The 144,179-nt window shown below is 42.5% G+C and overlaps 3 protein-coding genes and 1 long non-coding RNA gene across 10 annotated transcripts in view; 2 read left to right on the forward strand and 2 right to left on the reverse strand.

Moving 5' to 3' along the window:
* Positions 1–9,585: 9,585 nt before the first annotated feature.
* LOC117721463 (SLAM family member 5-like) lies at positions 9,586–40,913 on the forward strand. 3 transcript variants are annotated; one of them, XM_034520115.2, is made up of 7 exons: positions 9,586–9,723; positions 20,381–20,716; positions 32,222–32,473; positions 32,838–32,972; positions 37,443–37,537; positions 38,434–38,496; positions 39,034–40,913. In XM_034520115.2, exons 1-7 carry the CDS (start codon positions 9,678–9,680, stop codon positions 39,097–39,099), a joined length of 993 nt encoding a protein of 330 aa, XP_034376006.1. In that variant the 5' UTR covers positions 9,586–9,677; the 3' UTR covers positions 39,100–40,913. The 3 variants fall into 3 exon arrangements, with proteins under 3 accessions (XP_034376006.1, XP_076770611.1, XP_076770612.1); XM_076914496.1 differs by having other exon boundaries at positions 32,838–32,954; XM_076914497.1 differs by having other exon boundaries at positions 32,838–32,954; positions 37,446–37,537.
* Positions 32,966–55,730, reverse strand: LOC143434734 (uncharacterized). The gene is made up of 3 exons (XR_013104464.1): positions 55,368–55,730; positions 35,015–35,164; positions 32,966–33,101 (listed from the first exon to the last, which is right to left on the reverse strand). It is a non-coding gene; the product is annotated as an uncharacterized LOC143434734 (long non-coding RNA).
* On the forward strand, positions 53,623–77,445 carry Slamf6 (SLAM family member 6). 3 transcript variants are annotated; one of them, XM_076914494.1, is made up of 8 exons: positions 53,623–53,946; positions 67,153–67,500; positions 69,476–69,739; positions 70,162–70,278; positions 70,615–70,644; positions 71,548–71,621; positions 75,632–75,703; positions 76,191–77,445. In XM_076914494.1, exons 1-8 carry the CDS (start codon positions 53,862–53,864, stop codon positions 76,272–76,274), a joined length of 1,074 nt encoding a protein of 357 aa, XP_076770609.1. In that variant the 5' UTR covers positions 53,623–53,861; the 3' UTR covers positions 76,275–77,445. The 3 variants fall into 3 exon arrangements, with proteins under 3 accessions (XP_076770609.1, XP_034376004.1, XP_076770610.1); XM_034520113.2 differs by having other exon boundaries at positions 76,205–77,445; XM_076914495.1 differs by lacking the exon at positions 53,623–53,946 and adding an exon at positions 55,756–55,912.
* A 61,047-nt stretch (positions 77,446–138,492) lies between these two features.
* Vangl2 (VANGL planar cell polarity protein 2) overlaps positions 138,493–144,179 on the reverse strand; it is a 24,635-nt gene continuing 18,948 nt past the window's right edge. For all 3 annotated transcript variants that reach the window (XM_076914493.1, XM_034520112.2, XM_076914492.1), the window contains 2 exons: positions 142,986–143,217; positions 138,493–142,119 (listed from right to left, as the gene is read on the reverse strand). In XM_076914493.1, the coding sequence (XP_076770608.1) occupies positions 141,859–142,119; positions 142,986–143,217 (493 nt within the window). In that variant the 3' untranslated portion in view covers positions 138,493–141,858. The remainder of the gene's footprint in view (positions 142,120–142,985; positions 143,218–144,179) is intronic.

Genomic DNA, 144,179 nt, shown 5'->3' on the forward strand with positions numbered 1-144,179 from the left:
TTTACTCTTCTGACATGATTCTTCCACAGTGATTGGAAACTTTTATGAGGAAGGAGGCTCTCACCAGACCCTGAATAAGGCAGAACCTCGTTCTTCAATTTTCTGGCCTTGAAAACTGTGATATATATATATATATATATATCACAGTTTATGATACCTCATTATAACAAAACACTTTAGAAGAAGCCAGAATATAACATAAAGCATCTCCCATTGTGTAGACTTTTTGTTCTTTAGCACCTAAGTACTTACAGAGAGATTACTGACTCAGAGAAAAATACCAAGAGGAGACATTTGCTATTCTAGTGGTTTTAAATACCATAAAATGTGAGCTTGAAAAAGTTCATAAGCAATTAGTTCACAAGAGAATGAACTAAAATAAGATAAAATTATATCTTATTTAGAATAACTTGCAATAACTAGGTACAAGAATGATAGAAGTAGAATACTAGTGAAACTTTGTGACCATGTACTAGAAATTATTATTTTTGGTGTACAGATAGCAAACTGTCTACATATAGCATAAAATATGAAGAGTAATAAATAGAATTGTGTCTTATTTTACCTCAGTAAATGCAGATGTTAACCTTGGGAGAGAGCTCAGTAAGACATGTACTTTGCAAACATGAGGACCTGAGTTTCGATCTCCAAAGAGACCATCCTGGGAACCTTGGAACCTTCAGGAAGAGTCACACAGTGGAGAGGGTACACTGAGGTAAGTGATAAGAAGGAAAGTAACCATGGTAAAGGTGGTGCATGATGCCCAGTATATGACTGTTCACCAGAGAACTGAGAATAATGGTTTCCAGAGACCTTGGGACTACCATGGCACTTCAGTAGCCTTCATGAGCCCCATTTGGAACATGGGTTTTATGAGCAAGGAGAGGGTTTGGTGAATCTAAATGACTTAGATTGGCACATGAGTTAGGTTTATAAAGTGCTTATCTAGAGTGAATAGAGAACAAAGAAAAGAATATTTTCATGTCACATGAAGACAAATGTGCAAGATTTGTGTTGTGGGTGATAGAGAGATAATGGGTGTGGCCACAGCTACAGTTTTGACCAAAAGCCTATCAGACCCCTTTCAGGCACAACTGCAGCAGGCAAACCCAGCTGTTCTTCCTTGGCCCTGACCTAAACTTCTTAAGTTAGCCCCACCAAGTCCATGAGGATGGGGAAATGCATGGAAACCCCATCGAGGTGCCAGAGGAACTGAGGAAGGGATACATCTTTATTCAGTATTGGAGCGTGCTAACATTTTACCTTAGCTGCTAGTTCTTGATATCAACTGGTGATTCAAATGAACTGCCACAGAGTTTTAGAGAACTTGTTCACCCTTTGCTAAAAAGTATTATTATATGAGTTCATTTTGTTTGTTTTGTTTTTTATTTTGTTTTTAATGCAAACCTCTGAGTATCAGACAAAATAAATCAGAGAAATCCCCCCCCCCCCGAAAGCAGCATAAACTGTAAGCATTTTGTCTAGGCTCTGCCCCACAGTTACCTAGCAACAGCCAGGTGTGCCTGACTTACTTAAAAAGGGACAACTTGTCCCCTCTGCTCTCTCTTTCACTCCTGCCTTCTTGTTCTCACCCTGTCCTCTCATCCCTTCACCTTCCCTCCCCATCCTCCTTCCCCCTATCTTTGTGTTTTCATGGCCTCATGTCCTGTGTTTCCTCTTCTCTGTCTCTCTGTCTCTCTTTCTCTCTGTCTCTCTCTATCTCTCTGTCTCTCTGTGTCTGCCTTTCTGTATCTATACTACCCTTTCCTATGCCCTGAATAAACTCTATTCTCTACTATACTTTTGTGTAGCTAGTCCCTGAAGAATGGGGGAGGGATGCCTCAGCATGGGCCGGCAGAGGTGCCACCTTTCCCCGACTACATATTCACCAAAGATATTCCTTCTCTCTCTTTATGTTTTCTAAAACACAACGAAAACAACAGTTTGTTTCATTCTGTTTATTTTAAAGGTATCCTACATGGGCTAGAAAAGGAACTCCCAAAAGCTATCAAGTTGTTCAATGAAAAGCCCAGTACCACTGGTGGGCTACCTCTTCCCAAGGTATTCACAAGGTAGTGGCCAGGGAGGCCCCTGTTGTTTCCATTGCTGTGACAAAACAGCATGACCAAAGCAAGTTGAGGAGGAAAGGGTTTATTTGGCTCATACTCCTATAGCACCTTTCATCACCAAACAAAATCAGTAACAGGATCTCAGACAGGGCAGGAACCTGAAGGCAGGAGTGATGCAGAGCTTTGGAGAGGTGCTGCTTTCTGGATTGCTCATCAGGGCTTGCTCAGTCTGCTTTCTTACAGAACCCAGGACCACCAACCCAGGAATAGCATCACCCACAAGGGGATGGGCCCTCTCCTATCAATCACTAATGTAAACAATGCCTTACAGACAGATCTTAGGGGTGTATTTCTTCAACTGAGGTTCCTTCCTTTTAGATAATTCTAGTTTGTGTCAAGTCGACATAAAACTAGCCAGTGCAACTGATCCACTGTCAATTGGACAAACAAACAGATCATTGTTAAACCGTGACCTTTCTTTCCTTGTTCTTCCCAAGATCATACATTGATATCAATATTACAATATAAATATTCCAACTTTTTAAAGTACCATAGTCTTTAAAAATTTAAACACTTAAAAACATTTAAATGTTTTTAAAATTTAGTCCTTTGTGGGTAAGATTCTGCACAGAGCCTTACCAACCTAAGACAGAAGTGCATTGCTTTTGATAATGCATATTCCATGACAGGGAAGGAAGGCATTCTTGTCAGAATGACATAAGACAGGCTCAGTCTTGTTAAAATAAAAAAGGGGGAGAGGTAGAGAGCCTTTAAGGCTGCTTGGCAAGAAGCTGACATGGGCCAAGGACAAGGAAATGGGCTGCTTGGCAGGAATATGACATTGGCCAAGGACAAGGAAGTAGGCTTCAAGCAGGACTCTGACATTAAACTAAAAGAAAGAAGTAATTTCAAGTATGAATCTAAATCTTAGGCTACAACAAAGAAGTAATCTCAAGCAGGAATCTAAATATTAGGCTAAAACAAAGAAGTAATTTTAGATAGGAATAAAATTTTAGGCTAGAACAAGAAAGTAGGCTTCAGACATGAAAATGACCTTGGTCATCCTGATAAGCCTTTAGAAACAGTGATTATGGAAGTCTTCACGTAATTGGGTTTAATGCCTTGCTTTTTCTTTGACTATTTGTGTTTATTGTATTGCTTGTTCCTTGACTATTTCCATCTATTGCATTGCTAGTTCCTCAACCTAGAACTGACCTTAATATATGCATGTAATCAAAATGGTATAAAAGCATAAAGGAAGATGGGGTATAGGATAGGGGTTCTAGGGAGGGGAAATGGGGAAAGGGGATGACATCTGCATTGTAAATAAATAAAATATCCAATAAAAATATGAAAAACAATTAGTCCTTTTAAAATCCAAAGTCTTTTAATGTTCAAAGTTGTTCTACTGTGGGCTCCCATCAAATCAAAAATAAATTATTTTCTTACATCAAGAGAGAAGAACCAAGACACAGTCACAATCTGAATAAGCAAAACCAAACTCCAAAGGTATAAATTATTCAATGTCCAATTATCAGGGATTCATTTATGATCTTCTAGGCTCCTCCAAGGGGCTTAGATCACGTTTCCAGCTCTTCCCTCTGCAGCACACCCAGTTTGTTTTCTAGGTTCTGGCTGACTCCACTCCACTGCTACTGCTGTTCTTGGTAGTCAGTTCATGGTCTCAGCATCTCCAAAATGCTGGGGTCCCTTGCTAAAACTGAGCTGCACTTTTATCTATAGCTTTGCCTTGTCTTTCTGGAGGAAATCCAGTCCTACCACAAAGTGCCAAGCCTCAGCTCTTCTCCATTACTTTTTTATGTCTTCAAAACCAGTACCAACCCTGGTCACTTCTGGAACACAGCTTCTGTGTGCTGACCCTGAGGAAATATTCCCCAGAAGACTTCACCTCAGCAAAGCTAGTCCTCTTTCTTTCTTTCTTTCTTTCTTTCTTTCTTTCTTTCTTTCTTTCTTTCTTTCTTCCCTTCTTTCTTCCTTTCTTTCTTCCTTCTTTCCTTTCTTTCTTTCTTTCTTTTATTTGAGTACACTGTGGCTGTCTTCAGACACACCAGAAGAGGGCATCAGATCCATTCCATTTCAGATGATTGTGAGCCACCATGTGATTGCTGGGAATTAAATTTGGGACTTCTGGAAGAAAGTCAGTGCTCTTAACCCCTGAGCCAGCTCTCCAGCATCCATTGTCCCAGCAAAGCAAAACTTTTAGGATAATGGTGCTGGTCTCTAGTTAATCACAGCCAATGCTTCAGCTCCAATTGACCAATCACCACAGATTCTTAACACAAATGGTCCTATAGAGTCTTTGCTTCCCTCTAAAACTTCACAAGCCAGGCCTCCATCATCTATACAGATTTCAAGATTCTTATGTTCCAAGATCTTACACATCAGCCCACTGAAGACTCAATACTACTCAGTGGTGTTTCAAGCCCAAAGTTCCAAAGTCCTTCCATAATCCTCCCCCAAAACAACATGGTCAGGTCTGTCACAGAAATATCCCACTATCTTGGTATCAATTTCTTTCCTCATTAGGGTTTCTATTCCTGTGATGAAATGCCATGACCAAAAGCAAGTTAGAGAGGAAAGAGTTTATTTGACTTGCACTTCCACACTGTAGTCTGTCACTGAAGTAAATCAAGACAGTATCTCAAACCAAGTAGGAACTTGGAGGCAGGAGCTAATCCAGAGGCCATGGAAGAGTGCTACTTACTAGCTTGCTCATCATGGCTTGCTCAGCCTGCTTTCTTATAGAACCTAGAGCCACCAGCCCAGAGGTGGGCCCACCCACAGTGGGCTGGGCCTTCCCCTAATAGTCACTAATTAAGAAAATGCCTTACAAATGTGTCTCCTTCTAGAGGCATTTCCTCAGTTCTAGTACCCTCCTTTCAGATAACACTAGCTTGCATCAAGTTGACATAAAAACTAGCCAGCACATGATGTTTATTGGTTGTGTGAATGAAAAATTTTAGGAAGAACAAAAATTCCTGAATGGCTTTGACACCTTCAACAAGGATCAAGTGATCATAACTGTGTGGTCTTACCTCTGAGTCCTTTTCCATCTTCCACCAGTCTTCGTGTCTGTTGTTCTCTCAGGATCATAGTCTTTGTCACCATAACAATATAGTAGTTTGAGGTCAGGTAATGTCATAAATCAGGCTCTCTTCTTTCTGTTTAGATTATGTTGACTGATCTTTTATGTTTCAAGTTTCATCCAAGTTTTTATCAAGTTATATGAAAAAAATTGTTGAAATGTATGAAAATTGTGTGAATTTGTACATTACTTTTGGCAGTATGACTAGCAGCACAGCATTAATTTGCTAACCCAGGAGCACAGCAGGTCTACTCTCTACTACAGTGTCGTCTCCAAATGCCTTTCCCAGTGTCTTCAAGCTTTCCTTGTAGAGGTTTTTCATTTCTGTGCTTAAGTTCATTCCTAGATGGTTTTTTTTTTTTTTACGGTATCACCAGTGATTCCTTTTTCCTCATTGTTTTTCTCAGCAAGTTTGTTATTAAAATATATAAAGGCTACTGATTTTTTTTTGTATATAGATTTTGTATCCTGCTACTTTACTGAAAAATTTTAAGATCCAAACATTTTCTGGTGGTTTGTCTGTGGGATCTTTTAAGTATAGAATGCTTTGTGCTTTGGGTGGGTGCCTGAAAGGAGTATAGCTAGATTATGTGGTAGATCTATCTCTAACTTTTTGAAGAATCTCCATAATGATTTTCATAGTGGCCACACCAGATGATACTCATACCAATGATGACTGTTCATTTCTCCACATCCTAGCCAGCACTGTCAGTCATTTGTATTCATCATAAAAACCATTCTTATGTCATGGCAGCCATTTTGATTTGCATTTCCTGGGGGTTAAGGAGGGTGATCACATTTTGAAAACATTTATTGGCTATTTTATTGCTTTTTTTTTCAAGTTTAGGACCTAAGCCAATTTTTTAATTGGATTCTTTTCTTATTATTTTGCTTTTTGAGCTATTTGATTATTACAAATATTAATGTCCTGTTAGATTTCAGCCTTCAAAGATTTTCTCCCATTCCTTAGGCTGCCAGTTCACATGATAAACTGTTGCCTTTGCTATACACAAACTTTTTAATTTCATGAAGTCCCATTTGCCAATGGTTGGTCATTTTTCCTGAGCAACAGGTCCTATCCAGAAAGCCCTGGCCTACACCTATTTCTCATAGGTTTTTTTCCTACCTTCTTTTCTGCCAGGACCAGAATTTAAGGTCCCGCATGTGAACTTCAACTCATTTAGAGCTGATTTCTGCACAGGGTGAGCTGTGGGTATAGTTTTCACCTTCTCCGTGTAGATGATGGGTATTCCCAGTTCTCTTGGTTGGAGACTGTTTTTTTCTCCAATAATATTTGGCATTTTTATCAAAAATAAGGTGAGCCTAATTGTGAGGGCATGATCTTCAGTTTAATCCCATAGATCTGTGTCAGTGCTTGTCTACAGGTTTTCCTACTATGACTCTACAGTATAACTTGAAACTAGATATGATGAGACCTCCAATATTCTTCTTTTAAAAATATTTTAAAATTTATTCTTTGAGAATGTTCTACGTGTACATAATATATAATGATCATATCTATCCACTCCATTTTCCCCTTCCAACTCTCTGAACCTCTGTCCCAAAAACCTCGACACACTGCCTTACCTATAAATGTGTATGTAATGTGTATGTATGTACATATACATTATATACATACTCATAGATACACACACCATATACATACACACACATACATAATGATTATGTAGAGTATCTATTGAATCCAATTAGTGCTGTTCAAATAAGCATAGATATGGGGCCAGTTATGCACGAATATGGGACTATCTGGAGCACTGACAACTTACCAGTGGCCACACCCCCAAAGAAACACAGCTGTCCCTCCTGTAGCAGTCAGAAACTGTCAATGGCTCCTCAGTTAGGAGTGAGGGCTCAAGAGCCCCTCCCCCATCCACCTTCCATCCATTATTTTTTTATCCAAACGTTGCTTCACCTGTCTAGAGTCTTCTGTGCTTCCATGTGAATTTTAAGATTGCTTTTTCTGTTACTGTGAAAAATGGTAGTGGGGTTTTGATGGGGATCAGACTGAAAATCTATTGATTGGTTTAAGGGAAATGGCTGTTTTCACAAGATTAACTCTTTCAATTTAAGAATATGAGAGCTTTTGCTTTCTCCTGGTGTCTTCCTCGATTTCTTCAGTGTATTGCAGGCTTCAATACACCTTCTTCAGTATGTATTGAGTGTTTTAACTGGGATATAACATGGAGGAGACATTTTTTCTATTCATGACTATTTGGTGTTCTATGGACCTTTTGTACATAGATAAATCACTATTTTCCTAAATATGGAAATATTTTTACTATGATTATGTGGAAAATATATCCTGTACCTTTGGCATGCAATTCAACTTCTTCTACACCATAATTCATAAATTTGGTCTTTCCGTGATGTCCTAAGTCTATCACACATTTTACACATTCATTAAACCAGTCATTACCTTTGACCTAATAGCTCCTTATTATGTCTTCAATTCCTGTCACTTTCTCTGCCCCTGATGCATTTAGTTTTGAACACTTTACACTGCATATTTATTTTACTTAAGCTTTTTACTTTTAGCAACAATTCAGGTGCATTTTTCTTTTATATTTCCATCTCTTTATTTAATTTCACTTTTATATCTAACAATCTCCTATCTCATTAAGCTATTTATTCTTGTCTACCTTCATTTCGTTAAGTGAGCCTTTGTTTCTTTGAACATGTCAAGAAAATGAGAATATACTCATAATCACTCTACTGAAATTTATTTCTAAGTCACTTCAATTAAGAGTCACTACTTTGGGGTGTGTAGTTTAAGAAAGAAACAGGTTTTGTTTATTTCTATTTTGTAGGTATGATTGTTTGCATGTATGTCTGCGCACCACATGTGTGCAGTGCCTTCTGAGGTCAGAAGACAGTGTTTGATCCATGAAAATGGGAGTTGCAGACAGATGTGGGTGCTGGGAATCCAGTTCCTCTGGAAGAGCAGACAGTGCTAACTATTGAGCCATCTCTCCAATACAAGACAAGTTATTTTAATTTTTGTGTGTATGTGTGTGTTATATGTGATTTTACAGTGGAGCTCTAAGCTCAGGTGTCAAGCTTAATTTCTCTTAGGTCAATTTTCTTGTTTCAGTGAATATCTGCAGTGTTGCAGAGAGACTAGGTTATTCATAGTACAGCTAAGGTGTAGTTTCCCTCTGGGCTTAGGGTACTAAGCTCTGTCTCTCTAATCCTCTGAGAGTAGGATACCATCTTCAGTAACAGTCACTACCAGGAATAGGCCCATTTATCTCTGGATGTTATGTGGCATCTCTCATGTTCCTTTTCTGGTTCCTACTAACCTGCCTTGAGTTCCTCTTTGACTGGCCATTCCTTCCTGTTCTCTCTAACGGTGAGCACCTTTCTGGACCAGCTCTGGGTTTGAATCTGATTTATACTCTGGCAAGGTCTTCTACTTTGGATCTAGTTTGGCTCTGGCTCTGACTTCAGATCCATCTTTGGCTTGCCATTTTTGGCTTGCTATCTGAGAATGTGTGTCTGCCTTTTGAAATTTGACACACCTGCACTGAGAGTTCAGAGTGGGTCTTGGTGTTCTCTGAGCTTAGCTGGTCTTGTCTCACTAAGGGCTACATGCAGTTCAGTTATCAAGACAATTGGGGCTGATTCATGAGTTGGGGGGAGTTAACTTAAGTAGGTGATGGTGGGTCAGTGGGAGGGATACAGCAAGCTCTGGCATCACAGGTGTTGACTTTATGGGGCCAGTGGGCAGGAGACAATAGATGCAGACATGGAGACACAGAACTCAAAGAATATGACTTTTCTTTCTTTCTTTCTTTCTTTTTTTTTTTTTTTTTTTTTTTTTTTTTTTTTGGTTTTTCGAGACAGGTTTTCTCTGTATATAATCTTGGCTGTCCTGGAACTCACTCTGTAGAACAGGCTGGCCTCCAACTCAGAAATCCACCTGCCTCTGCCTCCCACGTGCTGGGATTAAAGGCGTGCGTCACCACTGCCCGGCAGAATATGGCTTATTCTTATGATTCAAAATACAATTGACACTTTGCCCAAAAATGCTAATGCATTCTGTATATTTGTCTCAGCTAAACTGTCAATTCCTTTCAAATATCTCTCAATTCACCCTAGCCTATAGTAGATGCCTCCACCCTCAGAGGTCCCTGCATTTCTTCCTGCTGTTACATATTACCATTTCCTGAAATTTCCTGTGTATTTATCAATTCCTCTATAGGGGTTATTAACTCCACAAAGAGAACTCAGCCCATTACTTTATAGCTACTGATATTATCAACATCCATGATATGTCTGGCACATAGTAGTCACTTAATAAATGTTTGTTGGAGAATTAATTAATATCGTATAATGGAAAACACTAGTTAGGAGGCTAAGAAGTAACGCCTCTTAATCAGCTCACACTTCCTCTCTCCAGTCTCCGGAAACACCAAACTGAAGTGAAAGCAGCTACCACCAGACCAGTTATTTTTCCCCTGAAGACTGGAGTCTGACTGGAGATGGATCAGCACCCTCTGTGGATCTGGTTCCTTTGCCTGCAAACCTGTAAGTTCTGACCCTTGCTAGGATTCAACTCCTACTATTTCATAACTTTTTAGAAGTTATGCTCTGGAGAGCAGGGACATCTGCCTTTGATCTAGTGTCAGCAGAACTTCCTGGGCTTCTGTTCATACCAAACTACTGAACTAGAGGAAGAACTTGAGACCCAAGCAATGTGCCTTACTGCATTAAACCAGTCTTCTTTCACTTGTCCCAGTTCCTGGCTATGCCTTCAACTCCTGTTCTCTCCTCTTCCTAAAGGCCTTTGAGCTGCTGCACTATTTCTTTGGGTTAAGTTTTTCATTTCCAGCATCATTTCAGCTTGATTTTTCCTCTTGTATTTTCATCTGTTTACTAAATTCTCTTGTCTTAACTGGTGTTATCTGCATAGGTCTGGGACATAGTAGGCACTTAGTAAATATTTGTTGTGTAGTTAATTAATTACTTAATGCTGGTCACTGGAGTCAGATAATGGAAAACACTAGCAAGTAGGCTAAGAACCCATGGTTTGGTTTTTTCTTTTCTTTTCTTTTCTTTTCCCCCCATTTGTTGAAAATAGAAACTTTTTCATACTATCTGTCATGGTTACAGTTTCCCCTCCCTAAACTCCTCCCAGTTCCTCTCCACCTTCCCTCCCCTCTAGATCCACTTTTCTTTCTTTTTAGAAAGAAAAAAAAAAACAGGCTTCTAAATCACAAACATGTCAAAATAAAATTTAATATGGTGAAACAAAAACCATCACACTGAGGCTGGACAATACAGTTCAACTAAGAGAAAAAGAGCCCAAGGGCAGACACAAGACCCACTCATTCACACACTCAGGAATTCCATAAATATACTACCCTAAAACATGGTGCAGAGCCATGTGGGTGTAATGCTTGCAGTTTCAGCCTGAGGTCATATGAGCCCTGATTATTTGACTCAGAGGGCCTTGTTACCTTGGTGTCTTCCACCATTCTGGCTCTTATACTCTTTCTGCCTCCTATTCCATGGGGTTCCCTGAGCTCTGAGCAGAACGATTTGATGGAGACATCTCATTTAGAGCTCTGTGTTCCTGGGACTCTCTCTCCATATAATGTCTGGTTGTGGATTTCTGTATCTGTTCCCATCTGCTGCAGAAGAAAGCATCTCTGATGAGGGGTGGAAAGGCACTGATCTATGAGTATAGCAGAATATCATTAGGAGTCATTTTGTTAATACTTTTTTTTTTAAGATCGGTAGTGTTGGGTTTTACCCCGGGTCTATGGACTATCTAGTCTCTGGGACACCCAAGCAGTGTCAGGTATGGTCTCCATCTCATAAAGCAGGCCTTAAGTCAAGTGAGACATTGGTTGGTTACAGCCACGAGTTCTGTGCCACCGTTGCCCTGGCATATCTTGCATACAGGACAGATTACAGATCAAAGGTTTTGTGGCCGGATTGGTGTTTACTTTCTCTTTTGGTAGTTTACAGAGTAAGCTTCCCACACCAGAGACACGAGAACATGTGGGTAAATGCTCCATGAAGACACCAGCTCACCCTCTCTTTGTTTAATGAGTTGTGTGGGTGCTGTCCTTGGCAGTGGGGTCCCACTGTCAGTTTGCTGAGAGCAGCCCATTGTCTTAGCAACAGCCTGGGTCACTGGGGGATTTCCATGAGACTTTCTTGGCCAACAATTCAATGAAGTGCTACCCAGCCTTGCTACTGGAAACTTCTTTTGGTGACGAGAGATGGACAGTTGGGGCTCTATCTCCCCAATTATTAAGGGACCTCATTAGAATTGTCTTCATGTATTTTAGGAAACTTTCCACTGCATGGGCTTCCCTTCATCCACACATGCCCCCCAATCCCAGGTTTCTCTCCCTACATTCTCTCCTTCAGCCCTATCTCTCCGCCTGTCCCTTCCCTCATGTTCCTGCTTCCTCCTGCCCTCAGTCCACCCATAAAATTTATTCTATCACCCCTTCCAGGGAGATCCAAGTGTCTCCCTTTTCCCTTCCTCTATACCTAACCTCTCTGGGTCTATGGAATGTAGGTTGGTAAACCTTTATTTAATGGCTAATATCCACATACAAGTGAATACGTATCATATTTACCTTTCTGGGTTTGTGTTATTTCGGTCGGGATGATTACATTTTCTAGTTCCATCCATTTGCCTGAAATTTTCATTATGCCAATTTTTTAAAGAGCTGAGTAATACTCCATTGTGTGAATGTACCACAATGTCTTTACTCATTCTTCTGTGAAGAGACATATAGATTGTTTCTAGTTTGGGACTATTATGAATACAGCAGCAATGAGCATGGTTAAGCAGGTGTCCCTGTAGTCATATGAAGCATCTTTTGGGTATGTGCCCAAAAGTAGTATAGATGGGTCTTGAGATAGATTGATTCTCAACTTTTCAAGGAATGGCCATACAATTTCCATAGTGGCTGTACAAATTAGCACTCCCACCAGTAACAAATGAGCGGTTTCCTTAGTCCGCATCTTTGCCGGAATGAGTTGTCACTTGTTTTTTTCATCTTAGCCATTCTGACAGGTGTAAAATGAAATCTCTAATTTTTGTTTGCATTTTCCTGGTGGCTAAAGATGGTGAACATTTCTTTAAGTGTTTCTCAGCCATTTGAGTTTCCTCTATTGAGAAGTCTCTGTTTAGATCTGTACCCCCATTTTTAAATTGGGTTATTTAGGTTCTTGATACCTAGCTTCTTGAGTCTTTACGTATTTTGGATATAAGTCATCTATCAGATGTTGTGAAAAGTGTTGTTTCTAAGATTTTTTCCTTAGTCCATTTGTAGTTTGCATATAGGATAGCTATGATTTTTATGAGTTAATTCTGTATCTGGCTACATCAGTTAAACTGTTTATCAGTTGTAAAATTTTTCAATTTTAAGGTCATTATGAACACTATCATATCATCTGCAGATAATGATACTTTGACTTCTTCCTTATCAATTTTGTAGCCCCTTGATTTCCTTCAGTTTCTTGTTGCTTAGGTATGAAGAAAGAAGACAAACTTGCCTAGTTCATAATTTTGGTGGAATTGGCTTCAATTTCTCTTCACTTAATTTGATGTTGGCTATGGGTTCGTTGTAAAACTGCCTTTATTATGTTCATGTTTGTCCCTTGTATCTTTAATCTCTCCAGGACTTTTATCATGAAACCTTTTGTCAAAGACTTTTTCTGCATCTAATAAGATGATCATGTGTTTTTTTCATTAACTTCTTTATATGATATATGACATGTATTGATTTTTTTAATATATTGAACCATCTTTTAATTTCTTGGATATAGCAGAAGGATGGATCCTGTTTTCACATTCATTCTGTTAGCCCATGTGTTTTTATGGGGAGAACTAAGACCAGTGATATTGAGATGTGTCAACAGTCAATGATTGTTGATTCCTGTTATTTCGTTTTTGGTGGTGGTGGTGGTGGTGGTGCATGTGTGTGTGTGTGTGTGTGTGTGTGTGTGTGTGTGTGTGTGTGTCCGAATATAGTAAGTCTTGAAAAAGTATTAGCCTAGTGTAGTGGTATACACCTTTAATCCTATTACTTGGGAGACAGAGACAGAGGAACTCCAGACCATTCTAGTCTACATAGGGAGTTCCAGGCCAGCCCTCTATACATAGTGAGAGTCTGTCACAAAAACATGTATATTTTAGCAAATGCTATTGCTGTGTGTTTCATATTCATGTTTCATGCTTTGTTAGGCAGGGTCCTGGCTCTGTTCTACAGAGATCCTACACAGGACTTTGTTGTTTGTGGAATGATCCAAGTAAGCTAAACAGGCAGAAAAAATGGTAGCAGTTTGAGCTTGAGTACAGGGTATTAGGGATCTAAAAGGAAACAAGAGATGAAATATTCATTTTTTCAAGGATCCTCAAAATGAGAAATGTGATATTTTTTTCAAAGAAGTCAGAAATACCCATCACCCTAAGTGGGTACCTATGTTTCTCCTCTTAAGGACTATTGCAGATACTTCTTAAGGGTACAATATACTCTAGACTCTCCTGCTGCCATCCCTGGTGCAGTGGTCCCTTTTATTCAGTGCTGAACACGGAGTTCAATGCTGCTTTTCTACCCCTCCCAGCATCAGAGCAGTAGAGAACACTATGTAGAACTCTCTATGATTCCCTGAAATCACTGATACCAGGGAAGTTGGAGACAATGAACTCGTGACTTCTTTGTGCTAGAAAAGCTTATTCAGAACCAAGACTTATAGTCTTCTGCTCTGAGTCAACTCTCTCGTGGTTCTGTAAATCCTGCCTGAATTGTCTTCCATGTGTCCCAGGGCCAGTTAGATTCCAAGGATAAGAGACAAACAAGTCTACCACCTTGCTTCTTGCTTGTTCTCTCTACAAGTCTTTCCAGTGCTCTTATTATTATTTTCTTTTGTCCTCCCATTCCTGCATCTATCTATTCAACCTTTTCCCTTTGATCTTTTCTCCTACCTCCCACCAATAATAGCAAAAATTAACCAAGTATGAAGCAAATCACTATTTGTCTGACATAATTCTAAGCCCTCCACCACAATTATTACTTTATTCAATCCCATGATGCTCTATAAGATGGATAGAATTAAAATACACATTTTCAGATGAGAACACTGATAGATAGACAGAGGTCAAGTAAGGAGTTTTGTTCTGTGCAAAGTTTAAGTATATGCTAATATAAAAAAACCACTAATAAAGCAAGACCGCACCTCTAGATGTAGAGTGTTGTAGGTTTCTAAAAACAAAACAACTGTGACCCAGGAGTTTCTATAATGATTGAGAGTGACAGGATTTCTGCTGCCCAGCCCCCCCCCCACTGAGATGGTATATGCTCTTCATAGACTCTAAGAAGATATACAAGACATTTTCCTCTATCCAGTTAGAGACCTCCTAGCCCATCAAGTTCTCAAATGCAGGTGATTTCCTGACACTTTTTTATTTGTTTATCCTTTTAAATTCTCTTTTCTAACCATCTCTGTCATCTGCTTCCAATAGCAGCATTTGGAAACTACTTATTCATGGAATGTGTGTTTGTAAAGTCTACTTATAGACATGAAATATATCGTCCAATGAAACACAGGTCACCATCTGATACATGGAATGACCTGTTGCTCCACAAGTACTCCAGCCTAAAGAAAAAAAGTTGGAAGGCTGCCTCTTATAGAGACTCTCTCCACTGTGCTCCGTCCATACTGATGTCATCCTGTGATCTCTGCTTCAGATTCCCTCTTCCTCAGAGCTTCCAAGAGATCACTGCAGACACTTACCATGTGTTGTAGTTTTATTGTGTAATATCTGACCAACCCATGACTTTCATATGATAAGGGCTTAGTTTTGACCTAATTGGCTTTGGGAAGTGATCCATTACAAGGGTTCTAACTTCACCAGTAGGTTAATCCTCTGATATAATACAAAACTGGATGACCATATTGGGAAGTGATGGAAACTAGGAGATGTGGGTATAATCAGGAGACAACAATTAGTGAAAGTTATGGCACAGAAAGGGAGACCTTGTTTCCAGACTTTGCTGTTCTTTCTCTGGTTACTGGGTACCATGAGGAGAAAAGCTAGCCTCTGCCACATGCTCCTTGCCATGGTGTTCCACCCTGCCCCAAGCTTACGGCTGTGAAGCAAAGTGGCTATGAACAAAACTGGTCCTCCTTTGATTTGTGCTATAGCTTCTGCCACAGCAATGGAATCTAAACGCACATCATTCAAACCTGCATCAGTGGTAGCCTTTTCTAGACTTTGTTTCTCCTTTAGAAACATGGCCTGGTCTTACTCTTCCCACTTATGGTCTGCTATATGGAAGTTGGGAAATAATGCTAGTCAGCTGATATAGTAGCTGTGAGACACTTCTCCTTACTTGCATCCTCAGGTTTCTGCAACTATTTGGTCTGTTTTATCAATTTATTGTTAGCTTATAAGTCTGTGTCTCAATATTTTTTTGCATCAAAACCACCATTTATATGTACCTCCACACATCGATAAGAGCTATGTCATCACACATTGTTATCCATGTTTACAAATGAGGAGTTAAGGATCATTGAATTTCAATAACTTTTTTCAAGACTCTGCTGGTAGGTTCAAATACACTTGAATCTAACATATATACACATCATTGGGTTACATTCTATCAAGTTTGATCCTGGGCTTCTTATTCTTCAAAGCTGGTCTCACCTTCTACATGACTGCAGGTATGAGGGCTGTCAAGAATGATTATCTTTCACTTTATGTTTTCCTACACAACATGTTTACTATGCTTTAAGCAGCTTCTGTGTGCTCTGATAACAGTTCTATGGAACAGATATTTTCACAGAAAATATTGTAGGAAACTTAAATTAAAGGCTCATCAAATGAACACAGATCCACCTGGCTTAAATCCATATCACTTACACCTCACCAATCAGGATAATCTAGCTTCTGGTAGGATTGTCTCACATGCTCTCCAATCTCAAAGAGCATCAATACCATCCCCAAACACATACACTTTAGAGCTATTTTCAGCCTTTGTCTCACTTGAGACTTCTGAATAATTATATCACAAACATTCCCTTCTTGAGACCATAGTAGGTTCCCTGTTGATAATGCTTTTGACACTTGGTATTTGACACTTTGCTTTGTATGTTGTTTTGATCATTCTTCTATTACCATGGACACTGCTCATAGGCTCAGCTCCAGACCTAAGCCTTACAGTTTCTGACTGGAATCTTCCTACATCACCAACCTCTCAGTACTTGGATTTCTCATTATAATTCCTAACACAGGAATTATAGCTAGCAGGTTCTGTTGCCACTCTCTACCATCTGACAATACCCCTAGACCATACTTTCTCCTTGGAAGGAAGGATGCTTACTTAGGTGGACCAATGTCATCTCAGATTCAATAGTTCTAGCACTAATTTTGTCTTTGCCCTTTGACATCTTTCTTGCATATCTATTTTGTACTATTAATATTCCACTGATACAGAGTGGAAACTAAAATCAAATAACAACATGAATGAAGGTTATTAGGTGCCTATTTCCTCATTGTCCCTCCTTGCACTATCTCTCAAACTAAGCCTTTCCTTCCTATTCCTATCATATACTGCTTGGTTCCTACCCTGATGATAACATTAGAGTCTTTAAGTTCTCTCTTGCTTCTTTATGACATATCTATTTTCTTTATTACCAAAGCTTATTTTTCTTTCTATACAGCATTACTATATCAAAATTACCCCCAACACATTCTTTTAATCTTAATCCACATAACTTTAGTAGATCCTGCCACATATAGGATAAACTCAAAAGTAAGACTGCCCCAAATCCAAGCCTAATTTATGTTTCTAGTTCTTTCTCTGTCCATCTCTTTGTCTCTATCTGCCTCTTTCTCTTTCTCTCTTTCTCTCTCTCATACACACACACACACACACACACACACACACACACACGTGCAAACACACCTGAACATCCCTCTCCCATAATAAAAATCTAGACTCAATTGATATCAAAGCTTGTAAAATTTGAATTCAGAACCCAAGAAATAAATTACTCATTTCTCATTTCATATGACAAAGGGAAGTTTTATATATGTGTCTTATTTCCCCAACTTGGTATTAATTTCCCTGAGGCTCAAACTTGAAGCCTCATGCATGACATGCAAATCTTAGCCAACTTTCAAGATGTATTTGTATTACACTCTACCTCCAGAATTGGACTTAGCTGAAGTTCTCTCCAATGATAATATAACATTTGAGTCTTTGTAGCATGTAGAAAAATAAATATTGGAAACCAAACTGCTTTTAAAAGTCGATTAAAATCCACTGAGTAGAGGACTTAGAAGCATCTGGCTGAGCTGTATTTGAATTATCCCATAGAGAGACTCTAAGTGGGTCCAACATGGCCTCAGCATCAGTGATTGGTCACAGGGAAGGGCCATGCAATTTTGATCAATTGGTCATGATCAACACCAGGAATAATTTGCATTAATTTCACTTTGCCAGTTAGCAAAGCACCTCTGCTCATGTTGTGTTCCATCATTTGCTGCTCAAGGAGTCCATGGGGCCAATGTTACAGCTGGCGTAGACTGAGGGAGGCTTTGTAACTTCAGTGAGTTTGTCCAGTGTGTGGGTAGATGTCCAGTCTGGAGCTTGTCTCCTGTGTTTTTCAGCTACATGCTGTAGTTTCACAGCTACCTCTCTACAACTTTCATGCCTTTAAACACAGCAGAGAATCCAGTTCACACCTACATCATCCGGCTCTGCTTTTTCTCAGAGAGGTCAGGGTTCTTGCAACGATATCAGCAGTGCAAAGAGCTGCGTGCAATACTTCCCCTGCAGCAACCTCGCCCACTCATAACCACTCTGCTCGATTGCTTTTTGATAGTCCAGCATTTCCTGAATGACTTTGCAGTGGGGAGTGGCATATAACTGTGACACTGACACCACATTCAACTTGCGGTTGCACAACTGCTCCCATACTGAGAAGCTCTCAGCCTTAGCAAACGGCCTCCACATTTGAGAAGTCAGTGACACAATATAGCCAGAGTTGAATTTCATGTATCTGATGCATCTCCTACCTAAGTTAAACCCAAAGAGGAGAATGACCATTAAGCCATGGGACCTGAATTCAAAAAAGCCTTAAGGCATGGAGGAAATCTGAGACAGTGGTTGGCTATGAAATTTGAAGGACCCAGTGCAAAACAGAAATTTGGGGCCCACTGTTCAAAATCCATTAAGTATTTGGAAGGCATACAGCACCAGAAAACCAAGTTCAGGATGCTTTGAGCTTAGCCTCTGTGCATGCTACACCTGAAACACAAGCTAAATCCTGCACGTGCCCTTTGTGAACTCTATAGGCCCAGTAGGATCATTTATATGGTGACAATTGGTGTTGGGATTTCTGCACAGTGTGGCTGCAGCGGCAACATTAGCATAGCTTTATGTTCTCTGTGTTTTCTGCTTGTTTCCCTTTCCACTTGCCACTTATTACGCCAGCTTTTGCACCCCATGGGCTCCTCAGGGCTGTAGTGGTATCTGATTATCCCTATGGTCCTAACATAGCATCTGGGCTAGAGAGATGGCTTAATGGTTAAGAGAGCTTGCTGCTCTTACAGAGGACTCATGTTCAGATCCCAGCACCTACCTGGTGGCTCACAACCCAAGCATGCTCACAGTGGGATTACATGCAGGCAATGCACATAAAATTAAAAAAAAATAAGTAAATCTGTTACAAAACAGATACTACAACTAACATAGCATCCGACATGTAGTCCTAACATAGCTAACATAGTATTAAGCTAGCACTTAATAAATGCTTACTATTGGTAGGTAAGTATCCCTAACTTCCCGCATCCCACCTGTAGTGCCTTAATACATGTTGACTTGGCTTGCCCATTCCAACTAAATCACCAGTATATTCCTCCTGAGAGCAAAGCTTCCGCTGACCTGAAAGGAAAGAGATTCATCTTAGCAGTCCTGAGATTCTGCAGCAGCTACTGAGCTGAAGGACAAAGAGGACATAAGTGGGGCCACACTGGCTTAATAGATCCTTTTACTTTATGGACTTGCATTCTCAGTGGACCCTCTGTAAAAATTTAGGATTAAACTGAACCCATTTATGTGGAAAACATGACTTGGCCTTTGGGGCTTACACATAGCTAGTTCACATCAAAGTAGCCCGGCTAGTTGTTTGTGATTAACACGTTTCTGACTGGTCAATTTCCAAGTCATGGCCATTATTGAATTCTTCATGTGTCATCCATGACAATCTGAAACACTATTGATTATTTAAAAATCTCAGTGAGGAATTTGCTATATTAAAACATGTTCATCTAAATGTCTAAACTCTGGGGGCTAGATTGTATTCAAGGAATAAAGACCATTAATCTACATTAGGTTCAAGCTATCAAGTGTGTCCCTTTTAATGTCCTTCTGGCCAGGAGAGGAAGAGCTTGAGATAAGTTTTTGGACCTGTGGGCTGATAAAGTATTGGGAGGCTACTTTTTTTTTGCTTTAGGTTTTTCTGTGGTCTTCAAAAAAAATATATGCTACATTTTTTTGCTTCTATTCTTGGGAGATAATGTCAAAAATTCTTTCAGGCCCTGGTGAGATTATCCCCTAAATTGATGAGTTTGGGGCTCTTTCCTGATCACTTCTCTCTTTACAGACTATATAGAGTATTTGACACACAATGGGGATTTAACCATTTATTGAGTGAGTTAAGTACTAGAATTCACTCTGTGATATAAAGACTCTCTTGTAGCAACTTACAAAACAGGCTAAGTTCACACTTATGAATGAACACATGTATTTATCCAAGAACAGTTTTGTTTCAGAGAACACAGCAAATTTCCAATTAAATTTTGGTTGTCATAGCAGATTAAGCATATTTAGAGTAATCCAGGTGGTGGTGGGACATACCTTTGATCCAACCACTTGGGATGCAAAGGCACAAGGATCTCTGTGAATTCAAGTCTAGCCTGGTGTTCAGAGCAAATTCCAGAACAGCCAGAACTAAACAAAGAAACCCTGTCTCAAACCAACCTCCTACGTCCCCCCAACACCCCCCAAAAATACTTAGAATGAAAGAAAACATTTCAAGACACAGGATGAGCAGTGTCTGAGGAAGTTCCTCAATGATACTCAAAAAGAGAAGGAACACAAAACAGTTCAACAGTATGACGGTTACTGTTTTCTATTTATATCCTCAGGGTCTGAAGCAGCAGAAGGAGTTGCAGACTCGATGGTGGTGATTGGGATTCTTGGGGAGTCAGTTACTTTCCACTTAAAGATTCAAGAACCACAGAAAATTAGTATCATTGCCTGGACTTCTCAATCATCTGTTGCTTTTGTAAAACCAGGAATCCAAGGACCTGAAATTACCATAACCCAGGTCATTTATAAAGGACGAATAGAAGTCATAAATCAGACCTATGACTTGGTCATTAGAAACCTGAGGATGGAAGATGCAGGAACTTACAAAGCAGACATCAATGAAGAGAACCCTGAGAAAACCATCACCAAGAGCTACCACCTTCATATCTACCGTAAGTTATGGGAGGACAGGGGGCTTGGATTTCCTTGCTTTGGAGATTTGTGGTTTAAACCACACCCATATTTCTGAAAACAGAGTTTCCTAATTCTTTTTATCCTTGCAATTACATAAGCATATCAGTACTTATAAAGGTCTAACTTTAGTTTTGGCCTTGACAGACTTTGCTTGTATTCTGTTTTGGAGCAGAATTTGTCTTTTGATCTTTGTTTTCTTTTTCTATAAAATTTCAACAATCATACTAATCAATTTGCAAGCATTATCTTGACAATCTAGTAAGATACCATATGCAAAGTGGTTTTTGATAAGCTTCTGGTTTTAAAATAATTACGGAATGCATAGGAAAGTTCAAAGAACTATAAAAGGACATGTGTGCCCTTCTCTTTCCCCTCTCCTCTGTTATACCAGATCCAAACTCTGAGTCTCATCCCCAGTGCTATACAGACCTTCATGGGTGAACTTTTTTCATTGTCTCTCCTCATTCCAAGGGGATACAATAAGCAGATCCTGACACACACCTTTAATCCCAGTATTTGGGAGGCAAAGGCAGAAGGATCTCTATAAATTCAAGGTTAGCCTGTGTTCAGAGCAAGTTCCAGGACAGCCAGGACTACACAAAGAAACCCTTGTTTCAAACTAACCTTGCACCTCCACCCTACCACCCCCACCCCAAATACCTATAATGGAAGAAAAAATCCACTCTCTAAAAAATCTGGATTTTTAGAGAGTTTGATGGCTCTATATTGTCTGGTAGGACATTTTCTTTAGATCTGACAGTTGTAGCCTCTGGAGGTTCCAGATAAAAGATGTTTCTGGGTATTTGGGAGCTAACACTTACTAGGGGTATAGAGGGGCTCATAGAGGAGAAAAGAATGTTTAAGCAAGATCAGTTTATTTCATCCCCTTGGAATCAGCGATGCAGTGAAGAGAGATAACCCCAGAGGGTCTGCTCTAGATACTGAGGATGAGACTGGGGAGTTATATCTAGAGGAACAGAAGGAAACGGGAAGATATACAGACTCCTATCTGCCTTCCTAGCAGGAATGGTCTGGGTTAGCAGGGAGTGCCTGCTGATGTTGGGGGCTGGGATAAACCAACAAGTGTGGAGAAGGTGGGTAGGAAGGGAAGATCTGTGGAACCACAATAGATGTGGGCAGGAGTGGGGACATTAGAAGGAAGGCTGCAGCAGGCATTCTGTTGCAGAGCTAGGGATGAAGCTAGAGTGTTGGATTTGGAGGAGAGGCAGTCTTCCATTAGCTTACATGTTTACCTGGCCTGCTCAGGTGGTGTGTGTGCAGAGAACATTGGTATAGGAGGCTGGTTTACTGGAGTAAGTTGGGGGAAGGAAAGTTGAAGAAGAAGAAGATAGAGGTCCTCAAAGAGAAAATTATTAAACCCATGAAATCCAAACAAACAGTGGAAAGAAATGAATAAAAGTATATAAGACTTGAAAATGGAAATAGAATTAATAAATAAAACTAAAACTGAGGGACTTCTGAAAATGAAAATTTTAAGAACTTGAACAGAAACTACAGAGGCAACCTTCACCAACAAAATATGAGAGATAGAAGAGAGAATATTAGGCATTGAAGATACAATAGAAAAATTCATATATTAGTCAAAGAAAAATTTAAACCATAAAAGGTCCTGACCCCACCCCCCAAAAAAATACAAAAAAATTGGGACACTAAGAAAAGATAAAACCTAAGAATAATAGGAATACAGGAAGGAAAAGAATTCTACCTCAAAGGCCCAGAAAATATTTTCAACAACATTATAGAAGAAAGATTTTCTCACCTAAAGAAGAAGATGCCTATAAGTATAAGAAGCATACAGGAAAAAAATGAATAGATTAGACAAGCAAGTAAACTCTCCTTGGAATATGATAATCAAATCACAAAACATACAGATCAAAGAAAGAATATTAAAAGCTGCAAGAGGAAAAGACCAAGTAACATATAAATGCAGACCTAATAAAATAATACCTGACTTCTCAGTGAAGACTCTTAGAGCCATAGGAGCCTGGACAGATGTACTACAGACTCTAGGAGACCACAGAGGTCATTCCTGATTACTATACCCACCAAAACATCCAACATCATAAATGGAGAAAATAAGGTATTCTATAATAAAGCCAAATTTAAACAAAATCCATCTACAAATCCAGCCCTATAAAAGATGATAGGGGAAAAATTCCAACCAAGAGGTTAACTACATGAATAAAAACACAAGGAATAAACAATCTCAGAGCAGCAAAATCAAAAGAAAAAAGTGGTTGTGCACACACACATACATATTACCACCACCACCAACAACAACAACAAAATAACAGGAATCAACAATCATTGGTCACTTTCCTATCTCAGTATCAATGGTCTCAGTCCCCCAATAAAAAGGCACAGGTTAATAGAATGGATGTGAAAATAGGATCCAGCCTTCTGCGGCATCCAAGAAACACACCTCAACTTCAAAGACAGACATTACCACAGAGTAAAGGGTTGGAAAAGGGTATTCCAAGCAAATGGATCTAAAAAACAAGCTGGTGTAACCATTTTAATATCTAACCAAGCAGACTTCAAACCAAAACTAATCAAGAGAGATAGGGAAGGACACTATATATTCATCAAAGAAAAATATCCACCAGAGGATATTGCAATTTTTAATATCTATGCATTCCAGGAATGCAAGGATGGTTCAACATTCAAAAATCAGTCAATGAAACTGAAAAAGAACCACACATGATCATCTCTTTAGATGGTAAAAAGGTTTGACAAAATCCAACACCCCTTCATGATAAAAGTCTTGGAGAGATTAAGATATAAGGTAGAGATACAAAGAACATACCTAAACACAATAAAGTCAGTTTACAGCAGACCTATAGCAAACATCAAGTAGAATGCAGAGAAATCCAAAGCATTCCAACTAAAATTAGAAATAAAAAAAGCTTGTCCACTCTCTCCATACCTACTTAATATAGTATTTGAAGTCTTAGCTAAAGCAAAGAGACAACTGAAGGAGAACAAAGTTAAACAAATTTGAAAGGAAGAAGTCAAAGTATCCTTATTTGCAGATGATATGGTAGTATGCTTAAGTTACCTAAAAATTCCACCAGGAAACTCCTACAGCTAATAAACACTTTCAACAAAGTAGCTGGATACAAACTTAACACACCAAAAGTAGTACTCCTCCTAGATACAAGTGACAAATGGACTCAAAAGGAAATCAGGGAAATGACTTTTCACAATGACCTCAAATCATATAAAATGTTTTGGTAGAACTCTAATCAAGCAAGTGAAAGACTTGTATGACAAAAACTTCAAGTCTTTGAAGAAAGAAATAGAAAATATCAGAAGATGAATGATCTCCCATGTTCATGAATCTGTAGTGTGGGGGATGTGGAGGTCAATCTTGTAAAAAAAAAAAAAAAAGTGGAATAGAGAACGAGGTGCCACAGGATCTTGCAGCTCCTCAAAGAGGATCTGCCATACGCAGCATTAGATCTAAGATGGCTCCCAGAACACCAGTGAAACAGCAAAAAGGAACTGAGCCATGGTGGTGGTTGCTTCCTCCATCTTCCCAGAAGTCCTAACAGGTGACCATGCTCCCCCTCTCCCCAACCCACGTCTTCTGAATTGCCTCATCAGGCAGGGCTTTAATTAGGGCATGGTGACTATGTGGCAAGATACTATTGGCCAAGGATTTAGGGACTTGGGATTGGCTCAAATATTGTATATTTGTATATTGACTGGACAATAAACTCAGATCTATACCTTGATTCTGATCTCTGGAGTCTGAATCCTGGGATTCATCAAGTGACTCTGTTGCCTCTCAGCCCCCTTTCCTCAGTCCTGTTTCTACATCTGGTGCCTGAGCAGGGACCTCCAAATGTCCTATGCAACAAAGAGTGGGTGAGTGTAAATCTTCAAGCAAAATGGGCAATACTAACTCTCAGAAAAAAACATAGTCAATTGAAGGTTTTGAAAGGGATCTTGGAGAGTAGGCAGCTGAGATGTTCTGAAAAGAAGCTCAATACCTTTTATGAGAAAATTCTGCGCTTATATCCATGGATGTTAGCTGGCAACATGTGGGATGAGCATTTCTGGGAAAGGTAGTGGTGCTGGCACAGACGACGGAGTTGGAAGAAGAGCTGCCTCTATACGTCGCATCCATCTTGAGCTGCCTTCGTGTTTCTACACTAGATCTGCAGCCTCTGTCTGCTTTGTTGACAAGTTCCAAGGATGACTCCTCAACAGCACCCAAGAAAAGCTCAGAGAGCACAGCTGCCTCCATACATATGGAGACGGCTGAGCCGGCAGATTTTGTCATCCCTGTAGATAAAGGCACGACTGTTTTACCCTCATCTGATAAATCTTGAAAATGAAAGTGAAGGGGAGGGGCATGCGGGGGTGGATTACCAACCACCAGACCCTCAGCTTGCAACTAACAGAAATACATCAAAGTTCTGCCGCCTGCCTCCAATCCCTGGGGGAGAGAAGGACAGCGAATGTGCACTCAGGACCCCTCTCCAATGCTTCCTCTTCGGAAGCTAAGCTAAATCCTTCAGGAGTGGCACCTCTACCCGTGTCCCCAGTAATCTTCCATTTTCCTGTGGGAAATGATCCCCTACAGAGAACCTGGAAATCTTGCTTTATGGAGTTGCGGCGAAAATACAGGAAGGCAGTTACTACCCTCTTGCTTTGAGGAGCAGATGTTTGAATCCATAGCCATGGCTCCGAATACCCTACGGGACTGAAGACTATTATGAGACCTGTATTATTAGGGGTCAATTTCTACAACAGAAGGTGGGATTTTATGATGAGGCTGAGCTTCTCCGACAGGGTAACTTAGCTAGACAAGTGGCCATCCCACCTGAAGCTTTACAGCAAGAAGGTAATTATAGCTTTCCCACGGCTCAAATGCAGGGACCACCAAATTACTTTGATCATGTTGGCCTGTGTGCCATGCACACAGTCAGGAAAGTTACTGAAGGTGCTACAGCACCACTCAGCAGCCTGAAGCAAAAGCCCAACGAACATTTTGCAGGTTTTTCATATGGAGTCCACAAGGCTGTTGGCCTTCACATACATCATCATGTGGCCAGGAAGCTTTAGCTAAGGAGCTTGTCTTGGGGAGGGTTACTACAAGGGGCTGTAAGGCTATTGCCCCTGTCTGAAGTGGGGAGTAGAGGACTGCATCAACATGACCCGAGACATAGGTAACCAGTTATAGAAATTCAGAAAGCCTAGTAGCCACCTTAACTCTTCACCTGAAGGTAAGAGAAGAAGATAAGAGAAGAAAAAATGTCTGTTGGAGCTGTGGAGGCCAGGGGCATTTTGCAGGCAATGCCCAAATAAAGTACAGGAAAAGAAAGAGAAAAGATACCCTTCAGTTTGTCCTAAATGCAAAAAAGGGTTTCCCATTGGGTCAAGGATTGCCAATCAAAAACCACTAGGAACAGCAACCTTTAAAATTTCCAGCAGGGCAACCTCCAGCCCTACCAGTAAAGGGGAAACACATTCCTAAAATATTATGGACCATTACTATTGGTCATAACTGAACCAGACTGGGTTCAGCCCCAAGGAGTAGAACATCACAGCAAGGCCCTGGACTCTCTCCAAGACAGAGCCGGGGCTGTTGGCGCAGGGTCCCAGGGAGCCATGTGTTTTGCTGATGCTCTCCTTCACTTACTTGACACATCTTTAGCAGAGTCTTCTTCCCCACATGGGATCCCCACATGGACCAGAGTGCTCCTCCAGCCCCCCCGACAGAATATTATATTGGATTTGCTTGCCTTACTCTTTTCGCACCCACTGTTACCCTTTTTGTGGATAGCATATTTCTACAGCCCTCTGGGTGCTGAAAACCTCACACTTCTGAATACTTACCTGGATATAACTGTGATGCCCTTCACTCAGGATCTGCTGTCATGGCATTTAACTCTCACCCTATAGCTCAGATATCTCTTGCTAGCTATCATGGGAAGTTAGATAATCGTTTCCCTAAAAATAGGTTTCCCATCTTGCCTATGATGAGTGTGTCCAATAGTTGCTTTATTTCTGAAAGGCCCATCCCACAGACTGCCTCTGGCTTCACAGATGCCTCTAAGAACAGTTTTGGTTACATCATATATAGCTCCAATAATGCTCCTCAAAAAATATTTAAACAATACTTCAACAGTTGGGTTCAATTAGGTGACTTGCTGGCCATTTTGACCAAGAATTGGATCGTCTGGATTTTACCTTCTTGTTATCCCCCTTAGAACAAGCTTGACCCCTCCACTCATGTCTCCATGATTCTGCCCACTTGTTACATAGACTTTCCACTAATCGTACCCCAGCCTCATGCAAACATTTAGTGTGTACCTGCTCAGCCCAGGCCTGCTTCTTCCTTTAGGACCATTCATTATGGCAAATGGATGTCACTCACATCCCTAAGTTTGGGTGCTTAAAATATGTTCATGTCTGCATAGATACCTCCTCTTCTTATGTTTTTGCTGTAGCACAACCCAAAGAAAACCCTCAAGATGTTGATTGCCACTATGAGAAAGTCTATGCTGGTCATAGGTGTCCCTTATGCCTTAAAAACTGATAATGGACCAGCATATGTTAGTTGCAAGGACCAAGGTATCTCTCACTGAACTGGAATTCCCCATAACCTCCAAAGCCAAGCTATCATTGAGTGGGCCCACTCCTCTCTCAAAAAACATTTAAAGAGAAAGATATGGGGGACTTGGCCCCATGATAAAATAATAGAAATAATAGAAAAATTATTTACTATAAATTTTTAAATTTTTGACAAATAAGGTTTCTTCCTAGTGTATAAACACTGGGAGGGGGGCTATGCTGCCAAGAATAACTCCTTTGCCCTTGGTCTATTAGAAATACCCTATAGATAACACCTGGAAGAGTCCAGCCCCTCTGGTAACCATGGGAAGAGGGTTTGTTTGTGTTTTTTTCCAGAAAGAGCAGATAAGCCCATTTGGGTTCCTAACAGATCCATCAAGCCCCATACCACCAATGGAGCCACTGAGGACAGCCTTGGAGAGCCTCTCATTGAGTGAGGCAGATGAGGAAGAGGAGAGATGACTGCCAGTCCCTACAGTGTCAACACCAGTAGGGAGGAAGCCTCCAGCCAACCACCCCAGTCACCTAGGCAAGTCACAAGACTCTTGTAAACTAGGTGCACAGAATGTCTCCAGAATGACCAGAGACAGGACCATCTACCCTTTTTCTACTGATGTGTGCTATCTTAACAGCTACTTCTGAGGCACATGCCCAGCCACTCTTGTAGGCTGCCTTTAGAAATCTGCCCATTTTCTCCCTGTTAGTTGGGATTCCCAGTTGCTTATCTTGGACAGTGACAATCCAGCAATGGGAGAGAATCAACTCCCCACCAACTCTACCCTAGTACTTCCATTTAATGAGTCATTGAACGTGGTCCCAGGAATGGTGGGCTTTTATCTAACAGAAAATATATGCCTAGCAGATTTCATACTACTGGCTCAGGTAGTTACTAGGGACTTCTCCATCCCTAGTAAGGCTCATCAGGCAGGTGGTCGCCAATATGTTTTGCCTCCACTGTCCTCCAGTGGGGAACCTCAACAGACACTTAGCAATGGGTCTATGTCAGGAATAAATGGAACATTCGATGTCCCTCAAAATATCAAGGATCAACAGTTGCCTGCCAAGTTGTTCCTCCTGGAAATCTTTAGCCTTCAAATAAAAACAGAAGGAATGTGGAAGGATATGGAAGTCAACCTTGGGGGAAAAAAAGTGGGATGGAAAGTGAGGCGCCACAAGCTCCTGCGATTACTCAGAGTCTAATCTGCTGTACAGGATATTAGATCTAAGATGGCTTCTGGAACACCAGTGGGACAGCAAAAAAGAACAGGCCAGGGTGACTATCTCCACCCCCAATCTTCATAGAAGTCCTAACAGGTGATGATGCCCACCCACTCCTTCCAAATTACCTTATCAGGCAGGGTTTTCATTGGGACAGGATTTTCATTGGGGCATGGTGATGATGTGGTGAGATATGATTGGCTGAAGATTCAGGGATTCGTTCAAACACTGTGAATAAACTTATGCACTGGGCAGTAAATTTAGATCCACACTCTGATGCTGATCTCTGGAGTCTTATTCCTGGGATTTGTCACATGACTCCATCGACTCTCATCCCCATCCTCAGTCCTGTTCCCACACTGTAGGATGAGCATAGTAAAAATTGATCATCCTACCAAAGGTATTCTACAAAATCAATACAAACCCTACCAAAACCCAGCACAATTCTTCACAGATCTTGAAAGGATCTTGACTTCATGTGGAAAAACAAAAACCCCAGGATAACTAGAACAATCCTAAACAATAAAAGAACTTCTGAAGGTCTCAGCATTCCTGATACATGTTGTACCACAGAGTAAAACAGCATGGTATTAGCATAAAAAACAAATGCATTGATCAGTGGAATCAAAGTGAAGACCCACATGGAAATCCACAGAGCTATGGATAAAGAAGCTAGAAATGCACACTGGAAAAAGACAGCAAAATTACTGGTCAAATTGATGTCTGCATGTAGAAGCATACAGATAGATCCATACTTATCACCCTGCACAAAACTCAAGCATAAGTAGATCAAAGACCTTAACATAAAATCAGATGCACTGAACTGATAGAAAAGAAAAGGGGGGGCTAGCCTTGCATTCATTGGCACAGGAGAAGACTTCTTGAACAGAACACCAACAGTGTACACACTAAGATCAACAATTAATAAATGGGACGTCATGAAACAGAAGTTTCTGTAAGGCAAAGGACACTATCATTCAGACGGAGTGGGAGCCTACAGAATAGAAAAAGTTTTTAACCAACTCTACATCCAACAGAAGACAAATTTCTAAAGTGTGCAAAGAACTCAAAAATTAAATATCAAAAACCTAAATAACCAAATTAAGAAATGAGGCACAGATCTAAACAGACAATTTTCAATAGAAGAAACTGAAATAGCTGAAAAACACTTAAAGAAATGTTTTCCATCCTTAATGGTGGTTTGCATGCCATCAGAAAAATGCAAACCAAAACTATTTTGAGAATCCACCTTATATTATTTTGAGAATCCACCTTATATCTCAATGGCTAAGATCAATAACACAAGTGACATCATGCTATCAAGGATGTGGAATAAGGGGAACAGTCTTCCACTGTTGATGGGAGTACAAACTTGTACAGCCACTGTGATAATCAATATGGCAGTTCCTTTAGAAAGGTAAGACTGTATCTACCTTAAGATCCACCTATACCACTCTTGGGCATACACCCAAAGGATGCTTCATATACCACAGGGACACTTACACAACCATCTCCATTGCTACTTTATTCACAATAGCCAGAAACTGGAAACAACTTAGATGTCCAACAACACTAGAATAGATGAAGAAACTGGTGCATTTACACAATGAAGTATTACGCACGTGTCTAAAATATTACATCATGAAATTTGCCAGTAAATGGATGAAACTAGAACAAGTCAACCTGAATGAGATTTATCCAAAAAATAATTATGGTATGTATTTGCTTATATGTGAATATTAGTCATTGAGAAAAATAACCAACCTATAATCTGAAGAGCTGGAGAAGTTAGGTATGGAGAACCTGTATTAGTCACGGTTCTCTGTACTCTAGATTCTAGAATAACAAAGGATGAATCTCTCTGTGTAGCAAGAGAATTTATTAGAATGACTGTTGTCCAGTTAGACAAACAACGGCTAGCTATGAATCTAAGAGTTCCTCAGTCCACAAGGCTGACTGACTGTGTCAGCTGGTCTTCAGTAGACATTGGGATCCCAAAGAAGTAGGCTCTACTGCCAGTGAGGGAATGGACTGGCAGCAAGGTGAGAGAAAGCAGATAGAAAGCAAAAGCTTCCTTCTTCCATGTCCTTACATAGGCCTCCAGCAGAACGAATGTCACAGATGAAAGGTGTGTCTTTCTGCCTGAAGATCAGGATTAGAAGTAGATCTTCCTCCTTCAAATTAAGCAAAAAAAAAAACCCTCAATGGTGTGCCCTCCATTTTTGGATTCTAGGTTATTCCATATGTAGTCAAGTTGACAAACAAGAATAGCAATTACAGAGTGGAATTCTGTCTGTCTTAGTACTGTATGGGTGTGAAGAGACATCATGAGCAAGCCAACTCTTGTAAAGGAAAGCATTTAATTTGGGGTTTGCTTATAGGTTCAGAGGTCTAGTTCATTGCAATCATGGCACAGAGCTTGATAGCATGCATCCAGCTGGAACAACAGCTGAGAGCTACAACCTGCTCAGCAGGCCAAGAAGCAGAGAGAAATTCTGGGCCTGGTTTGGGCTTTTTGAAACCTCAAAGCCCACCCTCAGTGGCACACTTCCTCCAACACAGCCACACCTCCTAATCCTAATTGATTCCAACAGTTCTACTTCCTGGTGACTAAACATTCAAATGGAGCCATTTTCATTCAAACCACCACACCTTTCATGCTTATGATTTATAGATTTAGTCCCTTTTGGTTTTTTTGAATGGTTTTAGTAGGTATCCCAGACTGGCTTTAAATTCATAATCTTTCTGCCTCACTCTCCTGAATGCATAGATTACTGGCATTCATTTTCATGCTTAAATGAAACTTTCCTACTGAGGCAAAGTGATTTTTTACAAATACTGGATTAGTATAAGATTTTGCTTTATATTCACAGTGTAATGGCTACAAAGATGATATGCTTTAGAGTTTCATCTGTTTTAGAAACCTTCCCTCCATCGCTTGGGCAAGTGTAGAGAATCAGTGACCAAAAGAATAAATCAAGCCCAAAGTTACATCTCCAAATGTTTGCAATGTAAGAAGTTCTGCTATGATGAGATTCCCCTCTGTACTCCTTTCAGCTCCTCCCTTCCCCTCCCCTCCAATCCCCTCTCCTCCCAGCCAGATCCACTCCCTTTTTGTCTCAGGATATATTGTATGAGAAAATAATCTATTTTGAATAAATGGAAAATGAAAAAATAGATATGTGTATAAGTATGTGTATATATGTATGTGTAACAACAAGTAATGAAAACAAAGGCCATAAGTTTGAAAAAAGAAGCATGGGGGGGTGGAGGGAGGAAAGGGAGAAATGATGACATGATATTAGAATCTCAACAAAGAAAAAAGCCCTTGATTACTTAATGTGAGTGACAGAAAAATGAATAAATATAGGAAAACCATTAAAAAAAACAATTTTCTGCTTTGGCTGATGTTAAGATCCATAGGGTTGAACGTACACATCATTACAAAGCATTAATGCAATAGATATAACTCACCACCGGCACATGGACCATAAGAAAACATCAAAAATAATTTTAATATAATTTATTTGTTTTCATGACTTATATATTATTGCATTTCACATCTATTATACAAATTTCTGAAAAGCGAACAATGGATTTTCACAAGCTTTTATATGCTGGTTTCAGCTCACTATAGGCTCATATGTTTTCCCTCATAGGTCGCCTTCAAAAGCCAAAAATTACACAGAGTTTGATACTATCTTTGAACAATACTTGTAATGGCACACTGACATGCTCTGTGGAGAAAGAAGAAAAGAATGTGACATACAGTTGGAGTCCCTCTGAAGAGAAAAGCAATGTCCTTCGGATCTTCCACTCCCCCATGGACCAAAATCTGACTTATACATGTACAGTCCGGAACCCTGTCAGCAACAATTCTGACTCTGTCACTGTCCTACAGTCATGTACAGGTAACCAGTTTTTCCCTCCCTTCTGGAAAGTCTCAGAAATCACTGAGAGATGCTCCAAGGCTTAGCCTTTGGCTAGTCTTCACATGTACATGCCTCCTTTATGATGAGACTAGCCCTGGGTGTATCTTAACCCAGGCAACCTCCTGGGAGAAAGACCAAAACCTTCTTCTATGAAGGGTTAAGCATTCCCAAGTATTTTTGAGGAACCCTTGTATGACTCTTTGATTCAAATAGTAAATTGAAGAGCGTTGGCACTCTCCAAAGGGCATCCCATTTTGACAGTGGCCCTGAGTGTGGACAAATGTTCACAGAATCGTGGGCCTGTCTCCTGATAGCCAATACTCACTACAGTTTCTATTTCTAGACACTCCAAGCTTCCATCCTCACCAGGCTGCATTGCCAAAGGAACTGGCCATGCTCTCTCTGCTTATTTTTATTCCGGTGTTGGCACTTCTGTTCCATTTGTACAAGAGAAGACGAGGTAGGATTGTCTTGGAAGGTAAAATGTGAGAATATGCCTTCTTTCTTCTAAGAAGTGATGTTTTATTTACCCAGAGTAGAGTGAAGAGTATCATTTCAGGAACTATGGTGGCAAGCCAATGGAGCCAGTATAAAAGAATTTACCAGTCTAGAATAAATGCAAAAATAATGATTAATAAAAAAAACTGCTACAAGATAAAGAGATATGCAGCAGGCAGTCTCAGTGAGAGAATGCCCCATGAAAAATAGTTCTTTTCTAACAATTAAAGGAAATTATTTGGTTTTATCTTCCATGACATTTGTATGTGGTCCATATCTGGGCATTTCACTATCTTGTTAAGTAGTAAATTCAACAGTGTAAGCCATCTTTCCTGGTACTAGACATTTGAACTAATAATAAGATGTCATAACACACTGGGGTCAAGTCCCAAGTGGCCAGGTTCACATTGTTTAAGGGTAAGACTTTCTATATTTGAGAGAGGGAACTTTTTTGTCTCTGCATTTTCACAAATTGATTTTATTTTTCATAAAAAAAATATGCACATATGCACACCTACATGCCTGAAATGACCAGAAAAAGGCATCAGATCCCCTGAAGCTAGAGTTTCAGGCAGTTGTGAGCCACTCAATGTGGGTACTGAGAACAAAACTCATGTCCTCTGGGAGATCAGGAGGGTCTTGAACAGCTGAGCTGTCTCTCCAGCTTGGTGTTTACCCCTTACCATATAAATCAACAAACTCAAATCATTGACAAGAGAAGAAATTATTCTCTCTCTCTCTCTCTCTCTCTCTCTCTCTCTCTCTCTCTCTCTCTTTCTCCCTCCCTCCCTCCTTCCCTCCCTCCCTCCGTCCCTCTCTCCCTCTTTCTCCTAGAGATTCTTCAGAGCTGATGCAGATAAGGGGCATTGGTTGGGATTTCTTATCAGTCATATGGTCATAGAACCATATGTCATAAGGAAAAAATGGGGGCTGATATGGTATTTTAGAGAAGAAAATGGCAAAAAGTTAAAGGACAAATTCATCACTCATTGGCTAAGAAGTTCGCATTGTGGAGTCAGGTAACCTTGATGGTAATGGTTGATACTCTTGAGAGGATACCTTAAGGAGTTTAATGGCTTCTAATCTGTAGGATATCAATTATACCAGGAAACTAAAAACAAGGGCCAGAAAGAATGGGAGTTATGTTGGTGAGCTCTTCCAGAAAAGGTATAAGCTGGGAAATTCAGCCCCATGTGCTCTGTCAATGAAATCATCCCTCAGAAGCTGGCTCACTTTGTTTATCTAATCTGAGAATGTACTTATGTATGTGTGTATGTGTGTATGTATGTATGTATGTTTATATGTATGTATGTATTATCTACTTATCTATGTATCTGTCTATCTATCTATTACATATCTATCTGTTTATCTGTCTATAAACCTTGGTTGTTGAAAACCTGGAGAGCAGTGTCTCATGAAGTGAGGAACATTATAAAGTCTAGGATCTCTGCTCTACTTTTTAATAATTTTGAATAATATCTAGAGAGGTTTAATATACACGAGTATCCAAATAGTGCAAAAGTATGGAATACTAGCCACTTCATAAAAAGGAAGGAATGGCTTTTCATTTATCCCTGAGTTTCCTACACGAGGTTCTTAACACTGTGTGAGTGAGAGAGCAGACCTGGGTAAGGAAAGACTGTGCCTGGAGAGATCTCCACATGGAGGAGGGAGGTAGAGGGGGGATTAAAACTTAAAGTGGAGGAAGGAGCAGAATTGCTAGATGGGCTGACTGGGGAGCAAGGGCTTAAGTGAAGCAAAGGGAGGGTGATGATCAAAGATTGAGTGTTGGAACACAGTCCAAGAATGAGGTTGTGTGAGGATAATTCTCAGTGCTTGTGAGAAAATTCCAAGAAAACAAGACGATTATCTTATGACCTCAGTTTCTTCAAAACATGGAATTGTCCTTGGAATGTGCTTTTGTGCTCCTCCCAGATGTATCAGATGGGACTGAGTTTACTAGCTTATTCATTACAACTGGATATTGCTATTTGTTTATAAGTCTCTATGAAAATGACATACACTTGTGGCTTGTCCTTGTCACTGTACACTTTACTCAAATGACTCTACTTAATCCTCAGAGTATAAATTGTCTGATGCTCTGAATAAAGTTGGCAATGGAATGAGACTGTGGTCTGCTTCATTTTTAGGCTCCATTCTCCCAGGTTGCACCTGTAGAATAGCAAATGGTTGAGATTAGAGGAAATAGGCTACTTTGAAATAAACTAGAAAAGCACATACAACATTCCTGTTGTAGCTTGAGGCACTGTGATGAGGCCATAAAGGTTTAAATATAAAAGATCAATGTCCTTACCTAAATTACGGCAAAAAAAAAAAAAAGACCTAGTTGTAAGACCCATTTTTATACCTCAATGTGCCATAAGATGATTAATGTTCTTGATCTGGGAATAGATATAGGGTCAAGTTTTACTACAAAGTAAAATTAGGGGCTATCTTTCTTTTGATAATTTGGGATTCAAATTTGTACCACTTCTTCAGAATACATGCCAGGGCTAAGTCAGAGGAAATAATGGACATGAGACCCATCACATTCGTCCTATGAAAGGTAAAGTTTTTACCTAGAATGCATCAGCACTCTTGTGTCAAGACCTGATCAGCACTGGCTGAATGAAGATGTACTTGTAGGAAAACATGTTGGTTGAGAATAGAGACTCTCAGGCTGGAGAGATGATGGCTCAGCCTTACAATGGCTAAGCTTACAACCAAAAGTATAAGGGCACAGAGACTCTCCAGATGCATGGCAGTTAAATCCAGTTTCACTCAGGAGTCAAACATACCCAGCTGGTGAAGCAAAACCAACAATGAAAGGAAATTTTACAATCTCAAACTTACTGTGCATTGGTCGTAAGGGAAAGGCAAGGACTCTCCATCTAGGATAAAACTAGGTAACCTAGGCTTCTCTTGGATCAGAAAGTATTTACCAGGGGCCAAAAAATCATAGGCAAAACCCACATTGACCACTCACTCTGCTCTCAGCTGTTCTGGAGAGCAGCAGCAATGATTGGATGAGAAACAGGAATAAGAGAAGAGAGGAAAGAGGATGACCTCACTATATTTGCAGATTCACCCTGGACAAGGTGCTGCTGCCAACTGCACTACACTTTGAGATTGAGGCAGCCCTTCATTCTTACAAACTATAGTGTGGCCTGTCCTCTTTCCACTCTCCTCACATCCTACAAAAATATACCCTTGGTGTATTTGTTACTTTTCTCATTGCTGTGGCACAATACATGTAGAGATGAAATTCCATCTTGACTGTTATTTGGCCAGTTAGTTTAGCACTGTAAAATCCCATTTTTCTCAGCCGTAAGATTTCCATAATACTAAGGTTTAATACAGATAGTTATTAAGTTATTACACACATGCAGTAGCAATCCTAGTACATGATACTAGGTAAATGTTAGCTCATGTGTGTAAACTTGCAGGCCTGAGTATGGTATTGGGGGTGTCATTCTATAGGAAAGGGTTAATGAAATGCATCATAACTCAAGTGGACTCACAAATGGAAAATATCATAGTCCCTCAGGCATGTTCTCCAAGTTCACTCAAGAAAACATCTCTATTCCTCTCATGAGCAAACGAATAAGATGGAGAAACAGAGACAACATGAGATAGAAAAAGAGACAGAGACTGAGAGATGGAGATACACTTGTCTATGCAACCACAAATGAAACTGAGAGCACTTTGGGTCCCTCACCAAGTCTGGGGTAGAGACTTAGAGAAGAATAGCTCTGAAATGATGAAGTCTACAATAATCTTGGATTTTATTTGTAGATGGTTTTATGTCCTGTAATAAGGAAGAATAAAATTCTGGCTATTGTTTTCAACTTGACCCTAAAACATTGTGTTAATACTAAAGAAAAACCATGTGAAAAGATTAATACCTCATTTAGCACAAAAAAAATTTAAATCAAAGATCTATATATCCTTTCTTTGTCTTTCTGGAACCTCCTATGAAACCTGGCACAAAGTAAGAGCTTCATAAATATGTAACTGTTTCATGAATGTTTGTGGTTATACTCAGGTATGCACTACAATAGTAAAGCCCCAAGTATAATCAGAATCAATCAAATTAAACAACTGAGACACTGACATGGAAAGTCTAATAACCATGCAAAATCATCAATGCCAGACCAATCTTTGAATTTCATACAGGGGGTAGAAAGATTCTCTTTAGGCTAAACTGGGCCTCCAGAATAAAAAGAATTCCCAATGTGCTTTAGGTGAGACTTGAATAAGATGAGCCCTATCGCATGTATAATCCTTGGGATGGAAAGAGTATCTGAGTACACAAACATCCTTTTCCACAGGGTACGGGCCATTTAACCTGTAGATTTTATTTCTTTATCACAGAAAGACAAAATATGACTAGGCAGTCTCTAAAAAACCATCTACCTTTCACAGACTATGGTTATTTGTTTATTTGTAGCAGATGGAGTCTCAAAGAAAACAGTATACTCTGTAGTTTCAAGAAAGAGTCATCTGACAGAGCCCAGAATCTATGATGAAATCCCTCCGTCCAAGGTAAGCTGATGCTATTCATAAATACACCCTCCCACTAGGACCACTAAAACAGGAGTCTCTGGCAACAATTGCCCTATGTTGGCCATTGTATAGAAAGAAGCTACAGGAGAGAATTTGGATAGACCAACAAAGAAACACCATGCTAAGGAAAGGACTCCCATGAAAACAAAACATAGTGTACCGTCTCCTTATGACGGTGTCCATGGTATAAGGAGTTTCACATGCAGGCCTAGCTGTGGGTTAGAAGTAGTTTGTGTTGAAGAAGAGCTCCATGGAGAGATCAAACTATGAAAGAGTCCTTGTTGTGAGATGAGAAATACCAAATGGGCAAAACCATTGCTAAGGTTGTTCCAAGGACAGAAGGAAAGATGGACAGCCTTGAACTACACTAGCTGGTCTAGCAGCAGCTCGTTTTATCAGACTCTTAACCACTCTGTTCCACACCTTCTGCCTTTTGTCTGCTTTCCTCTGGTTCATGTGCACCAAAGACCCATCTTCTGTCTACACAGCCTGCTTCCTTGGAGTCACTGAAAGGAGTCACTTAGGTTTTTCAAGTTACTCCGACACTGTACTGTAACTGATGGGGATGTGGTTCGAGGTTCACATAACTCACAAAACTAAACTCCAAGATGAGCAACTACACAGAACCCTTCTCTTAGCTCCTAGAGTCCTTTTGCTACAAGGCTGTGTCTAACTACCACCCACTTGTCTTTATCGTTACCTTAACCTAATCCAGAGTTGGATGGAACAAGAACTGATGCCTGAAAAAAAGGCTACACAGTAAAGTTGTATCATAAATGGGTGATGGAGAGACTGGAATTAAAGAGATCTTTCTATTTTTTTTACCAATTTTTGTCTTCTGTGCGCTCACTGAGGAGAAAAAATCTCTTTTCCAGATGCTGTCCTGTAAGGAAGAGCCTGTGACCACCATTTATTCCTCAGTGCAGCTTTCTGAGAAGGTAAATCCTGTCTGGCCTTTTAATCTCTCTTTTTCCATGTGTTCTACCTACTTGCTGTATCCCATCCATCAGTATTTAACTGAAAGTCCAAGTATCCTTGAGTCAATGGGAAAGTTGCTCACAGCATCCTAAGTACTAGATTATGTGAGACACTAGTGGTGACTAGTCCCCATTAGTCAGTTGACTCTATGAGGACATGAGAATGGAATTGTTGGGAAACAGAGAGAGCTCAGGTTGAACTAGAAATGAATAGTGCATCCTGGATGTTGCTTGAAGTCTAACCATCAAAACCAATTTTGAACAGTCTTAACCTTTTTACTTATCTCTTCTGGTCTAAGAAGTTCCTTGGAGCTCCCAAATCAGGTTGCTGAGCAGAGGTAGAGGACTCATCAAGAAATGGCCTTTCTACCTCATATGTCTACAAGCACAGGAGCAATCTAAGACATCACCCTGTGCCATTTTCCTGACTCCCCTGTACCAGCATTCCCAGCTGCTCCTTTCAGCTAATATGTCTTCATATTTCCTTCTCTTACACAGATGGGGAAAACCAACATGAAGGAGGAAAAACTGCCCAAGACTTTGGGTAATGAAATTGTTGTCTAGGTGAGCAGGCAGTGTTCTCCCTCTGGAAACTGAGCTACAACCACTGTGAGGGCAGGTGTCCTGAAGACCTAGGCCTTCTCTGGTTACCCCTTTACTGGAACATTGCAAATCACACATTCCATCTAAAAGCAGAACAGGAAACTTTCTGTTGCTGAGCATTTCTTGTATCCATGTGGGCTTATGAACACTCCCTAACCCATCAAATCCTTTGAAAAATATTTCACTTCATGGGGAACATAAAAATTGATTTTTGACACAAAGGATTAAATCATGAAGGTTATTCATGGCTATAGAAGAGTGAAGATGGATGGAAGATTTTCATGTCAATATATAACATCATTGTCCAACAGCTGTAGGAAGAAACCAATCAATATTGTGAATGCCAGTAACACACCCTGGCATACCAGGTATATGATCTGTGGAGATTCAGCATGTGTAAGGAACCCTGATGGGCTGTGTCCACCAGTTGTACCTTAAGTATCCCAGGAATGGCATCTTTAGAGTATATATTATCCCTTACTTGAATGCATGTCATGGCCAGCCAAGTGTAGGCTACATGGCAACTCCTATTCACTCCTCAGCTCAAGAACCATCATGCAGGACACAACTGCCACTCTTAGCCCAAATACAGATGGCCATGCTTCTTGGAAAGATGTGGATTGTGGCCATAATACAGGTCGATGCATTCTCTAAGTGTGGCACTAAAATATGTTCTTTCTGCACACACTAGAGTGCTAGAGATCTTGAGAAGCCTCACAGGATTTCCTTTCTGGTCAAGCTTTCCTTCCTTATGTTTTACTTCAGTCAGCCTCAGCAGGAAGACACACCATGTCCAGGAGCCTCACTCTCCAAAAAGAATTGGCTAGGTCCATTTCTGATATTTTGAGGGAAGTGGGTGGAACCAAGCCATCAAAACAAGAGATCTTGAAGAATGCAGAGTCATTTGCCTTCCTGAAAGGGAACTTGAGCTCTGACAGGGAAGATGTTGAAACTGGATTCATTCCAGTTCCTGTGTTTCAGCTCAGAGAAGCATAGAGTTCAAGCTAAAGTTGAGTTCCTTCACCCCAGCATCTCCACAAAGTCATATCAGCTGGCTAGCCATGAAGAACAACATGTGATCATTCAAGGAATTGTTTGACGTTTGTGTTAACAGTCCTAACCAGCTAAATCTTAAATGTTCATAATCCTTACAGCCATGAACCAGGCTGTACTGCAGGAATGAGCCATATTTGGGTATAATGAAATTTCCTGTCCCATGAAGGTTTAACTGTCCTCTGAAGAGGCTAAACTGACTTATTTTCAGTAAGTGTGCTAGTGTCTGCACAACCTAGCTCTGACTTTCTGATAGGTGCCATTTTTTCCTATTTTTTTAAACTTCTCTAAGTGAAATGCAGCTCGTGCCCATGATTGTATTCATTCTGTTTTCAGTCTATTGATACTTGTCAGGTCCCAAAGAAACCCAGGACGAAGGGCTAACTGGGGTGCCTGTCAGCATATCCAGAGCACAGTGTCACTCAGCACCTGCAGCTCCTCCCTGCTCTCCTCACCCCAGCCCCCTCTCCTTGCCCTCTCCTTCTGATTCCTATATAACCCAGCCATTGTGTCATTGCCCTATCTTGGTTCCTCCCTAACAATGGGTCCTCTTAGCCCTCTCTTCTCTTCCTGTCTTGCTGGACCCCCACCCACCTCATGGCCTGGCCTATTCTGCTATTCATGTTCAATCTGCTACTTTCTCTCTCTACTTTGGACTCTTCCAGATGCATCTGGATATTTTCTCCCTCATGTTGACAATAAAAACGTTCTCCTCAACCATGCCTAAGAACAGCCATGTCCTCATTTTCTTTCAATACCTTATGGTCCTTTTCTTATTGGTTGTTTACAAGACTTTCCTTATAAGAATTCTCAGTATATGGAGGAGACGGCAATCAGACTGTTTGAAATTATCAAAGAACAGGTTTAATAAAGGCTTTAAAAGGGAAGAAGAAAAGAAGAAGAAGAAGAAGAAGAAGAAGAAGAAGAAGAAGAAGAAGAAGAAGAAGAAGAAGAAGAAGAAGAAGAAGAAAAGAAACTGTGTTACCTAGTGAATGGATCCAGAGAACATTCTTGCGCCAATTACTGTTCCTAAGGCTGCAAGATCCTAACATATAAGATGAATTTTATGTCTTTCCCTTGTCTAAATGAAGAGGCAATTCCAGCACTCACACTGTTAGCTTACAGGTGATTCCACTAGGCTCCTCCCAGGGACCTAGCAATGGCTTATGCTGTTACCTGACACCATAACCTGCCACCTCCAGGTACAGGTGGACTAGTGTATAAAAGACTGCTTGCCACTCCAGTTCTCTCTATCTTTTTCTCTCTCTTTGTTTCCATGTTCCCAGCTGTTTGTTCTCTCCCTCTTCCTCTCTCTCTCTCTCTCTCTCTCTCTCTCTCTCTCTCTCTCTCTTCTACACACACATACACACAAACACACACACCCTTTCTATCCTTCTTTCTATCTTCCTCTGTCCCCCCTTCTCTGCCCTCCTGGCTCTGCTCCTGTCTGCCTCTAACCCATCTGCAGGACCTCATTCCCTCCCTTCCCGTCAAATATCTCAAATATCTCCCTCATACCAGAATTATTATGTCATGATTTCTCAGGTGGCACCTTGACATGGGCCTGCAAGGTAGCCCCTGCCCCTGCCCCTGCCCCTGCCCCTGCCCCTGCCCCTGCCCCTGCCCCTGCCCCTGCCCCTGCCCCTGCCCCTGCCCCTGCCCCTGCCCCTGCCCCTGCCCCTGCGCCCTATTATATTTCGTAACAGACACTAACTACATCTAAATCCTAAACTGTAACTTGAGCTAAGACAGAAAAGACCTAATGGGAGGGGAGAGGGTGTACAAGGCTAAGGCTGGACCTCAGTGCATAGAAGGGAATCTGAGAGAAAAGGCAGGAGACAGAGGACCTCCAAGTGAGGGAAGCAGAAAAACAACAACCAGTTCAAAGCTAGCCTTGGCTATGTGAGACTCCTATCTTTAAAAAAAGCAAACAGGCACTTTTCTGCTCCTTGGAACAAGGCCTGTGCATGAGGTCAGCTAAAGTGGGGAGCTAAGCATGAAAAGGCAGTGCCCTGGACAGGTACGTGTAGAAAAGAAGAGAGACTTGGTCATAAAGGATGGAGACAAGTCAAAGTGACTCTCGACAGTCTCTCAGAATCATTCCTCATTGTACTGGAGTTGAGGAAACTCTCCTAGACAGACTTCATTCTCCAACTTGCCCTTTCCTCTCCCTGATGAGCTCACTCAAGTTCCCACCATCTTAAAGCTCTGGTACACAGTGCCAAGTGTAAAAGACCAGAGGCAATGGTTATTTAATCAGTCTACAAGACCATCTTTTTTTTTTTTTTAAGCATATGAATTCTTGAGTTGGCCTTTAGGCTCAAGACTAGCCTACACTCTTTTCTAGGAACCTTATGGTTTACGAGGATATAAACTATCCACTTACTTCTTAGGACTCAGTTCTCAGATTCTTCTGGAAAAAAAATTAGAGTTATACTATTTTGGATAAGTTACTCTCCACTGGTGAAATTATCCAATTCAAATCAAATTAAAGTATACAGAGGCAGGTTTGTTGGGAAGCTCCTCTCAAGTAGGTTTACTGATCCCTAGGAACCAGGGCAGGAAAATTGCCATGGGGAGAGGGAAAAGAATGAGAGAAAGTGTGCTCACATGGAAGATTTGAGGGGAGAAAATTCAGAAGGGGAGAGAACAAGAAAGAGAGACCAAAATGTCTGGATTATAAAGGGAAGAGCCTCTTGCGTGGGGGAAGCCCAGGCTCTAGGCTGGAAAGTTCAGGGCAGAGAGTGAAGTATGCTAGCCATGCCCTATAATGGAGGATCCTGGGAGAACTTGAAGGCCAGGTCCACTTGGGTATGTAAAATATACACCTCAGCCATCTGTCCTGGGTCTGAATCCCAGCAATTTTGCCATTCGAGTCTTTCTAAATTAACTAAATTGGGACCAGTAGGTCCATAAAAATCAAAGTATTCTTTCAGTAGAACAGTGCCCTCTAGTGGAAAGTGCTAGATACCTCTACAAATACAAGGCTTCAACAGAGACTCAAGTGAATGAAAAGTTGCAAATTATGCTCTCCAAAGAATGGGAAAATTAAACTTATTTAAGATATTTGTAACCTAAACAAAATTCCATAAACTAAACAGCCCACAAGAGAACAGAGTGGCTAGGCCTCCTTGGAAAATGGCTACTACCGACATGAAGACTGCCGTGTGGTCTGGGCTATGTCAACAGAAAGCAGTCTTATCTAAAACTGAGGAGAAATGATTGAGCTAGAGTTCCTTCCAAATTCTATACCTAGTCTTCTCTTTCACTTTCTCCTGAATTTCCCTTAACTCGTATAATTTTCTCAAGAATGGTGATAGTCGCTACTAATGAAGCTTTGAAAACAAAAAACAAACAGAAGAAACTATGAGTGATTAGAAATGTGGTCTCTGACACAAAAGTACCTTAGTCTAAAACCCAGTTTCTAGTCACCTTAGAGAGAGTAATTTGAACCTCCTGTGCCTTGGGTTGCACATCTGTAAAATGGAAATCGTTAATAGTACTTATCTTAGTAGAGTTGTTGTGACCATTAAGTGAGGCGTGACTATAAGAACATGCCAGAAAACAGTAAAATCCTGGGTCCTTCTAACTCAGTTTTTGTAACTAAGGTTATTTTGTTACTGGGCCCATCTATTCCTTCTGTGATCTGCACACACAGTCTACTCACCGGCTACTATACCTGTCTCTTCAAAGAGAATAATAATAAGTAAAATAAAATGGAGAGATCTTGCAAGGCAAGGATTTTGTAACAATTCACAGAAGGCTCATTCTGCATGAATGTATATTGTTGTCAATACAACAGCCCTGTAAAAGTAGAAATTAATTCTTCTAGTTTGCACTAAGACTAGGGGGATAAATGTGTTGGCAAAATCAGGAAGCGAGGAAGACAAGAGTTGAATGTGAGAGTGTGTGCAGTTGCACCCTGAAACACACAGCCTCCGTCTACCTGCTGTGGATCCCCAACACCTGACACTTGGCCTCAGACACAACACACATATGACAATTTTGCATAATAGATACATCACCAAACATCTGTTAAGTGAATACTTGCACATTATTTTAAAGCACAACTTCTCTGCTGGCAATGTCCATCAAACTAAAGACGCTTGTATAGCTCTGGCTGCAGCTGGAAAAAATTATTTTCAGATCAAACAAGGGATCATTGTCATGTATGGTTCTAATAAGCTTTTACAAAATGAGAGGAACAGTGTGTATTCCCACCATTAACATCATAAGAATAACAGAGGCAGAAGAGGTAAGAATTTGAAGGATTGTACTGCAGTTCTTAAATGCGAAATTTTTCAAAATACATTAAATATATATTAAAGTGTTCAGATGTTTTGACAAATAACAGTTAGTGGAAATCTTGAGCTCTAACCCAAGATTGCAAAATAAAGGGCAGAATATTATCTAGAGGCTTCAGACCTTGAGAGGTTCACTTCAAGAATACATGAAGAAATTCATGATGGTAATGAACTTTTACTAGCTGATGGTCCAGTTCATTCTGAACAGCCTTAGATGAATCTCTGGGTATAGATGGGTCAACTCTCTAAACATGGTCATGTCTTTGAAAATGAGAGATTGAGACACTTTTTTCTTATAAGCCATTGTCAAGACTATTTCTTAAGCATGCACCAGTCTCCATCCTTCCATTTTTTTTAATCTCCAAGTGTGATCTTATTGTAGATATCAAATCACTTGTAACTTACTATGCCCCAAATTGACCTGAGTCTTTCACAACTGCCCCACCTTTCTCTCCTGCTTCCCCTGTGCTAGGTAATGGTGCATTAAGCATAAAAACTAACCTTGATTCGGTGCACGTCATGTGCTACTCCCTGTGCTTTTTTGAACATAACCCACTTAAAGCTCATGAGACACAACAACACCCATCTGCTTACTGAAGGAGATAGGTCATCCCATGTCATGGGTTAGAAACTGAGAGTCGCTTTCTAAACGCCCACTTAACTAAACAGACAAAATCTCCACCCTTCCTTCTTCCTGCCACCACAGTTCCCCCTTTATATCTAACCAGTTACTGGATTTTGTCAATCCCAACTCCTCCATGTGGCTCCTCTCAAACATAACCCCCTCAATCTACCTAATTATCAAGCATAGCTCCTCTGCATGCCTGCTGGCCATGTCATGTGCTGCCTGAGCTGTCACACATAAAAGGCTATAACTTAATTTCTTCTTTTTTTTTCTGGAATTTTCTCCCAAAAAGAGTAGAGTCCTACTGCTGCCTGGTTCTAGTCACACAGAATTATCATGGATCCATGAACTGTCAAATCATTTCTATAACCTCCCTACAACATGTGCCCACACATGTACATGCACACCACACACACGCACACGCACACACACGCACACGCACACACGCACACATACTTTTGCCCATATCATGTCTGTCTTCAGAGTCAGACTAAGTATCTTTGTTATCTCTTGGAAATTCTCCAACCAAGGCTACTTATATATCACTGTATTTTCACTTGTACAGCACTTCATACCTAAGTGCATAGTGGCAACAATCGCTACATCCTGTGGTGATTATATAGCAGTTATATTTTCTCAATAGTCAGTGAGTTGATTATGGTCAGGAACCTATCTTACCCAGTTTTCCAGTTCTCCAGGCTTAATGAATATTAAATCCACAAAATTGTTTTTGTGAGATTAGTTTGTTATGAACAAGAATATTATGTTTAAGGATATTAAGCAATGCTACCAAACACATCTCAGAAGTTAGTAACACACTGTCTTGTCTTCTCTTGTGTCATCTTTTATTTTACACATTTGTAAATTTCTTTATCTATAGATTTTACTTTGTAAGTAAAATGGGCTACAGGCTTCACTTTATCAGGTAAACATAATAAATACTGTTTTATAATACATCTTTGTAGGGAGTGGTTCTGATGCATTGATTGGGAATCTGCATGTGAATGCTGAAGGTCCTGTTGGTTCTTGATGAATCAATAAAGATGCTAGTGGCCAATGGCTGGAGAAGAGACAAGACTTTTAGGTTTCCACAGCCAGGCTAGGAGACACAGGAGAAGGAAAAAAAAGAGTTGTCATGCTTTAGAGGGAGATAGAGCCACCAGCCCTGTAAGATCTCAGGCCACTTCCCTGACTGGGCCTGGGGTAGCAGGTGGGAGATTAGCAACTAAGCTGAGGGCAGATTTATGGTGCTGAGCAAGAAGAAGGTAACCAGGCAACTAAATTGAGGCAAGATTTAGAGGTGTTGAGCTGGGAGTGAAGGTAAGGACACATTAGCTGTAGGAAGCTTAGAAGTACCTGGCCATTGAGCTAAAAAAAACATATTAAAAATAAGCTAGTGTGTGTGTGTGTGTGTGTGTGTGTGTGTGTGTGTGTGTGTGTGTTTCATCCTCCCAGGACAGTGGCTGGTAGCATGGTCCACCCAGAGCTTAAAGTGGAGTAGTAGAAACTACAGGCTACGTATCTTTTCATTTGTCTTCCCTTCCCCTCCCCCAGGAAAAAATAAATGAACTAACTGAAACAAAAAAAGACATTCAACATAGTACAAACCCTGTGCCACCTGAAACCCAAAACACATAGAATCTGAGACTAGGGGACTGGACAATTGTCATCCATAATATCACTTGAAAGAAAGAAACTAAGGTACTGAGATTTTAGACAAAGATAATGAAGCTGTGATATCCACAATACTTTCAGGACCTGAGAATGTATTATGAAACTCTGACCAGGAAGTGGCTTTGACCCTTGTCTCTCCTCTTTTATTTTTGTATTTATGACATTTTATTTATTATCTAAGAGAGGCACACAAATGCCACAGTGCATATAGAAATCATTGAGGTCAGTTCTCTCCCTTCACTCTATGGGCCCCCAGGGATCAAACTTAAGTCCTCAGGCTGACAGCAAATGCCTTCCCCAGCTGATCCTTCTTGTCAGCACATAGCTCCTGAACCTATTCGCCTTGGGTGATTTTGCTCTACATACGGAGTAATGATTCTGGAATTTTGATTTCTGTTTTACAAAACACAGAACTATTATAAGAACATGTCTTCATTTTAGTCCCAAGTGTGGGATATAGGGCTGCTTTGCAGCGTCTGACTCTGATTTGCCTCGTGCTCTAGTTGAGGTGTGGTTTGCCAGCTGCAGAATTTTTCAGAGGATATATAAATGCTAGGGCACCAAGAGGCAGGTTTGGTGATTGTTGGTCATCCAGGGGAAAGGCTGTGGTTTGCTAGTAGTCATGATCAAAGAAGAAAGAAGAAGAAAGAAATTAGATTCAAGGTGAGAAAAAAAAAAAAGAACCCACAAAGTATCAAAGACCATCTAAAGCAAAGAAGAAACACGACTAGAGAAATTAGGTTCACAGGTCTTTCTCTCCCCACCCGTGTGTGTGTGTGTGTGTGTGTGTGTGTGTGTGTGTGTGTGCGCTCGCGCACACTCGAGTGTCTCCTTTATCATCCTTTTTCTCCTATCTAGTGATCTAGTGATAGGGGATATAGGGTGGGAAGAACAAGAACCCACTAAGCAGCAAAGGCCAGCTACAATATACACTCACTGAAATAGATCAACTCGGTAAGTATACTTGTACATGATCCAAGGGTAGTGTGACCTCCTGGGGAGATGTGTAAAAACATCCACTTCTATCAGATAGTACACTGATAATAAACAAAAAAACAAAATAAATAAATAAATAAACCCACCTCATCCAAGTTTATCTTGGTGAGACATTGAATTCTTGGAATTACCTTCTGGTGCACAGTTATAACTTTATTTTTTTTCAAAGCCTTTTTTAATGATGATTCTTAAACATTTTAACCTCCCTTTTAGCCCACAACCAGAGCTAGTGGAAAAGAAAGGATATTGGGGAAGTAGACCTGTTTAGAAATGGTTCTTTGGAGCAACCCCCATCTGTGTTGTCTGAAAATCAGTTCAGTTTAGCTCACAGGTTAGCAGGCAGCAGCAGCTCGATCCACTCACAAACCCTTCACAGATACACCAAAAGTCCAGTTCAGTAGATCCAGGATAGCAAACAAAGCAGCAGCAGTGGCACTATCTAGCAGAGACAGCCAGGCCTCAGCCAAATTGACACAAGTCAGCAGGAGGGACCGGGGGGAAGCCAGGAAAAGTTCTCAACTGTGCCTCTCTCAGTGAAGTGAAGATCAGAGAAGATGTGAGACCCACAAGCATTGCACAACTAGCTCTATGGACAAGCCTCTGTCACTGTTAAGTTCTATTTATACTCCTTCCAAACATCATTGGTCCTCCACTGGTTTTGTCTCACTGTGTCTTACCTCGCTGACAGCACTCTGCCAATAGCCCAAGTCTGGGTGGCAAGAAGCCGTATCACCACCAGAACGTTTTCGTGCATTTCTCTCTGTGGAGTCCCAACAAATGGAACTCAACTACAGAATGTAAGCCAGACCAATACATGCATGCATGCATGTCCTTAGCAACGAATCCTTCATCATCTGCCCACTCACATGCTTGCTTTAACAGAACATCCTCTTACCTGTGTCTGCTTCAATGAAATGTTCCTTCATGTGTCTGCTTTAGCAAAATGTCATTTCACTTCTGTCTGCCCTCAGGAAAACACTGCTCGTGTTTGCCCCAACACAACTGACTCTCCAAAGAACCCTTACATTTCCACTTCACACAGGTGATAGATTACTTACAGTGACATAGATGACGCAGAGGCAGATGGCTATGTCACTGGAAAGCCCACCCAGACATGACTGATAACTCACGAAAGCTGCATCATTGAAGTCCCCTGAACACGTTGCAGGAAGCTCACTAAAAACCCTCCTTCCCTGCCTCAGTTGTTTGCTGCTTCTATAAACATGGTGATGAGCTTCCTGGGTCTTACAGGCTTTTATGAGCTTCCTAGCCCTTCTAAGTTGTGTGATCTTGAAGAGCTTCCTTAATCTCGTGAGACCCCCCCCTCCTCCAGTAATGTTTCAACTTATCAGAAACAGCAATTCGACAGCTCCACCCCTTCCTCCAGCTGTTACATTCTTTCTCTCCTCTCTTCTACAGTGCTTCTTGGGGGGGGGGGTGTAATAATGAATTCTGAATATTCTCTTCCATTTATGGCTAAAGACTATGGCACTGTTCCATAGCAAAACTCACTTATTCTCAGTATTTTGACTGGTTATCAACTTCTGCAGTAATAATCACTTATCTACAGGACAAAGAAGTAATCTGCAGTAATGTGTGGGTATTTACATATTTAGAAGGCAAAACAAAAACAGTAGCCTCCCTCAATCTTATAATCTCCCAGTAACAGATTTATCCTGGCTTACAGTATCAAATATAAGTTCTGTCCTGTGAGGCGGCCCTCAAATCCAAGCAGAAAGCGGTTGGTTGTGCTTACAACAGCCATGCCACTATTGAACCAATGGCACATTCTGACTGGCATGTCAATAGTATACCACACAAGATCCATAGCCAAGCAGGACTGTTGGTCCCAATTCTCCTTCACAATCCTACTTAATTCCTTCAAGCACTATAAAAGCTAGCCAACAAGAAATGAACTTTCAACTTAGTCCAAATTTGATTTCTTAGCCTCTTGCAACCAAAGCATACTGTGTTTTCAGTTGTAGAAACTTGGCATCAAGATCTGACATGTAGCAATGACAACAGCTTAGATTCTATGGGGTCTCATGGACCTTCCTGGCCAAGAATTGCTTGAGAGGCAATCTACTCCTGACACTCGTATTTGTTTAACCCAACAACTTTCTGTTCCTCGAGGTGCCTTTTCCCACCCACTCAGGATGCATTCTTTCAATTTTTTTAACTTCTATTTTTACTGTTCTTCCAGACTTTTCCAAATCTGTAAAACACACAAAGTTTACCATTACCTAATAAAGCCTTTTATAGAGAGAGGGCAGGGCCTCTGAAGGTCCATTGCTGTCTCTTCTAAGCAAATGCTAATTGGTCTTGGAATTCAATCTAAAGAGATATTTTTTAAATTAGTGATACAGCATGAAAAAAACCATCACTTGTGACAACTGTTTTTTCAAAATGCAATTTAGCTACACGGATGGGGGTGCCACCTTATTGGGATTTTACAATCAATGATCATTATAATCTACATGTCATTCAGTATCCTCATTGGAATCTACCCAACCCTGATAGCTCCATGAGGCTGGTCTGGGATACTCTGCCCTGGACAAGAGAAAACATGCCAGTGCTGTCATTCATCAGACCCACGACCTGAGCCAGCTTCCTCCACCATACACGTTTCAGACTGCGTCCTTGGCCACCACTTCCATAACCACCCCTGATTTCTAAAAGAACTCTGTCCTGAACAATCTCTAGACCCAGTACCCTTTCCTGCAGGGACACAAGATACTGGGGAATAACTGCCAGTCCTAGCACAAACGTTTCCACTTTTACTGACCTGTCAATCACTCCTCCTTTCATCCCTTCTGTGAACTGTCACTCAGGCTTTTGTCTACATCTGCTTTCCTCTCTCTTTTTTAAAATCATATTTGTTTGTTTGTTTGGGAGTGGATGGATGCTGTGACATTGTGTGCATGTGTAGGCCAACAGTCATTTCTGTCCTTCTATCATGTGGATACCAGGTCTGGGACTCAGGTCATCAGGCTTGGCAGCAAGCATCGTTACCCACTGGACCATCTCACCAGCCCAGATTCCCCTTTTTCTAATCCCTTCCTAAATTCCTTAGTACCGTTTAGACACAGTTTGTAGTCAGGTCCATTATGGTGTATCAAATTTTGTGAAGGTCGTGATGCGATGTCAGACTCAGCAAAGCCACTTGCCCTATACCAGTCCCAGAATGCCTGCTGAGACAATGTTTTTATCTCTTCTGTGAACAGAGTCCCATCTGACCTGCTAACCTGGGCATCAAACACCTTGTCTTGCACACACAGTTCTCTTGACAATGTCTACCATTCCTTTATTGTCTTCTAGTCCCTTGAGTCCCTTCTAGTCATGTAGTGATAGTAAGGCATCACTAATCGTTCATAGAAGCCATTGATCACAGCCAGTAGTAGTAAGGCATCACTAATCATTCATAGAAGCCAGTTCATTGGGAATGTTTCCCTTACATTGCCTCAAGCTATGCAGCCTGTGCCTGAGAGTGAGAAGAATCAGGAATACCGCTCCATCTCTCTGCTTCTCAAGCTGATCCTATCTGCCTCCTATCAAGCCCCATGGCCTCCTAAGCCACGCTTTGAGTTCTTCTGTTGCTTAGTTAAAAGTCTCTCCCAATTGAGGCAGTTTAAGGGCAAAACATCCCCTGACTAGCATAGCTTCCTGTGCTGAGAAATTACTAAGGCTTTTATCTCCGTACCAAATCACTTTTTTTTTTCTTCTTATATATTAAACGTTGGGCCTGAGGGCTATCTTCTATCATTTCCACCCCGTCTCCTCACTCCTCCCTGTCTGATTATTCTCAGGGGCCAAAATTTCTGGGTTCCAGGAACGGCTCCCTAGCAGAGGATTAATGAATTCTTTTTCACCAACTAAAAAAAAAAGAGAGGAGGAGAAGAGAGAAGGGGTAGGAGAAAAGGAGGGGGGAGGAGAAGTCAGTATCCTCCTTTTCCCTCGTTTCCTGCCACATCAGGAGGTAATATGGAGGAGACATCTGTGTGTCTATTCTATTGTAATTCCTCCCTCTTGCTGGCAATTCCTTCTGGGCAGAAATCTCAGCCTCAGTTATACCTCTTAAGGCAGATGGTGGAGACCAAGAAACTATTTCCATGACCTGCTCATAATCACATGCCATATTGCACTTTCAGAAATTACAACAGATTCTCTAGTTCATCCTCCTCCTTGGGGCATTCCTGTTCATGAATCACAGGACACATTCATAAAGGGGATATGCAACCATATACCATAGAGGAAGACAGCCACCCTGGGTTTCCCCTCAGAGATGTTCAGCTTCAGTTGCATGTCTTATTCATATCAGACACACAACTGCCACTACAGCAAGGAGGCACAAAGTCTCATAGCATCAGAGAACAGTAATTATATAAGGATTGCCGCATGGATGTTCCACCTTAGGCTGGATCATTCACTATTACCTGTGTCTTACCCATAGCCTGGGTCATGTGACCCCTCCTCTCAGACTCAACTTTGTTTTGCTTCTCTCAATTCAGGCACCAATTGTGACTTTTTTCCCCCTGGGGAGATTTGAACCCGTATCTCTAGTCACCTCAGATAGGACAGAGAACAAAACAAAGAAACAGCCCGCACAAGTCCAGATTAGTTCATTGGGGTTACTTACAGGTGCATGGATGAAGGGTTATCTGTAGGCGTAGGGGTGGTTCAAAGGCATTTGCATACCTGACAACCCACTCTCAGAGCATCATCAATGACCTAATAGCTTCCCACTAGGACCCTTCTCAAAGGTGCCACTACATTAAAAGTGCATCAACACACTGGAGACCAAGCCTCCAGCATCTGAATCTTTTGAGGTCAGAACCACAGGAAGTGGAAAAAAAAAAAAAAACAACTGAACAACATTATAAACCAGTAAGATCTGACAGACATTATAGAAGATGACACAGACAACGTGAACATTTTCTCAAGTGCACAGATATGCCACAATCTAAGTCTTTCCAAAAATTTTAAGTTGAAATTATTCAAGATATCTCCTTTATTTTTCAATTTATTCTTCTCTCATATATTACACCCCTGACAGAAGTTTCCCTTCTTCCTCCCCTCCCAGTCTTTCCCCTCATCCCCCATCCACTCCCCCGCCCCAGCACTCCTCCACCAACCACTTCTCTTCTTTTTCACCTCGGGAAAGGGCAGGCCTCTCTGGGCTATCAAGCAAACAAGGTATGTCAAGTTGCAATAAAAACTAGGCACCTCCCCTCATATGGACTAGGCAACCCAGTAGGAGGAAGAGTCAGAAAAGCAGGCAAGAGTCAGAGATGGCCGCTCTCCCACTGCTGGGAGTCCTGCTACAAGATCAAGCTACAAAACCATAACATGTATGCAGAGCGCCTAGGTCAGAACAGTGCAGGGTCCCTGATTGTCACTTCAGTCTCTGAGAGCACCCTATGAGCCCAGGTTAATTGATTCTGTAGGTTTTCTTGAGGTGTCCTTGACCCCTCTGGCTCCTACAATCCTTCCTCCACCTCCTCTGCAAGATTCTCCGAACTCTGCCTGAACTCTGCCGGATGTTTGCCTATGGGTCGCTACATCCGTTTCCATCAGTTGCTGGGTGAAACCTCTGAGGACAACTGGGCTAGGCTCCTGTCTACAAGTGTTGCAGATTTGTTTTGTTCTATTGTTTGTTTGTTTGTTTTGCCATTGTATCTCTGGGCTATCCAGCCTCTGCTTCGTGGCTCTCCACACAGTGTCAGGGGTGGGCTCTCCGTTGTGGCATAGGTCTAAAGATGGACCAGTCATTGATTGGCCACGCCCACAATTTCTGTACCACCTTTACCCTAGCATATCTTGCTGGCAAGACAAATCATAGGTAGACGGTTTTGTGGCTGGGTTGGTGTCCCAGTTCCTCCACCTCTTTTCTGATTACAAGAGATGGCCTGTTCAGGCTTAATGTTCCCTACTGCTAAGAATCTTAGCTTATGCAAGATATTCTTGTAAGCAAAGTGCGAAGTTAATCACAGATAGCCAAAGGTTTGCTATCATAGAGGAAGAGCTCTCCTCACTAGGGGAACGGGAAGTCTCAGCGACAAGCTTAAGAGAGAATGGCTGTCTCAAGGGCTCCAGCACCCGACTCGGCCCATCAGAGGATGGTCTGGCTGTTTCCACTTGTCTTCTGCCTCGGCTCAGGTAAAAATGTCCGTGGAAACTGATGTAGTCGCTGAGTTACTTCCTTCTTTAGGACGCCTTGCTCATCTCGATCAGGCTGAATGCCAGGTTCTCGATTCAGACTTAGGAAGTTCACCGTGGTCCTAGCAAACTGCTTCCCTCATACTGCCGTGATTTAGAGCAAACACTTCAGCTGGGGCCAAAAGGAAGGGAGGTGTTTTCTGGGGTATTGAAAATGAGTCTTTGTAAGTCAGGACTGTTCGTAGCCAGCATGTTGTAGTACAAAAATAAGTTGGGGGGGGGGGGAATCTTCTACAATTTAACTATTGTGCTACTGTGTGACTTCAGGGGGATTCCTTATCTTTTCCAAGCTTCACTCTTCACTCACATATTGAAAGCCCAGCAATGCTTTTATACAATGAATGCAATTAGGAAGGGACTGACGGAGCCTGCTTCTTCTTCCTGCTATCTGTTACATGGAGAGAAGAAAGGCTTACACTGTGTATGAGAACTCAGAGGGTGAAGTGTAGTGTTCTAGAAGAGGAGATCAAGCAAAGGCTGCTAACACAGACCTATTCCTGAGGGACTTCACTGAAAAAAAAAAAAAAAAAAAACAATAGCTAGCATTTATTTTATTCCAGAAAATGAACTAGTTATTAAACATGCATTACATTTAGATGTCTCATAACGTGCTTGTAAATTTATCCTATTAATAGCTACAAGGAACTTAGACTAAGATGATTTAAATAACTTGCCAAAATTCTATTAGGCATCAGGAGGCTGAAAAAAAAAAAACAATAAAAAATAAAAACAAATCACTTGACTAAAACTGTCAGTAACACACATGCACACACACAAGTCAAGACATGCTGCAGATACGGAACTAACTAGACAAACTGACAACAGAAATAAAAAGAAAACAAGATTCATTGAGTCATTTGTTAACCATTCATTGAGTGACTACTGAATGCCTGGCACTGTAGGAGTTTCAGGAACTAAGTCAGCACAATTTCTGTTCTTGTGGAAGTAACGTCTTGGCAGGGAAGATAAACTATAAGCAAGTAAAATGTGCACTGGCTTAGGACGTAAGCAAAGGGAGAGGAGGGAGAACATAATGTCACATCGTAGGCAGGACAGTCAAAGAGAGGACAGAGTTAGGGTAGAGGGGCAGCCATGGGAGGAAGGTCAGTTCCTTCTTGTATCTATTTGTTATCTATACAATGGCCAAGAGGAGATTTCCTGAAAGCAGGTGGAAACTGAGGCACAAAGCTGAGAACAGAGACTACATCAGACCAGGAGGATGAGGAATGAGGACAGAATTTTTGGGAGGTGCATAGAAGGTTCAGAAAAAGATGAGAATTCTTTTACTCCCATCCATCCATGTTGCCACGTCTCAGCCTGATCCCAGCCAGCAACCTGAGTTTTTAACCTCACTTTTTTACCTCTATAAAACTGGATAATTTCTGGGTGTCCCTCCTCTGCATCTCTGAGGATTCTTCTTATAGCAAGACTGTGACATATCAGGCTCAGTCCCCGTCTGCAGACGTGGACAGAAGAGGACAACAGAACCTAAGTAACAGTTCACTGCCACACAGCTGTGGGGGATGGGTATAAAGAAGAGAACTCAGTTGACTGCATCTGTCAGAGATAGATGCAGGTGGCCAAAAACCCCTCACTAGAGCGGAACTGTGGTTACCAGGGTGGAAAGTGGAGAGTCTGGCTCCAGGGTAGAACTAAGCAGGGGAACCAAAAATAAAAGAACCTCTCTGGACTGGGTGGTGAGAAAGAACTTTCTGGAATATTTGAAATGATCTGAGAAGTTAAATAGGGAAGGATTTTAATAAAGAAGATTGGGAGGGAGATGAAAACATAGGAGGAGGAGTTCAGAGGGACTAAGGGAAGACAAGACCCCTGGGGCAAGTATGCAGGACAAAGAGATGCTCTCTGAGAGGAAGGAGAGGATAATCCACTCACCACAAGTTTTCAGGTAGGTGAGACACATCCTGATTCCATTTAAGAATCTCAGCTCAAAGATAAACCATGTTGAAAAAACGTTTGTGTGCATGTCCGGTGCTTACTTGCTCCGTGTGTTTACAAATGTGTGAGGCAAGAAGAGGTGGACACCCATTGTGTATCTTTCAAGACTGCTTCTCTGCCTTTAGTTTTTGAGATGGGACTCTCAAAGAACTTGAAGCTTGTTCGTTTGGCTGGGCTGACTGACCAGTCAGCCCCAGGGAACCTCCTCCTTCCCCAGTGCTGAGATTAGAGCAATAGATCAGTCCACTTTGATTTTTACTCGGCTGCTGGGATCTGAACTCAGATGGCTCTGCTTTCGTGGCAAGCAAACTGCCAACTATGCATCACCCCAGCCCCCTTCATTCCCTTGGAGGCAAAACTAACCCACCATGTGACGTGGCAGTTACACTCTTCAACACACAGCAGCTGTGATTACCTGCACAAGATTAGGCCTAACAACATCCTGGCTTGAAGGTGGAAGAGACCAATCAGGCCCTTATACATGCCTAATGGTTGACTGGGGAGGGAGAGTCATTTTCCTACTGTGGCCACTTGTAAGATGCCCTTGCCTCTGTACATAGCCTCTTACCCATGATCCTATAAGTAACCCTAAGTAACTCATTGGCTTATCAGAGAAAAAAAAAGAAAAAAAAGAAAGTGTAAGACTAGATTAACGCAGAAGAAGGAGATCAAAAGGCATGGAAAAGGGTCAAGAGAAAATAACAAGGGTAAATAAGACCAAAATAGAGGCCAGGCGGTGGTGGCGCACGCCTTTAATCCCAGCACTTGGGAGGCAGAGGCAGGCAGATTTCTGAGTTCGAGGCCAGCCTGGTCTACAGAGTGAGTTCCAGGATAGCCAGGGCTATACAGAGAAACCTTGTCTCGAAAACCAAAAAAAAAAAAAAAAAAAAAAAAAAAAAAAAAAAAAAAAAAAAAAAAAAAAAAAAAACACTAAAATATCTACATATATGAAACCAATTACTACATATAATTAATACATCCTAACAAAAATCGTTTTTCTGAAACTAGCCTGACATCCAGGTATGATGGCGCATGTTTTTAATCCCAGTTTAGGATGCTGAGACCAATTGTGCTGCACAGCAAACCAAAATGGAAAAACCCTACCTAGCAAAACAATGGCTATAAATGAAACCAAGCGCCCTGGTGAATCTCAGCCATTCCTCCATGGCTTCTTTCTAACAAAGGAATTTGTCAAACATTAATATATACATAGCTTGAGGATTTTATTAGAATACAGCTCTGAGAGAGGAAGCTCTGACTCTGCATTTCTAACAAAGCCCCAGGTGATGTTGCTGTTACCTGTCCGTGGGACCACACCTTGAGTAGCAAGGCTCTAAAGTGCAGTCACACTGAAACAGGTGCCAGCGAAAATTAGAACTAATTCTCTAGGCGAGTCTGAAGGAAACAGATACAGGTGCTCAGAGGCCCAGGGGAGAACTGGGGCTGCACGTATAGATAAAGGGAAAACCTGTGGGCTGGCTGTGAAATCTCCCTCCCCCTCCCCGCACCCCCCCCCCATCTCTTTTTCCTTCTTTCATTTATTTTGCAGCTAAGAATCCAAACTAGAGCCTCAAGCATGCTATCATTCTGTCACTGAAGGACCTCTGCAGCCATGGTCCTGGAATTTCTTGAGTCAAAAGTGTGAGGGGTTCTACTGCTAACAGATTGTGGTCTGATAACTTCCCTAAGAACCGTTACCTTCTTTGTAACAACCAACTGCATGTTCAAAGACCGAGTGCTGTTTTACATCTTGTTGTTATGCTCAAAGACACGTGACTTTCTATCGTTCAGCTCTGTTCTGTCCCCACTGTGACCTCTAGCCTCACAAGCCTCATGCCTCTCAGTTTGAGGCCCTGACTCCAGATCTAGATCAGTAGCTTCCTTTACGCACACTAAGACCTTTCTTTGTTTGTTTGTTTGTTTGTTTGTTTGTTTTGTTTGTTTTTAAGACAAAATTCACATAGCATGTGTTCTGCAACTGTCACATCTATTGTTTTTAAAATATCCATCACCTAAAAAGAAACTCTTAGCCTGAGGATGTAACTCAGTGGTAGAGTTCGTGTTCGAGGCCCGAGGAAGCCCATCAGAAGGAAGGGGAAAAAGCTGTATTCAGCTCCCATTTTCCCACTTCTTCCTGTCCCCATCTCCTAGTCAACCCCATGTTGACTTTCTGTGTCCATGGATCAACTAAATGAAAGCATACAATGGCTGGCCTGGTGTGTCTCATCTAAGAGAATGTTAAGGTTCTGCTGCTAAGATACCATAACCTTACATCCTTTGATACACATTCTTTTATGTTTTGATGTAATAGAATGTACCTGGGTTTTTTTTTTTTCTTTCATTTCTTCTGGGTTTTGTGGCATATCTAAAAATTCATTCTCAAATTCAAGGTCATTAGTATTGACCCCATGGTTGTTTGTTGGCAGTAGCTCAAGTCTAGAGCATTATGGGTACTAAGCAAGTGCACTGCCACTGAGCTACGCCCCAGCCCAGCATTTATGTTTTCTTCTACAAGTTTTATAGATTTAACTCTTACATATACTTGACATAGTTTGAGGTTGTTTTGTTTTGTTTTGTTTTGTTTTGTTTTGTTGAGACTGAGACTCACTTGTAGTCTTGGCTGGCCTGGAACTTGCTATATAGACCAGGCTGACCTGGAACTTATAGAGATTGTCCTGACTCGGCTTCCTTCCTAATGCTGAGACCAAAACATGAGCCATCACACCCAGATATAGTTTAAGTTAGGGTGAGAGGTAGGAATTTAGCTTCATTCTTTTGTATCTGCATATCCATTTGTCCCAACATCTTTCCCCCTTTTTAATTTTTATTTATTTATATATGTTTTAATTTTAGCATAAGGATAGCAACTAATTCTTTAACATTTCACATTTGGAAATATTTAGTTGCCTAGAGTTTATTGTTTTATAGCTGAAAATTTTGGTTTAGTAAATGGACTTGAACAATTACTTAGCATCAACTTCTTTCAGCTTAAAAACAAAAAATAAGAAAATTAAAATTTGAAGCCAGGATCTTACCTATAAGTGAGAACATGTGGCATTTGCCTTCCTAGGTCTTGGTGATTTCATTCAGAAAGTTCTAGTTCCACATATTTTCCTGAAATTTTTATAACTTCATTTTCCTTTAATATCTGAATAAAGCTCCCAACATATATATGTATGACATTTGTATGATTCCTATATTCATGGTCATCTAGGGTGACTCCATTTTATAGCTACTGTGAACAGAGCATCAGTGAGCATAGTTGGATAGGTTATCTATAGTAGGATGTGGAATCCTTGGGTATGTACCCAGGAATGGAAGTGCTGGATCATGTGACCGTTCTGTTGTTAGCTTTTTGAAGAACTTCCACTCCACAGTATACCAGAACATTCCTACGAACTGCAGACACGGCTTCCTTGTTCCCCACATCTTCACCAGAATTCCCAATCATTTGTATTCTTTATGTTGGCCATTCTGATTAATGTGAGATGGAATCTTAAGATAGTTTTGATTTGAGAATATTGAATACTTTTTAAAGATATTAATATTCTTTATTTCTTCTTTTGAAAATTCTATGTTTTCTTCAACAGCCCATTTTTGATTAGGTTGTTTGATTTTTGATGTTTAGGTTTGTTTCTTTTTGTTTTATGGGGTTTTTTTTTTTTGGTTCTTTGCATATTCTAGATATTAATCTTCTGTTAAGATATATAGCTGATAAAGATTTTCTTCCATTATGAAAGCTGCCTTGATATTTGATTAATTGGCTCATTTGTTGTACAGAAACTTTTATTTTCTTTGAAAGTTTCATACATCTTATACAATGAACATTGATCACATCCATTCACCACTTTCTCCAATTCCCCATAGGACTCTCACCTCATGTACCTCCCTCTCAGCTTCACGTCATTCTCTTCTTGTCCTCCTTCTCCTCCTCCTCCCCCTCCCCCTGTCTTCCCCTCCCCCTCCCCCTCTTCCTCCTCCTCCTTCTCCTCCTCCTCCTTCTCCTCCTCCTCCTTCTCCTCCTCCTCCTTCCTCCTCCTCCTCCTCCTTCTTCTTCTTCTATTTAGGTTGCCATTAATGACCCTCTGAGTCCAATTAGTGCTGCTCATTGCAAATAAGTGAGTGACTCCTCTCCATCAGCAGCCATCAGCTGCCATCAGCCTCTCTGATGTGGGTGAAACTTCCCTTATGCAGGAAGCCATGGTTACTGTGAGTTGATGTATACAGCACCCCTTTGGGGTCTACAAGTCAGTATGTCACAGCTCTCCTCTTGTCTGCCAGCTCTGGCATTCTTTTCTCTCCCTCTTCTTTGAAGTTCCCTGGACCTTGGAAGGTAAGAAGCTGATATAAGTTACCCACTCACAATTGAGCACTCAGAGTTATTTATGCCCAGTACCTTGGCCAGTTATGAGTCTCTACATTAACTACCTGCTGCAAAAAGACCAAAGCTGAGAGCAGCACGAATCGCTAAACGCAAATGTTTAGAACGCAGTTTGATTGCTTGAGCTTTTAGCAAAACATCAATAGTAGGTTCCCTCTTTCTTGCCCAGAGCCTATGATTTAAACCATCAAAGGCTTTTGACCAGGTTACAGTACAAAGTCCTTCCTGTGGAGAAGGCCTTACATCTCATTTGAAAGTAGGTAGTTACCCCCATAACTTTTATGCCACTATTGAACCAGAAGGCATATCTTACGAAAATGCAAGTGTTTTAGCATCTAGGGTCCAGCACTGGGAGGGACCATTGATATCTTTTCTCCCCTTGTGCTTGCATAGCACCTTCTGGTACTATGTAAGTTAGCCAGCAGGAAGAGAGTGTCCTGGTAAGTTAGAGATTTATTTCTCTATGTCTGATCCAAATTGAGTGGCACTTTCAGCAATACGGTCTTACCATGTCCTTATGATGGGCAACCAAGAACAATAGCCTGTGTGTTTGAGCACCACTAGAGCCTCCCTGACCAATAACTCATATGGGGTATCTGTGTCTGGCACTGAGCCGTTTTTGTGAGGTGGTGTTGTTTCTGTAACACAGCTGCCTGCTGGAATGTTGACTGATTTTCTTGGCTTGACCTTCTGCAAGTGTCCATAGCTGTTGTGAGTTCATGAGTGATGCTGCGATGTCATCTATAAAACAGTGTTTCATGGCCTCCCTCCCCAGTCTCTATCTCTTCTATTCCCTCCACATCAGCTTCCCTAATGTTTCCTGAGCCTGTAGGGTTGACATAGATGTCCTATTTAGGGATGGGCACTCAAGCGTCACTTATTCTTACCCTTTGGGTCTCACCTTTTTGAGTCATTGCTTTAACTTCTGCCCACAACAGAGGAAGTTTCTCTGACTAAGGTTGGTACTAATCTGTGTACCCCCAGCTATGTTATTCTTTTGGATACTATGTAAGTGGAATTTGTTTCCTTCATTTCTTTTCTAGATTGTTCTTCATTGTTAGTGTAGACAAACACAAACTAGTTTTTGTTGGGGTTTGTTTGTTTGCTTGCTTGCTTGCTTGCTTGCTTGCTTGTTGAGACAGAGTTACTCTACATAGCCCTGGCTATTCTGGAACTATGTAGACCAGGCTAGCCTTGAACTCACAGAGATTCACTTGCTTTTGCCTCCCAGGTGCCCTACTTTGGTAGATTCTTTAGGAAGTTCTGTTTATATAACCATAGCATCTATGAGCAGGAATCCTTTGTTTGTTTGTTTGTTTGTTTGTTACAATTGATATGGGTTTTGTGTCTTTTTCTTGCCTAGTTGCTCTGGCTAGAACTTCTAGAACAACACTGAGTAGAAGTGGTGGGCTGGATGTCATCTTCTCTCAGCCGTTCAGTTTTGCATATTGTCTTAGGGTTTCTGTTGCTAAGATGAAACACCATGACTAAACAGCAGGTTGAGGAGAAAAGTTTATTAGGCTTATACTTCCATATCACTGTTCACCATCAAAGGAAGTCAGGACAGGAACTCACACACAACTAGAACCTAGAGGCAGGAACTGATACAGAGGCCATGGAGGGGTGCTGCGTACTGGTTTTCTCAGCCTGCTTTTTTATAGAACCCAGGACCACCAATCCAGTGATGGCACCACCTACAATGGGCTTGTCCTTCCCCCCTCAGTCACTAATTAAGAAGAGGCTCTACAAGCCTGCCTCTATGCCTGTCATAGAGGTGTTTTCTCAATTGTGGCTTTCCTCTTCTCAGGTGACTTCAGCTTATGTCAAGTTGGCATAAAACTGTCCAGCACACATATTAAGTAGAATGTCAGCTGCAGGGTGTCATAAATGCCTTTTGTCAAGTTAAAGATGTTCCCTTTTCATTCTTAGAGTCTCAGAGAGTATTGGGTTTTCTCAAATGCTTTTTCTATAACAAATGAAATAACATCTTTTTTTCTTCATTTAGTTAATATCCATGTATTATCATGTTAATTTAAATTGTTTTCCGTGTTTAACTGTTCTGACATTTTTGAGATAAGTTTCATTTAGTCATGATGTATAACCTCATGGTATATTGTTTGGTTCCATTTTGTTGGTGTTTTATTGAGGATTTCTCCATATTCAGTCTAGAAGAAGTTCTGAACTTGTGGGTTATAATGATTGAAAACTACATATTTCTGATGCTCTTAGCAACCATAAATCTATATTCATTGCTATTTCCTAACTCTAATTTTGCTACTGAGCAGTGTCTCGGTTCCTAAGACCTTCAGAAATATGTGTTTTTTGATAGTTGTGAGAATGAGCCAAGAATATCTTCCTTCAGGACCTGTCAGATCAATTAATCTTGTAACTTTGAGATCAAGCTGTATGAGGTGTCTAAATCTCTTCCTTCACCTATAACTCTCTAGCAGAAAAGACCCACCTCCATTCAAAACTGACACCCCATTTGTGCTCCTGAGCCCTACTCTGGCTTCCTCCCCTATGTTTGAAATATTCTCTTTTTTTTTTTTTTTTTGCCATTTCTTTAAAGCCATGCACTGTTCCCCTTTTCTGTAAATTTATTAAGGCCCCTTACCATCCTAATGATCACCTCTCCTCCATCCCACCTGCCCAGAAAAGGTCTTCCCTAGGTTTCTCTTCCTTTCTATCAAATCGCCTGATAAATCAGCCTCCACTTTCTTTCTGAACTAATTGTCTGGGATGTAAAACAGCCCACTGTGTCCCCTTTGGCTATGAACATACACAAGCCATCCCTCTAGGTTAGATGGTTTCAGTTTCTTCTGACTTTTCACTCTTTTTCAGAGCCATCTTATGCCTACCTCTGCCTTATCCTTCTCAGAACACTGTTTCCACAAACTTCTCTACTTCTCCAAAGTACCATTCACCAATACCTTACAAAGTCAATCTTCACTGCTCAAGTGACCCTTTAAGACTTTCTACATTCTGATCTCAGTCTGTGTAGCTTTCACTGAGAACCCTGAAGCAGCTCCTACAGAAATAAAAGGCTAAACCAGACGTTCATGTTCTCAGAAACATGCCATTTGTTGGGTGGAACATAAAATGTATAAGTACAATGTTCCCTGATTTGAAAACACCAGAGAATATCAGCACCTTCTCCATAGTCCAAATGGTCCATAGAGTCACAAAGGAATGCTTTCTTCATGCCCCGTCCCGACACCAAGTAGCCTGCCACAGCCACAGCCACCATAGAGCATCTTTCCAACTCCTACTCTTCTATGCTGGCTCTACTCTTCCACATTTACTGCCAGCAGAGCAATTGGATGCCCCAGAGCATCAGTATCCAAGCTAAAGATGTTGGCCCAGTGTAATAAAAAGCATCAGTGCCCAATCAAGGAAAAACAAATTTGTATTTCCTCTGGGTCAAGCCATGACACCTGGTAGTCTTTTGAGCCTGTGCAGTAACTTCTGATCTTCACACACCATAAGCATGTTGGTTCACATCTGGTTTTGTCATTATTTTGTTCTAGACCTGCAGGAAACTGCTACTCCCTTATGTTCTTTATGTCTGTGCACCTCGCTGTCCTTAACACAAGCTCCCTTCTCCTTCCCCTGCACCAGTGAAAATTTCCACAAATATAAGCAGAGGCAAATTGGCATTTCAGCGCTTCTTCATAGATAAGTAACAGCTTGCTGTGTGAAAATGAAAGGGAGGAGCTTTTCAGACACAAGTGACAGCAGTGCAAAGAAAGCAGAGTCACCTAGGAAAGTTACAAGTCATTGAGCAATGGAAAAGTCCCTGTTGCTATTTAAAATCTTCCTGTAACATCTCATCTTGCGGCTTGCTCATGGATAACTGTCTCTGGCCCGTCACTCACTATTGATGCCTCCGTGGAGCGCGGACACACCTCCATCAGCTCATTAGTTATTGACTTAAAACTGTGCTGAGCAATAAGAATACATGGGAAACAAGCTTTCTACCTGCTCTCACTTAGCAAGAAAAGGAGGAGATGATGCCATGATTATAACAAAGGAGAAGAGCACACGACATAGACGGCACAGTAGCCGTACTAGGAAAATGCAGAGGCAGACCTCATCCCAAGCCAGGGCCCTACCCACCACACCATAGCTACTCATTCACCTTTCAGGCTTCGCCATTGGATAGTAGACCAGCAAATCAGAACTATCTTGTTCATACATACAACATATGCATCTCCCAGATCCACACCAGAAGCAGGCATATGAAGGAGGACCAAGGATATGATCTGGTGCCATGATTTCTAAAGTTTTACCCATTCAATTAGCACAGAACTAAGTAAATAGGATACATTTAAGCTTTTTGAATAAACTAATAATCCAATCCTAGTAATACATGTCCATAATTCTAGGTCTCAGGAGTCTAAGGCAAAAGAGTGCCAGGTTGAGGCTACCCTGGGCTACATATAAGACCTTGTCTCAAAACCACACATACACACACACCAATAATTTTGATCTATAAAATTAAGAGAACTGAAAGGAATATGCTAGTCCGTGTGACAAGCGTTTCTGGTGAGTCCTATGGCCACTGAGAAAATAAGCCCAGTGTCTTTATTCAGAGAAGGTGAAGTTAACACCCTGGATGAAGACTTTCTGAGAGGAGGACTAGGGATGTGTCTGCTCAGTCACCATGAGCTCATCTGAGGCTCACTTTGTGCCAGGCACTGTTTAAGGGTGTTCACAGTAGCGATAAAAGAGACAAAACCCTTCTCTGTGTGGCGCTCACACTTCTAGTAAAGAGAGCAAAACAAAAACAGAACAAAACAACAACAAATCTTCTCCACAAATTTATAAAGTATGGTGATTGCCGTAGATAAAAATAAATCCAACAGAGAGTGTGTCACAGGAATGGGTAGGGGGGTTAGTGGTGAGGAAAGAGTGGTCTCAGAAGATATCGCCGAAAGAAACATTTGCATTGAAGGCATTGTGCAGGCAAAGGGGTTGGCCACATGTTTGCCTGGAAGAAGTATATTCCAGGGACGTACAAGTGCAGAGACAGCTGAAGAAATGCCCGAGTTGGAGCGAATTGAATAGGAAGGCAGCCATAGGGATTGTACTGGAAGAAGAAACTGTCCACATCATCTTTGTCCTTTATAGGTCAATATAATGAGTTTTTAGGTTTGATTTTGCTGTTATTGCTATGATTATTTTTATTAAATGCAAAGAGAAACTACAAACTCTGAGTTATTAGCTCAATGAATTGAGCTAACACCTGTGTATACACACAGACCAATGAAGACAAAGAACACTATTATCAATGCCCTAAATTCCCCTTAGGGTGCCTCTTACTCACTGCCCCTCCTTCCTTCCCAAAGGTAAGCATCCTCCTGATTCCTGACGGTACAGATTTGTCTTGCTTGATTTTAATTTTAAGTAAATGAAATACTACTTGGGGGCACCTTTTGGACTCAAGATTTTGCTTGTTATGTTTTACTCACATGACTCTGAGAGGAAAGAGAGGTCAAAATGACAAATAGCCATGTGTCAAAAGACTGGTGGGAAAAGAGGATGTTTGACGGCAACACTGGTGTGCCTGGTAATGATATAGCAATTCAGGAAAGAGAGCAGACTTGCAGGCTCATGGAAGAGCTGAGCAAGTGTCAGGAAGCCTGAGGCACAGTTCTGGTGCCACCCTGCAACCACACACACAACTGCAACTCTTCCTTGGAAAATAAGAGACTCCAAAAAAGTTGAAGTCACAGTCATGGTGATTTGTTGACTGATAGTCAAACATCTCCACAGATCATACCATTTGTCAGATACAGCAAAGTACTAAGTGATAAGTGCCAGCTATACAGGAATAACTGTAACATGGGTAGTTAAACAAGTAAACCCTAGAAAGCAGAGTAATGTGTGCTAAGAACTTAGGCACTTAAAGGAACATCCTCTTACAGACTTGTAACAATGGGGCTGGAGAGAAGACTCAACAGCTAAGAGCAGGGGCTGCTCTCTCACAGGACTTAGATTTGATTCCAGCACCAACACAGTAACTCACTTCTGTCTTACTGTGACTCCAGTTCCAGGGACTCCAGCTCCCTTTTCTGTCCTTTGTAGGCACCAAGCATGGGGTACACAGACATGCATGCAAGCAAAACACCTATACACATTTTTTAAAGCTTAAGTTTGAATCCTGGCTCTGCTAGTTTTAAGCTGCACAACCAAGGAAAGTTGGTTAACCTCTCTATATCTTTATCCATAAACAGATATTGTTTTTTATCTATCTCACGGACAGTTATAACCCTCAAATGAAATAATGCCTGTGAAAAACTGTGTAAGCAGTAAACCCGTTACTGGCTCTCTGCATTGCACAAGCATGGTACATAATAGACAGACATTAAGTACCCCATAAATGACTGGCTGTGACAGTCCTACCATCAGCAAAGCCTTGCAATTATTGGAGTTTGTGCCAAGGGGTCAATATAGTTTCATTTTCCCTCACAGATTGTTGTCAAAAGATTTCAAAGGCTGAGGTGACAAAAGTAAGAAGGCGACACACAGGTCACAGGGTAGAAGGCGACCATGAGTTAGGATCATTTAGCTGAATCAATTGCCCATTAGCAAAGTCTACCAGATACTTTGCTTGAGGTGGAGCCACTGGGAGTGTAATTGTTCACTGCAATATTTCTGAACACACCTCCCTGCTTCTTCTTTCTTCATCACATCTCTGGCCTTCTTCCAAAGAGCTTAAACAGACTGGCAGAATTAAGAGAGAGGATCTAGGGATAGAAGGAGATTGTTTGAGACAGCTCTTTAGCCCGTTCCTTCTGTGTTTACAGGGAGTGAAGTTTCACAAGGCAGCTCAGACCACTGGCTAATGAATGGCATTCTTGGGGAGTCTGCACTTCTTCCTCTTGAGCTTCCTGCAGGAAAGACGGCCAGTGTCATCATCTGGAGTTTCCAAGGAGAAGCATCACGTGTCACTACAATCTTCGCCATCCACCTAAATGAGCCTAAAAGAGCACAAATCATTAATGCTGATCCAAAGAAGAAGAGACTGAGCATCACCCAGTCCTATTCCCTGCAAGTCAACAACCTTACATTGGCAGACGCAGGATCATACACTGCACAAATCACCACAGCGGACTCTGAAGTGATCGTCCTCAAATATACTCTGAGGGTCTTTGGTGAGTCTAAATGAAGCATTTAATCATGTACAAACTTTTTTTAAAAAAAAATCCAAATTTCAATTGTGTGTGCCTACAAGAGTGCACTGTAGCCTAGTGATAAAGATGATGGCATTTGGCATCATTATGAAGTCCAGAAGTAAAGCGTTTCGGTAACATTACACAGCTAAATAGCAACAGAGCTGAGTTAGAAACTGTGTCCTGTGGCTCCCTACACCAGTCACCTCACTTTCCCTTTCAACCAGAAATGTAGTTAGTGGACGCCAAATGCTTAATGACACTATTCACACACACAGTTAGGTATCTATCACACTCCTTACAAAAGCTCTCCGAGATGAGTGTGCACAGTCCTATCTGCAGAGCATAGCTGTAGTCACAGTCTCAGAGATAACAGGCAGTGGCACTTCCTACGTAATTGACCTATCTCACTTTACACGGAGATTCAGCTGACTTATCAGAGGTGTCGCCTTAGAAAGTACTCTGCACGGGTGAGCCAATTAACAGAAAAACTAATAGAAAACTTAATTGGAAACTGTTTCTATCAAGGTTACTTCTAACAGTATTTTCTCCAGATGTCTTATGTTGATCATTGATCAAAAAACTGCTTTCTAACTGGAGGGATGATACACATCTATAATAAACCCAACATGTGGGAAGTTGATGCAGGAGGATCAAGAGTTTGAGGTCAGTCTTGGCTACCTTGACAGACTGTCTCAAATTAATAGGTCTACCTCCCTAATATTAAAAAAAATTATAGAAACAATAATAAGATACTATATTAATCTAAACCATGAAAAATCTAGCTACTGGAGATGTTCAGAGATGCCATGGAATATTTTACAGGAGATCCAAGAATTAAATTGGCCACCCAAGGGCAGTGAGATGGCCCAGTAGGTAAAGGTGCTTGGTACCAAACCTAATGAGCTGAATTTGATTTCCAGGCCCCAGGTGGAAGGAGAGAACTGACTCCCACAAGTTGTCTTCTGACCTTCATATGCATACTGTGGCATTATCGTCCACATAGACACACACACACACACACACACACACACACACACACACCATATCACACTATACCAGAGAGAGAAAAAAAATAGTTAAATTAACTAAATGTTGCTGGTCATGAGATTAAAGGTCATGTGCACACCTTTAATCTCAGCGTTCTGGAAGCAGAGGCAGGTGGAACTCTGTGAGTTTAAGACAAGATTAATTTACATAGTGAGTCCCAGGAGAGCTGGAGTTTTGCATAGAGACCCAGTCTCAAAAAAAAAAAAACCCAACAAATAAATAAATACACTTACAGTGTGCTGTGAGTGCTAAGGAAAAGGCATGGAGCGTCAGGTGTCAAGGGACAGGGCAAGAGACGTGGTGCTACAGACCAAAACTAGGCCTCTGAGCAAGCTGCACAAGTGCTCTATCACCAGGTATGTACCAGGCCCAAGGAATCATTTTATAGGAAGTGGTCATAATAGGCCTCTATTGAAAACATAACATTTGAGGCAAACTCTATTGGTTTTAAGAGAATAAACCATGCAGATATCTGGAGGAAGAGCCATTCAGAGCAGGAAACAAAGCTCTTCTGCACTCAAAGAGCGTCCCTCGAGAAGGCCGAACATCAGTTCTCAAAATCCATATAAAAGTCTGGAAATGGTGACAAGCATCTGTGATCCTAGCAAGTAGGGAAGAAGAGACAGAAAAACCCCTGGAGTTTGTTGACCAGCTATTTTTAACCAATGGTAAGTTCAGTGAGAGACCCTGTCCCAAAGAATAAGGTGAGGAGTAACAGAGGAAAACACCTAGCACCAACCTCTGACCTCCACATGCATGTGAGCATGTCCCTGTACCCTCATGCACACATACTACCATATACACACATAAACCCATCAAACAAAAAGACAGGGAGGTTAGAGATGTTTTTCACAGGTTGACCAGCAAAGTCACGTGCCCTTAACTAAGGTCTTTTCTCTTTACGTAGAACGACTGAGTAACTTAGAAATTGCCAACCATACTCTCCTGCTAGAGAATGGGACCTGCCAGATACACCTGGCCTGCATTGTGAAGGATCCAAATCAGACTGTCTCAATTGACTGGCAAGCGACAGGAAACTTCTCTCTAGGGGAACCAAATGTTACTATCTCTTGGGACCTGAGGAATTCCGGTGACCAGACTTACATCTGTAGAGCCAAGAATGCTGTCAGCAATTTGTCAGTCTCTGTCTCTACCCAGAGTCTCTGCGAAGGTAACACCCACCTTGGGTCTTCCTGGGAGCCTTAAGCAGCTGGATAGTGTCATAGCGTGGATTCACAGCCTACATGACTGCCTGGACAGTGGCAGCCGAGCAGCCATATGCTGCAGATAGGAACAAGCAAGCTCAAAAACTCCCTGCCTCTGTTAAGCTTCTTCTTTCCCTCCCCAAGTCCTCTTACAAGAGCAAGGCCTCAGGAGTCAGGATGGCTTTCTCCCACCTCAGCCAGGCCCTACCTGTCCTGCCTCTCAGAAAGTCTGACAAACCCCCAGACTAGGAGTAGAAATGACTGTACCCAGCCTCTATAGACAGCCCAGAAGAGCCTGAAGAGATACTCTGAAACAAACTCAAAGGAGCCAAAATTCTATGCACCCTAAGAAGTTCCACTTCTTTTTTTTTTTAATTCTTCTTTTCAGGTGTTTTAACTAATCCACACTGGAATACAGTACAGCTTACAACTATAATTTTAATCCCGGCTATAATTGTACCCATCTTTGTGTGCGTGGGCATATATGTTTGGAAGAGAAAAAGAGGTAAGTTTTCCTTCTGCTTTCTTCTATCATCTGTTAGACTGCAGTTATTTAGAGTCTGGGGCCTCTGGTTGACAAGGGTCAAGGGAGGATGGACACAACCTCTGGCTAAATTAGTTCATTGGAATGAACCCTGGTGTGTGGTCAAGCATCTGTTAATATTTCAAGGGAGGTGTCCTACTGAGAAAAACAGGACCCAGCCTCAGAATCCACTCGCTCACCTGCCCTTCATTTGGGACCTGTTGCCTGCATCCTTGGAAAGATGCCTGGTGGAGAGGGATGGAGGAAATATTCTCTCACTGAACTCATGCATTCCACCTTCCTGCTTTCATTTCCCAGGTTCTCTTCCTTTGGCTAGCCAACATCCAGGTGAGTATGCAGCCTTTTAACTACAAAACGTAAAGCAGACAGGAAGGGTTAATGAAAGAGAAAAGCGGCTGGCCAGTAACCATCACTATTCAGCTGGACCCTGTGGTATCAGAAAGGCTGGCTTGTAATGACAAGACCGATAGCATTCCTCCCAAGCATGTGAGGGGTATCACACATTTCTATAGCAAGGTCATGATCACTAACTTCCTTTCTGCTGGAAAACACAAGTCCTGGAGGAAAGGGTCCATGGACCATTCATGAACTGTCACTTTGAGCATGAAACACTCAAAAACTAGGCTCTGAAACTACTGAGACTCAGCCAAGGTTGAAACAGTGAACAGACACTGTAAGAAGAGATGTGGATACAGGCTCATTTTCTGAATCTTGTCCCGTGGGTGAAAGTTTCAAGGTACCGTTGTTGAAGAGAGGGCATGAGGTCAGAGGTCTGAAGACTTGCAATCGAGCTCCTTTCCCTCTGCTACCTAAGCAACTCTGTACAAGTCCACTAAGCTACCCGTGAGCCCAAAATTCCTCATCTCTAAAATTGTCAAAACTGTCAGACGGAGCTGTGCAAACTGTCTCCAGAGTTCTCACAGACTGTGGCATTTAGTCCTTCAAGTGTGTTGACATGAGGGAGTCACTGAGACTCTGAATCAGAAGAATAGCACCCACACCCTCACCCAAGAAACGAGGTTAGAAATAGACCGTATGGTAGCTCTCATTTAGCGCTGGACTCCAAAGACTGGAAGGTGGAGAAGAGAGTCCTTAAAAGGGGGTCAAGCTTGAAGCAACTGCACTGGGAGAGAGGGTGCTCTAGAGACCAGAAAGACCCAAGGTCCCCTGAAGAGTTGCCCAGCCCTTCCACTGACAGCTGTACCTTTTGTGTGTGTATGTTAACCATAGATTCCTCCCAGAACACAGATACTCCAGGCTCTCCAGGGAACACGGTATATGCACAAGTCACTCGTCCAATGCAGGTAAGTCCTCTCAGCTCTGTTCTCTGTTGTTGTTGTTGTTGTTGTAATTCCTCCCAAGCATGTCACTATAATCATCAACCTTCGCTACTGGAGAAGGCAACCACAAGGCCGTCTACCCAGTCTCTGCCCCCATGGTCTCTAAGTTAATGCTTACCCTCATTCGCTTCCCAGTGTTCTCTGTCTGCTTAATGCATCAGTAGGTCTTTGTGCTTTAGGGGAGCCGTAACATGCTTGAAAATACAAATTAGATCCTCCATAGCTAACATATGATATTGTATCTAAACAGGTTTTGCTACCAGATTACCTATTTGTTGTTTCACAAAATTAGTCAGCCTATTTAAGGCCCTGGGACAAAAAAAAAAAAAAAAAAAAAAAAAAAAAAGCAAAAATAACCCAATTAATGGTCCCAAGATGGAAGGAAGTAGGGTTGACAACCATGAAGAGGTTGAAAACCAATTCTTGTACCAGCTCTCATCTTTCTCTTTCTCTCTCTGTCTTTTCTCAAGGCCTTCTCTGACCTTTTTCATGCTCTCTTTAACCATCCCTGTCTTGTCTATGTAAAAGCAACATTCTTCTTTAAGGGTTGTACACAGTCTAGAGCTGTATACAGTCTTTTCTATTGTAAAAGAGTAAATCAAGTCCAATAAAGTCCTTTGAAATTTTTGGAGATCACTTCAGATAGCAAAACGAGGGATTTCTTCAGATTAGTGATGTAAATCTCTAGCTGTTTGATGTCCTTGTCAAAGGCCCATTGAAGGTCTGAGTAGTATAAGTCCAGAGGCCAGCATCAGGATTAGAACTTCTAAGAGCAGACACCATGGGTGACTCATTATTACCTGGAAAGGAAAAAGAAGGGAATTCTCGGGGAGATTTCTTTTCCCTGGATGTCAATTGTTATTCATCTTATTTATAATTGGGCCTGGCTTTGTGGGAGTATGTATTTATTTCATTAATCTTTTTGGAAGCCATTTAGCTGTGCCTTCTGTGGTATCAAACAGGCATATCAATCCTCAGCCCCATATGAGAACTGAGTCCGGGCCATTCCATTTAAGGGTAAGAGGTTTCTTTCACATACCTGTGGCATAGTTTTTATTGGTCTTAATGATGCCAGAGGCAGTCAGCAGCCGATTTGCCATGAGCTTTCAGATTTAGAAAATTAAAAGTGAACAAGGCATGATGGAGAGTATTTCTGGGAGACTCCTTCTGGAAGAGTACAGTTCCCCCTTTTTTGTTTTTAAAGCCAAATTTTCAGAGTTCTTGTAAAATCAGGGCAGAACTGCCAGCAGCTGCTCCTTCCACCCTCAGAGAGTCATGAAGACAGTAGTTAAAGAAATATAAATCTATGTTAATAATCTCTTTTATCAAAGGACTGTTATAAAACAGCCAACAACTAATCAATCTATATATCAATTTATAATAGCTTCTTCTACTTTTTGTAAAATTACTCCTCTTTTATCAATTAATTGTTGAGGGAAATTAGGATTTGCATCTCTCTTGAGAATATTAAACAGAGACTTAAATTCTTTTGTGGAGAGCTTAAAATAAGATCTTAGCCAATTAGCATCTCCTAGAGACTCAAGATGAGGTTGTCACTCTATCCAGGGTGTTCCTAAAACCCATCTCTACCCTACCTAAAAGAGGGGATTTCCGCCTCTATAAGCAGAGAGGGTCCACCCAGAACCCCCTCTGACTGGTGATCTGAATTCTTGCTTAGGCTATGAGGCTAAGCACTGCAAGGGAATATAAGTCAAAAATATCTTTCTGGGTTTCCTGAGGGACAAGCCTGACTGCATAGGGGTTGATGTCAAAAGTATCCCCTCTCTAGGAAAAAGACATCGGGACTGGTATGGCCCTCATGCCTCACTGGACAACGACAGGAGGACCAGAGCCATTACAAGGTCCCCTTTAATTACTAGAGGTCAGGCCTCTATCTCCACCTTCGCAAGATTAGAATTGCCACGGCCTTTCTATACTTGGAGAAGGAGACGGGAGGAGATGTCAGGAGCAGCCCTGCTTGTACACTGAAGGCCTAAAATCAGCCATAGGCCTAAAATCAGCAATAGGCTTGACATACATGCCTGCTAACACAAAGTCTTGGGTCTCTGTGGAAAACCACTGAAACAGATAGCTATAAGATATTGTAAACAGGCAGCTTTGGTGGAAATTTACCAGCCTGAGTAGTCATAGATCTTGTAGATAGGTGACCTTGGCAGATAGTACCAACTTAGATAAGGACAAGTGAATCATAGGCAGAGTCATAGTGACCTGTCCCCTGAACCTTCACCTAGCTGATACCCTGTTATGAAAGATATCTGTACTCCCCCTGAACACCTACACTCCTGTACACCCCTTCCCCACATCCTGCCTTTTTGTGTTTATAACCCCTGTGTGAAAAAGTAAAAATTATGATTTGATAAAAAAAAATTTAAAGAAAATACAAATTAGAGCCTCTCCTTTTCCCTTGCCACACCTGACTAGAACAGAGGAGATTATAAGCTAGGAGGAGGTGTCATCCAGGAAGTGGGGTTCTATGAGAGCTTAGAGTAGTGTCTCAAGAGAGAAGGGGCAAATATCACAACTCCGCCACAAGAAAGGGGATGAACTACAGAAGAGAACTTCCACATAGTAGGATGGCCTTGGTCAAGCACCAGGGTCCTCACTACCCATGCATGAGCCAGTTGTAGGGGCACTTTTCTAAATAACTAGAAAGACTGGGGAGCCAATTCTCAAGTCTTCTGATAAATAATTCTCGAAATAATAGAAGCAAAGCAATGGCCCACCTAGAAGTCTTGGATTCCCAAGCAAACATCTCTGGCCCAGCCATCACAGGCTTTGTGGAGTAAGCTCCTAAAGGAGAGGACACTGAGGGGCATTCACACATTTTGCCCATTTACCTTTCCCAATTCCCACTGGGAGCATGCTCACCAACAACCCAAAACAGAGATCACCAGCCCATTCATCAGCCTATGGAGTCTAAATTATTCTCTAAATATTCCTTCATTCATCTTAAATATCAAAATGTATGTACAGATTCATCTAGGACCTGGGGGTTTCTGTTGTTACTACTACGTTGTGTATCCAGAGAGCCATTCATTTTGTTTGTTTTTCTTTCCTTTTGTTCATTAATTTATTTATTTCATTAATTAATTTATTTTACATCCTAATCACAGCTTCTCCTCCCTCCTCTCCTCTCAGTCCCACCCTCTCACTCTAACCCCCAACGCCCCTCCCTTTCTATCAGAGAAGGAGAGGCCTCCCATGGGTATCAACCAGCCTTGGCATATCAAGTTGCAGTAGGACTAGGTGCATCTTCTCCTATTGTGGCTAGACACAGCAGCCCAGTTAGGGGAAAGGGATCCAAAGAGAGATAAAGTCAGAGACTGCCCCTGCTCCTGCTGTTAGAGGTCCCATATGAAGACCAAGCTGCACATCGGTTACATATATGTATGGGGCCCAGATCCTAGATGCATGCTCTCTGGTTGGTGGTTCAGGAGAGAGCCATTCTTAAAACTGGGAGTTCCTATATCCTTCTGGTTTCCCACTAAACATGGTGACTAGGCCATTAGAATAACAGGGATAAATGGAGCAGGCAAAGTAAGTGGCTCCAGTTATAGCTAGTAAAGACTAAGACACAAGACAAGAATGTTTTTAATTCCTCCACATAACTCTGCCTTTCTGTTGTTCTCTGGCTGGAACCTTTCTTTGCATTGCTGGGACGTTGATATTCTATTTAGGTTGCTTTTCTGTTTCTTGGAGAATGTTGCTAAAATATCATAGGTTTGAACTGGTAGAGATTGGTCCCCAGCTCCTCTTGACATGGCTCTTTCTTCCCTTCTTTCTTCTTTCTTTCTTCTTTCTTTCTTTCTTTCTTTCTTTCTTTTTCTCTTTCTTTTTCTTTTCTTTTCTTCTTTTTTCTGTCACACTGCCTTTTCCCAAATATTTGCATGCATAGACCTCTTTGTCTCTGTGTGAACCAAATGCATATGACTTGTTTGTTTGTTTGTTTACAGGAAATTAAAATCCCAAAACCTATAAAAAATGACTCCATGACAATTTACTCCATAGTTAATCACTCCAGAGAGGTAAATGCATGACTGCTTTATCTTCTTTTATTTTGTATGTCTGCACATATGTGTGTAATGTATGTGTGTGGTTTGTGCTCATGTGTGTGTGGATGGGAACAATCCCATCCAGTGCCCGGCTCTACCATTCTCCACTTACTCCCACAAAACAGTGCCTCTCACCGAAACTAAAGCTAGGCTTGTGGCTAAACATTCCTCCTGCCTTGGGCCCTGGGAGTGCTGTCATTACAAGCACACACACACACACACACACACACACACACACACAGATACATAAATAACTAAATAGAGAACATTTTAACTTATCCTGTATTGGGACTACCTATTATAATTAACCTACTTATTTGTTTAATGTAACCCTGCCTCATGCCATCAATAGCCCTACCATCTATATCAGGGTTCTCATGTCCTCTCTGCAGCCATAGAGGGAAGAGTATGGCTCTGATCTCTCTATTAATCTACTTCATTTCTCTCCTCATAAAATAAGCCCGTTTCTCCTAGGCTGAATACTCTTAAGGACATCAAGTTGTTGAGAGACTTTAAAGAAATCCAAGAGGAACACATCTACTGATCCCTTGGAAGAGAACAGAAAAGAAGCCTGATTTTCAACTGGCAATGGAATCCGGATATCTAGGGTTATCAATTCAGAATTGATCCTTCATACAAACGTCAGATGCTTCAGGAGTAGCAAGATCTGTAGTACATAACCCCAAAACTACTTTCGAATCAAATCTAGGACGAATCCTGCTTTGGATAACACACCTACGTGCTGCTTTCTCTCTGATAACAGAGTTTTGATGGACAGACTATGATTCAGCAAGTAATCATTTCTCCTTCTAGAAGGCAGCAGGATGTGATTGGCTGTAGAGAGAGCATGGTGTTTGGTTAAATGTGTCACGTCTGGCATTGGATGTACCCACACTCATGCCCTGACAAATCATTTACTTAGGCAGGCCTCCTGGGATGTTTCCTATGTTCTTGGACCTTTAATCTCATAGCCAAAAATAAGAGGAGGATAGCAATACATTGGTTCCATTGCTCACGACAGGAATCTGAGCCATCCGTGACTACAGTGACTACATCACCAAGCCCTTCAGACTCTACCTCCAAGATATATTAAACAGACCTCTGTCTTTTCAACTTGTAGATCATCGTCATATCTCCATTCCTCCTGTCTGGAACCTGGGGTACTCCTAACACCTCTAAACATCTCTTCTAATTTTGCTCTTATCTCCCCATAACCCATGGTCTAAAAGACAACCAGAACAATGTCCTTAGTATAGACCCACTCTTTCTATTGACTGCTGGTACCCTTGCAGACTCCTCATTACACCCAGAGTGAAAGCCAGAGTCCATGGCCCTGGATGGTCTGGCACATCCCCAGACTTTGCTAACTTCACTCTCCCCATTCTCTATTTGACCTCTGTGACCTTTTAGCTCTTCCGTCAGAGACTTACACCTCCCCCAAGGCCCTTCTTCTGCTTGTTGGGTTCCTCCTACTCTTTAGGCCTCAGCTTAAACACATCAGCTTCTATAAAACACCTTCCCAGTGCACTCTTCCTAAAGTAGAGTCTCTTAAACTTTCCATGTTGTTTATCACATCTTTGAATATTTATTTTTAATATTTGTTTCCATGGAATCATAGACAATAATTATTTTTATTGCTGTAATCATTAATATGTAGAACATTATAAGTGTTCAAACAATACCTTTAATAAATAAATGTATACATAATGAATTGATGTGGGAATTAGATGAGACAATATGATTGGCTCTGCAACTGTGGGTCTACTTCTATGTACTCTATCAACTGCAAACTAAAATATTTGAGAAAGAATTGTATCTATACTAAGTATATACATACTTTTTTCTTATTATTCCCTTGAGGTAGACATAGGTTCTATACTACACCCACCTACCCCCTTTTATATGAGGAATTGGCATCTAGGGGATAGCCTAGAACTATCTTCCAGGAACACCAAGGGATGACTATAAACCTGAACCCCTTAACCTAGTGCCTAACACATTAAGAAATGCATGCATAACTTAGTTTTGCCTGGTGCCATGTGGCAATGCACTCCTAGAATTCTAATGCTTGGGAGATGGAGGCAGGAAGAGTCAATGTTTTCCTCAGTTATACAAAAAGTTCAAGGCCAACCTAGGCTACAGAAAACCTTGTCTCAAAAAAAATTGATCTTATTGCTGATATTATTATCATTATTAAAATGTATTCTCCTGAATCACAGAATCTTCATAGATGCCTTCACCACCTAAGAGGCCTAAGTTTAAGGCTAGCCTGGGTGACATAGGGAGTTCTGTGACAGTCTAAGCTACACAAGAAGACTGTCACAAAAAGTAAGATAAAGTAAATGAGAAGAGAGAAGGCATACTATTTGTCTACATTCACGCCATATCTTACCTTTACTCAAGCTTCAAGTCCAATTAGTTTACCCCGTGTGAAAATGAATGCTCCTCTATCCTGAAGAAACCGTTTTGGAGGGAGGAGGATTGTTGTTATCTCTTTTAGTATGTTTTATTTTTCTCAAAAAATAACACATATGCTTATTGAGAATAATTCACATACTCTAAAACAAAATGTCTCTACAATAGCCACGATAACAACCATTAATAATCCTATATTAAAATAGGACTATTTTTACCAATATGAAATATTTTCATAGCCTTTTCTTGGCTTTAATTTATTTTTGATTTTGTTTTCATTTGTTTTAACTTGTTTTGGTTTTGTTTAACAATATCCCTTACATAACTTTCTGAAGTCAGAATATATAATCATACTAATCATCTTTGCTCCTTTTTTCCCAATCTTATCTACTAATAGTTGAAAATCAAGCAATGCTTTAAAATGCATATACATCCAAGACAGCCCATTACTAAAAACAGATCCCAAGATGCTGAGATGTAGGCCACCGCCCTGACTCGGCTGGTCAAGATGGCGCTGGCTTCCGGTATGATCTACTGGTAAACAAGTGCACTGCGCATGCGATCACCCTTGGGCCAACTCAGTTTGGCACCAACCCCTCCCGAGTGGGATATGCTAATGAAACACTGCAATCCTGACCAATCGAACATCTCCACGTGCATTCCCACCCTCCTACCCCCCCCCCACCAGGGCTGAGCATATAAGCAGCTCGCTCCGGGTGTTCAAGGTCCCCGGGTAAATGATGAATGAAGCGCTTCAATAAAGGTGTTGGGAAGGATCCAGTTGCTTTCCTTGCTGGTCAAGTGGACGCGACACTGAGATGTAAGAATGGTGGAGTCACAATAGTCAAGAAGTCACAATGGCTGTGAACAACAGGAGAAAACAAAATTCATCAGAGTTAGATCTTTTTTATTTTGGTTTTTAGATCATTTGAGACAGAGTCTCCTGATGCCCAGAATAGCCTTAAGCTCACTGTATGGATTCCTGATCCTCCTGCCGCCACCAGCCCAGTGCTAACATTATAAATTCATGTTGAATTCTGGCTCCTAATGACATTTTCAGATAACTAAATAGGATAAATAGAGAGGAGTTCATCAGGAAGAAAGGGAAACTTCAGAAATAGTCGTGGAGGCTTCAAAGAAGAGACAAGGAAGATTACCTGTAAGTCCTCACAAGGTGCCATAAAGCTTGGAGGAAGACTCACTAGACAGCTGTGAAGGTACCTCCTTTATTTTTTGACATTTATGTGTGTGCACGTGTACTTACGGGACATGTGGAGTCAGAGAATATCTGAGTTAGAGTTTCTATTTCTGTAACAAAGCACCATGACCAAAAAGCAAGTTGGGGAGGAAAGGGTTTATTTGGCTTATACTTTTATATCACTGTTCATTACTAAAGGAAGTCAGAACAGGAACTCAAACAGGCAGGAACCTTGAAGCAGGAGCTGTTGTAGAGGTCAGGCCATGGAGGGTGCTGCTCACTGGCTTGCTCAGCCTGCTTTCTAATAGAACCCAGGACCACCAGCCCAGGGATGGCACCACCCACAATAGGCTGACCCCTACCCTGCTGTGCATTTGGTTTAGTGCTTATATTATGTTAATTGGGTTCCCAAATTATACAGGAATTCTCAGGTCTGTATGTAAGACTCCCCGGGTTCCTGCCCCCAATTGGTTCTAATTGGTCAATAAACTTTCCAAGTGGCCAATAGCTGGGCAAGGAGACAGAGGCAGGACTTTAGATTTCCTGGGCAAAGGAACCCAGGGAAGAAGAAAGATTTAGAATCGCCATGCTGAGGAAGCAGGAGGATCAACCTTAAGAGCCGCCAGAGGAAAAGCATACAGCTATGTAAAAATCGGAGAAGAGCAGCCCTAGGGGTCCCTCCCCAATTGGGTCTGGGGTAGCAAAGATGGAATGTAGATTTTAGTAAGTAATAATTCATGACTATCAGAGGGGAGGTGTTAGTAACGTGGAAGTTTGGGAGTGGCCCAGCCATTGAGTTGCTTAGGGCATATTAAAAATAAGACTGCATGTATGTGTCGGGTGGCAAGCAACAAGCACCAATTTGAGTAGCATTCATAATTAATACAACAGATGGCATCCAACCTGTAGGCTCAAACTCACTATTAAAACGTAACTGGAGATTCTCGAAGGGAAAACATGACGCAAGATTAGGAGATGGAGAGAACTCAGGGAGGGGTGACTAGGACTAGGGTGACTAGGTAGAAAGTCTGGAATCAAAGTATCATTGAAAGGGACAATGGACCAAAGAGAAACGGAATAAAACTGTGTCACACTGTGTAGTTCTGTGATTTCTTTAGCATGGGGTTTGAAGGGGCCTCCAAGTTGGCACAGACATACCCAGACCCCAGATTCTCAGCACAAAAGAGATTTATTACCCCTGGGGAACAAACAAGCAGATTGGCTGGGGGGGGGGGGTGGGGATGCCTCTGGATAGGACAAAGACAACAGCAGGTGTTTTGGCAGGAGTGGTTTTTAAGGAGAAAGGGGGTAGGGGAGTCTATGCTAGAATAATTTGCTAAATCCTACAGATGAATGCAAGACAGAGCACAGGACAGAGCCACTGGATAGGCCTTTCATCTTGGGTTTGAAGGTGAAAAGAAAAATGGACGGAAAGGTGATTTCTCTAATATAAATAAAGAAAGTGTGGCCTCTGCCCGTCTTCTTCCCTGAGACTAGCCAAGGATGCTCTCTAATGGAGGAGAGCACATCGTTGACATGTTCTAACTAACAGATCACTGGAATGCGTGACAATGGCCAATGCTTTCTTATCCCTTACTGAAGTTGCACTCTGCAGATACATGAGTGCTGAGGCTTGGTCCACTGCTATGCATTATCATCCTGTACGGGAATCCTGTACGTACAATTCTGTACAGGAAGATCTAGGTACCTAAGAGTGAATTCTCACACTTACCAGCTTTTGTTGTGCAGACTTTGTTCCTTAAATAAAAATGATACAGACAATTACTGGAGGGATTAGAGCTAGGTGAGTTTTGAGTTAATCTGATTGTGTGTTAGAGAGGGAGAGAAGAGGGACACAGGAGAGAGGAGGAAGCTGCCATGAGAGGAGATGGACCATGAGCACATGGCCAGGAGAAACGGTAAGTATCTGGGTTACACTGCTGGGCAAGTAATCAGTCCAGCAGTTAGAAAAGTAGATTAGGGGTTACCCCGCAGTGGTTGCCAAAGCCAAATAAAATAACCAGAGTCAGAGTCTCTTTCATTTGCAAACTAGACAGGGATAAGTTGAAATTGATTCAACTCCACATGGGCGTTTCCTTTGCATGCCTGTATCTCTGCAGCATTTAAATGACAAAATCCTACAACATTAATGTTTCCTCCTAGGTTTCGTTTAATCACATCTCTTTTTTCTGGTCTTCTGCCTTCTCCTTACCTTTCCCCAGCTAGTCTTCCTTTATAATTCCTGACTAGTTTCCCTAGGTTCTGCTGACAGACTCCTTCCTGGATAGCCCATTATCACCCTGAATTTTGTTTTTCTCTCTCCTGTGTTCATTTCTGTGCACAAATATAAATGAGTCTCTCTTGGTTTTTGAGACAGGGTCTCATTATGTAGCTCTAGCTTTTCTGGAACTCACTATGTAGACCAGGTTGGCCTCAAACTCACAGAGACATGCCTGTCTCTGCCTCCTGTATGCTGGGACTAAAGATGTGAGCTTCCACACCCGGCCCATGAATAAGATCATAAGAAGACAGTCAAAGACGAATGTCTATGTCAAAATGCATCTCAGGATCTTACAACAATACAAACCACAGGGAGAATTAAAAGAAAATAATGGAAACATCTAACTTCTTGAGATAGAGATTTTCACAAGAGAAAAGATCCTGCCAATAGTGTAGAGCGAAACGTGCGATTTGACAGGACATAGACAAAGGGTTTGTGCATACCAACAGATTTCACTGTGACAGCTCCACGAATGTGTTAGCAATCAGCCATTTCCAATGGCCTATCCTCAGGGACCTCGTGGCAGCTTATGTCATCACCTGCAGCCAATTTTGACAAGTGCGACAGGTGTGGTACATAAAAACGCCCTCCCCCAGATCTCTCCCTTGGTCCTTATCTGTCTTGTTCTCTTTCCCCCATCCCCTCATTGTCTCATTCATTTTATCTCATTCCCTGTCTTGTTCTTTGACTCTCTGCCTGTTTGTCTCCATAAACTTTTTACCCTAGATATGTTGTGTGGCCTACTTTCTTAGCAGCGCTCCTTGGCATGGCCATCAAAGGTGGCCCAATACTTGATATCTATTCTATCAGTATGGATATCAGGTTTTGGTTATATTCAAATATTCCCTTTCCCTTGCCTTTTCCTTATTCTTCCTAAGTTGTCCCTCTACTACTATGTTTAAGAGTATTATCCTTTTTTTATCTTTATAAAACATAAATGACCTGGGTATAATCACATATAACTGTAATCTCAAAATGTGGAAGACAAAGTCGAGAAGATCAGAAATTCAAGGCCAGCCTTGGTTATGTAACAAGTCCAAGCCTAGCCATTACAGATTAATGTCTAAGAGTCACCAAGGTGGTACTGGTTTTGAAGGTTTGAAGGGGTCATGAAGAGCAGCTGAGGCTTGGCACTGTGAGAGGCCAAGGAAGGCCATTGGTGAAGCTGCAGCCTCAGTTGCAGTTGACAGCCCAGTACTGAAGGGGTCATGAAAAGAAGCCCAGTCTTGGCACCATGAAGAAAACCTTTGAGAAGATATTGGTAAAGCCTAGTGGAAGATGCCAGATAATTGGAGTTGCCAGTACTGTGGAATGATCACCAAGAACAGTAGCAGCAGTGGAGTGGAGTCAACCAGAGCCTAGAGTGCTACAGAGGGCAGAGCTGGAGACGTGGCCCAAGCCCTTTGAAAGAGCCCAGAAGATCATGTGTGGATCTCAGACATTGGAACAAGAAGCTGTAAACGTGTAGGTGCCTTGGATACACCACAATGTTAGAGAGATCAGAGCCGTGGGATACCTGCTAGCAGAGGAAAGCTGCTAGCAGGGAGTGGACCCAGAGAATGAAGTCTGTTGCCACTGAATGCCAGATCTGCCAAAAGATTTGGTCTCACTTTGGTTCAGTATTTCCTCTCTATGACATTTTGGAACAGGAATGTATATCCTGTGCCATGATATGTTGGAAGTATAGGATCTGCTTTTTTATTTTTATTTTTATTTTATAAGATATTACTGTTAAGAGATTGCATGAATTTCAGGAGACACTTTGAACTTTGGACTTTTAAACATCGATGAGACTATTACAGACTATGAAGGGGGGTTGAAGTTGGACTAAATGTATTTTGCATTATGCTATGGCTAGGTATGACCCCCACAGATTCATGTGTTTGAACAAGCCTATGGGGACCAAGGAAAGGAATGTGGTGGTTTGAATATGCTTGGCCCATAGGGAGTGGTACTATTAGGTGTGGCCTTTTTGGAAGAATTCCTCCTAGATGCCTGAGAACACTAGTCTCTTCTGCTTGCCTTTAAATCAAGATGTAGAACTCTCAGCTCCTTCTCCAGCAATATGTCTGCCTGGATGCTGCTATGCTTCCTGGTATGATGATGATGGACTAAACCTCTGAAAATTGTAAGCCAGCCCCAATTAAATGTTTGTCTTTATAAGAGTCGCCTTTGTCATGGTGTCTCTTCATAGCAATAGAAACCCCAACTAAGACAACTAGTATGGAATGCCTCTAAACAGGTAAACAAAAATAAACAGATAATCACCCCTATGATAAGTCCTTTGAATACTTCAATGATGCTAATAATGTCTTTGCACATGCCCAGGTTGTATTACCTCAGAGCATGCTTGCTGCACTTGTGTTATGGCGAGCTTTCTTTCATTGTATCCACACTAAAAATAAATCCCCCTCATAAAAAGGCCATGGTATATCAACTTAAATGATTCCTTGCCTTCCCCACCCTATTCATTTGTGGGGGTTTTTTCACAGCACTGACTACTACTGGAAAATACATTTTGTTTCTTTTTCCCTTTAAGGATGTGAATTTCATGTTTGCAGCCGACACAGTTTAGAGGATGTAGACCAGACTTCGGTCATGCTGGGCAAGTACTGTGCCACAGAGCTACAGCCCCAGTCACACTGTTCATTCTACACAGTGTCTTACCTATCTCCCCCATTTCGATGGTTAATCTTGATTGTCAACTTGATGAAATCTAAAATCACCATGGAAACAAATCTCTGGGCATGACTGTGAGGAGTTTATCTACGTGGGGGTCATTGGGGTGAGGAGACTACCTCAAAATATGTGTGGTATCACTCAAAGGGCTGGAGTCCCTGACTGATGAAGAGGAGAAGGCAAACCAAGCCCAAGCATTTGTTACCCTGTTTCCTGACTGCAGTGAGGAGCCAGCCCCCTATTCCTGCTACCACAGCTTCCCACCAGGATAGAATGTCCTCCCTCAAATTGTAAACCAGGATAAACTGTTCTTTTCTTAAACCCCTTCTTATCAGATTTTGTTGCAGTACAGGATAAATAACAGACACACCCACATTTCTCTAAAGTCAAGAAAAACATGCATTTGTCACTGCAGCAGCCTGAGAACACAGAACATATGATTTAACACAGATATCTCAATATCTATAAACTAATAAAGTCATGATTAATACTATGAAGGAGGCCATGGGGATGGGGTTGCTTTTCTGAGGTGGTGACTTCTTAATTGTTTCCATTCTTTATCACAATGATAAACTATAACTAAAACCTTTTATCTCATTTGGGTTCATTGAGTGATTTTTAAACTATAACATGCCCTCTTTTCAGGAGCCACATATCTGAATCATAGATTACAGTGGGTTGATGTTCAATGTCTAATAGTCTATTTACCTATCTTTATCTTTTCTTACATCTTATGAGAAAGGGCCATGTTATAAAGTTCAAGTTAGCCTTAACTCAACATCTTCCTGTCTCAGCATCCCAAGTGGGCCACCATGCCCAATTTCATTGTGCTACTGGAATTAAGGTAGAAGAAACTGTATTTCCTAGCTTTCTGTGAAGCTAAATATCTCCCTGTCTTTTTTGACTTAACAGGGGAAAGGATTAGATTCAATGAGTGTTGGCATTTCAGAAATAGAATTCATATTTCTCAAGGGTAATCCACCATGCTGGGGAAGTTGCTTACTTGGTAAAGCACTTACTACATAAGCATAAAGACCTGACTTTAAATCCCCAGAACCCAAGGAAAAGCCAGGATTAGGAATTCACATTTGCCACCCTGGAATCCTCCAGGAGTAAGGGGGAAAGGCAGAAAAATTAAGAGAAGTTTGTGGGCCAGCTGGCCTGATAAATGAAACAGCTAGCAAGACCCTATCTAGATTTTATTTCAAGTGTGTGTGTGTGTGTGTGTGTGTGTGTGTGTGTGTGTGTGTGTGTGTATGGGAGTGCCTATGCAGACCAGAAGAGGGCACAAGGTTTCCTAGAGCTGGAGTGATAGGTAGTTGTCTTAGTTTGGGTTTTACTGCTATGAACTATGAACAGACAACACTATGACCAAGGCAACTCTTATAAGGACATTTAATTGGGGCTGGCTTACAGGTTCAGAGGTTCAGTCCATTATCATCAAGGCAGGAAACATGGCAGCATCCAGGCAGAAATGGCACAGGAGGAAGTGAGAGTTGTGAGTTGTGAGTTGCCTAAGGACCAAACTTGGATCTTCTGGAAGAGCAGGGCCATCTCTCCACCCTGCCTAAAACAAGGTGGAAGACAAGGACCAACACCGAAGGTTGTCTTCTATCACACACACACACACACACACACACACACACACACTCAACATGGCAAGCATATGCCTAAACTCACACATACAAACATATTCACACACAAAGGGGAAAAATAGAATTCATATAAATTACTGGCTGAGTGTATATGGGAGATGAGGAAGAGAAATAGACTATGACAAGTCAAAATATCTTTGTGGTTGACTGAAATTTTAAAATGTAAAGAAGGAAAGTGGAGACCATAACTCAGACCCGGTAACTCAGATGCCAGATGGACAGCTTACGGCTATTCATTGAGCACTCAGAAATACATTGCTAGAACAATGGAGCTCAGCTGATGTTAGAGATAAGGATTTGGGGGTCATGTGCATTTGGTCAGCAACTGAAGTCATGAGATTGGTAAAAAAAAAAAAAAAAAAAAAAAAAAAAAAAATCACCCAGGAAGTGCACACAATGAGAAGAGAGAACATGGAGGGAACACTGGGTAACCCCACTGAGTAGAGAAGTTCCCAAGATGGACAGAAACAAGGAATTGACCCATAAGGTAGGAAAACCAACAGATCCCAGGACTGTAACGTTTCAAGAAAATATAAATAACTAAAGGTGAAGGTGCTATCCAGGACTAGTCACACACCCATACAACCTACAATCCCAGCACTCACTGAGGTAGGACTGTAAGTTCAAGGCCAGCCTGGGAAACATAGCAAGCAAGACCTTATCTTTACAGTTTTTTCAATACGAAATTAACAAGGAGGAAGGGTGAAAGCAAAGAATAAAAGAAGGAATGAAAAAAAGAGAAAGAGTAAGAGAAAAGGGGAAGTAGAGATGAGTTCTGAAGAAAACATCAGATAAAATTTTAGTCAGAAGGAAATCATGCGTGGCAGTAAAGTGAGTGGTTTTAGACTGCCCCACCCTATTCTTCCTGCTGTAATCACTACTCCCCCTCAGGTGAAGAGTTTAGCCCCCCAGCCAACTCTCGGTAATTCTCTTGGTCATTGGCCTCCCCTCCAATCACCCTGTCTTCCATTCTGTAAAAGTAACGTTTTTGAGGGTGAGGTTCTTCTCCCCTTTGCTCCCAGGTAACAACAAGGTGTTTCTATGCCTGCTCTAGCCCATTTTAGATCCTGAATAAAGACGCAGAAACCTAGTATTTTTATTTTTAAGCTGGGGTAGCTTCTGAACTATTCTAACTCTACGAAGCTGCTAATACCCATCAAAAAGGCCCGTATTTACCATTTGAGTCTTCCCTTGGCTGGCTCTCCCATCAGGACCTCATGGTGAATCCTCCTGTTCTCCCTATAGTGGTTTCTCTCTGGGATCATCAGTCCTGCCTTATTCCCTTCTGCCCAGCTAATTGGCTGGTCAGCTCTTTCTTAACTAATCAGGGATGATGGAAATTGATTTTCACATAACATTGAGAGCAGAGATGCTTGACCAAGCCATCCTCAACTATTGCTGAAATCAGCATCTGAATACACAGAGCACAAACCATCCCCCAATACATTCCTTTAGCCTTTCACACATTCAGTTCACGATTCCATTATCTTCATTTCCAGCAGCCCACTGTCTCTAGTCAACACCTTCTCAATCATTTTCATGCTTTCATACACCCGAACTTTAACAGTCCTTCAACCTCCTTGGGAATTCTTTTTTTTTTTTTTAATCCAATCACTTTTTATTCTCCTTATGCCCCTCATGTTATCATTTTTCTCTTACGCTCTTCTTTATCCAACTGCCTCATGACCTCTACACTTAAATCTCTTTAATGTATTGACTAATTTAATCAGACTCTCCTGATCTTACCACAACTTGTTTTTGCCACAGTGTTCCCCCATCTCAGTAATCTGTGTTTGGTTTTATAGCCCAGGTCAAGGGACTGAGGTGTATATTTTACAAACCAAAGCAGACCTTGCCTCCAGGTTCTCTCAGCATCCTTCAGTCCCTACCTGGCATACCCTGGCCCCAACCTTGAACTTTCCATCCAAGGGGCTGAGATGCCCTTTCCCAGAGGCTCCTCCCTAGATAATCCAAGCATTTTGCTCCTTCCACTCAATCACTCCCTTGCTCAATCCCTCCCTTGCTGTTCTCTCTCTCTCTCTCTCTCTCTCTCTCTCTCTCTCTCTCTCTTTCTCTCTCTCTCCCTCCTAACCTTCCTCCTTCTCTCCCTCCTAACTTCCTTGTCCTCAGTCCTTGGTGCCAGTGAACTCACTCAAGAGAAGCTTCCCAATAAACCTGCCTTTAATATAATCTAATCTGAATTAAATTTGCTCATTTCACTGCCCATGGTGAAATAACCCAGCAAACTGCAAGTCGTTTCAGCTGCTTCAACAAACACACTGGAGTCCTCCTTTCCCTCATGCTCTTCCCACCCAATCTGTGGTCATACACTATTGGTTCTCCCTTTAAAACAGATCTGTAATCAGCTGCTCCCCTGCCAGACCCCTGGTCCAGAACACCGTCAACACCAGAACCAATATCAACAGACAGTTAGTGTCCTGCTGGGTCACTCTGGTTCTTGTTTTATTCTTTACAAGTTACCCTCAACAGAACCTAACACAACTCCATCCCTCCAGGTGATTCTCATCTCAACAAAAGCTAGAGTCATTAAAATAGTCCATAGGCCTAAGACTTGATGGTTCATAATAGTCTGTAAGCCTAAGACTTGACCTTTCCCAATTGCTTGTCTGTCCTTGTTTGCTACTTTCCTCCCCAACTTCAGCTCCATCCATCCGACTCCCTTGTCCTTCTTTATACACTTTTACCTCTGTAGTCCCCAGTTCTACTCCCTAGGTGGTCTTCCGGATATACACATGGTCTGCTTTTCCCTTCACCTCACACACTTGGGAACCATTTTCATTTGAGTGGAAGCTAGAGCCACTGTACTACTGAGACTGTGCAAATACCATGCGGTGTGGGGAAAGATAATCACACAAGAGCCCTAGATAAGAGCATTGGTGACAGGAATCTCTACAGAAGGTGAAACGGGAAGTTAGGGGAGCCGGAAGAATCTTGCCTCACAGAATTCAAGGAAGGGGAGAGTTGCAAGAAATAAGAAATGTGTCAGTAAATTCTCCAGAAAACTTAAGTAATATATGAGTCTGGTGAGAAAGGAGGAAGTCAGCACAGAGCATCCAATCTCACTGAACTGGAAAGCAAGGACTTGAGAAAGACAGAAAGAAATGGAAGTAGAAACTGAAACTGGAGACCATTTTCTCAGAAGCTGAGCTCAGCAGAGAACACACACCTGTCTTTCTCCAGAAGAGAGCACATGTTAGCAATGGGGGGATGCAAACACACACGTGAAGAAGGGGGTTGGTGGGGGGATTTCTGTTTTTGTAATATCGATTCAAAACACAAATTTGAGGAATCTTGAGTAACAGTTTGGTGGACCCACGTATGATTCCAGCACATTGGGCAGTTCAAATCCACTGCAACTTTAGCTCCAGGGGATCCAACACTTTCTTCTGGCTTCTGCAGGTACCTATACACATGGTATACAGTCTCTCTCTCTCTCTCTCTCTCTCTCTCTCTCTCTCTCTCTCTCTCTCTCTCTCTTTCTCTCTCCCCTCCCTCCCTCCTTCCCTCCCTCCCTCCCTCCCTCTGTGTGTGTGTCTTTCTCTCTTTTTCTCTCCCTCACTTCCTCACTCCCCTCTTCTCTCTCTCTCTCATCCACACATATATAAGTAAAATTAAATCTTAAGGTACAAATTTGAAGGTGGACAAGATAGCTCAACAAGTAAAGGTGATTGTTGCCAAGCCTGAACACCTATGTTTGATCTTCAGGACCTCTCACTATAGAGAGAACCAACTTCTGCAAGTTGTCCTCTGACCTCTACATGCATGCTATAGCTTACATACATGCACATACATACATACATACAAATAAGTAAACAAACAATTATAAATAGATATTTGAAAAATATAAACTAAAAGTTGAAGGTGCAGGAAAAATATTTAGAAGAAGGAATAACTGATGTGGCTAAGTCCTGCAAAGAGATTCCAATAAATGCCCAGCTAATACTTATGGTGTGCCTACTACCACATGATGCCAAATGTTAGGGTACAAAGAGTAAAATCAACATAAAGTAGTGTGTGGCATAATGGATGTGGACGAGGTAAAGACTACAATTGTGGGTCTTGCTCTTTAAACTCAAGGAAAAAAAAGAGAGAATAAGGTGTGAAGTTGAAGAACTTTATATTAATATTTCAAATTAATAATTTTCTCAGCACACTGCAGTCAGCTGAGAGTGAAGAGGCTATAAGGAACAGACTTACAGAAAATAATTGAAGATAAATATTCACAATAGGACTGTCCAGATGGCTCCTAGTAAAGACACTTGCTGCCAAGCCCAATAATCTGAGTTCCATCTTCAGGACCCACATGGTAGGAGAGAACAGACTTCTGAAAGTTTTTCTTCGACCTCCATATGTATGAACAGAGCCCACCAAAGCATCAAGTAAAGAAATGGGCCCTAAAATGAATGGAGTCATTTGTATAAAATAGAAGGATATAACCAAGCCACTGAATAAAAAAATATAGATCCAGTATTTTCTCCCCTGACTAGACGCGCCTGCATTGATGTAATTATCAGACACATTTAAAATACAGCTTCCAGGTTATTTCCCAAACCCAGGCCTCAACTCTCTCCTCCACCATTTGCTCAGCCTTATTACCTGACCCCCATGTTGGTGGTGGCATCTTCCATGTTGTTTGTACAAGAGGTATCATCCTCTGAGATCCCTCGATAGGCTTCAAGGACCACCTTTTCAGTCTCTCTGTAGACTCTGATCTCAGCCAGAGTCCTTCATACCTGAAATCAGGCTCTTTACTGAATCAATAGATTGTCATCTATTTTGAAGGTATCCAAAGTGGCACTCCTACACCTTCAGGGAATACACATGCATTCCTTCACCTCCACATTTGCATAAGGGATGGGCCAAAACATTTTCTGTCATGGTATCTTTCCATAGCACCTTACCTGCTGTTCCCCTGTCCTTTGGCAACCAGTGCTTTTCTGCAGTTCCTCGAAATCTCCTTCAAAATAGTAACACACAACTCCCTGTCTCTAGAGTCTGCTCATCCTGTGGTTTGCACTCATTGCTTAGAAATGCCCTCCTGCTTACCTTTATTTGAGAGCGTCTCACTGGAGCATTCCCTCACTGCACCAGTGTGCATTCCCAGTAGTCCAGGTTCTTGCTCAGGTGCCACCTACGGCAACCTGCACAGCTTTGGGTTTGACCCGACTGGTATGATGGGGGAATGAAGAGAGGACTCAGACACAGCACAGACACAGACATGTGTACAGAAAAGCTGGGATCAGGTTAGCCATGCATTCTGATGGATGAGCAACAACCTGAGAAACTCAGAGGACTTATAACACAGCACTGAACAAGGAGGCAGGTTTATTATATACAACTGAGTGAGAAGGCGGGTTAGCCCATCTCCATAGGGATGTCTCTTCAGGAAAGAACTCTCAGGCTGTGATTGACACTTTCTTCAAGCTCTCTCAACCAGGAGAAGACCTTGCCAGTCCCAAGGGTCTGAGACATTAGGAACATTGACATGGCTGTGACCTTGTCAGCCATGCATGCTCACTCAGGACTTTGTCTACTCCCCACAAATTAAAAAAAAAAAAAAAAAAAAAAAAAAAAAAAGCAGTCTCTGCTACTTCCGTCTTTTTTCTGCCTAGAGCACAATCATGATGCCAGCTAAGTAGAAGAAAGGACAAAGTCATCACAATAATGATAGCAAACCATGGATGTAAAGGCACTTGGGTTCCTACAAGATGAAGGGGTTGCAGCATCAGCTCTTTACCTCCCAACTTCAGGCTTCTTATTGTTTGGGTTAAGTGATATTTATGTAAAACAGTCTTTTTTTTAACTATTTCCTGGTGATATGACCAATATATTCCTTACTGAAAGAGAATGCCAAGCTAGATAGGCTAGTAGTAGTCGTAATAATGTTAGGAAAAAAAATCAAAGTTGTATTAATAAATGTTCTTGTTTGGATATGAAATGTCCACAATAGGCTCGTGTCTTTGAACACTCTGGTCTCCAGCTTATCGTTCTTGGAAGCTTGTGGAACTTTAAAAGGCAGAGCTTCAGTGGAGGAAGTAGGTCCTGGGGGCAGGAGATTACATAGTCACAACCTACTTCTTGTTCACTTTCTGCCCCAGCTTTCTGACTGCTGAGGCGATGTGACCAGTCACCTCATGTACCTAGGACTGTACCTTCCCTGCCATGATGGACTGAATTGTAGGGAGCCGCAGCGAGCAGTGACAACATTCAACATTACAAGATGGCGCTGGCATCTGGTGCTCCCACAAGTAAACAACTAAACTGTGCAGGTGCAAGAGGCGAAAGCGCCAAGTCACTGCCCATCCTGGGGCATAATATGGGGTGATGAGTGAGCAGCCAATCAGAAGTGAACACGCCACTCTAGGGTGCATATAAGCAGTGCCTTTTCCGGGCTTGGGGTCTTCCGCTTCAGCTGATACAAGAATAAAGCCTCGTTGTAGTAACTACCCGAACACTGCCTCCCCTGTCTCTCTTGCTGGTGAGGGGATTCGGAAGGGACGTGGAACATCTGGTGCCGAAAACCCGGGAACTTCAAGGCCCCTCGGAGACCCCCCCCCCCAGACTCAGGGCGGGTTAAAAGACTATAGGATCGAGGTACGTCTCTGAGAGGTATGTTTGGGGTGGAAGCCTTGGTTGCGAGCGGATTTTCACCCATTGCCGCCACTGCACTAGTTGGCCTCTTGCTTGTGTTGCTTTCGCTTTTAGCTTATTTGTGTTGTGAAGATCCAGCTTGCAGCACATCTATTAATGCAAGTCAAGAGGTTTTAGAAGAGGTCCACTCCAGTGTATCAGAAACAGATCGTGTTAGCCGGCATCAAGCCAAGGAGCCTGGGGAAAAAGATAAGGCCAAGGAGCCTGGGAAAGGGAAGCAGGCAAGAAGGCCTGGACAAAAGAAGCAGACCCAGGAGTCTGGTAAAAAGGGAGAGTACTTAAAAGAAACAGAGGCCACTGCAGGGCCTGTTAAGAATAAGGACCCTACACCGGCTGGTGAAGGGAGAGTGGAGGTCAAAAGGACCCCCCTTTACCCCATTAAGGAGCTTGCCACCATAGACCTTAGCAGCTCCGAAGAAGATCTAACGCAAGGAGAGGAAGAGGCAGCCGCCTATGAACAAAACAGATATGGACCAAAAAATAACCATCCTGAGATAAGACTAAGAAAGACCTTGAGTCCCTCAGCCCCGCCCTTGCCTCCAGCCTACACCCTGGGCAGCGTCTCTAATTCATTTCTCATCCCAGGAGATCAGAGACAGCTACAGCTATGGCATTTCCGGTTTTTGAAGGAGCAGAGGGAGCCCGTGTTCATGCCCCAGTAGAGTATAGGCAGGTCAAAGAATTAGCTGAGGCAGTACGTGCATATAGAATTGGGGCTAATTTTACCGTATCCCAAGTGGAGAGATTAAGTACAGCTGCTATGACGCCAGGAGACTGGCAGGACACAGTGAAGGCGGTACTTACCAATATGGGCCAATATTTGGAATGGAAAGCGCTCTGGCATGAGCAGTTACAAGCACAAGCCAGAGCTAATGCAAGCATTGAGGGTCAACAATTATGGACTTTTGACATGCTGGCTGGAGTTGGCGCACATGCCAATGACAAGACCGCTCACCCTTGGCAGGTATACGCAAAAATAGCGACAGCTGCTGTTAAGACATTATTATGTGTCATAAGGATTTAATTACTTTACAGACCTCATACCCCTTATTATTAAACACCTTGGAACAGTGGGGTCTGCATGTTGCTACTGAGAAAGTTCAAATTTCAGAAATTGGCTCCTTTTTAGGGACAGTTATCTATCCAGAAAAGATAATTGCTCAGAAATTGGAGATTCGTAGAGACCATTTACATACTTTGAATGATTTTCAGAAATTATTAGGTGATATAAATTGGTTAAGACCATTTTTAAAAATTCCCTCAGCCGAGCTGAAACCTTTATTTGATATTTTGGAAGGGGATGCTCATATTTCCTCACCAAGGGCCTTAACACCGGCTGTGAGCTGTGCTCTACAAGTAGTAGAAAATGCTTTACAAGATGCCCAGTTGAAACGCATAGATGAAACCAAAACCTTTGATTTATGTGTTTTCAAAACTAGATGCTTACCCACCGCTGTATTATGGCAAGAGGGGCCTTTGTTATGGATTCATCCCAATGCTTCTCCCGCAAAGATTATTGAATGGTATCCAGATTCAGTTGCTCAGCTTGCCCTTTGTGGACTAAAAGCAGCCATTACCCATTTTGGAATGGAGTCTAAGGTTTTGATAGTGCCTTATACTGCCCATCAAGTCCAAGTATTAACGGCGACCTCTGATGTTTGGACAGTGCTGGTTACTTCCTTCAATGGTCAAATAGATAATCATTATCCTAAGCATCCCATCTTACAATTTGCCTTAACACAAGCTATCATATTTCCACATATTGTGTCTCAGGAGCCACTCGCACATGGAATGGTAGTTTATACGGATGGGTCAAAAACAGGAGTGGGCGCCTGTTGGGAGCTGCAATGATTCGCCATTCCAAGATGGCGCGGACATCCTGTCCTCCCACTTGTAAACAACTGACTGTGCAGGTGCAAAAGGCAAAAGGCACGCCAAAGTCACTGCCCATCCCAGGGCAGTGAACAGCCAATCAGAAGTGAACACGCCACTCTAGGGTATATATAGCAGTGCCTTTCCCGGGCTTGGGGTCTTTTCCACTTTTGCTGTTACAAGAAGTAAAGCCTCATCTGTAGTGATACCCGATTACTGCCTCCGTGTCCTTTTTCGCGGGCGAAGGGGACACAAAAGAGGTGCGCGCAACATCTGGTGCCGAGAACCCGGGAATTTCAAGGCGCCGCGGAAGACCCCCCAAGTTTTGGGGCGGGTTAAAAGACTACAGGATTCGAGGTACACCTTTGGAAGGTATGCTTGGGGTAGAAACCTTTGTTGCGGGTGGATATTCACCCATTGCCACTGCAGCAATAGCTAGCCTCTTGTTTGCGTTGCTTTCAGCTATTAGGGCAAGTCAAGAGGTTTCAAGACTGGTCCGCTCCAGGCTATCAGAACCAGATCGTGTTAGCCGGCATCAGGCCAAAGGGTCTGGGGGTCAGGCCAAAGTGCCTGGGGATATAGAGTACTCAAAAGGAACAAGGGCTACTGCAGAGCTCTTTAAGCTTATGGAACCTCCACCGGTTGGTGGAGAGAGAGTGGAATTCGGGGGGACCCCCCCTACACCCCATTAAGGAGCTTGCGCCCACAGATTTTAGCAGCTCCGAGGAAGAAAGCATAGAGCAGGAGGCGGCTGCCTATACAAAAAATAACTGTGCTGAGATGAGACTAAGAAAGCCAGCGGCTCGCTCGGGCTCGAGGGTCCCCTGCCGTGCTTCTCGGCTTGGGCTGTGGGAACAGAGACGCTGCGACTGGGCCCAGGTCAGACCAGTTGCAGGGGCGTCTGTGCTCTGCTACCTGCAGCGGCTTGCAACAAGGCAGAGCAAGAGAGCATGGCTCGAAAGGCAGGCAGAGGAGGGAGGCAGTCTGCCCTGGGAAGCTGCCTTCCAGCGGCGGGCACACGGGGAGTGCCCCACGAACTTAGAGCAAGCAATGCCAGTGATAGAACAGATGATCTTTGAAAATGCCACAGCTGAATGCCGTGCAGCCATTGTCCCTCGTAGGAACAGGAGGCTACAAGATTGGCTAAGGGCCTGCTGTGGCCCGGGAAGGGAGGCTGTTTGTGCTTATTCGACAGGTGAAAACAATTCAATTTGGGTCCCTACGAGACTGGTGCGGATTGTGAAGAATGAAGCTAGGTTGCAAGATTACGGCCCTGAGTCTCCTGACACTGACGTTCGATTTGGCGATAAGTATACCATTAGAATTGGACTGGGGAGCTGGACCTGGTGCAGCAGCAATTGCAAATCCGGATCTTGAGCCTTGATGGAGCACGGATGGACCCTGTTACCCCTGGCAATTTTACTTCTTGAATTTCTTCTGCCTTTTCTTTCTTTCTTTCTAAAAGGGGGGATAGGCCTGCTTGGTGCAGCCCTATGTTGTGGATTAGTGTTCATGATGGTTGGTCTGCAAGCTCAGAGCCCAACAAAAACGTGACAAGGTCGCTATCGCCCAAGCACTAGTAGTCTTGGAGCAAGCATCTCCCCCTGAAATTTGGCTATCTAGGCCAAGAAAGTAGCTGATGACTGAGACCCTCAGTTGATGCACCCCAAGGGTTCAGCCCATTGCACTGGGTCGATGAGAGGTCTAAGTCCAGCCAGCCCTTGCCTGAATAACTGGTACCTGAATATTTAGAGGTGTTTGCGAGTGGGTACTCGACAGGGAATGTTCCACAAGTGTGGATAGATTTCCCGAAAGTATGCCTGATTGCACAAAGGTTTGATGCCAAGAAACCTCCCCTGGTGTCACCCCAGGGTGGAGGCTCCCTTTCCCTGACAAAAGGCATCGAGATGGGTATGGGAAGTAAACCCATTACAATATCTCATTTTGCACAAGGGATCAGGCCTCTGCTTTCCCTCACTGAGTTGGTGCCGTGCTTGATAGGCAATAGGCTGTTCCATCTTATATATATAAATAGGGGGAGATGTTGGGAGCCGCAGTGATTCGCCATTCCAAGATGGTGCGGACATCCTGTCCTCCCACTTGTAAACAACTGACTGCGCAGGTGCAAAAGGCAAAAGGTGCGCCAAAGTCACTGCCCATCCCGGGGCGTAATATGGGGTGATGAGTGAACAGCCAATCAGAAGTGAACAGGCCACTCTAGGGTATATATAGCAGTGCCTTTCCCGGGCTTGGGGTCTTTTCCGCTTTTGCTGTTACAAGAAGTAAAGTCTCGTCTGTAGTGATACCCGATTACTGACTCCGTGTCCTTTTTCGCGGGCAAAGGGGACACAAAAGAGGTGCGCGCAACAGGCGCCTATGTGGTTAATGATAAGGTTACATCCAAACAATACCATGAAACCTTACCTCAAATTGTGGAATGCCTAGTGGTGTCAGAGGTTCTGGAAATCTTTCCATGTCCCTTAAATATTGTTTCAGATTCCTTCTATGTGGTTAATGCAGTAAAAGCATTAGAAGTTGCTGGGTTAATTAAGACATCTAGCAGACTTGTAGAAGTTTTTCAAAAGATTCAGCTTACCCTGGCTAAGCAAAGATTCCCTGTCTTTATAACTCATATTAGGGCTCACTCAGGCTTACCAGGACCTATGTCCCGTGGAAATGACCTGGCAGATCGAGCCACAAAGTTGGTTGCAATTGCCCTTTCGCCAAAATTGGATTTGGCTAAAGCCTTTCATAAAAGGTTTCATGTGACAGCTGAGACGCTACAATGCCGATTTAACATCACTAGAAAGGAGGCTAGAGATATCATGACTCAATGCCAAAACTGCTGTCAATTCCTACCTGTTCCCCATACCGGAATTAACCCTCGGGGAATTAGGCCATTACAGATCTGGCAAATGGATGTTACCCACATCCCATCCTTTGGCAAATTACAATATTTGCATGTCTCCATTGATACCTGTTCTGGAGTTATGTTCACCTCTCCATTGACCAGAGAAAAGGTGACCCATGTTATTCAACATTGTCTCGAGGCTTGGAGTGCCTGGGGAAAGCCTAAAATCCTTAAAACTGACAATGGACCAGCCTACACTTCTCAAAAGTTTGGACAATTTTGTCGCCAAATGGAGGTGACACACCTGACAGGTCTTCCTTACAACCCTCAGGGACAGGGCATCATTGAGCATGCTCATCATACCCTTAAAACTTATTTGATAAAACAAAAAGGAGAAGTTGAGGAAGCTCTGCCCATGGTGCCATGGGTTATTGTCTCTCTGGCACTTTTTACTCTTAATTTTTTTAATTTGGACAGTCAGGGCAACACTGCGGCTGATCACCATTGCCTGGAACCAACTAGGACAAAAGAAATGATAAAATGGAAAGATGTTTTGACTGGTCAATGGAAAGGCCCGGATCCTATTTTAATAAGATCCAGGGGAGCGGTTTGTGTTTTTCCACAGGAAGAAGACAACCCGTTTTGGTTGCCGGAATGCCTGACGCGACGCCTCACAGTTGTGGACAATGATTCTTCAGCAGGTTCCTCTACGAATGCTTTTGATCGCTACATGGATTCTCCAAGCTTGGGTTCCTAGTATATATAGTGAATTTAGATGGGCTATCCTATCTGCTTTTCCAAAACCTATGCCCTTGCCTTTTTAAAAGGCGCCGCTTCTGCTAAACAGAATTTCTCCTATACCTTTAACTATACCAAGCGAATTAATGCCTCACTCCAGTTTGTGTGTATCCTCCATTTCTTTTCATCTTATCCAACCACTCCTTTAATACTTGTACCAATGTAACTTGCTTTATGTCCCAGTGCTGGTCTGCTCTTGTCTATAAGCAGGCCCTAATAGCCAGAATACCACAATGAATCCCTATCCCCATTCAGACATCTGGGACCTTGACTTTATTTCGACAGAAGAGAGATTTTGATATAACGGCAGCCATTGTCACAGCTATTATGCTCGGAGCAGACGGTGCTACCGTTGGAGCTATTGCCATGTTTCACCAAGTACAAACCACTGAATTTGTCAATATTTGGCAGAAAGAGTTAGCCAGGCAATGGCTACCCACTCTTCCTCCACAGCAGAATTGAAAGGAGGTATTATGATACTCAATCAGAGATTAGATTTGGTTGAGGAAAGACTGGATATCTTATTTCAGTTGACATAAATTGGCTGTGAAAGGAAATTCGGAGCTTTGTGTATTACCAACATTCAATATGAAAACTTTACAAAAGCAGCCAATCTCTCACATAAATTGTCCTTATATCTTTCAGGAAATTGGTCTGAAAATTTTGGTAATCTTCTTGAACAACTTTGCAGAGAAATTATTCTTGTCAACTCCACCCGCCTGGATCCCTCCATCGTTAAAGGACTTTCTTCTTGAATTTCTTCTGCCTTTTCTTTCTTTAAGGAAAGGGTGGGGATAGGCCTGTTTGGTGCAGCCCTACGTTGTGGATTAGTGTTCATGTTATGGTTGGTCTGCAAGCTCAGAGCCCAACAAAAACGTGACAAGGTCGCTATCGCCCAAGCACTTGTAGCCTTGGAACAAGGATCTTCCCCTGAAATTTGGCTATCTGTGCTAAGAAAGTAACTGATGACTGAGACCCTCAGTCGATACACCCCAAGGGTTCAGCCCATTGCACTGGGTCGATGAGAGGTCTAAGTCTAGCCAGCCCTTGCCTGAATAACTGTGGTACCTGAATATTTAGAGGTGTTTGCGAGTGGGTACTCGACAGGGAATGTTCCACGAGTGTGGATAGATTTCCCGAAAGTATGCCTGATTGCACAAAGGTTTGATGCCAAGAAACCTCCTCCCCTGGTGTCGCCCCAGGGTGGAGGCTCCCTTTCCCTGACAAAAGGCATCGAGATGGGTATGGGAAGTATTACTCATTGCATGACGACAAGAGAAGAAACCCATTACAATATCTCATTTTGCACAGGGGATCAGGCCTCTGCTTTCCCTCACTGAGTTGGTGCCGCGCTTGATAGGCAAAAGGCTGTTCCATCTTAATAAAATAGAAAGGGGGAGATGTAGGGAGCTGCGGCGAGCGGTGACAACATTCTACATTACAAGATGGCGCTGGCATCCGGTGCTCCCACAAGTAAACAACTAAACTGCACAGGTGCAAGAGGCAAAAGCGCGCCAAGTCACTGCCCATCCCGGGGCGTAATATGGGGTAATGAGTGAACAGCCAATCAGAAGTGAACACGCCACTCTAGGGTGCATATAAGCAGTGCCTTTTCCCGGCTTGGGGTCTTCCGCTTCAGCTGATACAAGAATAAAGCCTCGCTGTAGTAACTACCCGAACACTGCCTCCCGTGTCTCTCTTGCGGGCGAGGGGATTTGGAAGGGACGCAGAACACTGAATTTCATTACCTATAAGCCAAAATAAACCTTTCTTCCCTTAAGTTGCTTCTAGTATTTGGTCACAGAAACAAGAAGGTAACTAATACAATGGTTGTCTTAGTCGGGGTTTCTATTTCTGCACAAAATATCATGACCAAGAAGCAAGTTGAGGGGGAAAGGGTTTATTCAGCTTACACTTCCACATTGCTGTTCATCACCAAAGGAAGTCAGGACTGGAACTCACACAGGATAGGAACTTGGAGGCAGGGGCTGATGCAGGAGCCATGGAGGGATTCTGCCTACTGGCTTGCTTCCCCTGGCTTGTTCAGCTTGCTTTCTTATAGAACCCAGGACTATCAGCCCAAGATGGCACCACCCACAATGGGCCCTCCCAGCCTTGATCACTAATTGAGAAAATGCCTTATAGCTGGATCTCATGGAGGCATTTCCTCAAGGGAGGATCCTTTCTCTGTGATAACTCCAGCTTGTGTCAAGTTGACACACAAAACGAGCCAGTACAACAGTGTCATGAAAAAGGGGTAGTGGAGGATTTATTGGCTTATAAGCTTGAAAAATCTAAGATAGCAGTGGCTTCCATCCCAACAGGATTCACAATTCGAATGATATAATAAGAACCTTGTCTCGCTTCATCTCCCAGGTTCTATTTGTCTCTGCTTAACTCCAGTCTCCAAACCTCTCCAATTATGTCAAGGCATTCTGTATTCCTGCATGTTCCTTAGAGCTCATGACCCTTGGGCTGACTTGGAAGTTTTCTCTTACAGTGCAAACCTCTAACCTCGATAATGATTGTTTGGCCAGTCTGGGTCAGGAGCCCACACCCAGGTTTTGAAACTTAATGTACATTTACAAAAAGGAAATGAGATGTCAAAACCTTTCAAAGTCCAGAGATGAAACAGAAAACCACCCAATAAAGTTAGCATCAACCCTGCATGATTTGGTAGATTAAATAATCCTGAATTAGGAGATGGCTCTGAGGCTTCTCTGTTTGTCTGCACTCTGGGTCGAGGAAACAAACCTGAAAATACAAAAACCAGATGTCTCTATCTTCTGTTAGGTTTAGGGTTCAAATTCATATCACTCAGCCCTGGAACCTCCTCAATTCATGGCATCGACACCAAAGTTGGCCTTGGTTTGCCATATCCACCCTTTCTCACTCACTCACATGTGCTCCATAGGCTTAGAAAAGAGAGTCTCTAAACTGAGGCCACCAGAGATTCTCACAAGAAAACAAAACAAAGCAAAACGGAAGTACACAAAATGGTCATGTGTAAAGGCATACCAATAAAAGGAAAACTAAAGCCCCCAAGCACTTAACATAAGAGGTTATCAACTATTTTTATTTCATGTATTTGTATTGCACTATAATACAAAATATGTTTAAAATATTTAAGAAGTGGAATATTTATATTTGACTTAGATATAGAACAGTTATGTTAAAATTATTTTAAATATGTTGGGTATGGTGGTACACATCTATAATCCCAGAACTTAGGAAGCTGAGTCAAGAGGACTACGAGTTCAAAGCCAGGCTAGGGTAAATAAATAGGGCCTATGTAAAAGAGAGAGAGAAAGAGACAGAGAGTAGTTGTGAGGGTTAAAGAAGCTCCATCTAATGTGTCCATCTTGGTCCCCACTAGCCATTTGTCTGTCTCCAGCACCTGGACGATACATTCCCAGTAGCTCTGACTTGGTAACCCCCCACCCAAAAATGTGCATCCATGACCATCTGCTTAGTTATGATATGACTAACTGGGTTTTTTCTTCTGTAACCTGCTTATGCAGACATTCAAAGACTATTTTGAAGTCTCTCTGACTACCTAATCTTGGCAGAGTAGAACTCTTGGCTGGCTTGTGCAGATACTCAAGGTCCTTTTGCAGTTTTGTCTTTAAAAATATTTCTTTCACTCCCCTTCATGCAGTAATCTCAAGTTTGGCTCAGAGATTGTTGTCCTGCTGGCAGCTTTAACAAATTTAATTTATTATAATTCAAATTGAGTGTGTGGTCTTTCCCCAGGGATCTCAAACTCCATAACACTGCAAGATGATGCAGTGGCTTAAGGCCCTTGCTACCACTCTAAGAACCTGGGCTCCATTCCCAGAACCTACATAGTAGGAGAAATTCCTGTAAGTTGTCCTCTGACTTACACACACACACACTGTGGCACATACACACCCACACATACACACATGCAAAAAGAAAAATAATGACCCATAATAAAAAATTTAAATAAAAATAAAACAAAAAGCAACAGTTTACATGTGTATATATATGTATATATATATGTATATATATATATATATCCATTAATGAACATGTGATCATTGAAATTAGAAAATAGGTATATATTCAGCCCTTAATAAATGGAATTTTGTTCACATGCTACAATACAGATGGTATTTTGAGTTGAGTGGGCTATCACAGGCACAAAAGACAAATAGCTAGCTGTGTTCATGTGTGCCTATGGTTGCCTCACTTAGTCTGAGGCAAGAGGGTTGTGAATTTAAAGTCATGTGAATCATAAAGCTGGGCTCCGTGACTTCTAAGCCAGCTAGGGCTACATACTGATCATTGTTTATACTTGTGTGTGTGTGTGTGTGTGTGTGTGTGTGTGTGTGTGTGTATCATGTTTAAGTTAGATGTCTATAGAACTCAAACCCCAAAAAGCAAAATGAGGCAGTCGCCAAGGTTTAGGAGGGGAACAAGAAAAGAAAACACAAAGGACAGAGCAACCAACGAACTTTCAGTGTGACTTTACAGACTGCATGAGAACAGGAAGGCTTTTGAAGATTAATACAAGACATCTCACTTGAGAGCTGTGATTAAAACAGCAGAGGCTCAGAATTATGAACAGGAAGTAGACTTCAGAGAAATAGTATTTTGGTTGTAAATAAATTGAGGCCAAGAAAAGAAGAGAACATGAGACGGAAACTATAGCTGAGATGTAACACAGAGACATTTTTAGTTTACAACAAATATAATAATATATAGAACACGGGAAATCAGGAGAGTGGTTCTGGGGGGTGTTTTAGAACTCAGAGAGAAAAGTGCTTTTATACGGTGCCCTTAAGCAGCAATGTGACTGACTCATCCATTGTTACTCAGAACCTCTCCAAGCAACTTCTTTCTGTAGTAAACATTTCATGAAATCCTTCAATGGACCACCATTTCACCATGTTCTGGTGAATCATGTTTGTCACCGGGGCTATTAATTACACTACTTTATCGGGTTCCTCTATAAGATCCTGCCCTATCAAGAGAATACTAATTACTTTTTTTATAAGAACCTCTCATAACCCCATGCCCTCTAACCAGCCATTTTTTGCTGTGTTCTAAGAACGCAATTGCCCCTGACTCCCTGTGTACAGAGAGCGAGAGACAATCCAAGAATTCTCCTACAGAGCTTCAGGATAAACATGGCGGAAGCCTTTTTAGTAACTAAGCTCTTCTTAAGTTTCTCTAAGTCTGAAGACGTCTATGCAATAATTTTATTGCCATAGCTTTTGTGTGTACTTTCCATACACACACTCCATGCCATCCCTACAGTCCAGAAAGGAAGCAGGATAGAAGAGTGACATTTGTGTACATACACATTTCCAAATTAGCATAAGTTTTCACTTATCTAACGATGACTGGACAGGTAAGGTATTAGGAGCCACGGTGAGCGTGACAACATTCTCCATTACAAGATGGCACAGGCATCCTGTGCTCCCACAAGTAAACAACTAACTGCGCAGGTGCAAAAGGCAAAAGCGCGCCGAAGTCACTGCCCATCCCGGGGCGTAATAGGGGGTGATGAGTGAACAGCCAATCAGAAGTGAACACACCATTCTAGGGTACATATAGCAGTGCCTTTCCAGGGCTTGGGGTCTTCCCGCTTCTGCTGATACAAGAATAAAGCCTCGCTGTAGTAACTACCTGAACACTGCCTCCCGTGTCTCTTTCACGGGCGAAGGGGACTCGGAAGGGGCGCGGAACAGTAAGGTAAAGCCATCTTCCACCAAGCTGGACGGCCTGGGTCCCATCCCTAGAACCCACATGGTGGAAAGAGAGAACCAACCCCTAATACCCAATGACCACAGTGACCCAAATCTGTCTTTGTGTCATACTTGTCTGTTTAAGCCACTTTGATATAAATGTTTCTTAAATATATAAACCAAATGCTTCTCTGTCCTTTGCCTTTTGAGGTCATCCATTTCATGTCACATCTAAATAAAATATCTCCAGGCCTTGAGTAGTCCACTGAGAATCTGCATCTCTGAAGCTTTGCAGCTTGGGAAGAGGTGGGGCTTATGCTCACCTTGTGTCCTCCCCATGTTTCTCTGCATGCAGACTTTCCCATCCCTGTTGCCATCTCACCTCTTCCAGGTGTTCTCGCCGTCTTGTTTCATCTCCAACACAGGCTCTGTCCCTCCAAGGACCACCAATACAAATCTGAGACAAGGGCAGGACTCTAAAGCACCACACAGAACAGGAAGCACAGGGCTAGGGAGAGAACCCAGCTGGTCGAATGCCTGCCAGGCAAGCAAGAAGACTTGAGCCCCAGCATCCAGGCATGATAGAACACGTGTGTCTGTGACTCTAGTGCTGCAGAGAGGAGTGACAGACCCAGAGCTTGCTGGCTAGTCAGTCTAGTCAATTACTGAGCCCCAGACTCAGAGATCAACTCCATCTAAAAAAAAAAAAAAAAAAAAAAAAAAAAAAAAAAAAAAAAAAAAAAAAAAAAAAAAAAAAGAGGTAAATGAAAAAGGAAAACTCTCAACACCAATGTATGGGCCTTCATACACATATAAAAATATAGTTTTAAAATAGTAGATAACATTAAAATTATGTGCTTCGAGTCACTATATTCTGAGTTCCTTGGTCATTCCTGCACAGGGATATTCTTACTATCACCTTCCCAGGCCCCTGAAAGCATTCTTCCTTGAAGCCTAATGTTGGTCTTGAAGTTATTTTATATCTACTTGCCTTACAATGAAATACTATATCTGCTGGATATGTTTTCCCAGCAACTTGGTACAAATGCTTCCACGGAAATTGATAACTGCTATGAACCAAAGTCTTTATCTTTTTTTTTTTTTCTTTAAAACTAGCACAATACCTCTCCACCTTACCCACCTTGGAAAACTGAAACATACTCTGTATTTCACATCCATTTCAACGCTTTATTAAATAATTGTTCCCATTTCAGAACAGGCTTCAGGGCCTACGCGCCCACTGAGACTTTCGTAAGACCAAGAGCCTTTCATTCCCAGAGTTTAGTAAGTGTGATCAGTTTCTAAATGACCTGCGAACAGATCATCGGCTCGCCCACTGTTGTCATCAATAACAATAAGTACCAAACATAACATTCAGAATGAAGATGCTCAAGAGGAGTCAAATGAAATGGAAGTCAGGAAGTGGGTGGTGTCCTTGGAAAAGGTGATGATGCACCCTCACAGAGGGACCTGGGACTTCAACTTGAGGAAAAACTCTGAAGCAAAGTTAATGGAAATAATCTTCTCGGTGAGGGGGTTAAGGAAAGTGAGAGCGCCATCCCTTTCCCTCCTTTGTGACTCATTTCCTTCTTGGTGCGTCCTTCCTGTGTGCTCTTGGTTGTTCCTGAAGCAATTGTCACACCTACCTCTCACCCTGGCCTCCCCTCCCCACATGATTTTCACAACTCAAGTGTTGAGTGAGTCTACCCAGGCCTCCTAAAACCTTTGATGTTGAAAACTGTTAGGAAACCAGAAATGACTTCTGAATTTGCAAACTTTCCAGTCATCGTGAGCCTTTCTAGATTAAACAGGTAGATGCAAGTGCCAGACCCAGTCCTGCTCATGTGTGCATGCCCTCCTCCCCATCCCAACTCCTTCCCTGCTCCCTCTCTCCACTTCCTTCTCCATCCTTCCTCTCCTCTTCATGGCCTTTTTTCCTTTCCCCTCTTTCTTACTTGAGTGTTGTTTTGTGGATTTAAAGAGGCTAAGCCAAGGGACAAGGGACGCTATCTCAAAAACAGGAAGTAAAGGTTTTTTCGTTTCTTTTGTTTTGAGACAGGGTTTCTTTATAAGCCCTGGCCATCCTAGAACTACCTCTGTCTCTGCCTCCCAAATGCTGAGAATAAAGGTGTGTGTCAACACCTCTGGCAGGAATTAAAGCTTTGAGCAAAAAATTTTGAAGCTTCTAATTGAACTCCAAGTTGGCATAAGAAATAAAGATTTTTTTTTTTTTCAAAGAGAAAAACCAGAGGTCTTTTGAAAGGATAACCGTGGGGAAATGGAGCACCAACACAGTGGTTAAGAGCACTGACTGTTCTTCCAAGGGGACCCGGTTCAATTCTCAGCATCCACATGGTGGCTCATAAGCTTCTCTAATTCCAGTTCAAGAAGATTTAATGTCCTCTCCTGACTTTCAAGGGCACCAGGCAAACACGTGGTACGCAGACATACATTCAGGCAAAACACTTAGACCTGTAAAATAAAAGGGAAGAAAGAAGGGAGGAGGAAGGAGAGGGAAGGAGAGGGAAGGAGGGTCACCATAGAGATAAAACTTCTTAGATTTGTTTCTCCTTGTCCAAGTGATGTCAGCACAGCACTGACAATGATAGCTGGCCTTTGTGTGGCTACTTTTTCTAATGTGGTCAAGTAATGAGAAGAGGGCAGACTCAGTCATGTGATGGTTCTAAGAGTAAATGCTGGCCTTCCCCACAGAGCAGCCTTGGGTAAGGCACTTGGCCTATCCCAGCAGTCTTGAGCAGCACAGCTCTACCGTTAGGACACTTAGTAGCTAGTGTCCTCCTAGTTGTGTCATGACTATGCTGTAGAGCTGCATAAATTACTAACTCTGAATTAATTAAGTATTATAGGTAAATACCCTATCACAGAACTTGCCCAACACATAATGGAAGATGCTCAATAAATGTTAGCTCTTCTAATGGTTTTTTTTTTTTTTTCCTACCCACCCATTCACAAACCTCATCATAATGCAGTTCTCTGGGGAATGGATTTTTTTAAGTATTTGTCTAATGTTCCACAGCTTACAAAAAGGAAAACTTAGACACAGCGGTGAATAGATAAGAACATAATACTTAGTCAGAGGCTCCAGTCTAAGACTGTTTGTGCCAGTGCAGAACATGAACCCAAAATTCCAGATCCAGGACTCCATAGGAAACAATGTATGGTTATCGAGAGAAAAAGCTCAAACTTTGAAATCTGAGGAACCTGGATCCAAGCTCTGTTTCTGCCAGTTACTACCCGTGTGATCTCAAGCCAGCCACTTGACCTCTCTTGTTGAGGTCTGGTCTATTGCTATGTGTTGGAATGCTAAATTCTGTACCTGAAGGACTAGGCCTCCGAGTGAGTTCTCGTGTTTACAAGTTTTCGTTATGCAAACCTTGTTCCTTGATTTAAAACTATTAGTTAAATAAAATTGGCTACATCCAATTACTGGAAGGATTAGAAGGTAGGTGGGTTTGGAGTGACCTGATTGGAGGAGGAGAGATCGGGGGCGGGGGGGGGGGAGGTAGAGAGAGGACGCTGCCATGGTGGGAGACGGATGGTGAGCACATGGCCAGGAGAAACAGCAAGTGTCTGGGGTACATCACTTGGAAGGTAGCCAGGCCAGCAGTTAGAACAGTAGATTAGGGGTGACTCCCAGTAATTGTCAGAACCAAATAAAATAACCATAGTCTGAGTCTCATTTATTTGTAAGCTAGTCAGGGATAAGCTTAAATTGATTTACTACACTCTATAAGTCTCAGTTTCCCTGTGTGCAGAATGACACTACCATACCTCAATGATTAAGCGAAATAGTCCATGCACAAAAGAAATTTTAAATGAGATTCTTTCTCATTTAGTTTGATTGTTTCTCAAAAATTCCAGAATCTAAACTATAAGTTTTCCCTGTATTACAAAGCTTGGGCATTCGTTTGAGGGTTTACAAAGGATTCATCCAAGACTGGTGTTGTGACTGTCAGCACATCACCTAGGTCAGGAATTGAAGTGGAAGAGAAGCAGGGGAAGGAAAATGTCTTGGCAAGATATAGTGGAATGTTGCGTTGTAGTCCCCTTCCCTATGGGGAAAAGAATCTCCCCTCACCTCAAGTCAATCAACAGGCTTCAGTGGGAGAAATGAGTGGGCCATTCAGGGAGTACAGTCAGTAGGAGAGAAGCTGTGGCCACTAGGAGAGCTGTTCCAGCTGTGCTTGAGAGCACAGAGCAAAGTAAGAGAGTGACCATCTACTTGCAGTAGAAGAGGTACACAATAGTGTTTTTTACAGATTACCATAAACATCCAAAGGTGGGGTCAGTTTGAAGGCTCACCACTCCTGGAAGTCCATGGTGACTAGGAACAGTCTAATCCAGAGAGCAACAGTTAAAACACAGCCAGATAGACAATAGGCATCACCAGTAATATCAGAGCTAAAAGTCCCCAGCAGGGGAGTCTTTGAAGAACCTAAAGTATATTCCATAGGAAAAATAGCCTCCCACTTCATATTTGTTGCATTTCAGGTCACAGTCAGATGGAAGATGTAGTTTAGCTGTTACCAAAGTCCTGGGCTAGAAAGGGCCTGATTTCGGTGAGCCCCAACAAATTAGGTCTGCCAGTTACTCCAGAGATCAAAAAGAAAAAGGAATAGTATATGGAGATTTTGCAATATATTTAGAAAACAGAAGAAGTCAATGCATTGCGGCCCTAGCTTTGAGAGCATCGAGATGAGCTTTAAGTTTGATGTAGGAGTGGGCTGGTGAGATGGCTCAGTGGTTAAGAGCACTGACTGCTCTTCCAGAGGTCATGAGTTCAAATCCCAGCAACCACATGGTGGCTCACAACCATCCATAATGAGATCTGATGCCCTCATATGGGTGTCTGAAGACAGCTACAGTGTACTTACACAAAATAAATAAATTAATTAATTAAAAAAAAAAAAGTTAAAAAAAAAGAAGTTTGATGTAGGAGTAACTGAGACCAGGGGGATGCATAATAGGTGGCCCCTAGTCAAACTGAAGTCTCTGTTGATCCTTATCACAATTCTGGCACTGTTGGGAGGGCCCAGCAAGGTCAGAGCCACACCAATTAAGGGATCATTTCTGTTCCTATCCAGAGATGATTGTACCTCTGTTCCTGGAATAGAATAATTCTATTCTGGAATAGCAGACTGGAAGCAGTCTCATCATGGGGTAATCTGCCTTCAAAGCTCCACTGTTCCCAGAATTCAACAGGACTGCAGATTTAGAGCAATGTCAGAAACTTTCAGATACATTTTCAGGGGTCTGGGACAAAATGCCTCAGTTGCTTTTATTCTGATGCCTTTAGTCTTGAAAAGGGAGACAGATTAGGTAAATTTGAGGCTAATCAAGAAAAATAAATAAAGATAAAATAAGGCTAGCAACCTTGTTTTGCCAGCTTTTACACACGGGCACTGCTTACGTGATTAGCACGCCTATTTGCAGAGTTGAATAGGACTCTGACCTGGAGTAAAAGACAGATAGAAAAGGAGTATAACACAGAGCTCTGCCCTGCCTTTGCTTGCCCATCTCAGCTCAAGTGAAGAGCCGTGACCATGCCTCATATGGCTTGGAAATGAAAAGTCCTCCAACAAGACCCACGTGTTGAAACCCCAGTTGGCAGTTTCCATCTGATTCCCATCTGAGAGGTGATTGGGTTATGGTAATTCTAACCTAATCAATTTATTAATCTTTTTGGTGATTTATTTTTATTTATTATTGGGTAATTTCATACACATATGTAATGTATTTTGATCACAGGGACACACATCCATATTACCATCTCTTATCAGCTTCCCATTCCCTCTGGATACCCACCCATTTTATTTTTCCAAAATGTCTCTCTCCTGTCTTCATTTGTTATTTTTAAATGACTCACCAGTTTTATCAGTGTTGTTTCCGTGAGCGTGGGTGTGAGGTTATTTGCTAGAGCATGGGCAACTGACCAGTAGCTTCACCATTGAAGGAAAATTGCTTCTTCCTTAACTGCCTTTATTACCTGCCAAAAGCTCCTAATCTATAGGTATAAACACAAATATTTAAGAGACGTTTTGATAATACATCCAATTAGCAAAGCATCAGTAGTAAGTCTCCCTCCCGGGCCATGGCCTCCTCACCCTGGACTTCTGGCCAGGTTTACAGTAGCAGTCAATGGACTCCCTTTGTAAGGCGGTCTCTAATCTAAACAGAAAGCAGTTGATTATCTCCAGAAGTCATGCACTAGCACAGCAGCAGGCACCTCTTGCCTGTAGATTGGCATTATAGTTCAAAGGGTTCGCTGCTAGGTAAGGCTGGCGATGTTTTTCCCCCAGCAGCCTGCATAGCACCTTCCAGCACCATAAAAGCCAGCGGGCAGGGAGGAAGCTTCCAGCTCAGTTCCTGTTTGACTTTTCCTGTCCTACAACCATAGTGTGTGGTATCTTAGCAACAGGGTCTATTGGGGACGAAGCTCCTGATGGTGTTGCTAGGGTAGTGAGAAATGGAGCCTAGTTGGAGGAAGCGATAGGGAAATGTCTTTGACGGGTTCCTCCTCTGCAGCAACCACAGAGAGAGAGAGAGAGAGAGAGAGAGAGAGAGAGAGAGAGAGAGAGAGAGAGAGAGAGAGAGAGAGAGAGAGAGAGAGAGAGAGAGAGAGAGAGAGAGAGAGAGAGAGAGAGAGACAGACGCATGCACGCACATACGCACGCACAATCACGCAAGCACGCACATACGCACAGAGAGAGAGAGAGAGAGAGAGAGAGAGAGAGAGAGAGAGAGAGAGAGAGAGAGACGCACGCACGCACACGCATGCACGCACGCACGAACGAGCACGCAAGCATGCACACATGCACTCACTCACCGGGACTGCTGCACATCTATCAGGAGGTAACCATTTCTACTCTGCCACTCTTCCTCAACATGAAGTTCCATCTTGTCTCAGGATTACAGTGTAGGGCCAACTACCCTTTGAGCTGCTGAAACCTTTAGAATAATGATCTGAAGAAAAAAACAAAAATACTTTCCTCTTTCTGTGAACTATTTGCCACAATTACAAAAAAAAAAAAAGAAGAAAAAAAAAGTAACTAATACAGTGGGTTGGTTTTTGGTTTTTTGGCTTTGTTTCAAAATCAGCATTTGAGTCCTTGTTACACAGCTTCCAGTCTAGCTATGGTATTCCAATGTCTTCTTCCAGGGCAAAGGTCACGGTCACTCCATCTCTAAATTCCTACTTTAGTTTACAAAGCATTAGTAACCTACTTTACTGTGTCTTTCAACCTACCTTAAACTAGTTATTTTACAATAAGCCTTATCCTCTAATGGTTTTATTCCTTTACTTTTGTCTTCAGTCTTCTGTTTCTTCCTAAGATCAAAACTAGATTTCTTCCTTTTCTTATTATTCTCCACCCACTTCTATTCCCCACCCCCAGCCCCACCCTCATTCCCACCCAGAGCTAGAGAGTTGACTCAGAAGAACACTGGCTGCTCTTCCAGAAGACCTGAGTTTGATTCCCAGCACTCATGTGGCAACACACAACTGTGTAAATCCAGTTCCGGTGGATTAGACGCCTGGTCTCTACAGGCACTGCACACACGTGGTACACAGACATATACAGACAAAGCACCTATGCACAAAATAATTAAAAAAAAAAAAAAATTTCCCCTGACTATGTGGCTCCTAAAGTCTTTGTCTTCAGGTCACATCTTTCATCATGAGTGTTTTATTGAAATATTTTCTTAAAGGCAGTTCAATAGTTCAAAACGAGAAAAATGTCTTGTATTGTGTGGTTATACACACCTTTAATCATAGCATTTGGGAAGTAGAAACAACAGGATTAAGGGTTCAGGGTCAGCAGCCTGTACATAGAGAGAGAGAGGCTACATAGCAAGTTAGAGGACTGTCAGGGCTATGTGAGCTCTTATTAAAAGAAGGAGTGTAGGGCAAGTGGAGTGTGCTACCAGACAGGCAGAAGAACTGTTGAAGTAGAGGGTGCTCAAGCCCCAGAAATCTCAGAGATTTGAGAACAGCAGCAGTAAAGCCGCTCCCTCCCTGTCTCTGTGCCTGCTCTAGAACATGGAATTACTACATTCAACTGAGAGGACCACAGGCAGGCAGTCACTTAATGCAACACCTGGAGTCCTTCCCACGCAAACAGAGCATCACCAACATCTTAACCTCAGCCAATAGAAAACACTTACTGCCCCCCAATGCCATCCCACCACCCAAGGTTCATATAGTCCCTGTCCACATGGAATAAAGCATACAAGTTATTTCACCATGGATCATCTGAGAGTGGCTGTCTTTACTGAGCTCTTGGAGGAAGGCTCTGTACTCTGAAGCACTTGTCGTTGGATCTTGGACCCACCTGCTCAGCCAGGCTCTCATCACCTATGGAGGCTTTCCTCAGAGTGCGGGCTACTGACAGAGCTGCTGACACCAACACCACAACACTGCAGGACCCTGGACCCCAGCTCCCTGCCCCTCAAAGACTGCCCAAATCTCTTTATTCCCTTTAAGAGCTGTAACACTCCCAGCATTTCCAGCTGGACCAGAGGTCTGTGGAACCTCGGTCCCAGACACTTCATCCTCCTCAATCTGGTGTACCTTGACATCGGATACCCTAGAGGAAAGCAAACTGGGAATTCCCTGTTCTAGACTTTGCCCAGTGTACAGTCTGCTCGGGGGACCAGAGGAGAGGCAGAAGATGGAGCAGTGATGGCCTACACCTTTAATCCCAGCACTCAAGAGGCAGAGTCAGGGGAATCTCCTAGTTCAAGGTCAGCCTGGTCTACCCAACAGGTTCCAGGATAGCCAGGGCTACACATAGAAACCCTGTCTCAAAAAAAGAAGAGGTGGTGGGGAAGCTAGAATATAGCTGAGTGGTAGAAAGCTTATCCAGCATATTTTAGGTTCGGTATCAACTCTGTAGAGAGGAAATTGGGGGGATTTGAGACATGTGTTGCTACTTCAAGAAATAATTTAAACTAGGAGGCTTTCCTACAATACATTTCTGGATAATTGGTCAGGTAAATTAATTTTCTTCATCCATATACTTCTGTAGAAGAGCTAGCCTGGCCTCTTTAATAAGCTTAGAAAAGCCAAGTGGATTGCCTAACTTTAGAAAGAAGTTAGTAATGATATAACAATTAGGATTCTGAATTTTCATGGAGCTCCTTAGGTTTCCCTGAAGCAAACAAACCAAGCCTTTATGACTTGTCTGTTGACAAAATATAGGTTGTTTTAGCTTTGAAAATTCAGTTCAAAAGGGGACTCCCTGCCTGAAGGGAAATGGAGACGGTAAAAGAATTACTATGAAAGTATAGTCAGGAGATAGTAGCAGCATCAAAACTTAAACAGGGATGTAAGAAGGGGAATGGGGGAGAAGATGAGGTGTGGGAGGAGAGTTGACCAAGACTAAGGATGTAGGAAGGAGTCTCGTGGGAATGTGCTGCTTTGTAAGTTAGTGTTAAAACATAATTTTTTAAAAAGACTTGGAGTAGAGATGGCATGCATGGTAGGTGATGCCAATTCCACAAACCATGGGTTATTAAACTAGAATCTCAATGCTGGGTATAGGCCACCTCCCCCAAGAGTTGCTGGCCTGAAGGCTCCAGCAGCCCCCAAAACTATCTAGAATATAAGCATTGCCCTTGTTTGCTGCCTTAGTTAGGGTTTTACTGCTGTGAGCAGACACCATGACCAAGGCAAGTCTTATAAAGGACAACATTTAATTGGGGCTGGCTTATAGGTTCAGAGGTTTGTTCATTATCAAGGCAGGAACATGGCAGCATCCAGGCAGGCATGGTGCAGGAGGAGCTGAGAGTTCTACATCTTCATCTGAAGGCTGCTAGCAGAATACTGGCTTCCAGGCAGCTACAATGAGGGTTTCAAAGCCCACCACCACAGTGACACACCTACTCCAACCAGGCCACACCTCCTAATAGTGCCACTCCCTAAGCTGAGCATGTACAAACCATCACAGTTGCCTACTAGAACTGAATTAGCCACTGGGCCAGAAGGAGAATTAACAAAAAGACATGAAATGAGGTGGGGACTTGGAACATTTGGGGAAATGGTGTAAAAGCATGATAAGAGAGGGCCAGGATGAGTGTGACCAGAATACATTATGTGTGAGTGAAATTGTCAAAGAATAAATTAATTTAAAAGGACCTCTGCTCTTAAGTCCCTCAACCTTAAGACAATGACAATAGACCAACAGTCCTCAAACACCACCCTGGAAACCCTTCTTCCGACTGTAACTAAAATAATGACAATAATAAGTAGGCTAATTCAGGTCCTCCAGGAAGCAAATGCCAAAGACAGTGTTGTGAAGCTGCCTGTGAGGGAAAAGCCAACAAAGGCTAGAGAAAGCAGGGAGACCAAGAGGAAAGGATTAGATTAGCTGGGCCCCACACTGCCTGCCATTCTATGAAAGTTTTTGCCAGGCCACAGGGGAGTCGGTGAGGCAAAGTCGCCCATCAAAGGAGTCTGTATCTTGCAGGCAAAGGCCTGCATTAATATTCATACCACACTCAATCACTGGCTAGGAAAACCCATTAAAAATGCAAACACAATGGAGAATTCAGAGAACAGCTGTTAAGTCATCCATCACTTAGACTTTCTCAAAACAAAGGATTTGAGTAGTGTCCATTCTGGCTGCCTCAATAAAAAGATTTTTAAAAGCAGAAGTCACTCTTGGAGATATATTGTAAGGGTCCATGATTTGCCAAAGAACGATACCCTGGACTCAAATCGTATGTAAAACCAAAGAGTGTTTTATTCTGCAGAAGTCCAGCATGCTGGGGTCTCCCGTTACCAAGATAGAGAGACAAGCAAGTGAGTGTGCTTGATGGCCTGATTTAAAGCACATTAGGGCACTCTAGGGCAGGTGACCCTCATCTTACTCCATCGCTAGGGACATTTCATTGCTGGGGTATGGGGGCTGGAAAGTGTTGCTAGGGAGGTCTGAAAACTGTTACTAAGGAAGTAGCTGAGGAAGTCTGGAAACTGCTGCTCACGCATTGTCCTTGCTTCAGGTCAGGTGGCAGGGCTTGCCTGGAATTGCCAGTTCTTGGAAACAGAGATTTAGGCCTAGTCTCCTGAACTGCCAATTTGGAACCTGTTATGGAATCAGCCTAGCCATATATACATTTACACATACACATACACATACACATACACATATAAATGTTTCTGTATCTCTCCTCATTGTGTTCAAACTAAGCTGAAAAATATCCAAAATAAGATTCACTAGCTAGGGTTAACTGGTTTAGAAGATGAACAGTAAACTCAAGAGCATTCAATACAAACCTTCTAAATTGTGAATAAAGAAAAAAAAACCCACCAGTGAAATGAAGCACTCTTAACCAATATACTATAAATGAAATCAGTCCTCCCCCCAAAGAAAGAGGGAGGAACAAAAAAAATTGTAAGTATTAATAGCTTAAAATATTCCAAATTTGAAAAAGCACCAAACACAGAGATCCCAATGAACCTCGGACAAGATAAAACAAACTGCACCGAATAATGAGATCACATCAAAAAGAATGGTTTTAAAAAGAAAGTGACCCAAGTAGAAAGTAAACAGGGAAAACACAAGGGATGGGGCACGGGGCATTGTTGCAAAATTCTAGTAAAACATGGTAATATAAAAGACGATGTCTTTAAAGTCTTGAAGGAAAAAGTAAAAACACTAAGTTTAAAGTTCTGTGCAAAGAAAATATGTCAGGAGAGCCAGTAAAACTTTGACATAGAAATCAAAAGAATTCATGGCTAAAATATATACATTACATGAAATGTTAAAGGAAGTTCTTAAGGCCGAAATTAAAGGATTCTGGGCATAACTTCAAACATATACAAAAGAATTAAGAGCTCTGAGTCTAATCCCACCCAACATAGCTTAAAAACAAATCTCAAAATGGTAAGCAATTCTGTAAATTGTATACACAGCACTTAAAATTATTTAAAGGGCTGCAAAAAAATTCAAGTCTAAAATTTGATATTGTCACAATATCTGACACCCAATAAAGAATTATCAAATATGTGGGGTTGGAGAGGTGGCTCAGTGGTTAGGAGCACATACTGCTCTCCCAGTGTACTCTAGTTCATTTCCCAGCACCCACACTAGGCAGCTCAGAATGGCCTGTAACCCCAGCTCCAGGGGATCCAGCGCTCTCTTCTGGACTCCACAGGCACTGCATCCACATGTGAATATGCCTGTGCACCCCACCCCACACACATATACATATAATTAAAAGTAAAATAAACTAGTGCTAAAAAGAAAAATGTCTAGTGATCAGAGGGGAAAAATCATAGAAGTTCAAAGACGAAGGAAGAATGACAAAGACAAGCTTGACAATTGACTCCTCAGTAGAAGCAGGTCAGGCCAGTAGACTGTGGAGCAACAGTGATCGGCAAAAGCTCTCAACCTAGAAGTCTAGACTCTGAAGATACCTTCCAAAAACAGCTTTTTCATACACACAAAACCAGAAAGAACTCATCATTTAGCAAGGAATGTTACTGGAAACTTCAGAATGAAGACAGTCATCAGGGGGTGATCAAGGTCTCAGCCTTCTTATGTTCTCTTCTAGTACCCCAGATAGTCCCTGCGATTTGAATGGAATGTCCCCCATAGGCTCATGTATTTGAATACTTGGTTTCCAGATGGTGGCACTGTTTGGAGATTTTTTTAGGAGATGCAGCGTTGTTGAAGGAGGTATGTCACAAGAGATGGACTTTGAGAATGTAAAGACTCCTACCATTTTAGTTGCTGGCTCCACTTCTTGCTCGCAGTTCAAGTTGTGAGCGCTCAGCTACCTGCTACAGCTGCCTTGCCTCCCCTCCATGACAGATTCCTATAACTCTGGAGCCACAGCCCTAAAAGATCTTCTGTAAGTTGTTTCTGGTTATGGCTTCTTATCACAGATTTCAAAAAGTAGCTAGGGCAATGGGAGTTATGGTTTTATGATGCAAATATTAACAATAACTTATGAGATAATCATACAAAACTATCCTTTTTCTAGTACTCATGGTATATACCAAGTATTGTTAAAATCATTAGTAATTTAGGGATCTGGTGATGGAAGCAGAGGTGGGCAGAGTGTTTGCTAGAACTCAGGTGGAGAAAAAAGATGATAAAAATCTCAGCACTAGTAGTCAAAAACATAATGAAGATGACCCTTTGGAAAGAATACGAGGGTATTCCCCTTCATTGCCAGTTATGTAAATTCATTCTTCTCTTCTGAATCTCAGTTTCTTTATTATGTATAGCTGGGGTGATGACTGACTCTGAGAGCGTGTGATTCTATGAACCCGATGAAGTTAGACTAATGAAGTCTTCTAACCACTTCATACCCTTTTCAGTCTGACTAGGTAACAAAAAAAAAAAAATCCCCCAAATAGTTATCACGTGTGTAATTGAAAAATTAAAATTCATATCTTGCATTTGAAAATCTTTTCAAGACCAAGCATGGTGGTGCATGTCTTTTAATGCCAGTACTCGGGAGGCAGAGGCTGGAGAATCTTTGTGAGTTCAAGGCCAACTTGGTCTATATAGCAACTAGAACTAAACAGAGAGACCCTGTCTCAAAAGAAGGAGGAGGAAGAGGAGGAAGATGATGATAATGAGGAGGATAGAAAGGAAAGGGAAGGAAGGAAGGGAGGGAGGGAGGGAGAGAGGGAGGGAGGGAGGGAGGGAGGAAGGAAGGAAGGAAGGAAGGAAGGAAGGAAGGAAGGAAGGAAGGAAGGAAGGATGGAAGGATGGGAGGAAGGCAAGCCTTCTCAAGAGATGTGAAGCCAAGAAAGCCGTGAGCCAGTGTGTGTTGTTGACAAGAGTACAGTCAGGTGAAGAACCTGAAGCCTCAGACTCATGGAAATGGCAAAGACTTACCACAAGTGTGATTCTCAGAGGTATGCCAGAGCCTTCCTCTGGGCCAAGTGTGAATGTTGACAGTGTGCAAGTATGAGTATTTACAAATGATTGACCAGTATATACAAAAAGTAGCAACTTTCAGGTTCCTTGTGCCAGATGTTTATAGCCTGAAACTGTTGCCTACAGAAACCTCCTCCCCAAACTAGCTAACTCCACCCTCTGTGCTGCTGTACGTAATAAAAGTGCTGAAGCAGGTTACAGGTTGATGGGCAATGCCACTCCATCAGCCCGTGCATGTCCCACCTGACCCCAGCTTTTCTGTATGTGTCTATGTGTCTGTCCTTTAATCATTCCCTCACCACCCCTAGCCAGGGGCTCAAGCCACACAGGAGGCAGTAGCCAGCAAAATGACTCAATGAGTAAAAGCACTTATCATATAAGCCCGACAACCTGAGTTTGATGTCTGGAACACACAGCAGAAAAGTGAATTATCAACTCTACAAAGATGTGTTCTAACTTCCACACATGAAGGCATATGGCACATGTGTGTTCTCTCTCTCTCTCTCTCTCTCTCTCTCTCTCTCTCTGTCACACACACACACACACACACACACACACACGTGATACTAAAAGAAAAAAGACCATATTTTCAAAATGTACATATAATACATTATCCTAGAACACACAAAATTATAGTCTGAGAATTGATTAGGGTTTAAGGATGGGAGAAAGGGTTAACTACAAATCTATGGCATGGAAAACTTTTTATCTTTTTTTAGTATATTTTCTTTATTTACATTTCAAATGTTATTCCCTTTCCCGGTCCCCCCCCCACCAGAAGCCCCCTATCCTATACCCCTCCCCTGCTTCTATGAGGGTGATATCCCCCCACCCACCCACTCCCACCTCACTGCCCTGGCATTCCCCTACACTGAAGCATCCAGCCTTCACAGGACCAAGGGCTTCTCCTCCCATTGATGCCCAACAAGGCCATTCTCTGCTACATACGTTGCTGGAGCCATGGGCCCCTCCATGTATACTCCTTGGTTGGTGGTTTAGTCCCTGGGAGCTGGGGGTGGGGTGGGGTCTGGTTGGTTGATAATATTGGTCTTCCTGTGGGGTTGCAAACTCCTTCAGATCCTTCAGTCCTTTCTCTAACTCCTTCATTGGGGACCCCATGCTCAGTTCAATGGTTGGCTGTGAGCATCTATGTCTGTATTTGTCAGGCTCTAGCAGAGCCTCTCAGGAGACAGCTATATCAGGTTCCTGTCAGCATGCACTTCTTGGCATCCACAGTAGTGTCTGGGTTTGGTGACTGTATATGGGATGGATCCCCAGATTGGGGCAGTCTCTTATCTTTTTTAAGACAAGTTCTCACTCACCGTACAACCTGAGCTGACCTCAAACTCACTGCCCCCCTGCCTACCCCCTGAGTACTGGGTTTCCAGGTGTGTACCATCATGTCAGGCCTACATGGGAACTTTTTAGTGTGGCAGAGTTGTTCCGTATCTTGATTGTATGATGGTTTTATGTCTGTATTCTGTTGCAGAAACCCATAAAACTACAAACTTAAGCATGGATCTTAATGTGTTGAAATTTAAAATCAAAAGTATTTCTAAATGAATAGAGCAACAGTGTCGGTAATATTTCATGTTGATTTTTTTTCTTAAGTTTACATCATTTTAATACACCCTAGATGACTTTCCAGGTAAGTTTCTGTTGAAGTAAATATTTAAAATGGTCACTGGTCAAGCCCACTATCTAAGCTGCTGCGACTCTGCCTAGCTCAGCCATCATGTTACATGGCCAGAGGCTACGTGTGTGCTGCAGCTAGAAACAGCCATCCAGAAACACCAGCCCTGCCACCTGCAAGACACTAGCATGGGAGATGGCTCTGCCAATCTTCCATGCTGTCTCCACAAGGCTGGGCATTACCCAGACCATCCCACCATCCTTTCGGGCATGGTAGGAAAATGAGACTCTAATGCTTAAATATTAATCAAAGGCTTTATATGTTTGGTAATGCTCAATAACAATATGCCCATACAATTAGAGTTGTTTCCCAATTAGCTAACCTAAATAAAAGTTATTACCCGTGACTGCTCTCCATACCTGCATGGCTCTTTCTCCTCCTACACCTCTGCCCTCTCTAGCTCCTCCTCTTCCTTTTCCTCTTCCTCTCCTTACTCCTCCCACCTTAGCTCCTCCTACAAGTTTCCACAAGTAAGTTTTTTTTAAAGAATTATTTATTTTATGTATATGAGTATACTGTAGCTGTCTTCAGACACACAAACCAGAAAGAGCATCAGACTCCATTTGAGATGGTTGTGAGCCACCAGATGGTTGCTGGGATTTGAACTCAGATCCTCTGGAAGAGCAGTTAGTGCACTTAAGTACTGAGCCATCTCTTCAGTCCCACAAGTAAGTTTAACTTCTGCTTTAAACATTCAGTCTCTTAAGAGAATCTCAATTACTTTAAACATAAAAATATATACTGTAAAATAAACAGACTACTTTTAAAATATTATTGTTATGGTTTAAGAAGCATTCTGGAGCTGGGGCGATGGCTTGGAATTTGTTAGCACTGAATGTTCTTCCAGAAGACCCAGCTTTGATACCCAGCACTCACATAACAGCTTACAACCATCTGTAAATCCAGCTCTAGGGGATTCAATGCCCTCTTCTGGTCTCTGCAGCCTCCATGCACACATGATGTACACAGACATACACATAAGGCAAACATTTATACACAAAAAATAAATGCCTTTAAAAAGTATTATTAAAAACATCTATTGAGGTATAATTTACATACTGTGTAATTCACCATAAAGAGTTAAATGGGTTTTTTTTTGTTTGTTTGTTTGTTTGTTTGGGGTTTTTGTTTTTGTTTTGTTTTGTTTTATTTCTAAGAAAAGCTAGAGTTGTATTATCATCATCTCAATTTAATCCTTGATCCCTTCATCACCCCATAAGATCCTCATGCCCATCTTCAATTTAACAGATTTTCAAAAAAGGGAAAGGCAAGCAGATAACCCGATGACAAGCTTGCTACCAGAGAAGGCCCAGTTCTAGGCCCAGAAGATCCTAGGCAGCCAGGCTCATGCTTCTGCACCATATTTGATAAGGATCACCACACGTAGCTGACCAACAGTCAGTGATAAGTGAAAGACTATCTTACTTAACAGCTCATTTCACCCTTGTCCAGGTCTACACATCACACAATTAATTATTCTTCACCTTGAAACACTGATTCAAGGCTCCATGGGTTCCATGGGCCCTCCATATGCCCAAACTGCAAAAAGTCCCACCCTTTGTACTCCGGCATTCTTAAGATTTTGTAAAACTCAAAAGTAGCTCTGTTGTAGAGGAGTGGAGGGTACAGATGACAATTTCTAGAATTGAAGATTACATTAGCAATCAAAGAAAACAATGTTTGAGAAAGCTACAAGCATTAAAGTAGCAGAGAGAGCAGAGAGGACAAAGAATGGAGCACTGCCTTCAAGACAAGGGGGTGGGGTGCAGCTGGAGTATGGCCAGGAGCATGTCTGGGCAGAAAGCAAAGGACAACAGAATAAGAAGTTAGATGACATTGATGGAAATGTCCAGGAGAGCGCTTAGAGCCACTTGAGATATCACTTGCCACTCTTACTCTGACTGGCTGGCCCACACAGCCAATTCTCTAGATCCCTTATCCCATGGCTTTTCCCTCTGCTCTCCTCTCTCATTTCCTCCTCCTTGTGGTCCCTGCCCCCAGACCTCAAGCCCTGGGAACTGAAGCCCCATCTACCTCTCTTCTGCTCAGCTATAGGTTGTAGGCATCTTTATGCAACCAATCATTTTAAATTAAGAAGCAAGGTTACATAGCTTTAGCATTATAATACATAGCAACAGACCAGACCTCAACAAACCAAAACCACTGCTGTGTAATTAAAAAGGAATCTAAAACTGGGATTGCTTACATAATCCCATTGGATGGATGCCACCCTTTGTACTGAGTGGCTAATAACTTGCATGGCTGGCTCTTATGTGAGTGAAAAGGCCAGGGTAAGTTCATTAATTCCATAAGCCACCAAAGGCTTCAAGGAGAGCAGATAAAAGATACACTGGCTGTCAGAAGACTGTCATCTGGAAACCAAATTGTTAGGTCTGGAATCACAGGTTTGTGACGTATCCCATGGTGTCTGATGTCAGTCATCTGTGTATTGCTTACTCTATTCATTTTGGCAGGGTCTTAATTCCACGTTCTGGGCTGGCCCTAAATCCCTTCGCTCACACAATCCTGCGCCTCAGCCTTTTATTTAGCTACTGACCAAAGTCTGAAGCTCTTAACAATGTTTTAGCAAAAGGGTGTTTTCATCTTGGCAGTAAATGGGCAAACCCATTCATACTGGGGACTCAGAGAGAGGATGGTAGCAATGGCCACACATCACCCTTGTTCAGCCTCATTGGGTTTGAAAGTCCTTTCACACACTTCTCATTTGACCCTTATGATTCACATATTAAAGAAAAGAAAGGACATTAGGAACTGGTTCATCTTTCCCATGTTTCTGAGTTTGTTTCTCAGTTCATGACAAAAACATGCAGCCAAAAGCAACTTGAGGAAGGGAAGGATTTATTTGACTTACAGGTTACAGGTTACATCAGGGGAAGCCAAGGCAGAAACTCAAGGCAAGAACTGAAGTAGAGGCCGTGGAGGGATGCTACTCACTGCCTTGCTCTGCATGGCTTGCTCAGCTTGCTTTTCAATAAAACTCAAGACCTAGGGACAGTACTGCCCACAGTCCACTGGGTCCTCCCAAATCAATTGTCAACCAAGAAAATTCCCCACAAGCCAATCTGATGGAGGTAATTTCTTAGTTGAGGAATTCAACTCCCTCAATTTCCAGGTGACTCTAGATTGTGTCAAGTTGACAAAAACAAACCAACTCACAATGTTTTATTTTACCAACACAAAAGCTCCTGTTTGAAGAAACCAAGGAAACAGGCTTCTTGCTTCTACTCCAGTGTTTCACTGGCCACAGCAGGCTATCTCTAGGAAAGTTAAGAACCAACCATGAGCTGCCTGAGGCTGATATTACATGTTATATGGTATAGCATGACCAGAATAGGTACCAAATGAGTGTCTATAAAATTGCTTCTACTGGACTGGAGAGGTGGCTCAGCGGTTAAGAGAACTTACCGCTCTTCCAGAGGTCCTGAGTTCAATTCCCAACAACCACATGGCGGCTCACAACCATCTGTAATGGGATCCTATACACTCTTCTGGTGTGTCTGAAGACAGGTACAGTGTACTCATCTAAATAAAAATAAGGAAATAATATTTTTTTTAAAAATTACTTCTACTTTTTAAATACTCTTTTGGGAGAGGCAGGCTGAGAAGTGGGGAGTAATAGTGATGGATATTAAACCCAGGGCCTCACACTGCTGGGCAAGCACTCTTCCACTGAGCTACTCCAGCACAGCTACTCTACCACTGAGCTACTCCAGCACAGCTACTCTACCACTGAGCTACTCCAGCACAGCTACTCTACCACTGAGCTACTCCAGCACAGCTACCCTACCACTGAGCTACTCCAGCACAGCTACCCTACCACTGAGCTACTCCAGCACAGCTACTCTACCACTGAGCTACTCCAGCACAGCTACCCTATCACTGAGCTACTCCAGCCAGCTACTCTACCACTGAGCTACTCCAGCACAGTACTTTACCATTTGGATATCTATTGCCTCATTTGCATTTCCCAACAAGCCCATATAATAAACAAAATTGCTATTTTGCTGTCTTTATTTGCAAGTGAAAGAAACACATTTGCAGAAGTCCTTGTCTTGGCCTCCTGCTTCAGTGACTCCCAGAGCAGACCACACAGACCTTCATCCTTGCTTCTCAACCCTTCATTCACCCAAAGTAGGCTTCCTTTCCTGTGTCTCTGTAGGTGCAGTTGGACAATTCTCCCCAAAGTAGAAAGAAAGTAAATGCGTTTTGAGCACTCAATCTGAACAGGTGTCATGAGAGAATCCAGAGCAATGGGGAAAAAAACCAAAGGATGCTTAGACGCCTACGTGCACACAGAAAGACGGCAGTAGAGCCCTGTTGTGTGTTAGAATTCAGAGAGACATTGTTCATGTAGTCCAACACTTAAATAAAACTGAGTCACACACACACACACACATCAGTTCGGGGAAAAAAGACCCAGATTTTCATGCCTCAACAACCAATACTCAACTATAACAGACACTACTCACATTGGTTTGCCGTCACAGTCTCTGCTTGGTGACTTACATTACCCCTTACACTTCTCACAATATCACAAAGCAGGTGACCCTCATTTGTTTGACTTGGTGTCAGTTTGGCAGACAGTGTGAAGGGGAACTTGAGGCCTCGTGATCATGATGACTTACTTCCAGCTACCTAAAGGGAGTTAAGAATCACTCAGTTCAGAGTGTGTTGAAGAGTCTTCACCAAGCCAGAACTGTAAAATGACCATGTGGAAACAACGAACGGGGAAGGAGAAAGAACAGACACTCCGACTTAATCATTCCTTTACTCTCATTTTTGTGGGGAGGGGAAGGTTGTGGGGGAGAGGACCCCTCATGAGTCAGACTGGAAAAATCAACAGGAAACGGGTAAATATCAGAGGTGGCAGGAAACCAGTAAATAACAGAGGTACCAGCAGCAGGGAAGGGATTGTGTTTCTGCTTTGTTTTGTTTAATAAATTACATTTTAAAAATGGGGTCTCACTCTATGCTTCTTGCCACCACACATAACCCAAAATTCCAGGAATGCTGACATAAGAAGGGTCTGGAAAGACACTGTATGATCTTAAAGGAGCCACAGAATATCTTCATGACTTTGGCTTAAGAAGCGATTTCTTTAAAAGATATTTTAAGAAGAAATGCTAACCATTCATTCATTCATTCAATCAATCAAATTTTTCCAAGCCTGTTCACCTAACAAAAACATAAAGAAAGTGAATAGCCAAGCTACAAACTGGGAGGCAATGTTAACAGCATAAATGACTGATGAAGGGCCAACATCCAGAAACATATAATAAATTGAGAGAGAAAGAATAAAACAGAGGTGAACAGTCATTTCCCAAAGCACAGAGGGGAAATCCAGCCAATCAATCAAGACATGAAAAGTGCTCAACTCCTCTAACAATCTAGAAATGCAAATCAAAACCACTGAGATACCATCATTTACCTCTCAAATAACAAAAGCACTGCACTCAGTAAAGATAATATCAAATATAAGAGGACACGAAGTCCCAGTACTTCTGCAAGAGAACCCCAAAAAGCACATAAGCTAGCAAGCCAGGCTTATACCGCAGCAAACAACAAAGAACTCCTGTCCCAGACAAGGAGGAAAGAAGGACTGGCATCCAGAGTTGTCATCTGTTCTCCACATAATGGTTATGGCATGCATATGTCACTGAAAGGTGAGCACAGTGGTGCAGGTCTGTAATTCTAGCTCTTAGCTGGGAAGATGTGGAGTGCACAACCAGTTTTGGACATGACCTAAAATCCTTCCAAAAAAGGAATGGGAGAGGATGAGGAGAAGAGGGACCAGTGGGAAATCGAGTAAGATGGGACAGGATGGGAAGGAAAAGAAAAAAAGAAAAGAAGGGAAGAGAAGAGAGAAAAGAAGTCTCATTCAAATCAGCCAACGAAACCTCAAACATTCACAAATAAAGGCAAGCTGTGGTCAGACAAGACTTCCAGGGCAGCAGGAGCAGCAGCTAGGCTTCTTCGAGGTCCCTTTCCTGACACCTGCAGGCTACTTTCTGCTTCGGATGATTCTGCCTCACCCAGGCTAGCAAATGGCTTGGTTGTTCCACTCCGAAACAACAACAAAAAAGAACAAACAACAACAACAAAAACCAACTCAACGTTTTTCAAACTATTTTCATAACACATAGGAAGTAGGGGTTTCCTGCTCTAAACAGGGTGGGCTGTGACAGCAGTCCCCACCACACCCACGAACTACTCCACCCCACTACGTCAGCAAAAGTCATGAAAGGCTGAAAGTGCAGTCTCTATCCAGAAGAATAAGAAAATGTACAAACCCTAGTCTCAACAAGCTTACTGTTAAAACAAAAGGAACAAAATATAAAGTATGTTTGAAAATGTTACATTAAACCCATTACCTTGTATGTTAGCTTTAAAAAAAATCATGTTTTTAATTCTAGCACTGGGGGAGGCAGAGTCTCGGCTCTGTTAGTTACAGATCAGCCAGAGTTTTTTGTTTATTTATTTTTTGTTTGTTTGTTTGTTTTACCTATTCACTTCACATCCCTCTCACTGCCCCCTCCCGGACACTCCTTCCCACAAGTCTTCTCCCATCCCCTCTTCCCTTCTCCTTCAAGTGGGTGGGGATCCCCCTGAGTATCTCCCCATCCTGGCACATCAAATCTCTGCAAGGCAAGGTGAATCCTCTCCCACTGAGTCCAGACAAGGCAGCTAAGCTTTAAACACATATCCCGCACATAGGCAACAGCTTTTGGGATAGCCCCCACTCCAGTTGTTCCGGACCCACATGAAGACCAAGCTGCACATCTGCTACATATGTGCAGGGAGTCTAGGTCCAGCCCAAGTGTGTTCTTTGGTTGGTGGTTCAGTCTCTGAGAGCCCCAAGGGTCCAGCTTAGTTGATTCTGTCGGTCTTCCTGTGGAGTTCCTAACCCCTTAGGGCCTCAATCCCTCCTCCTATTCTTCCATAAGAGTCCCCAAGTTCCATCCACTGTTTGGCTTTGGGTGTCTGCATCTGTCTGAGTCACTGTTGGGTGGAGCCTCTCAGAGGACAGCCATGCTAGTCCTATCTGTAAGCATAATAGAGTCTCATTAATAGTGTTAGGGATTGGTGTTTGTCCATGGGATGGCTCTCAAGTTAGGCTGGTTATTTCTTGGCTATTTCCTCAGTATTTGCTCCATCCTTCTCCCCACCCCCTCCCTGCATTTCTTGTAGACAGGATAAATTTGGGGTCAAAAGTTTTGTGGTTGGGTTGGTGTTGTGTACCTATTGCTCCATTAGGGTTCCTGCCTGGCTACAGGAAGTGGCCTCTTCAGGTTCCATATCCCCAATGAGTCACAGCTAAGGACAACCCCATTGACTCTTGGTTGCTTCCCTTTTCCAGGTCTCTGTCTCGTCCTGGGGATGCCCCCTACTTCTCCGTCCCCATCAGTTGCAGATTTTCATTCATTCTCATGGCCATCTGGCCATCTCTCCTGCCCCTCCCCACACCTGATCCTGAACACCCCCATTTGCCTCCCTATACCCTCTCCCACCCACATCCCTCCCTTCATCTGCTTCTTATGACTGTTTTATTCCCTTTTCTAAGTGAGACTTAAGCATCCTTGCTTGTGCCTTCTTTCTTGTTTGGTTTCTTTGGGTCTGTGGCGTGTAGCATGGGTATCCTATATTTTATGATTAATATCCACTTATAAGTGAGTGCATGCCATGTATGTCCTTTGAGACTGACCTCCCTCAGTCAGGATGATATTTTCCAGATCCATTCATTTGCCAGAAAAATTCATGATGTCTTTGTTTTAATAGTTGAGTAGCATTGTGTAAGTGTACCACATTTTCCTTATTCATTCCTCAGTTAAGGGATATCTAGGTTATTCCAGATCAGACAGATTTTTTTTCCTTAATAATAATAATAGGAAGAAGAAGACCATAAGGCAGTGGTTCTCAACCTGTAGGTCGATACACCCTTTAGGGAATGAACTACCCTTTAACAAGGGTTACCTAAGACCATCTATATATCAAATATTTGCATTACAAATAATAATGGTGACAAAATTACAGTTATGAACTGGCAACAAACATCACTTTAAGGTTGGACATCACCACAAGAGGAACTGTATTAAAGGGTCACAGCATTAGAAAGATGGAAAACCACTTAGGGCCTAAGCTATAATGCTACAGATATTTAAGTTTAACTTCTGAGTCACTGTTTTGTGGGGTTAATTCTTTATTGATTGAATATTACCTATGAAAGCTCCCACCATAAATTATGATCAAATATGATTCCTCTTTCTTGAAACTTGTCTTAGTTAGGGTTTTACTGCTTTGAACAGACACCATGACCAAGGTATCTCTTATTACAACATTTAATTGGTACTAGCTTACATGTTCAGAAGTTCAGTCCATTATCATCAAGGCAAGAGCGTGGCAGCATCCAGGGAGGCATGGTGCAGGAGGAGTTTAGAGTTCTACATCTTCTAGGCTGCTAGGAGAAGACTGGCTTCCAGGCAGCTAGGAGGAAGGTCTTAAAGCCCACACCCACAGTGACACACCTACTCCAACAAGGCCACACCTACTTCAATAAATCCACACCTCCTAATAGTGCCACTCCCAGGACCAAGCATATACAAACCATCACAAAACTCAAAATTAATGAACTCAGAACAAGATAAAAACAAAAACTAAAGGCCAGGAATGGTAATGCATGCCTTTAATCCCAGCATTCAAGAGGCAGAGGTGTAGTGGGTTTGGCCTAAAGCTGCTTGTATTCTAATGTTAGTTTGAGTCCCCAAAATTGCTTGCAGAGTCCACACTGCAGACACTGAGGGACCCTGCCCCCCAGTTAATTCTGACTGGTAAATAAAGATGCTGGCAGCCAATGGCTGGGCAGGGCAGACAGAGGTGGGACTTTAGGATTCCTGAACTTGGGGGTGTGGGGGGACGATGTCATGCAGGACAGAGTGCAGGACAGAGAAGCACAGCTGTCACATGAAGGAGCTGGGAGAACACGGCCCAGAGGGCTGCCCAACGGGGTCCAGGCCAGCCAAGATAGAATATAGAATTTAGTAAGTAATAACTCTGGATTATTGGCAGGAGGTGGATTAACCACATAGAGGTGAGACAATAGCCCAGCTATTGTGCTAACTAAGGTATATTAAAATATAAAAGCTGTGTGTCTTTCATTCAGGAACCTAGACCTATTGGGGCAGGTAGCATAAAACTACCTGCCACTAAGATTTATTTCATATATTATTTCAACACAGAGGCAGACAGATCTCTGTGAGTTCAAGGCCAGCCTCTACATAGTAAGTTCTAGGACAGCCAAGATTGTTACACAGAAAGACTCTGTCTCAAAAGACAAAAGAAAGAAAGAAAGAAAGAAAGAAAGAAAGGAAGGAAGGAAGGAAGAAAATAAATAAAGTGTGTGTTTACTCTTTTCTCACTTAATTCTGTTTTCATTTATGTAGTGGATCTTTCTTCAAAACATTTGTAGAAAGATGTGTGACTCTGTATACAGTGGTTTGACTTAGCATGAATGATTAATGCCTTATGTGGTGATTCAGCTAAGCCCTAGAAAGTGTGATCCAGCAAGAAAAACCTCTTAGAGGTTTATCTACTGTTGGTTAACAGTTATGACCCAGCCACAGACCCAACCTCAGGAAGCACTTTTTTGAGATAGGACCTCACAGGGTCTCATGTATCCTAGGCTAACCTGGAATCATTATGTCATCCAAGGACAACCTTGAATTTCTGACCCTCCTACTTCTCTACCTCTTGAATGTCAGATTACAAGCATGTGCCACCCAGACTGGTTTATAAGGTGCTGGGCATCAAACCCAGAGTCTAAGTGTACTAGATGATTTTGTGTGTCAACTTGACACAGCTAGAATTATCAGAGAAAAAGGAGCCTCAGGTGAGAAACTGTCTCCATGAGATCCAGCTGTAAGGCATTTTCTAAATTAGTGATCAATGGGGGAAGGACCAGCCCATTGTGGGCAGTGCTATCCCTGGGCTAGTGGTCCTGGGTTCTGTAAGAAGGCAGGCTGAACAAGGCAGGGGAAGCAAACCAGTAAGCATTACCCCTCCAATAGCTTCTGCATCAGCTCCTGCCTCCAGGTTCCTGCCCTGTGTGTATTCCTGTCCTGACTTCCCTCAACTATAAACAGCAATGTGGAAGTGTAAGCCAAATAAACCCTTTCCTCCCCAACTTGCTTTTTGGTCATGGTGTTTCATCTCAGCAATAGAAACCCTAACTAAGACACTAGGCAAGCACATTATCTATCTATCAAATCCCAAACTCATTCTTGGATTGTAATAGTAAAGATAAATTTGAGAGACATCACCCCATTAGTCACCTGAGAGGATCTAACGGATGAACTTGGAGTAACAAGTTGTCACTGATGGGAAACCTGGAAGACATTAATGAACACTTTGCTTGGTCCACTTCAGGGGTCCCAGGGATGTTTGCACTATTATTTTAGTCTAATAATTACCCTGCAACAGATGAGGGCCACAGTGGTAATTAAGGGTTTAACACATAATTATTAAATAAAACACCAACCTGCCCAGCCCTCCTGTCTGTGATGCATCGCTCCCCCACGGGCTTATGATGTTGAATCCTTATATGGAGAGCTTACTGAGGTTCCCAGGAAAAACCCTGCCCTTTGGTGCAAGAACAAAGTCTTTCCTGAAGGAAGTCTGAGCCCTGTGCAGAATGGAAGCCTTTTGCATCTCTTCACTGGAAGTTAGCGTCAAGCTCCAGACTCCTGCATTCCTGTTGAAAACACTAACTTCATAAGTGAACAGAAGGATTGTGGCCTGATAGTCAAGGGGAAGGTTGCAAGCATCTCTCCTTAGCATCTGACTCCTTCCACCCGGGCATCAGCGCAGGCCAATGACTACACCATACTGGCCATAATAACACCTCATTCTAAAGTTCTAACTCCGAGAAATCTTTGAGCCACTTTGTACAGTCCAGTGACTTCATGATCTCTTCTTAGCAACTTCTTGCACAGTTTTGTCAAGGAACAGAAAGAACAAGGTCTCTTTGACTGAAGAGGGTGGTGTTTGTTTGTTTGTTTGTTTGTTTGTTTTGTTTTGAAACACCTGTCTGTATGTGTGTATATAACTGTGCATACATTCATGTGTATGAGTGTAGGTGTGCTCACACCTGGGAGCACACGTGCCATGGCACACATGTGGTCAGAGGACAGTTTCAAGCATCTGTCTTCACCTGCCACATTGACCTGCCATCTTGTGTACCTTGGTTAAGGCACAGTCTCTTGTTTTTGTTTGAGGGGGCAGGGGTTTTTTTTTGTTTGTTTGTTTTTGGGTTTTTTTTGTTTTTTTTTTTCTTTGAGACAGGGTTTCTCTGTGTAGATCTGGCTGTCCTGGAACTTGCTTTGTAGACAAGGCTGTCCTCGAACTCACAGAGATCCACCTGCCTCTGCCTCCCAAATGCTGGGATAAAAGGCGTGCGTCATGGCCCAGCAGCAGGTTCTCTTCCTATTTTCCCACTGTGTATATATAAACAGGCTAGCTGGCCCTGGAGCTCTTGGAGATTCTCCATGTCTTTACTTTCACTGTATAACTATTTGCAATAAATATAAATATCAGAGTGTGTCAAATCATCTTCTCTGGAATTCTCTTAAACATAGTAGAAGCCCTAAATATCCTTTGTTCTAGTGGGAGTGTTGAGAACTTTCTGGCAGAAGATAACTCATACAGTATGCAAGCTGCTGCTTTAATTTCTTGCCATTTTTTAAGATTTATTTTTAACTTAAAAGTGTCTGTGTGTGCGTGTGTGTGCATGTGCATGCGTGTGCATGCGTGTGTGTGTGTGTGTGTGTGTGTGTGTGTGTACTTGGATATGTGCATGTCAGTGAGTGCAGTACCTATGGAAGCCAGAGGAAGGTGTCAGATTCCCCTGATTGGAGTTACAGGTGCTTGTGAACTACTACACGTGGATGCTAATAACCTAGCTCAGGTCCTCTGTAGGAGCAGGGGATTCTCTTGATGAAGTATCAGCATCATGGCTCTCATTTGAATCATTATACCAAGAAGTCCACTGCTCCTCTCTAAGCTCCACATGTAAGACCATCTCAGAACGTATTATTTAAGTATCACAGACATCATAAGTTGATGTATATATGCAATTATAATATATGCAATTATAGAACATAAGCAGCAGTGACATTACCAAGATATTTATTATACTCATGGCGTTTACTTATAATCAGTTTTGTTTATTTGTTGAGACAGGATCTTACTATATAGACCAGGCTGGCCTGGAAGACATATACAGTGATCCTCCTGCCTCAGCCTCTAGAGCACTGAGATTACAAGTGTGCACCACCACACACAGCAAACAATTTTGATCTTTTGCATAAAGTTTTTTTTCTTTCTTTTTTTTCTTTTCAAAATAGGGTAACACTGAGTTACAAGTTGGAAGGAAGCAAGGAATTCCCAAAGGGGAAGCTTCTTTTGTTTTTGTCTTTGTCTTTGTCTTTGTCTTTGTCTTTGTCTTTGTCTTTGTTTTTGTTTTTGTTTTTGTTTTTGTTTTTCAAGACAGGATTTCACTGTGTAGCCCTGGCTGTCTGGGAACTCACTCTGTAGACCAGGCTGGCCTCAAACTCACGGAGATCCAACTGCCTCTGCCTCCTGAGTGCTGGATTTAAAAGCATACACCATCACTGCCCGATTTAAGTATTACTTCTTATTAAGGCATGTTTTGACCCTTAACCTTCATGGGTATACAAGCTTTCTCTTAGGGCCTTGCTACTCCAAATAGCCTAAGTATATCAGCAACATCTCCTAGCGCTGTAAACTAAATTATGTTCTCAGAATTCGAATGCTGAAGCCTCCCCTAATTCTATGGTTTTGCAGAGAAATTAGTGTAATATGGGAGCATGAGAGGGGAGTCTCATCATGGCATTATTTACCTGGTTAGAGATCAGAAACCTGATTCTCCACTCCCAATGTGATGCCACAATAAGAAGGAAGTTACCTCCAACCCAAGAGTCTTCCCCAGCCACATAAACCTTGGGTTTTACTTCCCAGAGACATAAAATAAAGAAGTTCTATTAAGTCATCCAATCTGTGGTACTTTGTCATGGCAGCCCAAGCTACTAAGACACCAGACCCTCAAGATGTATACTCTCAACCTGACAGTGGTGACATACTCCTTTAATCCCAAAGGCAGAGATAGGTAGATCACTGAGTTCGAGGCCAGCCTGGTCTACAGAGCAAGTTCCAGGACAGCCAGGGCTACACAGAGAAACCCAGGGCCTATGCCAGACCTGCTGGATCAGAATCTGCATTCTAGCAGGTGCTTGCATGATCTGCACATTTGTCATAGACACAGTGACAGCTCAGCAGCTCTATTTGGGGGGGAACTGTTTCAAGATAGAATAAACCACCTGAACATTTTCCTCTAAGAAAGGAAAATCCCTGGTGTCCTATTATTTAATAGACTCCAAGTCAAGAGGCATCAGATCTCATAGCAGCCCCGGCAAACAACACCTACAGGGTAAGTTGTATCTGAGTTCTCTCCAGTTCCACCCCGTCTTTGTGCGGGGAGGGACTGGGTTAGGAGATAAGAGCAGAGCCAGAAGCTAACAATCCCTCGAGTGGAGTTAATCTAGACCTTAAAAAGTCTTCCAGTCTACTCTACCCTAAAATTACATGCTAGGGCATCAGTGGGAACTAACATTAAGAGGAACAAAACCCACCCCTAACCTGCCTCCTGGTACAGTCCACCCCTAACCTGTCTCCTGGCACAGTCCACCCCTAACCTGTCTCCTGGCACAGTCCACCCCTAACCTGTCTCCTGGCACAGTCCACCCCTAACCTGTCTCCTGGCAGTGAAGCTCATGTAAATTTTTGGCATCTGTGGTAGCACAGGAGGCCCTCCCTTTCCTCTCAGATGTTTTGTGTCACAGCTCCACTTTTAGCTGAAGTCTTAACAACTATACTAGTGCTGTTATTGTTCAATGTCTAAACCCACATATGGCTGTACTTGGTGTTTTTACTTAGGGTTTTGTTTGTTTCATATATACAGACTTTATTTTTCTAAGTGTTGTGTTTTCTCAGGAAAGTAGAGTCTAATGCAGAGATTTTCTATAAACTCCCTGTCCCCTCACATGCACAGCCTCCACCATTATCAGCACCCTGCATGGAGTGAGACAGTGGTCACAACTGGTAAACCTACAATAACACACATTATCAAAGTCCATAACTGACATTACACTTCAGTCTTGGTAAGCTGCATTGTGGAGTTGAACAAATTATGATAATATCCATCACTATAGTAACGTGTATAGACACACTGCTCTAAAAGCCTGCCTTTCCAGTTTAAAGCACATATTTGCCCGGTTAAGCCACAAGTAGCACAGGCTAGTTGTGCCCTAAAGCGAGAACAAATAGAGTATTAACCATATTCAATTTGTTTTTCCAACCACAGATTCTCTTATAGGATATCAGGGTAGAGGTAGCCTTTTGAGCAGTGGCTTCCACAGGGTTTACACACTCACTGCTTGCTTCAGTCTGTCTCTTGCCTATCCTATGGACCTCCTGTAGGGGAGATTATTTACTTAGGTGTCAACAGTAGGAGACAAGACAGGCATAATAGTGTTTCTCATTTGTGCTAGCAAAAGCCCTGAGTGTTCCTAGGGAATGGAGTGATGGGTTATGTACCTTTGCATCCCAGTGTCCAGTATAAAGAAGTGTCTTCCTAAAACTTATTAAGGTAAGAGAAACCTATGACTTGCCCGTGTTTCCTAAACCATCTAAACCAGTACTGTTCCCTACTATTCCACTTAAATGTGACATTTGCTGTTCTGAGCTCCTTCTGAATCATGCCTGTCCTGTCTGTCTCTCTCTCTCTCTCTCTCTCTCTCTCTCCCCTTTCCCTCCCTCCCTCTCTCCTTCCTACCACTTTACCACGCACTAATGCAACAGTTTTCCAAAAGCTGACTTTGCCCCTCACCCAATTTTCCCAGCAGCTGGAAGAGCCTTCCCGTCACCTGCTTAGACTAATAAAGAAAAGCAGGAGCTATTTTACGTAGTTGGCTTTCAGTTCTGTAGATTGAATTGTCCCTCTCCCCTAGGGGGAAAAAACAACAACAACAACTAATAACAAATCACTAAGAACTGAGTGTAACACTGTATCATGTCAACAAGAACCACAGTCTGTTTTGGTTTTTGGTTTGGTTTGGTTTGGTTTGGTTTGGTTTGGTTTGGTTTGGTTTGGTTTGGTTTTCAGCAACATTGCAAAGCCAAAGGCTAGACAAACCCATTTGAGCAGCCACGTCATGACCTTGACAACACACTAAGCCAAGTCTCTGTCTTCTTCAGTGATAGCTGAAGTGTGTCCAAGTTGTACCTTCTCGAATAATGGTTACAAATACCCTTTATTACATGACAAATGACTGAAAACATGACTTTCCCTTCTAGCAAACTCCTGAAGAAATAAGGTCTTGTTGACAAGCATTGAGATCCGGTCTAAGGATGATTAGTTCCTAGGCTGGCTTTTTGTTTGATTGGTTGGTTTAGGGTTTTGGGGTTTTTTTTCAAGACAGGGTTTCTTTGTGTAGCCCTGGCTGTCCTGAAGCCCGCTCTATAGACCAGGGTAGCTTCAAACTCACACATTCACCTGCCTCCTCTGCCTTCAGGGTGCTGGGATTAAAGGTGTGCCCCACCATGCCCAGCCTGGACCAGCTTTTAAGGGAAGAGGTTCATGATGTTAAATAGATAGCTCAAAGGTCTGCAAAGGTCAATTCAACGAGAGCAGCATCGTAGCCACTATCTTTGCAGCCAAAGTAAAGTACTTTTAGCACCAGGCTGGGAACATCAAGACACTGAACCAAAACTTAGTATACTAAGAGACCTTTATTCTATATTTCAATCATTCAAGGGTTTGACATAGAAATTCAGTCACAGTAAATCAAAATCTGACTACAAGGTGAGCTGAGAACAAGTAGAAGTGAACTTCCACAGGCCTAACTACAAAAAGGACAGGGGTGCTGTCTCAAGAGAAGTATTTTTGTGCCCATGTAAGAAAGAAGCTTTAAAAAAAAAAAGAAAGAAGGGACTAGGGTAAAGCTCAACTCATAGATGGCTGTCTAACATACAAAAAGCCCTGGGTTCAATCCCTAGCACCACCTAAATTGAAAATGGTTGGGTAGGCCTATAAACCCAGAACTCAAAAGGTTAAAGGTCATCTCCTGGACAGTCTGGGATACATGAGACCCTGTCTCAAAACAAACCAACAAAAGCTAAAGGGCGGATGTGTCCTTACTGATGTGTGTTCATGTGTGTGTGTGTGTGTGTGTGTGTGTTGAGTTTGTGTGGGCATGTGCACACGTGTATGCATGTGAAGGTGGTGCCTTCCTTGATTTCTCTTTGCCTTATTTTTGAGACAGAGTGAAGCTAAGCTGGCTGCCAATGAGCTCCAGGGATCTCCATTTCCCTTCCTCCCCAGCAAAACCACTGTTGCTACTCAGCTTTTTATATGAGGGCAGGGGATTTGAACTCAGATCTTCATGCTTGAGTGGCAGGCACTTTACTGACTGAGCCATCTTTCTAGTCCTTATCATGTTAATCTAACACATTATTCATTTAGCAGTATTTTTAACTATTGTTTTTTCTAGAGGGACTTAAAAATACATACAGGATTTTTTGCCTGTATGGATGTCTCTAAATCACATGAGTGTCTGGTGTCCTCAGAGGCTGGGATAGGGTTTCACATCCCCTGAAGTTACTGGAGTTACAGGTGGTTGTGAGCTGCCCTGTGGTTGCTAGGAGTCAAAGCTGGGTCCTCTAGAAAAACATACATCACTCTTAACTTCTGAACCACCTCATCTGCCTTATAAACAATAATTTTTGTTACATACCAGCACTTTGTGAGGAGTTGGGAGAGAGACCAGTAATGCTTAGAGAAATACAACCTAATTTCCAGGGGTACTTTTTGGAGTCTGAAACCCCCTCCTCTACCACACACCTTCTTAGCATCAGAATCTCCACACTGCTGAACACTGACTGGGCCTCCCACTTAGGTTCTCTGATCTGGCATCTCCAAAAGATTGGATCTTACATTCACACCCACAACACCTGAAAGGACCATGGGGGCAGAGAAAGAGGGACGTTATCTAGGAAGTATGTCATCTCCACAGAGGAGAGCTTAGGTTTGGTTTAAACCTTAGAAGACTAGGAACCCAGCCTGGAACACACCTGTAATACCAGTCAGTACTCAGAGCGGATGACAGGAAGACAGCAAACATGAGGCCAACCCAGTTACATAGCAGGAAGGGTAAGATGGGGAGAGAAAAGGGCAAGAACACATGTATTCAGAGTCCACCGTAGAGGTACACTGGGGGGGGGGGGGGGGTTGTTTGTTTGTTTGTTTGTTTCCAGAACCTATACAGGGTTTCTGTGTGGCCCTGGCTGTTCTAGAACTCACTCTATAAACCAGGCTGACTGGCCTCAAACTCAGAGATTCACCTGCCTCTGTCTCCCGAGTGCTGGGATTAAAGGCTGCACCATCACAACCCCATGGACTTTCACTGTTTTAACCCATCACTCTGGAAGTTGAGGGAGAAGAATCTCTGGAACCCGGGAATTCAAAGCCAGCTTGGGTTCCACAGTAAGACCTACTCCTTCTCTTAAGATTATCCTTTGAACATTTCTTCCTCAGCCATTTGAGATTCCTCTATTGTGAATTCTGTTTAAATCTATACCGTTTTTCAATTCGAGTATTTGGTTTATTGAGACCTAACGTCTTGAGTTCCTTATATATTGGATAGCAGCCCTCTATCAGACGTAGAGTTGGTGAAAATCTTTTCCCATTCTGTGGGCTGATGCTCTGTCTATCCTGTTGACTGTGTTCTTTGGCTTATAGTAGCTTTCCCGGTTCATGAGATGCCATGCCTGTGCCAATGAGTTCAAGGCTATGCCTACTTTCTCTTCTATCAGGTTTCAATGCATTTGGCTTTAGGTTGAAGTCTTTAATCCACTTGGACTTAAGTTTTATGCAAGGTAATAAGTACAGATCTATTTGCATTCTTCTACATGCAGTTAGACCAGCACCACTTGCTGAAGATGCTCTCTTTTTTCCAATATGTATTTCTGGCTTAACAAAACTCAGATGCCCATAGGTGTGCGGATCTTCAATAGGTCTTCAATTTGATTCCATTAATCATTATGTCCATTCTAGGAAATGCAAATCAAAACTACTTTGAGATCTCATCTTAGACCTGTCAGAATGGTTAAGATCAATATCGTAAGTGACAGCTCATGCTGGTGAGGATGTGGAGAAAGGGGAACACTCATCCATATACCATATTCAGTTGATATCCCTGGGAAGCGGGCTCTTTTCTGAAGGGAAACAGAGGAGCAGTGGAATTGGGAGAGGGGAAGCAGAGAGAGGGGACTGGGAGGAGTGTAGGGGGAGGAGATATTGTATGAGAGAAGAATAAATAAAAGGAGAGAGGGGGGGCTGGAGGGGGGAGCGAGAGAACGCTAGAGGCCAGAAGAGGGCACCCCAGATTGCCTGGAGCTGGAATTACAGGTAGTTATGAGCCACTGCCAGTGTAGGTGCTGGGAACTGAACTGGGGTCCTCTGTAAGAGCCACAAGTCCTCTTAACACTGAGCCATCTTTCCAGTCCCAAGATCCCATCTTTTAAAAATAAATAAAAGCAGATGTAACGCTGGGAGATTTTTATACGTGAAACACGAGGAGCCGGCACTTCAGCACTGTCTGCTTTAGACAGCCCACTCCTGACTTTCACCTGGAGGCCATGCAAACACAGGCTGCCATTCATCCTGCCCACCACCCCCAGATGACTCACTACCACAGCTCTCCTGCCTCAGAATCAGAGTTAACAGTAAAAAGTTTCTCATTTTCTCTCATTCGCCACACTGCCTGGAGCCGGTGGCATGACAAGGCCCACACTGCCCCCTACTGCCCGCACTCCTCCTTGGTCTCCTTTAGCTCCCATTTGAAAAAAGAAAACCAACAGAATACCCCCACCAAAGTCAAATGGCTTTATTTTATATAAAAAAAATTTTTTGTACAGATTTAGTTCCTATGTTTAAGAAAAAACCCTAAAATTGCCATAATGTTTAATCCACTGCAAATGTAAAAACAAGCTTTTTATATATTAAAAAAAATTTACATTTTACAATTTTCTACATGCATGCACAAGGTCTCAGCTCTGGAACCAAAAAAAAAAAAAGCCCAAAAAATTAAAAAAAGAAAAAAGGGAGAAGAAAAGGGAATAAAAAAATCTAGATCCAACAATGGAAAATTCTACATTTACAATCTCACTTGGAAGAGACTCAAGAAGCCCCTTCCTTTTACGCACAGAAGAACAAATTACAACAATCACACAATCAGAACAGAATCCATCAGCAGATGCTGCCCCACAGGGAGAACAGAGGAAAGAAAAAAGACTGACAGACCAGGAAAGGACAAAGCAGAGCTAGGCCCAACCAACAGGCAGAGCAGGAACCCTGGGAAACCTTGGGAGTGAGATCTCCCAAGAATCCTGCCTCCTTGCCCTTATTAAATCAGGGTTCACAATGGGAATGTGAAAGCATCAGGGTGGGAAGTGACAGACCAACAGAGAGAACAAAGACATACATTTAAGGAGAAACCGGAAAGGGACCAATGGGGAGGGTGATGGTGGTGAGGTAGGTGATGGACGGAGGCACGGTGTCCCGGTGTGAAGGGAAGAGGGCTAAGCTCGCGCTGAGGTCATGGAAACAAAGGCCAAGTTGTGCAGTGGGGTGAGCCAGGATGCCACATAGCCAAGAGCAACGCGTGCACTGGAGTAGCCCAGCCCAGCATCCCCTATGGAGACAGCGTTGGGCTGGCTAGCCACATGCCCACAGTGGAAGCATAAGAAACCAAGTGAGCGGCAGGACAGCACTGATTGAGGAAACTGCTCAGAGAGACTGAGTCAGCTGCCCACCCATAGCAGTTCACAGCATGAAGACAACTTCCCATTCTGGAGAAGCAAAAGACACACACACACACTCTCTCTCTCTCTCTCACACACACACACATACACACATACACACACACACACCTCGCACACACACATACACACACACAGCCATACATTTGACAATTCATCCTGACACTTTAAAAAATAATAACCAAAGTAGACGAAGATACCACAGTTCCGACACGAAGGACCAAAACGCTACCATTCTTAAGTTACAGCCCTTAGTGCTTAGACAGGGAGTCAGCTTCCTCTCTTTGTTTTAGGAAAAAGGAATGGAAATATCACAGTGATTAAAAAACATGGCAAGTTCTTAAAACAAACACTCCTGTGTCCCTAACCTAGGGCATCAACTAAGATCCCGAATCTTTTCCTTCAGCCCATCCCACCCACCCACTGCTCAAAGCAACACCAAAACCCACTCTTGCCCACAAAGGCAATGACCCCAGTCACCATCCAGGCCCTGCTTTCCAGGATAGTGAGGTATTTACGTGACTCAAAAGATTCTCCTCTGAAACCTGATTTTCTTTTTGTTTTTAAGAAAAGATACCTTCCCAGTACCGAAGAACATTTTAATTTCACTGGAGTTTATTCAGGCACCTGTACCACAGCCCTAAGCTAACCTTGAGGCCCTGTGTACGTCAGCTCCACAGACCATTCCGATGAGAACAAAGTAATCCCTAATGGACAAGCCCTTTGGCAACTGGTGGGTAGGCTCCCACTTTGGATCTCACAGCCTCACAGTGAGATCAAAGGTACCCCATCTCAGGGTGTGCTTTGCACAGCAAATACCAGCCAAATTTTCAGGGAAGTGAAGGGCCTTTGCAGGGGCTTTGAGAGTTGTTTAGAGACGTGTCATGGGGCATTTCTCCATCGCAGTCCTCAGGATAGTCATCCGCCTGGATCCCAGAAGGAAGGATGTGGGCATTCCCTATTTCTAGTCCTTGTGGTAAAAAATAATTTAAAGGTGTCTGATTTAAAGGCTCAAGTTTACTCTGAAAATATCCATTAGAGGGTTAGTGAATCCTGCTCAAAGTGAGCTTTAAATTACTGAGATTCAGACTTGCTGCAAAGGCTATGTTAGTTAAAATGGGGTGAGGCGCTAATACCCACGAAAGGCAGTAATCCTGGTCCCTCACCCTGATATAGAGCCCAGAAAGCAAGGCGGGGAGAGAAGAGGATGGGACCCTGGAAGGCCATGGAAAAGAGACCCCTGAGGCAAAGAACTGGATTTAAGGCAGGGGATGAGAAGGAGCTGCTGGCCCCTCCCCCTAAAAAAGAGATGAGGCCACAGGTCTCTGGAGCTGGAATTCAGCAGGACTGGGGCAGCTGGTACCAAAAAAAAAAAAAGTCTTCGACCCCAGGGTTGTTCAGGGTCTGCATGCCATGGCGTCCTTAAGAAGTCAACATGCATCCTTCATGGGTAAGGCTGAGGAAGAACAGCTCAGGATAGGTCAGTGAGTTCAGAGGGATGGGGTCAGTGACAAGGGTCTCTGCAACCTCAGGGGTCGATCCTGCCCTTCCTCTCAGGGGTTGTCTAAGAAAAACACATCATACCTTCCCCACAGCCCTGGTAAAGTGGTCAGGGATGTTCCACCTCCATTTGCCTATGATCACGTGACCATACAGGTCAGAAACAGCAGTAAAGACTCCTGGGTAGAAGAACTTCCCCTTGTTCTGTGTGTTTGTGTATGTGCGTGTCTGTAAGTTGCTGTATGCCTGTGTGTGTTTCTGTGTGTCTGTGTGTACCCGGAAGTACAGCTGTAACACTGGAGAGCAAGACTGCAGGGAGAATTCTAACTCTGGGACTGGACTATGTAACAGATGCATCCTTGCCCAGGGACTTGGGGCTAAGGGTGGGGACAGGGTATAGGGTTAGCTGCTGTCCCATAGGAGTTTGGCACCATGGTTCTCTGGGGTCAGAGCTATGCCCCCAAGAGAAACCCTATCGGGGGCCACTAGAGAGTGCAGCTCTAAGAACATACGTTTATAAGCTGGAACTCAGGAGGCAAAGGGTACAATCAGGAACACTTTCGGAAGGAACTCCCATCCAAGGAACGTTTGGGGGGAAGAACGGAGATGAGGGAAGTTATGAGGCACTGTTTCCTGCAGGGCCTGGAGTGATACAAAATTGGGGGGCAGGGTGGTTCCCAGGCATTGTTAAAGCAAGGTGTTCTCTCCAGATTTCCAGATGGGAAAAACTGAAGAAGAGGGGAGGAGACTGAATACAGGATAAGTTACTTCAAGTAAAAAACAAAAAAACAAAAAAAAAAAAAAAACGAACAAGAGCAAGAGGAAGTAGGACGGCAGAAATGTGTCAGGGCCAGAGAGCCAAGCCTCTCCCATTCCGCAGGAACCCCCACATCCCTCCTCCTCGACTGCTGCAAAGTCACACAGAGGTCTCCGACTGCAGCCGCATGACGAACTTATGCGACTTGGGATCCACAAATTCCTCAGAGAGTTTGAAGAAGGGCACCTTCTTGGTGCTCACCACCAAGCTGAAGTCCTGGCGCTTTAAGAGGAACACGATGCCATCTTTAAGCCCATTGGTCACTGGCTCCTCGCTCACCAATGTCCACTGTTTGGCCAGCCAACGTTCCTTGTGGTACTGAATGGTGGGTCCAGCAGCCAGATATCGCTCCAGGAAGGCCTGAGGAGGGGAGAAGATACTATTTTGGCATCTCTTCCACCCACCCACCCTTCATCCTCTGAGACAGCTTTCTAAGATAGCAAGAATGTTTCTGAGTTCATTCTATACCCATGAATTGGTATCTTCAAATGTGAACGCAGAAGAATGCCGGAAAGATGCTTAATGTATTGATGGGGACCATGACACGCACAGAAGTGATACAGCTCCAGTGAGGACCAGAATTTACCCCCATTCTTCAACCCGTTCCTTGCACCAGGCTATGCCCAGGGCAACCTGAACCTTATTCTTCCTCCTTCCCTCCCTTCCATACCATTGATATGACTAGAACCATGTAGGTCTACACTATGAGAAAAGTGGGCCAAGCAAAGTTTCAAGTGTCACACTGTGTGTGTGTGTGTGTGTGTGTGTGTGTGTGTGTGTGTGTTGCTGATAAATGAAATCAAGAACTCAGGCCTGATATACCACCGATTACATTCCCATCCTCTTTATCACCCACTCAACAAGGAAGGCTCTGAGACAGCCATTCTAGGAAGCTGGCAACTGGGCTGAGGTAAGCCCATAGCTAAAAGTAGGCAGAGGCAAAAGCTTCCTTTAGGGATGAAGGGGTCAGCAAGGTAAAGGTGTAAGACTTAAAATGTAGAAATCTAGGGCCTTATAAGAATGCAAACAGGCTTCTGAAATCCCCCAAGTAGTTCTGAAATCTACCCTTGCCTCCTCCACCCCACAGACAAGATAGATGGAGTGGGAACAGGAAAAGAGATTCTCAAGAAGAGGTAAAGATATGGCAAAGAACGGGAAGGAGAAACAGCCGTGAACAAAAGACTAGAAGCTGGACACAGAGGAAGGTCTGGAAGCAGCAGGCCTACCTTGGGCGTCATGTCGTGGGTGATGCAGAACTCCAGGTGCTGAAGGATGCTCTCCATGGTGTGGTACGGCTGCTGCTTCGTGGTGCGAAGGTACTTCTGCATGGCACGGGCCATGGATGCAAAGATGGCTTGGGCTGCCTCCCGGGGGTCCATCACCTCCCTGGGGTTCTTCTGCTCCTCTTCCTGCAGCCGCTTAATGTGTGTGAAGGCCTCCTCCACAGCCACCACGAGCCTGGGGGACAGGTACTGTCTGGACCAGGTGCCCACTGCTCATCCTGCCCTCCACCCACTGGCTCCCTGAAGTAACAGAGGTCCTTGTGGAGCCAAATGCTAAGGGATGGAGGGAATGCTTTCCTCACAAACAGCAAGAAGCAGTCGTACTCAGTGAGATCAAACTAGGGACTTAAATCCACAATCAAATCCAGCATCGAATCCAGAATGACACTTAGGAACTAAGCTGCAGAAAAGGCCAAGTATCCCACCAGAAAAGGCTCCACACCACAGTACACTATGCAAAAAAATAATACATATGACTAAAGGGAAGGGACATCAGCTGGAGTGGTGGTAGTAGTATGCTATTTATGTGGGTGGGAGCATGCACACGCCTTCTGTGGGGCTTAGAGGAGTTCTTTCTCCCTTCCAACACATGGATTCTGGGGATTGAACTCAGGTCCTCAGACTTGGCAGGGCAGGCGCTGGAAATGAGACCAGGCTGCTCTACACAGTCAGTTCCAGACCAGCCAAGGCTAAATAGTAAGACCCCATCTCAAAAAAAAAAAAAAAAAAAAAAAAAAAACCTCCAAGTATTATGGCCTGTACTTTTGTACTTTTAATCCCAGCACTGGGGAAGCAGAGGCAGGCACATCTCTGGGACTCGGAGGCCAGCCAGCTTAGTCTGGCCTACTTGGTAAGCTCCAGAGCAATGAAGATACTATCTCAAAAAGCAAAATGGATGACACCTGAGGAACAACAGCTGAGGCTGGCCTCTGGCCACACACATGCACACACAAATAATTATTATCCTGCTGGGCCTGAAAACCAGGCTTCTCTGTAGGTGGCAAAAGTCAAAAAGAACTGGCTCCTGTTGGAAAAAGCCAACTACCATGTTGAAAACTGTGGAGGAGCATGAGATGCAAGTGATTCCATCAAAAGCCAGGGAGCCTGGAAGAGAAGCCCAGGCTCACATGAGAGGGA

This window comes from Arvicanthis niloticus, chromosome 16 (genome assembly GCF_011762505.2).
Source record: "Arvicanthis niloticus isolate mArvNil1 chromosome 16, mArvNil1.pat.X, whole genome shotgun sequence".
Taxonomy (NCBI): Eukaryota; Metazoa; Chordata; class Mammalia; order Rodentia; family Muridae; genus Arvicanthis; species Arvicanthis niloticus.

Bases quoted from the DNA above. Each gene is read 5' to 3' on its own strand.
- LOC117721463 (XM_034520115.2), top strand. From the start codon at position 9,678: ATGGATCAGCACCCTCTGTGGATCTGGTTCCTTTGCCTGCAAACCT. The intron at 9,724-20,380 runs GTAAGTTCTGAC...TTATATCCTCAG, and splicing joins GTTCCTTTGCCTGCAAACCT to GGTCTGAAGCAGCAGAAGGA. The intron at 38,497-39,033 runs GTAAATCCTGTC...TCTCTTACACAG, and splicing joins CAGTGCAGCTTTCTGAGAAG to ATGGGGAAAACCAACATGAA.
- Slamf6 (XM_076914494.1), top strand. From the start codon at position 53,862: ATGGCTGTCTCAAGGGCTCCAGCACCCGACTCGGCCCATCAGAGGATG. The intron at 67,501-69,475 runs GTGAGTCTAAAT...CTCTTTACGTAG, and splicing joins ATATACTCTGAGGGTCTTTG to AACGACTGAGTAACTTAGAA. The intron at 70,279-70,614 runs GTAAGTTTTCCT...TTCATTTCCCAG, and splicing joins TGTTTGGAAGAGAAAAAGAG to GTTCTCTTCCTTTGGCTAGC.